This window comes from Nesoenas mayeri, assembly GCF_963082525.1.
Source record: "Nesoenas mayeri genome assembly, chromosome: 4".
Taxonomy (NCBI): domain Eukaryota; kingdom Metazoa; phylum Chordata; class Aves; order Columbiformes; family Columbidae; genus Nesoenas; species Nesoenas mayeri.
This window is the reverse complement of record NC_137540.1, coordinates 4,315,200-4,457,277: the sequence shown is the minus strand read 5'-3', so window position 1 is coordinate 4,457,277 and position 142,078 is coordinate 4,315,200. Positions and strand designations below refer to the sequence as shown.

The 142,078-nt window shown below is 44.8% G+C and overlaps 8 protein-coding genes across 12 annotated transcripts; 6 read left to right on the top strand and 2 right to left on the bottom strand.

The window, feature by feature from the left end:
• Window positions 1-19,969: 19,969 nt before the first annotated feature.
• On the top strand, window positions 19,970-24,524 carry LOC308040095 (uncharacterized protein C4orf54; the record flags this gene model as incomplete). The annotated part of the gene is made up of 1 exon (XM_080343924.1): window positions 19,970-24,524. The coding sequence occupies exon 1, from the start codon at window positions 20,109-20,111 to the stop codon at window positions 24,522-24,524; it is 4,416 nt and encodes a 1,471-aa protein (XP_080200050.1). The 5' UTR covers window positions 19,970-20,108.
• Window positions 24,525-37,437: 12,913 nt separating this feature from the next.
• MTTP (microsomal triglyceride transfer protein) lies at window positions 37,438-61,759 on the bottom strand (the record flags this gene model as incomplete). The annotated part of the gene is made up of 18 exons (XM_080343923.1): window positions 37,438-37,606; window positions 38,531-38,701; window positions 38,990-39,114; window positions 43,077-43,304; window positions 44,015-44,136; window positions 44,238-44,335; window positions 44,961-45,172; window positions 45,821-46,033; window positions 47,002-47,109; window positions 47,518-47,686; window positions 48,481-48,638; window positions 51,864-52,014; window positions 52,806-52,945; window positions 53,639-53,755; window positions 54,243-54,350; window positions 56,221-56,364; window positions 56,927-57,114; window positions 61,699-61,759. The coding sequence occupies 18 exons, from the start codon at window positions 61,757-61,759 to the stop codon at window positions 37,438-37,440; spliced, it is 2,682 nt and encodes an 893-aa protein (XP_080200049.1).
• A 4,796-nt stretch (window positions 61,760-66,555) lies between these two features.
• On the top strand, window positions 66,556-94,768 carry TRMT10A (tRNA methyltransferase 10A). 4 transcript variants are annotated; one of them, XR_013922129.1, is made up of 11 exons: window positions 66,556-66,624; window positions 68,247-68,548; window positions 69,543-69,705; window positions 70,970-71,041; window positions 71,520-71,594; window positions 72,524-72,673; window positions 73,865-73,970; window positions 77,650-77,980; window positions 91,465-91,597; window positions 93,912-94,017; window positions 94,757-94,768. XR_013922129.1 is itself a non-coding variant. In XM_080344473.1 (8 exons), exons 2-8 carry the CDS (start codon window positions 68,328-68,330, stop codon window positions 77,826-77,828), a joined length of 966 nt encoding a protein of 321 aa, XP_080200599.1. In that variant the 5' UTR covers window positions 66,556-66,624; window positions 68,247-68,327; the 3' UTR covers window positions 77,829-79,300. The 4 variants fall into 4 exon arrangements, 2 of the variants coding, with proteins under 2 accessions (XP_080200599.1, XP_080200600.1); XR_013922130.1 differs by lacking the exons at window positions 91,465-91,597; window positions 93,912-94,017; window positions 94,757-94,768 and adding an exon at window positions 76,546-76,650 and having other exon boundaries at window positions 77,650-77,716; XM_080344473.1 differs by lacking the exons at window positions 91,465-91,597; window positions 93,912-94,017; window positions 94,757-94,768 and having other exon boundaries at window positions 77,650-79,300.
• LOC308039726 (uncharacterized protein C4orf17 homolog) lies at window positions 81,869-89,280 on the bottom strand (the record flags this gene model as incomplete). The annotated part of the gene is made up of 5 exons (XM_080343329.1): window positions 81,869-81,881; window positions 83,939-84,095; window positions 84,452-84,533; window positions 87,487-87,656; window positions 89,181-89,280. 5 exons carry the CDS (start codon window positions 89,278-89,280, stop codon window positions 81,869-81,871), a joined length of 522 nt encoding a protein of 173 aa, XP_080199455.1.
• Window positions 93,892-103,779, top strand: LOC308040461 (alcohol dehydrogenase 1-like). 2 transcript variants are annotated; one of them, XM_080344470.1, is made up of 9 exons: window positions 93,892-94,017; window positions 96,981-97,082; window positions 98,079-98,217; window positions 99,745-99,832; window positions 99,941-100,160; window positions 100,860-101,120; window positions 101,596-101,731; window positions 102,828-102,966; window positions 103,534-103,779. In XM_080344470.1, the coding sequence occupies exons 1-9, from the start codon at window positions 93,937-93,939 to the stop codon at window positions 103,565-103,567; spliced, it is 1,200 nt and encodes a 399-aa protein (XP_080200596.1). In that variant the 5' UTR covers window positions 93,892-93,936; the 3' UTR covers window positions 103,568-103,779. The 2 variants fall into 2 exon arrangements, with proteins under 2 accessions (XP_080200596.1, XP_080200597.1); XM_080344471.1 differs by lacking the exon at window positions 93,892-94,017 and adding an exon at window positions 94,790-94,838.
• Window positions 103,780-105,737: 1,958 nt separating this feature from the next.
• Window positions 105,738-110,527, top strand: LOC308040462 (alcohol dehydrogenase 1; the record flags this gene model as incomplete). The annotated part of the gene is made up of 9 exons (XM_080344472.1): window positions 105,738-105,755; window positions 106,486-106,587; window positions 106,782-106,923; window positions 107,230-107,317; window positions 108,295-108,514; window positions 108,631-108,891; window positions 109,205-109,340; window positions 109,895-110,033; window positions 110,503-110,527. 9 exons carry the CDS (start codon window positions 105,738-105,740, stop codon window positions 110,525-110,527), a joined length of 1,131 nt encoding a protein of 376 aa, XP_080200598.1.
• An 8,004-nt stretch (window positions 110,528-118,531) lies between these two features.
• LOC308040378 (alcohol dehydrogenase 1-like) lies at window positions 118,532-123,521 on the top strand (the record flags this gene model as incomplete). The annotated part of the gene is made up of 9 exons (XM_080344350.1): window positions 118,532-118,549; window positions 119,282-119,383; window positions 119,583-119,724; window positions 120,031-120,118; window positions 120,234-120,453; window positions 120,570-120,830; window positions 121,130-121,265; window positions 122,896-123,034; window positions 123,497-123,521. The coding sequence occupies 9 exons, from the start codon at window positions 118,532-118,534 to the stop codon at window positions 123,519-123,521; spliced, it is 1,131 nt and encodes a 376-aa protein (XP_080200476.1).
• Window positions 123,522-131,525: 8,004 nt separating this feature from the next.
• LOC308040342 (alcohol dehydrogenase 1-like) lies at window positions 131,526-136,515 on the top strand (the record flags this gene model as incomplete). Its single annotated transcript, XM_080344304.1, has 9 exons — window positions 131,526-131,543; window positions 132,276-132,377; window positions 132,577-132,718; window positions 133,025-133,112; window positions 133,228-133,447; window positions 133,564-133,824; window positions 134,124-134,259; window positions 135,890-136,028; window positions 136,491-136,515. 9 exons carry the CDS (start codon window positions 131,526-131,528, stop codon window positions 136,513-136,515), a joined length of 1,131 nt encoding a protein of 376 aa, XP_080200430.1.
• Window positions 136,516-142,078: the final 5,563 nt, after the last annotated feature.

Sequence of the window (142,078 nt, the reverse complement as noted above, 5' to 3'; positions counted from 1 at the left end):
TGATGAAGAGGGAGTGATGGAAGAAACTAAAAACCTAGTGTGGAGAGGTGAGAGGCAGAGAGTGAAAACAAAAGTCCAGAGCCTAGTTGTAGTCCCAGTAAGTACTTTGTCCCAACTATATTTAAATAGCTTTGGGTATCTGTGGGTCATGGTATAAACATCTGCTCCTCCTCAAGGTTAATGTCATTGAGAGAAAAATAAAATGGGGAAATCTAGACACGTGTCAATCTGGGGTTTCCTAATGCAACCTATATCGTAAGAAAATCAGGTGGATTTGCTTCTGGTTTTGAGTAGGGATTAGTTAATACCATTTCCAGAATGGCGTTAGAGGTTGTATATTTTCATTAGATTGAGAATAAAAATCTTAATTTTAGGCTTAATTAAAATGATATAGCTCTTTAATCATAATGCTAAGCCTCTCTGGAGCAATATACAATCTGCAGTAGAGAAACTGGGCCTCCGCTGCAAGTTCGTAGCTGACAAAATGATGTTGGATAACAACAAGTCCCCATGTGGGTGTTTGTACTTGCATCCAAGAGGAGGAAAACACCAGCGGGCAGGGGCGGTGGGAAGCTGTTTGAGGTACCTACAGGCATATTGGGCTGGCTGCAAGGTGTTGTCTGGCTGCCGGGCAGGTAGCAAGCTGATGGGTATTTGGAACATGTTGATTTTAGAGTTTGTGTGTTCCAAATGGACTGTGCCTTGGAAACACAGGGACCACACAGAGGTTTATTGCTTGCACGGTTGGGAAGCATGACAAGGATGGCATTAGCTTAACACAACACAAAACCAGTGCCCATCTATTCTCTGTGTCACGCTGAATCCCAGAATGTCAGGGGTTGGAAGGGCCCTGGGAAGCTCATCCAGTGCAATCCCCCCATGGAGCAGGAACACCCAGATGAGGTTACACAGGAAGGTGTCCAGGCGGGTTGGAATGTCTGCACAGAAGGAGACTCCACAACCCCCCTGGGCAGCCTGGGCCAGGCTCTGCCACCCTCACTGAGAAGAAGTTTCTTCTCAAATTTAAGTGGAACTTCTTGTGTTCCAGTTTGAACCCATTACCCCTTGTCCTATCATTGGTTGTCATCGAGAAGAGCCTGGCTCCATCCTCCTGACACTCACCCTTTATATATCTGTAAACATTAATGAGGTCACCCCTCAGTTTCCTCTTCTCCAAGATCAAGAGCCCCAGCTCCCTCAGCCTTTCCTCACACAGGAGATGCTTCATCATCTTTGTTGCTCTTCACTGGACTCTCTCCAGCAGTTCCCTGTCCTGCTGGAACTGAGGGGCCACAACTGGACACAATATTCCAGGTGCTGCAGAAGGGCTGATCTTGGAGGAACAGCCACTTTTAGCAGACAGAAGTGACCTTCTTGTTTTTCTCATGAGCCGATGTGCAAATGGATTCTGTCTGTTGTTTTAAGGGCTGGAGCAAAAGGATGAAGGATTTCAGAAACGTGAAGGGGCCAGAGATGCTCAGGCTCTATCAGAAAGGTGGTGTGGAGGCCACTGATGGTGTAGGGGAGGCAAAGGGCGGACACAGGAGGTTACAATGGGAGGGAGCAAAGGAAGCTGGTCAGACCCTCCTCAGCACTCGGTACCCCGAGCATCCCCCCACGCTGGAGAATTCCACTGCGGGTGGGTGTGAGGATGCACAGCAGCACTGCCACAGAGATCCTTGCCCTGCAAGGAGAAAGTGAGGCTCGGTGTTTGGAGGAACCACCTCTCTCTGTGGGTCATTTCAACCCAACAGCTGCCCGGTCTGTGTGTGCATCCATCCTCCCAGATGCCTCTGAGGTCCCCAAGGATGGGGCTCGCGTGATATTTAGAGAGTGGCATATCGCCTTTCCTCAGAGCTCGGGCTGGCAAGGCGCAGGAGGTGATCTAGCAGAGGAATTTCAGCCTCCAAGGCCCGTCTGCCCCGTGGGGGTATTTCTGTTTGCACAAACTGCCATGCAGAAGGGTAATATTAAGTGCTGGCAGATAAATGTGTATGTTAAAACACCCTAAGAAAGCTGAAGTCCAAAGGGGTCCCTGGAGATCATCTACTCCAAACTTCATCTATAAGGCTGTTGCCAACCATCTGTGCAGCTATCAAGGGCTCTTGTATGAGTTTTTCAAAAGTTTTTGTCAGTGCAGTAATTGCATCGTAATTATCTCATTATGTAGGTATAAAAAGCAAGGGTGATGATAAAAATTGGGAGGAATGAGAAGACAAAATTATGTCAGAGCTCTAAACTCTTAAACCTCAGCAACACTTGAGTTAAACCATAGCTTGGAACGCTTAACGCCAGCCACTGATATGCGCAGGTTTACAACTAATCTTTTGATTAAGCATTAAAAATACATTATGTATACAAAACTAGTTATGTAGTCAGAAAGCGTATTGCCTTGATGAGTTAAATCACTCAGTCACACTGGATTTGCAGACCTTATTTTCCAAATAGTGAAGAGGATGTGGAAAAATGCTACTTCTGTGTGTGTGTGTGAGAATAGTGAAAGCACAACCTTGCACCATGAATAACATGATTATTTTAGGAAACAACTGAGGGTCAAACAGCCTTGTAAGACAGGAAATGTGAGACAATGGATAACCAGTACTGTGCATAGGACATGACACAAGAAGAAGGAGAAAACATTAAGGAAGTCTTGCAGAAACTTATTTCAGCATAACCCTTCTCTGTTTTTATACACATATATTCACACATCCTTTTCTAAGAATCCTGTGTTTGCTGAGTAGTACAAGCTTTGTTGCTGATATAGGAAAAGTTGGGGTTTTGTTAATGATCCAGGAGTGAAGAATGTCACAGGGTTGAATGCAGATGTTAGTGCAGTGACAAGCCAGAGCCCAGCAGCTGGAGCAGAAGGGGGCTCAGCACAGTGTGGTTCTGAGAGCAGATTGGGAAAAAAAAGCCTCAGAAAAAATAACCTGAGCCACAACCAGATGTAATTCGGACAACCCAGTGCAGACATTTGTGCCCTTCCAGTGGCTAATGCATTACAGAGGATAATGAGAGCTGCCTGCTGCACAACTACCCAGAATTGCCATGGCAGGATTGAGCATCCATCCACCTAAATCCCCAATACTCCCGAATCCCCCCCATTGCATTATGTGTTTTAATAGCCCTGAGGCCAGCACGTAGATCCCCTTCCCTTCTGCACAGCACTATTCACCCAACAGGAGAAATGTTAAACATTATTATTATTATTATTGTTGTTGTTGTTGTTGTTGTTGTTGTCATCGTTGTTATTGTTAATAATAATAATAATCATCATCATCATCACACTCTATCAGGGAGCACAAAGTACTCCTCAGGGAGCCGAAAGCTCAGCATGGAAAGGTGCTGAGGAGGAAAGGGTTGCACCCTCACTCTCCCATATTCTCTCTTCCCTGTCCAGTGAGCATTTTGCTCACTGAGAAAGCAGGTAGTTGGAAGTGTAAATTAAATTTTGGATACCTAATAGCACATCCTAGCTCACCGTGTGGCAAGGAAAAATATAGCCCCAGGTTCGGGTAGCTAGCCATTCAAAACAGCACTGTAGTGAGCTCTGCGATGGTACCAGCAGGTAGCTCTGATTTATGTGTGACATAACCAGTGTGGTTTCTTCCCAGAGGGATATCTGGATCTAAAATTAAACATGGCACAGTTTGTGTTTTCGGCAAGATGGCACAAATACTTTTCAAATTACTCTGTTCACTAGAAAACAATTGCGCTTCGTCCTCTGACGAGCGCCAGCACCTGCTGCCTTCTGAAGTTTATTTGCAGCGTGAATCATCAGCGAGGCCTTGAAGTGCCATCGGTCCATGTTAGGCTCTGGAGACCCAGGATGCACGAAGGGCTGGCCTTTTATGGACTCCACCTGGAAGCCCATCTTCTGCTGTAGCATCTGAATCTCTGTTTTGTTCCTTGTCCTGTGTCCCTCCCATGGGAAGGGAATAGAATCTGTATATCCAAACGATGGAGCACATGGTGCTGCCGTCGCAGTTTCTGTTCACTGAAGGGCAGTGGGAGCTTCATAGGGCTCTACCCGTCTGGGTGCTGAGGACACGGCTTTCCAGCTTGTCATCTCGCCAAGCACCAAGCAATCTTTGCCACCCTGTGGTCTGCAGAGAAAATGAATGAAACGTGATCACATCCATGCTCTAAAAGAGCAGTGAAAGGATATTTCTGTACAAAGACATGTAAGCTTTTCTTATTGAAAATGCGGCAAAGACTCTTCTGTCCCGCTACTTTCAGAGGACGCGTATGTGTTACGTTATTCCACAAACTGCCAGTGGCTTTACACCCATAATCTGGTCTTTATTTCTGCATGCATTTCACCATCTTCAAAAACTATTTACAACATAGAGCTGTAAGCATCATAAATGTCTCTAACTTGGAGCTACAGAAACTTAATACGCCTAAATGCCCTTTGATGTGAACAATGCTGCACAAGAGGCACTAAATGTTATTGTAGTAGCAGTTATTCAGCTAGGCTAGCCTGTTGAACGAGGGGCATGCTAAGAAATATATTGGCACTATGAGTTCCTTAGGAACGGGAGTGGAAGGCAAGTCATGATGTGGCACGTTTTCCAAGGCTGTGGGGAGAAAAGCTGCATAAATTCCACGTGCTTGCGTGCCTGTCTGTGGCTGTTTGCACTGGCATTAAATTCCAGGTTTCCTGTGAGTGAAGAGCACACGTGCAAGGGAGCAGGGTGTTGAGATACTAAAGTTAACACCAGATAAGCTAATTCTGGAGTCAGAAGCAATATAGCCACCACACCAAAGCCCTGTGCTGGAGGTGACTGCCTTGGCTGAGATGCAGGTGGTTACAGCCCAATACGGTCCTTGCTTCTGGGGTCTGTGCTGCTGTCCGTGTGCGAGGTGTAGATATCTGTAAGGATCAAGGGGTTGGTCTCATTCTGCCCTGCCTTGCACAGTGTGGGCACGTTCTGGTTGTCCTTGCATATGTCTCGTTACGCATGCTGTTCCTGTGTCCAAAGCTGGAGCTTCTCAAATAGCCCCTGAGAGCCGTGCACACACCTTGTGCTCCTGAACCGAGACAGACAGCTGCAACTCGTCTCTCTTCCCCTTTGCCACCTACGGCAGCGAGGCACGGCTGGCAAGGGTTTAGCTCTCCTTAAAATTCCCAAATGTCTTCTGCCTTGAATGAATGTGACCCATGTAGACCTTGATTAGACATCTGCCGCCCCCGATCCTCTCATGCGCGGCATTTCAATATGATTGACTTAAACCCTCAGGGCTTCGAACCTGCTCTTCCTGACATGGATTAGTGCTGCTAAAATATGGGCACAACAGATGTCTCTTCTATCCCATAGGTGCCAATCTGCCCCTTAGGTGCCTCTAAGTGCATCTCTATATGGCATCAAGGGACTCTGCAAGGTCCCTGCAAGACACTGGCCCTGTCTTAGAGAACTACTAAAACTACATAATTAAGCATTAGCTTGTTTAAAGTGTCATTGCACCATGTGGCATTGCAAGCACTTGCCTGTAAAAGGCAAACACCTAAACTGAACGTAAGCCGTAAGGTACATCTGGGAGACAAGAAGGTGTTGGAGAAATCTACAACAACCTGAATTTCTATGGGAGTTCCCCATGAGGGTGTCAGACCAGTTTGAAAAAGTTCAAATAAAGCACATTGCCGTCCTTACCCAGCAAAAGGAGCCTGGCTTTGCCAAAAGTAGCCACGCTTTTGGGCAGCGGTCATTTCTAATCCCTCAGTGGGATGCGGCACCTCAGTGGGATGTGGCACCTTCTGTCTCTTTGTACCGTATGGAAAGTTTTAATGTAATTGAGCAAAGGACTCCAATTTAGGGCCAGCACAGCAGAAGGGTTGCAACCGGCTGATGAAGGATGCTGAAGCCTCACTGGGACCTCCTAGATGGAGACATTTCATCTCCCTTCTTCTATGACCACACGAAGGACCTGAACGTGGCCACGTGGGAGAGCAAGACCAGCCGTGCTCACAGCCTTGAAATGCAAAACCAGGGATAATTACGCTGATCACCGGAACAGGTCCTGCTGCTGTTTACAGATGCAGATGGGTCTTTCTGGATGAAATGATGGAAATGTGCAGGAAGCTTCAGAATCTGAGAAAATCGTATTTTGCCTGAACACAACATACACTATTGCAGCCTGCTGCTCAAACCAGTAAAAAGCTTATCTTCTTCGAGTGGTTTAAACAAAACTGTGTTTCTTTTTTTTTCGTACAGGCTTAATTGAAAATGACAAAGGGAGGAACTGTGTCAGACATATTAAAGCCAAATTTAAAATAAAATGTCCTCAGAGCTGCCTGTTTGATGCCTGCAGTCCAGCAGGACATTTGCCGGGTTTACTCCGATCATTTTCTCTCCTCACCGCCTCCATCTCAGCCCTCAGAGCATTTTCTGGAGCTCTTCTGTGATGTTTGGACTCTGGTTTTACAGCATCTGGCCTGGCTGAGACCCTGTCCTGAACAGAGCCTCTGGCAAGGACCACACTATGGGCAAGGACCACACTATGGGCAAGGACAACTCGCAGCAGAGCACCCGTTCTGCTTGAAACAGCGAAGATGCTTCATTTCAGAGGTCTGCCAACTTGCCAGTTGCTCATCTAATGTGCACAGATGCTACATGAATTTGATATGCTGCCATTCAGGTTAATAACTTGTAACAAAAAGGAACAGAAAATCCTATACGGCGTTTTGCAAAACGCCAAGTCTGCGTTTTAGGCATCACAAAACTCAGAGCTATTTGGACCCTGTCTAATGACAGAATATTCTTCTTGGTGGTTATCTGTGCTGCTCGTCAGATGTAATGAGAGAGAAGTGAAAGCACAGGCTCTGTTCTGCTCCACGTGCTAAACTATGAGTGGTTAAGGTATTGTAGCAGATATTTCCTCCTATCTGGCAGCTGAGATCATGATTTCTATGGAGAGCTCCCTTTCCACATGGAAAGTTCACCTGAACTTCACACTTACTAGGTTGTATTAGCCAATTTTTGCCATCCTTCCTGATGGCTCTGCCGCATGGCTGGCTTGAATTCCTCATCCTTCATTAGCAGCGATAATTATGTTCACTTTCACTCTTTGCTCCCAGTTAATATGAAAAACCCTTGACCCTGTAGATGCCTGGTGGCTGCTCAGCCTGCACTACTTACACCTGCGTGCAAACACGGTGCATATGCTTATCCTGTGGATTAAAGCTCTCTGGAATAACTTACTGCTTAGACAGTTCACCCTGGAGATTAGGTGTCTGTAGCACCCATAAACAGGTCTGGGTAAAATAAATCCAACCTCAAAGATAAAACCAATAATCTCGCTTTTATACTGACTTTGAAACTTGCCTTTGGAGTATTTTGCAGTCAGATTCTCACTGGAATGTGCCTTATTTTCAAAGGGATACTTTGTATTTTGTACTCGGTGTGCATTTTAGCAAAACCCCACAGCTTCATTTTAACTTTGCGGTGAATCAGTGTTGTATTTCAGTTTATGGGTTATTTTTCAGTTTCAGCTTTTATTTAAAAAGTTACCTCTGATTTAATAGAATCTGAGAGTGACCACTGGAGGCTCCAAATCAGTACATCCATCTACACTGTTTCCAAAAATCTGATGACTTTTGAATTTTCAATGCTTGGGATTGGCAATATGATTGGTTTTTAATCTAGTGCCGCTAATTTAACATGTGCCGTGTCGTTATGAATTACTGACAGCTTTATGACCTTTGGCTGCCTTTACCACACTTTGATGTTTTAAATTGATACTGATCAAAGACAGACGCTGCCCACTGCATTTGGACTTAAACAGCAATTAGCCTTAAGATTGGTAGAAAACCTCAATAATTCAGGGCTTTTATTTTCAGTTTCTGCATTATAGTTTTTTCTAATGCTCCGACTCCTCTAGTGGGTTTTTTTGCAAGTAACCATTGAAGTACACAGCTGTTCTGAAAACATCTGTTGACCTTTATATCTCTTTATGCCTCTATAAATGGCCAGTGCAGCTATTGCATCCTCATCTTAATGCTTATGTCAGTATTAATATGACAAAAAATAGTGTCTGTGGACGATACCAGGTTCCTAAGGCAGAAAAATTCAGACGACTGACTTCACCTTCCAGATGAGACACATTTTAGTCCTGTCCAGTTGACAAGGGATGATGGGGATTATTGCTATGGTGCGCTGCATTAAAATTAGGATGAGGAAAGCTGTTAATATGTTTGATCAATACAAACCCAGTGTGGCATGTTGCCATGCTCTTTTGTTTAGAAGCTTGAAATCCTCTTCTGCTTTTGGGGGGAATGTCCATCTGGGAGGAAATCTCCATCTTGTGGCTGGTGAAGGTGCTGGAGCAGCACTGTAGGTTGTTCAGCAGGTAGAGCAAGCCTTTGATTCTGCTTTCATGCTGGTGTAAATCCGGAGATACGCTGTAAAGTCAACAGGCCAGCTGCTCCCCTGGCCAAAATGGGAGAAGGTTCACCTTGTACTGATGTGTCAGTGGCACCCAGTCAATGGGAAGTGACCAGATACGAGCTCAGGACCTGGGTTTATTTCTCTAGTTTCGCAAATAAAAAATTGGGCAAAGTTCTTGTCAAAAGGACGTTGCCTCCTCTCCGTGTGTTTTACTTCTAAATACTCAACTAATTGTGTGTTATTTTAAACATTAATTTTTATTAACAAGTCTGCTATTTAGTTCTGCCTCGCTGACCGGTGGCTACAGCCATAAAGTACTGACAACCGCTTTGTGTTAGAGAAGATCAGATAATCTGTATTCTGGTGGGTCAACTGATTGGTCAGGAAAGTACAGCCTTGTCCTCTCGGGTGTTATTGATATCAATATCCACATGAACAGCAGCAAGGTTATACAATTGCAGAAAAAATGGTAAAGCATTACCAGGAATATTAATAGCTCTGCCGACTTTCTTATTGCTAATGATGGGGAGTGTTCCCCCTTAAACAAAGCCACAGTATTCAACTTAAGTCATATCCAATATGATCTTACGAAGAGTTTGTTCACTGCTCCCACTAAAATTTATAAACGCGATGTCTGAAAATAAAACGTATGCAGAATGCAGTAGAGGACAAATATGTGTTCATCTCTTGCAGCAGGGTACTGTGACAGTATTGAATTTTCAGCTACCCAACCATTTCCTGAGTAACAAAGCTTGGGTACCAAATTAATTTGTTAAAAATGAGAATGTAATGGAGCTCCTCCACACTCATACTCAGAGACCCAGCTCTCTGCGAAAACCTGGTGTGACTTGTCTTCAGAGGACGTTGACACGTGTAGGGGCGAGAATGATTTTGTACGTGTATCTATGTCTTGTCTGCTTGGCTTTTGTGCCAACTTCAAAGCCATCTGCTCTGGGGTGGAAAAGCCTGCCTAACAGACGAAGGCAGCTGCCATGAAAGTTTTAGCGTGCTGATCTCTCAGCTACTTCTCCCGTAACCTTGGATGACCATCTTTTCTAGGTAAAGAGAGAGAACATGAACCTCTGGGTTGGGATCTGATGAATTGTGCCTTTCCCCTAAACATATGTGATTAGTTATATCACTCCTGGTAAGCAACAGACTAAATCATGTAACGTGAGAGCCTGGCCGCATACATTAGGGATTGGCATTAGTCTGCTCAGCTCGATCTATGGGCTATACTCTCTGCATCACCACACAGATCTTCTCGGGTTGCCACCATATCCCTGTAACTGTTTTTTGCTATATCTGACCACTAAAAACAACTGTGTAGCCCAAACAGGATATGTGTTAACTAGGGCTTTATTGTCAAGTGGTGCCTGACTTTAGCCCTGATTGCTTTAAGTGCCCACCCTCTTCAACATATTCCCAGCAGGAGTTATGGAGGTTTCAGCTGAGAGCAGTTATTTGTCCAAAAAGATCAGCATGTGCTTCCTTTTATTAGCCAGCAAAAGAAAATCATTGCTCTGTGTTCTCTGCCTGCTTTATGTTCACTCCATATGATTTACTGCATGGAAAATCGAGTGGCTTGGACTGCTGGTGTACCAAAATAAGACCTTCATGGACTCCTCTTTTTCCAGCACGGAGATGAACGTGCACTAGTTGAACACACTCGAACCAGGGCTCAGGAGTTCATTTAAGCTAAATATATCATTGCAGTGCTGTTCAAGGTGTCAGGCACTAAGCTTATATATAGATTATTTTTCCATACAAACTCACTTGAATGGTTCCCTACTCTTCACAAAGCCAGCCCAAAGCACAAACTGGTTTTCATTTGCTTTCCCTTTCACCAGATAGGCTCAGCAAGACCACTGATCCCAGTTCAGGTGGAACTACCCACCTCACAGATCTTTTTACTGAAACCCAGCAGTGGGTTTCTAGCACATCGCATACCTCTCCGAGTCCCTAAAAAAGACTTGGGGCAGCGGTCCCTCTGGAAACCCCACTTGCTTTTCCTCATAAATGGGAAGCAAGGCAGTTCTGTTATAGCCAGATGGGGAAGTTTGTGCTAAAATACAAGCCTTTATGAACCAAAGTGACTCGCCCGAAGTAAGAAGCTAATTAGTGTAGGCTGATGACAGAGTGACTGGGACTTTTGGTGGGTTGGATTCCCCTTTGCTGGCTCTACAAGGAGCCTGTGCTCCCAGTCTGAGCAGCCTGAGTTCCTGGTGTGAAGTGGGATGAATTACAGACCGGTGAACCTGAACCTTTGACCAGAGAAGCACTAAAGTGGAGGAGTCTCCTTGGGGTCTTTTCAGCCTTAAAAATTGAGCTCGGAGATTTCTTAGGACATGATACCTGTTTGTTTTTAAATCAGACGATTTTGGATTTAAGGGTTGGAGAAGTGGTTGTTGTTTTTGTCTTTGTTTCTGTTCTTCAGGTTTTGGGGAAGAGCCTTATGCTAGAAGCATTTTCTCCCATGAAAATACGCACAGTAATTGTAAAGGGATAAAACTCAGAAAAAGTTTTGGCTTTCCAGTCTTCTAAAACATAGAGCAGCAGGGGAGAAACAGGTGTTGTGAAAAAAGTCTAAGCACTTTTTTTCCCCCCCAGTCTTTTTCATATCACAAATGCTAAAACAAACAAATACAAGCACTCTGATAAGGAGGATGTTCTAGGGTTTGACCCTTGAGGACCTTCGCTGTTGCAGAATGTGGTAATGAGACAAAAAATCCCACAAAGGTACCTAAAGGTGAGATGTCCCAGCCCAACTTAACCTCTGTGCTTTTGCAGATGAATGAATGGCCAGTATCTCAGCTGGCTAATTTAAAGCTAGCTCAAGTATCTCTGTGCTACATGGTACCCTGCAGCTAATATAGTTGTTACTCATGTCACTGCTTAGCAATCTTGGGTGTCATCTAGGCTTGTACTAATAGTATAGGAAAGAAAACAATTCTACTAGAGTGTGGCCAAATGAAATTTCCAGCTGGTTGCTTGTTTACTGAAGGTTTCAGACCTATTTATTAATTTGGGTTAAATTCAGCAAACAGTTTAAGTTGGAAAATGAGGATGATAAAAAGTGGTTAGTGTTTAAATTTTCTGAAAGGGATGGTCTTCTGGATTTGTTTTCTCAGTCTCCATTCACAGTGAGGCTTGGAAACCATTCACAGACAGGAGGGGGAAGCCTTTCCTTCTGATTTCTCTCAACCTAGAGACTCACCCAAAGCAGAAGATGATCCGTGCTCATTTGTTTGATTCCTTGGACATGGTGTGCCGCTGTGGGCAGAGGGGTAGGAGGCTGGGGAGATGTGGTGAGTGTCCGCATGGCACAGGGATCTGAATCGCAGGGATTTCAGAGAGCAGGGATTTCAGAGAGCTGGGGATCTGAATCACAGGGATTTCAGAGAGCCGGGGATCTGAATCGCAGGGATTTCAGAGAGCAGGGATTTCAGAGAGCCAGGGATCTGAATCGCAGGGATTTCAGAGAGCTCATCGCTTCCCGGGAAGCGCTCAACACCTCGCAGGACCCGGACTGTGGGCTCGGTGCACAGAGCCCTCCTAAACCCAGCTGAAACACCACTCGTGCGTTCGACATACTGCGTCAAAGGGAAATAATAGACTGAGTCAGGGAACCTTGGGCTGCTTGGAGAAAAGAGAACAGACAGTTTTTACATTGAAAATATTCCTATTATTCCTAAATCACTGTCCATTAAAGGAACTGTAGGAAACATGGAACTGTATAAGCAAAACCCTAGCATAGCTATTGATAGATAGCTATAGATATATACTATGCTATAACGTATCTATAGCTCTGTAAAACACAGTTTCTGTATGTTTTGAAGCTGAAGCTTGGAGCTGCGGTTTAATGAAAATGGCATTATGCTTTGGCATGACAAGAACTGCCTGGCTGATGAAGGATGTGTGCAAGGGCTTCTTACAATCTCCTAGAGGCTGAGTTAACTCATTGCACAAAGATTAGGACACAGTCAAAAAGAACCCAAACTGGACATTGACGCTGCTTTTTGAAGAAACAGTATTAAGATGAGAAAGATTATTCCATTGCAAACGAAAAACTACTTTTGCTCTGGTTAGAAACACAAGTGTCTGTTCTTAGTGTGCTCAGCTAAAGTTGTGCAGGTTATGTTTGTATGCATCTCTGTTAAAAGGGTACATTTGGCTATAAACCCTTTTGGACAGGCTGTCCTCTCGTACTGCAACAGAGAAATGCTGTTTCTCTAAGTTAAAACTGAGTTAAAGTTTGTGTAACAACCCTTACTATTTCTGTTTCTGAGGCTATCTATTAAGAACTGATGATTCATTAATATTTTGCGAAGTATAGACACTGAAAAATTCATATAACCTTTCAATTATATATACTGCAGAAAAACACGTAAAACCTTTGGAAGATAAGATTACAGAATAATGCCTCACATAAATAACCTTTTCTTGCCTCAGTTGTTCAGCTGAATGTGGGAGGCTACTTACACAAGTAAGGATTTCTCATCTCAGCGAGATTTGGCAGGATCAAGGACAAAATTAAAATTAAAAAAAAAAAAAAAAGTCCAATTTAAATAAATCCCTTGCTCTAGTATTACTCGGCTGCAGCTGAGCTATCATCTTCCAGCCTCATAAAACTGTCATGTCATTAGCGTTTTGGGACGGTCTCCTTATAAACCTGACCTTTACAATGGATTTTACACCTGGTGTAAAAATCTCATTCTTACTCACCCCTGCAGTTGCCTCTTGTACGGACTAAAGGGTTTGTCAGACGGGGGCTGCTTGGATTTATAACTCATAACGTAGCCAGCTTCTCACCTGGAATTGTTTAATTTGTAAGCTAAGCGCGAAACATATACAAAAGCATGTATGTGACCTTAATTCTGGGCAGGCGTATCGCTTATGGTTCATAATGGTGTTTATTGAGCTCCCCTATATATAGAAACCCCAGGTCGAGAGAGGCTTCGCTCCGAGGGCTGCTTGATCCTCCTTTTCATCGCCATGCGGTGGGAGGCACTTTAGCTGCCTTTTACTGTAAGCCTGGGGAGAAATACCCACAAGACATCTGCCGCGGGAACTTCTGGGTGACCAAACATAGGCCCCACGGTGGGGGGATGCGCATAACCAGCGGGGATCGCTTTTCACGGGGCCCTCTCAGCGTTACTTATTGAACGCCGCGAGCAAATCAATCCCAATGCGGCGCTGGCTGCTCTCCAGAGCACGGCGACTTCACCCGACAGCCTTGCCAGACTGCATTTGCAATGTACTGCTTGGGCAGGTATTCATCTGTAAGAGAATTTCTACATCAAGAAATTGTTGCCAGAATCCAAAACCCCTCTACAAAGCAGGTGATTGCATAAAGAGATGGCATTATCCAATATAAAACCCAGCCTGGCTGTTTGTGTTTCTAATCCTAAAGTAAGTAAAAAAACAATGGTACCACTTTATGTTTTAATGTGGTGGCCCCCGGACAGTTAAAAATACATTATTTTTAAATAGATTAAAATAATAAAAATAATGTCATGAAATATTAATAAAAATAATACAGTGATAAAATCATAAACTATGAAAAATAATCAAAATTATTACATATAAATAATAAAATATATTTTAAAATATAATACAGAACATAATAAAAATACAACAAAATATAATCCAGTCATATTCACATTACTTCAAGAGAGACTTCATTTTTTTCTCATGTGCAAATACCCTGAACTATGAAGAAGACAGGTTTTGAGCCTGAACCTTTCAGCTCAAGTCTACCTCTATAAATAATCAGTTTCATGTAATTTTCATGAATGGTCATAAATCAGCTCTCTTGTCCCCCCACCAGCTTGGCTGATAACACCTCAAGGAAAGGTCATGGTTTCGGGTTTTGTGGCAATCATGTCCACAGTTCCAATAATCAGATACATCTGCAGTTCTCAGGTTACCTGATAATACTGTACAAAGAATGGGGTCACTGCAGAAAGTTCATTTCCAAAGGCAGGCCCGTCATGGGAGACTTGAGCAGACCCAGTGACCTGGGAGAAGGTGGTCCTGGGCAAGAGGGACCTTGAGAGACCCGGGGGAAGGAGCAGCAAAGTTGAGATCAGTTGGCATAACTTCAGTTCCTGGGGAAATACTGGCATAAACGTCCAATCTGTAGGCCCTCAAAAGATAATATATAAATAACCAGTAACGTGAGTTGGGTGATGTTTGTTCTTGATGAGTCCCTCTAACTTTCTTCTAAAAGAAGGCAACGGTATTTGTAGTGAATTCATGGCAGTCAACACTGTTGCTTTTGTTTGGTATTTTCTTTAAGAACTGGAGGATGAATGGAAGATGTGCTCACAGTAGGGCTGGAGCTGAAGGACATGGTCATGCCAACGACAGCAGATGGTACTCAGGGGTGTATGAGCAGGACACAGCCATCCCTCCCCTCTTCTCACCAGGGGTGAGGTTCCACCTTGTGTCTTGTGGTCACTTCTTTGTGCCACACACAGAGACTTGCCAAAGAAAGCCTGAAGAGCAGTGATGGAGGATGTAGCAGGTATGTCCCACAGGTAAAGTGAATTAGGGCTATAACACCTAATGAAAAGATGGAGAGTGAGGGAAAAACACTAGTCACCCTTAAATATGCAAAAACTTGCAGCATGGAGAGTGGGAATCATCTCTTCTTCCAACCTGTGGCAGAAATAATGGCTTTAGAGCAAGAAGGACTCAAAAAGACCTGAGAAAGGCTCTTCTAATGGTATATGGACAACTAGGTACCAGGGAGGTGGCCTGGGGAACCTGCGAAGTCTCTGCAAGCAGACATTTGTCAGGACAGGCTGGACAAGCACCTGCCAGGATGTTCATGAAGGCAATAAAGTGTTTATAAATAGTCTTATTCAACATGTTCCTGCAGTTTCCATGTGCTATTGCTGTCTACATGTAACAGCCACCAGAATATTCTCTTGTATCAGTGACACTGTAGACACTGTTTAACCTGACATATGCAAAATTCAGCAAGTATTTAATTTATTCGGTCTGAGTAGCAGACTCCCCATATAAATACACTAACTCATATTTAGACTGTATTTACAGCACGACTGAACAGTACCAAAGAAATCTAAGCTCGTTCTGGGATTACATTCACGCCTGTTTGTTTTGGCATGAAATTTTGGGGTCTGGAAGAGAAGGATGGGTAGCGAGGGGGAGGATCTGTTTTAAAAATATATGCATCTTCTGCAGACCTTGTAAGGCGTCCAGCGGGAGCTGCTTATAGCGGGGCCGGAGGGAGCTGTGGGGTTGGGGTTTTTCTTGTCATTTAACAAGCACTTGAGCCACCGATTCTCACAGGGGCTCAGTTACACAGGAGCTCACTGCAGAGCATAAGGCAATGGCCAGAACATGATCCCATCTCATCCTGGAAGGAAAAGTGGCCTCCCATTTGGAGCGCCGCGCCAAGGCCTTTGACTCCTGCAAGCTCAAACACGCGGGTTGAGGTCCCGAAATCCACCCAGCTCCAGAGTTTCTTTCCTTTGAAAGGTCTGACTTTCACCAAAACGGGTCTGCCAAGAAGGAGCCCACATATGGTTTACATTTGCAGGTTGAGGGTTTAGAAGAGCCCCTCAACCTCCCCAGCAGGCTCAGGGTGGAAAAGGAAAGATCCCCTGGGCTGGCGTAGTCTTCTCTGTGCAGGGAGGGATTGACCTCTCCAGGTGTTGGGTTTCACTTAGGACTTTGTCAGCCAGGCCCTTGCTAAATCCCAGAAGAGATACTGGGTTAGTGCAACCTCTGAAAACCTCATTTTGTTTCTACTTGGGCTCGTTAGAAAGTTTCCATACCATAGCGCATTCGTGGGTATTATATTTTCTTTCAGTATGTCTGGTAGCACTCGGAGATTTATAATGTGTGCTGGGCTTTGCTGTTTATTGCTAAACCATGAGTGCTATTCTCCTTTACCAAGGTGGCTTTTGCTCCCCTCTTCTCAAGCACTATTCCTGAGAGCAAATCAGGGTGCTGGTTATGATTTTCATTTCTCCTTAACACACACACATCTAAAGTCTTGCCAAGTTTTTATTTGCTTTGATTTCAAAGACAATGTCTACCACAAAGCTCACTTTGACAATGCGTATTATCAGAAAACTACTGACAGAGAAACTGAATCCAGCAGTATTCAAATATTATTCAAGGGAGACTAATTGGCCAAAATTAAAGCTTCTTCCTATGACTGCGTCAGTCTTCATCTCCCTCTGAACCTATAGCAAAATGAAGCCTTTTGCTGTGTGCACAGAATGCAGCAGAACCCTTCTGCTGTTTCCTTATTTTCTGCAAAAGTCATCATTTCTTTCCATGCAAAAAGCCTAACCTCTCCAGCAGCCCATTTTAGTTATTGGAACCATGTCTGTCTTCTCTCTGCAAATAATATTTCAGTTTTCTTTCTGTATTGGCCTGATTTTATTAACTTCTTTGTGATTTTGGTTTTTTTCCAACTTCAGGGTTTAAAAACTGTGACCCAGCACCGTAAGAACTGCAATGCGTATTGTGATGCTAATGTTTGTTAATGTTAATTAACAAATTAATAATTTCCCTTTCCCTAGTCAGAGAAAGCTCTACTAAATCCTCCCCCTCCTGGTTTTCCTCTACCAGTTATTCGCTTTTCTGTCCACGTCCTAGGTAAAGGAAAAAACTCTTATGCCTTCTTCTGCAGAGTTTCCTATGCGGACTATAGTTAGTCTCCTTAACCTCATCCTTAAGGTCTTCATTCTGCTTTTAAGTCTTTCTTCTCAAATCCCTTTTAAATCCCACTTCCCTGCTACTTCCTTTGAGTGATGTATTTTAAGGTGCACAGATAATGCAGTCTGTCTGAATTTTTCCCCATCACCTTTACATGTCTGATCTAACCTTATGTTAGCAAAAGGCAGAATGTGGTTAAATAGTGTGTTGTCATTTTTAATAGTAGGAGCTTGCAAGCAGAGTTCCTGTTATGTTATGTTATGGAAGGTATTCAACATACAGATTTTATACGGTTGTCAGGACAGCTTCAGTTACACTTTGTGACAGATTTGAATGCAGAAATCACAGACATCAGTGGCTTTAATGAGAGAGATTTAAAGGTGGAAAACACAAAAAAGTAACTGCTGTTAATGAATGCCTCAATGGAATATTACTAGGAGCATAAGGATGACATGCATTTGTTACCGATTTCCAACATTATTAAGTAAAATGATATTGATCTGATTATTAATCAGAGATGCTTTGCTGGAGTAGAGCAAGAAATGGCTATTTTCAAGAATGTGTGATGAAGCCACAGTTTTCCTGTGTACTTTTGGTTGGGAGCAAACAAGTCTGTCACCACTATTGTTTGCTGTAGGGTTTGTCTGGCAACAGCAATAGATGTAGAAAAAGAAGCATCCACACCTTTGCAAAGCTGTTGGAGAACTCTAATACATCACGGGCAGCTCAAGCTTTGAATACGATATATGGAGGTTATTAGGCACCTCTGAAACAGGCTCAACAAAAGCCGACACTAAGGTAGCTAAGAGGAAAGGCTGAGGAGAAGGAATTAAGGCTAAACCCCGGTGGAATTTTACACTTCGCTCGGGGCCAGACTCGCAGCAAAGCATCTCTGACGGGCTGGCACCACGTCAGGGCAGAAATTTCTGATTAAAAAAAGAGGAGGAAATCCGTCTCGGTTTTTTCCCCCTCCTCCAACACGCGTGCAGTGATTATTAGAGCACTTAAGCTGGATATTCCAGGTTCACTGTTTTCAATGGGCGTTAGGATTTGGGTGGCTCTGTGTACCGTGTTGACATCTCAGTGCCGTGGGAAATACGCTGATGTGACTGCCTAAGGCAGGCAAGGCCTCTGGGGCCAGCTGTAACTGAAGTGGAGAAGAGATGTGATTTTCTGTATGTATTATTCTCATCATAAACATAAATTCCCTGTGGTGAGGATATAGATGTGATATAAACATAAATTTATGAGTGCTTCCAAGGAAAAAACATCTCTGGAGTATAGCTGGAAACTAGATCGTGGAAATAAGTAAAGAGTTAAGTTTCAGTGCTCGTTTTGGTGGGGATCTTGTCTGGGGATCTTGGCAGGAATATGTGGACAACTGTTACAACTTTTTAAAAAAAGCACAACACTTAATTGTCGGGTTTCATGAGCAAAGATCTGATTTATTGTGTTATTAATGCAGGAAAACCACATGCTATAGAGGAGAGTATGTAATGAGAGACTTGACACCTGAGACCCTGGTTTGGTGGATCAGAGGGTGGGGGCAGTGAAAATGTGGGGTGGAGATCTTGTTTGGGAGGAGGCATCTGGTAGAAGAGAAGCAGTGCAGAAGGCAGGGATGCTCCTGCTGCTGGCGCTCACAAGATTATCCAAGTAAAATGAATGATCAGGGTTTAAAATCTAATATGTCTGCATCCCAAGCGTTTGGAAAGGACTGTATTTGAGGATCTAATCTTGTCCCATTGCCAATTAAAACCAAGATCTCTCTTTCATAAGACATTAAAAACATTGTCTTTTTCCAATAATGGCCTGTTTTTGTTATGGATGCTTGGGACAGAGGGGCAAGTCTAAAATGTGTGTGACACAAAACTTGGTGAAGTGTTTAGGGAATGCTGGTGCCATTTATCACAGCCCCAGGGAGGACTGCACAGTTGCTTCGTGTACAGGGAGAGTAGAAGCCACATTGAACTTGAGCTAAGGAATGATTAAAGCCAGGTAGGCCTAGTACTCCCGAGAGCTGGTACCTAGTTTCTCATTAAAAGCACGCTGGGTGTAGGACAGCCCCAGCAGCTGCAAATTTAGGCTGTTACCTGCATTGTATACCTGATTGCTGCTCCTCAACATTGGTTGCTTCTCTCTGTTTCTCCTCCTTGGTGCCTAACAGCTCAACTTTTCCTCCCGTGGCTCTGGGGCAGTGTTTGGTGTGTCATCTTGGAGATTGCTCAGTAAAGCCCTTGGCCACCAAAGGTCAGGTGTGCCAGAGAAATGCCTATTAATAGGTCTTAGGTGCTGGTTATGTTTAAAACGGTGTTTCGTGGAAAAAGGCAGCTTGGGTCTGCTGCATGGTGTTTTCTGGGCTGTAGCAAAGGCATGGGGTGCCCCCCCTGCACTGCACCTCTTGCGAGAGGGGACATGGGGCTGACGGGGGGTGGTTTAAGGAAGAAATAAGCTGCTTAGCCACTGCTGCGTGTAAGACAAGGGTGCATTTGGTGTAGGCAAGCCTGCATGTCAGCCTTGGGAGCTGCCTCTTTCAGACGGTGCCGCTGGCCGGCAGCGGCGTTTTTGCGGGCAGGGACGGCTCTCCCCTTCCCAGGGGCGGCCGGGCGCCTTTATTCCGGCAAACACAGACGTTTAAAATAGGATTTTGTTCAACCGGCCTAAGTGACGCCGTCTCTATGAATAGTTCGTGCCTGGGGCCGGCCAAGTGACGCCCTTCTCGGAAAAAGCCGGAGCGACCAGGGACCCTCTGCTGGGCGACTGGCCACCCCCCTCCTGGCGACCAAGCGGGCGGCCGCAGTCCCGGGGCCGGCTGCGGGGCGGGAGGAGCCGAGCCCAGCACGGCCCGACCCCTCCGCCCCCCGGCGGTGATGCCCGCCCGGGCCGGGCGGAGGAGGGGAGGGAAGGGGAGGGCAGGGGGTGGGCGGCCCGCTGCCCCCCCGTCCCCGCAGCGCTGCCCGGCCCGGCCGGCACGTGCCTGCCCGCCCCCTCGGGCCACTGCCGCGCCCCGACGGCTCCGGCATGGACGCGCCCGCTCAGCCGCCCGCCGGCCCCCGAACCGGCCCCGAGGGCGCGGCGGCGGAACGGGGCCCGAGCCCGGAGGCGGCCATCGAGGAGAAGAAAGCGGCGTACGTGGAGATCCGTGGCTCGCCGCAGGGGCCGGAGGAGAGCCGCCAGCCCTCCGAGCTGGCCCCGGCTAGCGGCGAGGAGCAAACGGCCAGTCCCGCACCGGAGAGCGGAGCCGGCGGGACCGGGGATGTTGGCGGCTCAGAGAGCGGCGGGCCGCCGGGCGGGACCGCGGGATCAGCATCCTCGGACGGCGGGCGGGATCACCCGCCCTCCCCGGGCGCGGCGGCGGGATGCGGCGCTGGCTCTGGCTCCCGGGGGGCAGCGGGGAGCGGCGAGCCGCCGGAGGCGGGGGGCTGCCCAGAGTCCTCCTCCTCCTCCTGCCCTTCGCCGGTGAGCAAGGCGGGCGCCTTTCCCGCAATGGGCGACCCGGTGTCGACAGAGGGCAAAACCTCCTCATCCTCCTTCGGCTACGAAAGCGAGGAGGACGAGGACGCGAGGCGCAAGGCGGCCCCCCCCGGTGTCCCCACGGGCATCCTCCCCGGCGGCGGCCGCGACGAGGCGCACTATATCAGCACGCAGGAGATCCAGCTGAGCGAGGTGGACCACGACATGGACTTTGACGCCGGGCTGGCCGCCCGCTGGGACTTCGAGGATAACAACGTGATCTATTCCTTCGTGGACTACGCCTCTTTCGGGAGCGACGAGACCCCGGGGGACACGCCGACGGAGGAGGAGGAGGAGAATAGCTGCTACCTCAGCACGACCACCAGCGACCCGAACAACCAGACGGACAGCATCGACAACACCAGCAGCACCGAGATCGTCAGCGTTACCTCCGAACACGACACCCCCGGTGGGGACAAGCGCGCCAGCTCGGGAGAAAGCCCGTCCAAGCAGCCCGGCCGCCCCGGCGGGAGCCCGGCCGCCCAGCTTCTCCTATCAATCAAAGCCTCTTCCCGGGCTATAAATGAGTCTAGCAACGTGCGCGGAAAGCAAAACACTATTTACCCTGCCAAGCATGAAAGCGACATGAGCCTCCGTGCACCCGCGGCTCCTGAACGCAATGAGAGTTTAAAACCGGACGCGGTCCGCGACCACGCGAAAAAATTCATCGCGGTCCCCGCGCGGCTGCAGACCCGGTGCGGGGCCGCCAGGGCGGGGGAGCACTCGAGCGGCGCCTCCAGCGCCGTCAGCGAGCTGGACGATGCCGACAAAGAAGTGCGAAACCTGACGGCCAGGGCTTTCCGCAGCCTGGCGTACCCCTATTTCGACACACTGCACCCCGGCTCCCGCGCCTCCTCCGCCTCCCTGCCCGACAATGCCCTGGGCATCAACCGCTGGTCCACCTACCTGGACCTTAAGTGCGGCAGCCTGGGGCCGAGAGCAGAGCCCAGCCTGCTGCGCTCCGGCCGGTCGCAGAGCAAAGCCCTCGAGTTCGTGGTCAGCAAGCTCGACGGGGAGATCGCCCACATCGAGGCGCCGCGGCGGCTGCGGGCAGGCTCCCGGGTGGTGACGCTGCTGGACCTCGGCGATGCCCCCGAGGCCGGGCAGCCCCCCGAGGCGGGCGGCAAGGAGCCGCCGGCGGCGGAAGGCGCTGGAGGGAGGTCCAGCAAGATGTCCAAGTTCGCCTCCAGCCTCCTCAAAAATGTCATCTCCAAGAAGATGCAGCTGGAGCACGAGTTCAAGATGGAGCGGGGCGAGATCACCGACACCACCTTCACGGGGCTGAGCACCGGCCGGGAGCCGGAGCCCGCCGCCGGTGGCGGCCGGGAGCGGCTGCGGGAGGGCGGCGGTGTGCAGCGGCAGAGCTCCCGGCACTCGGAAGGCGGCTCGGACAGCACCGCGGCCACGGCGGAGGAGGCGGGCGAGGGTGGCCGGTCGCCGGCCTCCAAGGCGTCGACGCCCCGCGAAGGGAGCCGCAGCCTGGACCAAGCGCTGTCGGAGGAGCTGTGCGAGGTGAAGCGCAGCGCCTCAGAGGCCATCAAGGCCACCTTCCTCCGCAGCCAGAACAGCGCCTTCAGGTCCTGGAAGGAGCGGGAGGCGGAGAGGAAGGAGGAGAGGGCGCCCATCGGCAAGCTGAAGCTCTCTCCCAGGCACGACTGGCGGGCCAACCTGGGCGAGATCTCTGCCGGCAAGTCCACCAAGATGTCCCGCCTGTTCGTCCCCGCTATCCAACACACTCCTCGGGAAAAGGAGCCGGGCAAGCAGGCGACGAAGTGCTCCGCCGCCGCCTCCTCGTCCTCGCCCCCCGCCGCCAAGCCCAAAGCCCCCGAGATCAAGATCAGCCTGGGCAGCCTGCACCAGCCCCGGGACGCCGCCTTCAGCATCGCCCAGCTGCTGACACCGCAGATCGCGGGCCGGCCGCCCGAGGAGAGCAGGGGCCAGCAACCCAAGCCGCTCAAAGCCGGCGACGGCCCCGACAAGGTGCCGCAGTTTCTGGTACGCGACGTGAGGGAGGGCAAGCACAGAGCCCAGGGGCCGCTCCACCAGGTGCGGGACGTGCGGAAGCTCATCAAAAGTTCCTACAGCTGCGACTCGGGAGACAACAGCAGCGACAAGGGCAGTGTCGCCTCCGACCAGGGCGGTCCCGAGCAGAAGCCCCGGCAGCAGCTCGTCATCGCCGGCGTTCCCAGGTCCCTCTCCCCCGTGGTCATCACCTGCCAGGCGGTCGGCCAAGCCAGCACCAAGCCCACCGAGGCGGGGGCCAAGGCGGCGGGCAAAGCACCGGCCTGCCCCCCGGAGGGCACCGTCCTGGTGCACCGCACCTCGGGCAGGCTGCCAGTGGCCACCATCGCCCCCAACAAGAGTGACCCGCGCCAGCCCGCCGTGCTGAAGATCGTCTCCAAATCCGCCGCGCCCTGGCGGCACCAGCCCCCGCCGCCGCCCGCCGAGAGGGGCCGGGGGCCCGAGGAGGACCCGCGGGAGGAGGGCAAGGCGGCGCCGGTGCAAAACGCGCTGGAGAAGCTGACGGCGGCGGTGCGGAGCATGGAGGAGCTGTACAGCTTCAACAAGCGCGAGTGGAAGCGCAAGAGCGACCCGCTGCCCATCACCGACAGCCACGTCCTCTCCCTCATCGCCAGCCAGGAGCGGGGCGTCGGGCCCCGGCCGACCCTGCCCGCCACCGCCGCCGCTCCACCCGCGCCGCCGCCTGCGGATAAGGCGGAGGAGCCGTCGGGCAAGGGGCCAAGCAACGAGAGGCTGCCCCGCCGCCCCTCGAACAACGCCGCCGATAAGGTCTCGGCCAAGGCGGCCGCCTTCGAGAGCCTAGCCCGGCAGCGGCAGCGCGGCCCGCCCCCCCGCACCGAGCCCGCCGCTGCCCCCCGCGCCCTCCTCACTCTCCGAGGAGCCGGAGGAGCCGGAGCTGGAGCCTCCGCGCCGGCCAAGGCCGCCTCCGAGGGCGGCCTGCGGGGCCAGGCGGCGCCGCGCTCCTCCCGGCTGCCTGCGGGTGGCAGCGATGCGGAGCGCGGCCCGGACTGCGGGAACTACCTGGCCCTGCCCCTGAAGGCGGCCGCCGAGCCCGGCTCTCCCCCCTCCCCGGTGCCGGTGCCGGTGCCGGTGTCGGGGGCGGCCGGCGGCGTCCGCCCCAGCCAGGTGTCGGCAGCAGCGGCGGCGGCGGCGCTGTGCAGCCTGCAGCCCTTCGGTACTTCCAAGCGTCCCGGCAGCCCCGCACCCCCGCCCGGACCCCAACCCGCCGAGGAGCCACCCGCCGCCGCCCCGCCGCCCACCGAGGGTCCGCCCGCCGCTCTGTACCGCCCGCCGCTGCCCTTCGCCGCCCTGCCCGGCACCGCGCCGCCGCTCTTCTGCTTCTCGCCCTCCGTGTCCGCCACGGCCACAGCAGCCGAGCCCTTCCCGCAGACGCAGCGCAAGGTGCTGCTGGACGTGAGCACCGGGCAGTACTACCTGGTGGACACGCCGGTGCAGCAGCCCCTTAAGCGGCGCCTCTTCGACCCTGAGACCGGACAGTACGTGGAGGTGCCGGTGCCCCAGCAGCAAGCCATCGCCTCCGTCCCGCTGCCTCTCTCGCCCCTGGCCCTCAACGCTGGAGCCTATGGCACCACGTACATGCTCTACCCCGGCCTCCTGCCCGCTGCTGCCATGCTGCCTGCCAGTGCCCTGCCACGGCCGCTGTCCCACCCAGGGAGCGATGCCAGTGCCCCAGCTGAGCCCAGCAGCCCCGCAGCAGCAGAGGCGGCCTTCACCGAGAGCCCCTACTATGTGGCCACCGGCAAGGGCGCACCGCCACCGGGACGTGGGGCAGCCGAGGCGAAGCCGGTCATCAGCATCACGGCGCCAGCCACCGGCCCACGGATCGTCGCGCCGCCCTCCTTCGATGGCACCACCATGCGCTTTGTGGTAGAGCACCGGTGAAGAGCGTGGGTGAGTGAGTGCGGGCTGTTAGGCGTGCCGGTCGCCGGTGACGGTTAAGGGCCAACCAGGTTACCTGCCAATTTAGAGCTATGCCACAGCTTCTCCTTGAGGGGGGTAAGTAATGGGCCTGGGGGCCACAGGTGGGCCCTCACTAGGACTTAAAATATAGGTGTAAGAAATGCAAACGTTACACAGACCCGTTGGTGCAGTTTGGTGTCCCGTGGAGCAGGTAAATAACCCATTTTTTTTACTAGGAGCTGGTTTCAGTAGAAGCACATCTCAGTTCCTTGTCATGCAGCCTGTATTTGCACAGCCCTGTCTCACAGAATCACAGAATGTCAGGGATTGGAAGCGGCCTCAAAAGCTCATCCAGTGCAATCCCTCCATGGAGCAGGAACACCCAGATGAGGTTACACAGGAAGGTGTCCAGGCGGGTTGGAATGTCTGCAGAGAAGGAGATTCCACAACCCCCTGGGCAGCCTGGGCCAGGCTCTGACACCCTCACCATGAAGAAGTTTCCTCTCATATTTAAGTGGAACCTCCTGTGCTCCAGTTTGTACCCATTACCCCTTGTCCTATCATTGGTTGTCACTGAGAAGAGCCTGGCTCCATCCTCCTGACACTCACCCTTTACGTATTAATGAGGTCACCCCTCTGTCTCCTGCAAGCTAAAGAGACCCAGCTCCCTCAGCCTTTTGAGTGCAGCCAGGAACCTCCTCTGGACGCACCTTGCAAGCCATGAGCCAGTTTCTCCACCTTGGCAGCACATCCCCTGTTCCTCACCTCTCATCTCTTCCCTGCAAGGGGAGGTAAGCACCCATCTTTTTGCTCTGAGCCCCTGTTTCTCCTCATCCTTGGGAAGAGCAGGAGAGGGGTCTGATGGAGGCAAACCCTTATTTTGGGTGCTTCTTTTTGGCGGGAGGAGGGAGCAGGTTGCCATCAGGTAGACCCCGGCGTGTTCCCCCGATGCCGTGGGGCTGTGAGCAGGGGCGCCCGCAGCTGCCTGCACCGCAGGAGGGTTCCAGTGCAGCCTGCGGGCACCGCTGCAAATCGCAATTTTGCACGGCTGCTCCGAGCTTGGCCCGCTGCAGTCTCGCCAGTGTCTGGTTACCCAGGGCTGGCCTCCAAATTTGGGGATGCGTGTGTGGGGGCATTGAGTGCTTGGTCTGGAGCAAGGAGGAGGGCATGGTGCAGGGTGCATGGCACGGATCAAAACCAGGGTGCAGAATGTCTTGCGAAAAGTAACCAAGGAACAATGATACTTCATTTAAAAATACCTGAAATTAAGAAAGCACCTTCAGGATCGGTGTTGCGGCTCTTTTTGCCTCTTGCATTAAAACACGTCTCCTCTTTATCAAGTGCAGTAATGCATAGAGCTACTAAGATCTTTCATGGCTTACCAAAGGCTCATGGAGTTTGTTCTTGGTGTGTATCAAGAGGTGAAGAGGAACAGCAGTGACAGTTGGAGGTCTGGGTTTGTCACCAATTTGCACTGAGTTTAGTTCCATTTTGTGCTTGAGGGTAAATATTTTCTTCCAGCGTTTGGGTTGTCTTCCTTTGCTTCTGCAGTTCTTCCAACTTGCATCATCTACGAGCCATAGTAGATTATTTATTCATTGAAACCTTACTGAAATGACTTATGCACTCACTTCTCTGTTTGTAAATATTTTCTCTTGAAAGTGCTATTCTTTTACCGCGGATATAAATGAAGTTGTTTTCATTGCCCCTTATGGGGTCACTCAGGACAGGCAAAGTACCAATTAAGTTGAGCTCTGCTATGCTACTCAAGTTGATTTTGTCAGTAAAGTCTTCAAAACAGAAGACTAAACTGAGCAGAATCTAGATAAAATGGCAAAAGCTGTTTGATTTCTCTGTTTGCTCTCAAGGCCAGATTCAGACTGCTAGTACAAGGAATCAGTCCTTTGTGAGATTCAGTTAGGCACTTACCCTTTTAAAAAAGGATATTTCTATCTTACAGCAACTATTTAAACAAAAAGACCTGGTTTCTCAATCTTATTGCACTCTTTAAAAGTGAAAACCATCCTATTTCCTGGTGTGATTTGCCCCTCGTTTCCCAGGGGTTCATCCTGCCGTGGCGCACACCCAGCTCTCCTGCGGTGCTGGTGTCGCTCTGGGGCTGGTGACGCTCTCGGCAAATCGCTCTTTCTTATCGGTGACATTAATAACTGCATTGATGCTCTGCTTCTTATGCATTATGTCAGAGCTCTACTGTTGCTCGCAGGTGCGAAAGCTGCCCCAAAATATCGGCGATGCAGAAAGTTTTATACTCGCTACAGAAGGTCATTCAGCAGTTTGAAGACTTTAATCTTTTACCATTCTTGATGCCAAGATGCACATTGTCTGATAGGGACGGGGTGCCCCCCCCCGCCGCCTCAGACCTGCTGCGGTGGGTCCTGCAGTATATGATGGATGCGGTGCAGGGTTTATTTCTCGAGCTGTTCTGAAAGTCAGTGAAATAAATCATTTTAACTGTGTGCTGCAGGATGCATTTAGCTTCTTATCGGGCTTGGGTTGTTTGTATAGTTCACAGTGCAAAATAAGGTGTATGCCAGAGGTGAATCACACCTGCAGCCTTCTTAGAGTCATAGTCACTTTGGTTGGAAGAGACCCTCAGGGTCATCGAGTCCAACCATAACCCAACTGAACTCCAGCACTAAACCATGTCCCTAAGAACCTCGTCTAAACGCCTTTTAAACCCCTCCAGAGATAGTGACTCCACCACTGCCCTGGGCAGCCTGTTCCAATGCCCAACAGCCCTTTCTGTGAAGACTTTTTCCCTAATATCCAATCTAAACCTCTGCTGGTGCAACTTGAGGCCATTTCCTCTTGTGCCATCACTTGTCACTTGGGAGCAGAGCCCAACCCCTCCATGCTCCAACCTCCTTTCAGGCAGTAGCAGACAGCGATCAGGTCTCCCCTCAGCTCCTGTTCTCAGGCTGAACAGCCCCAGCTCCCTCAGCCGCTCCCATCACACTTGTGCTCCAGCCCCTCACCAGCTCCGTTCCCTCCTCTGCACTCTCTCCAGCACCTCAGTGTCCTTCATGTCACGAGGGGCCCAAAACATCCTCTTATCCTGTTCTGTCTGTATACCTACTTAGCATTTTCATTCCTGTACATAACTTTCATGTCCCTGTGGATAATTTTTTCTCTTCTGTTATCTGCTTTTTTGGTGTGTTTTCTCTTCTTTTCCTGTATCTCTTATATCTTTCTTTTCCTAATTAAATGCATCTACTTGGTATAGCTTTTTATCCCCTAAGTAGGACTGGAATATAATTTCATACACATTGGAGGGTGAACTACTGGTCATTTTCCATTCCAATTGCTTTTAGATCAGGGTTTTTTTGTGATTGCAGCAATGCTATGCAGATCCTAAAATGGATTTTAAAATGGCAAGATTTCACCACATGAGCACGAGTTTTGAATAAAATACTGTCCTTTTCAGGTCCCATTTTCTCACTTGACAAAATAAACTGAGTGAATGCTCTTTCTTTCCACTCCTGTACTTCTTTACATACTGCGCATAGGCCCCCACTTCTCTCCCAGCACTTCTTCTTGTGGCTGGTGCTCTCTTCTGCATAATCAATGAGATAAAATGGATAAATGAGATAAAATGGACCGTATCAATTTGGGTTCTGGCAAAATCCAAGGTGTGATTTCTGAGCAATTCTTAAATTTTTGATACGCAGCAAATATTAGAGAATGAGAGATACCACGAGGTCGCTTTTCTCCCTCCTCTTCTTCACTCACAGTAGCTGGTGAGCTTTTAGCAACGCAGTTCTTGCCTGCTGCTCTTCTTCCTTCATATGGAAAGAAAAAATGATGCTAATTTTCATTTTTAGTAAACTTGCTAATCTGCCCGCATGCAAACTTGGGCAGTGCCAACCTGTAGTGAGTGGAATGATACTTTTGTATGTATTTCCACCTTATACTCTTGGGATACTGAGGGGTGACCTCATTCATGTTTACAGATATATAAAGAGTGAGTGTCAGGAGGATGGACCCAGGTTCTTCTCAGTGACAACCAATGGTAGGACAAGGGGTAATGAGTTCAAACTGGAACACAGGAGGTTCCACCTAATTTGAGAAGAAACCAGGCTGCCCAGGGAGGTTGTGGAGTCTCCTTCTGTGCAGACATTCCAACCCGCCTGGACACCTTCCTGTGTAACCTCATCTGGGTGTTCCTGCTCCATGGGGGGATTGCACTGGATGAGCTTTCCAGGGCCCTTCCAACCCCTGACATTCCGCGATTCTATGATTTCTGCCTTGTATTAGGTAAAGAAATTAAAAATAACATGTAGCAAAGTCGAAAGTAACCATAATACATTGCATTGCCAGTCCTAGAAGGGTATTTTTCCTTGCTCTGTTCAAATGTGTGCCTAAATGCCACCTTATAGCTACAGGAATATATGGACCATTTATTTTTGCGTAGGCTAATTCAAATATGAGCAATTCCATCACTAAAGTACGCAAAAATAGTGACTGGTTGTGTTTCTTCCTACCTGTTCAAATCCATAGCTACTTAGGAAACGTTTATAGTGCTTAACCTTATACCAGTGAAAGTTAAGTGTGAGCTTAATTACTCTTCTTGCTGAGGATGCTTTGCCGGGCCAGTGTTTAACCCCACAAATCTTGGAGCACGTGGTTGCGGGTTGTTTTCCTTACATATGCCTTGGTAAGTGAAGTGCTCAGGTCTTTCACTCCTGCATGGATCGCTTAAATCCCGGATGGATCGCTTAAATCCCAGATGGATCGCTTAAATCCCAGATGGATCGCTTTGCCCTCTTTCTACCTGTGTGCGTGGGGTTCCCCAGGACCAGTTTGGGGTTGTAAGGCACCGCACATTTCGCACCTTAAGCAGCAAGGATCGATTCTGTTCAAAACACAAGGCTGCCCAACCACTGACTTGGTTTTAAAAGTCCGGTGCTATTGTTTCATTCTTGGCAATAGCAAGAATAGTGTTATAATGAAGGAGAGATACTACACGTTTCCCTGGACTAATAAAGATTGCTCTCTAAGCATCTACTTTGTATTAATGATGCTTTTCTGTCTGTTTTCACAGGGCTACGGAAGAAGAATCGCACTCCTTTAATCTGAAATACACTCAGTAACTCTAAACATTCATCGTAAAAACTGCTTCTACAGCTTTTTTTCATTTCTTTTTACTTCATCCTACAAAACAAGTGTGTAAGTTTCTCGTTTTCTCCTGCACACCCCCAGTTTTGGAGCACGCACACACCTCACCATGCCAGCCGTGCCGAATCACTGCTCTATTATCTGCCAAGCTGCTTTTGTGTTGAAGCTTTGGGTGATGGTGGTCTGTAAAATCGCAGGAAAGGAGGGTCTTCCCCATTGTTTTCGGTGCCAATTTTGCGGTCAGATGTCTATTTGGTATGTGCCGGGGTTATCTTCGGTGTTTCATTCTTGGCGTGGTTCAAAACGGATCGTGTACATGTCGAGAAGCGCGTTCGATTGCTTTCGTTTTCCGTTTGCTTCTCTGTACTGTGTTAAACATCACAAGTTGCCTTAACTATGGCCGTGTTTAAATACCGAAAGGCCAGAAATTGAATGTAATTATTTAAGATCCTGGTTCTAAAGGAGAGGACAGCATTTATTTTTCTTTGAGATGGCAGGCTGTTCTTTCTTAAAGTGCAAACATTGCTCAAAACATACTCTTAGTGATTCCCATGTGAGAGGAGTTTTTCAATGTTACAGCCTCAATTATATAGTAATTTCTATAGTCTGTTGTCTGGCAGCTTTATCTGAGGGCAACATCTGTATTTTCTAAGAAAATATTTCTCTTTTGAACAAGAAAATAGAATATTATTCAAAATGCCGTGATATATACATCCAACTCTACTTAAACTGATTATTTTGTTGCCAGTAACCAGTTTGTCTCAGCAAAATAAAATTATCATCATAGTAAAACTAAACTACAATAGTGTATTCCCTGCCCAAAATTTCAGCTCAGTGCGACGCTTTGGGCAGCCAATAAATGTAAGATCAAGCCTAAATTATTTAGCATAAAACTTTAAATGCAAAACCCCAAAGTCTGTACTTAACCATTTGCTTGCAAGCAGGATTTTCCTCTCTCTGTTCTCAAGGTTTCCAGCTGCTAAGGAAGTTTCAGGGTTTTCCATTCATAAAGAAAGCCCCAGGTCTTCATTTCCATTAGTAACTCCCAAGATAAAGAAACCTCAGCCGCAACTGTCTTGAACCATACGTGTGAGACTGTATTTCAATGCAATTTATGTGTTTACAGGCACAAATTGACATTGTCCTCAGGAAAAACAATGGAAAAATACTATTCTAACCCTTTTAAAAGAGCTCGGCTCGCCCAGCTAGAGCGTATAACATGTAAAATTAATGCTCTTCGGTTGCACACTCTACACTTATAAGCTTTATGTTCTTACCAGGATTCAGGCTGAATGCCTCTTAAAGAAAACTAATGCTTCTTCACCATTTCCATGATTGATGAGTCTGTAGACATCACGACTAGAGTATCAGCATTAAATAAGATGCTATTTTGGACTGCAGGACAGTGCAGGTACCAGAGTAGCTCATCCCTGTGACATACGCATGTACGGTACATACAGTATAATATTAGCATCCACGTTTGACAGTGTTCCTGTCCTATCTTTTCCTATATCGGTGCTTGGGGCGCAGTTTCACGTTGCAGTTTACAAGATATAGGTTTGCACACACAAACTCAGGGTTTACAGTTTCACCCGCTGTACTTGAAAGGGAAAAAAAAACCATGTAGGAAACAAGTGCCCAATGTTTCAACATTTATTTGTTGGAGGAAAAAATTGCAGGGTTTTTATTTAAACTGCCTGTGAAGATGAAAGCAACGAAACGAGGCCATACCAACAGGGGAGATTTCTTCAGTGGAATGTGTCCCTTCTCATGTCAAACAGTGGTGGCTTCATTTTGTCTGTTACTAACAAGCCCCCGTGTTCGCATCAAGGGGTCAGTTTCAGAGCTTCACTTCACGGACCCAGCCCAGCAAAGCCCTTGTGTGCATCTCCAACTGCAAATACCGGAGGAGGTGCAGTTTCTTTGGGTTTCTTTGGGGTTTTTCTCTTTTTTTCTTTTTTCTCCTTTTTGTCTCTCCTTCCTTCCTTCCTGCCTTCCTTCTTGCCTTCCCATCTTCCTCCCTCCCTTCTTCCCTTCCTCCCTCCCTCCCTGCCTTCCTCCCTCCCTCCCTGCCTTCCTCCCTCCCTCCCTCCCTTCCTTCCTCCCTCCCTCCCTCCCTTCCTCCCTCCCTCCCTCCCTCCCTTCCTTCCTCCCTTCCTTCCTTCCTCCCTTCCATCCTCCTTTCCTTCCTCCCTTCCTTCCTCCCTTCCTCCCTCCCTTCCTCCCTCCCTTCCTTCCCTCCTTCCCTCCCTCCCTCCCTTCCCTCCCTCCCTTCCCTCCCACCCTCCCTCCCTTCCCCCTCTTCCTTCCTCTCCTTCCTTCCTTTCCTCCCTTCCTTTCCTCCTCCCTTCCCTCCCTTCCCTGTCTTCCCTCCCTCCCTTCCTTCCTTCCTTCCCTCCTTCCTTCCTTCCTTCCTTCCTTCCTTCCTTCCTTCCTTCCCTTTCATTTTTCATTTTATTTCTTTCTTCCTTCTTCCTTTTCTCTTTTTCTTTTTTCTTTTCTTCTTTTTTTTCCTTCTCTTCTTTCACCCCTCAACACAAGGTTTTGCTGAACTTGGCCCAGAGCGCTGCCTGCCTTGCAGACATGAGTCCTGAGTTCTTCACTTTATATATATATATATACATAACCCAGAGCTCAGGGCTCAAGCCTAGCCGGACCCAGCAGACAGCGCCACACAAGGTCTCCAGAAAAAAACCCCAGTTATATGGTGCTCCTCCATGCATACCCAGCGGTGAATTTCTCCAGCTGACGGGGTGATGTGTAACCACGTATCTTGGATCAGAGTCAAGCCCTCCGTGTCGGGGTGCACAAGCTGCTAGTATTATATGTTCCGCTATAGGGCACAAGCCTACGCAGCACTCGAGTTCCCTCCCAGCCCTGCCATCGGATTTTGGGGTCTGCAGCAGCCAGCCCGTGCATTTGAGGTCAGGATCCACTTAGAAGTGTGAGCGGGACTGGAGTGATGCACAAATGTCGTCCTGGGCTTTCGCAGCAGGGTCGGTTTCGCTTAGTTAAATTTAATCCTTGGTTGATTCACTTGATGAATGATTTAAAATGTATTTATGGGTTGTGTGGTGGTTTGTTGTTTCTTTTTTTTCTTGTCTGCATTCAGAGCTGCCTTTACTCTTTAGTGTTGATGGCCAAAGTGTCATTCCTTATGCTTATAAACTACAATTAACTTGTGGCTACCTGAACACATACACTACTTTGAAAAGGCTTGTGTTTTCTCCCCCTTTTTCTGGTTGTTTTTTTTCTCCTTTCTTTTTTCTCCCTTTTTTTAAAGGGACGGCTTATCAGTGTAAAGATATTTAAAACTGCAAATGTGAAGTAAGAATAATGATTGTTAAGAGGATGTGGGTGGTGTGTCTGATGAGAGAGCGGTGGGCTATGAGGCAAAAGGGAAAATGCCGTGAATGCATTGTGGCGATGACTGTGGGGGTGGGGGGAAAAAACCTAATTAAAAAGACATATAACTGGAGAAAAATGAACTCTTTGAGCTGCTCTCAATGTCGACGACGCTGTGGCAAGCGCGGAGCCGGGGCCCGAGGTGACCCCGCTGCGGGACGCGGGGACATGGAAGGGCAGCACTGGAATTGCACTAGCAGCGTGTTGCACGTCGGGAACGCTCCGGCGCGTCACGGCCACACAGGAACGGACTGTCCGACACCGCTGAGTACCAAAGTTCGTAGCTGAATAAGTTACCATTTGTATTACGTTGAGTTTTCTTCGTTTTGTTGGCCTTTTTTTTTTTGAATGTTATGATAAATAAAATATGTATTTTTCAGTAAAAGACACGCTGCAAGTTACGCCTGCAGTTCCCTGCTTGTCATGTGTTTGTTGTGCAGAACAAGTGGTGACGTTACTTGGTTCAATGTGTTAGATCAGATGGTTCTTGGTTCAATGAGATCAGATCCTTGCATTGTTGCTATTGAGAACAAGTAATCTGCTTGCCAAACCCAGCTGTTTTATTTTTGAGGTCCTTATCGTCTGGTTACCAAACCAGAACCCGATGCCTCAGAACGGTGCCAGCCCAGCTCTGCCACTGCCCCGCTTTCCATTGACCTCTGCTGGACGAGTCACACGGTTTGAGTTGAAAATGGGCCTAAAAACCTTGCTCAACCAGGGCTTCTGTTGATTTTGCTATTTTGAACAAATCCTCCTGTGTTCTAAGGTACAATTGCGGCGTGTGTTACATGGGCTCATGGCTCCCAAAATGTAGCCGCACTCAAGCACTGCAGTTCCTTCTGTGCTGTGTGGCCAGATATTCCCTCTCAGATACTCTCAATAAGTCAGAGTTGACTTTATAAGTGACTTTTTCACTGGAAATCTGGGCTAAGTATTTTACAAGTTGTTGCATGTGTGTCAACCCTAGAACGTTCCACCAAGTATCGGTTCATTTTATTAAAGGAATTACAATTATGATTTTTTTCCCACCAACAAAAGGAAGGGAGATGCTGTCAGCGTGGTATCAGGCTGTCGTGAGATCACGCTGATTCACACCCATGCAGCTCCAGTTTGTATCTGTTATTGGTAGGGCAGAATGCATTTACACTGATTAGTTATGCAGCAGTTATTTATGGTCAAGTGTTACAAAAATAATGATGTTTAGTCCCCTTATCTGCTAACCTGTACTGCATGCATGGCTTAATTCGTAACCTGATGAGAATCTCTGCCTTCCACACCATTGATCTTTATATTCCCCTGTGCTTTCTGCACCAGAATATGCTTAGGAGTGGGGTGAGAAAATGAGTCCTGTAATTTGAATATTTTTTGAAGAGTATATTAAAAATACTTTGTAAAATTAGCACGCCTTGAAAGTTTAAGGCAAAAGTTTCAAAATCTCTTTTGCAAGTGGGGTGCTTTTTGGACTCGACTGAATTATCATTGTACTGCTCTTTCTGTGGCTTCCAGTTAGAAATGACTGAGCATTTGTTTGCTCCTTTAAACTTCACGTATGAAATATTGTTTAATTGCTACCATTGCTGATTATTTAGAAGTCTGCATAATAGCCATTTTTAAAGATGTATGTTGCGTATTTCATAGATCATGGAATCACAGAATGGTTTGGGTTGGAGGGGACCTTAAAGACCATCTCATTCCAGCCCCTCTGATTGATCCGCACTGATTTGATAAACGCTCATAGTGTTTGCTTTGGTTGTAACCCCACGTGTGTTTTAATTTCAAACGCAGGCTTAAGTAATGTATTAATTTCACCTTATTTTTAGAAGATTGTTGGTCTTGTTGTTTCCGTAGCTATGGAGCCCACACAAGGAAGCCGTGGCCTTCCATTGCCCAGCTGTTGGACTTAACCCCTCCTGGAATCCCCATTATGTCCAGCTGTTGGGGACATATATCGCTTCTGAAGGAGCAACACAGGGGCTCTATTTGATTTAGTTTCCAGAGATGTTGTCAAAGCCCCAAAATTACCCTTACAGGCTGGTTGTCCCCGTCTGAAAGACCAGTTTTCAGTAGTGCAGATAGGTATGTGATTTTACTTAATGAGCTGTGCCAGGGCTTGACGAGTAAATAAAAAAGCAAATTACACAGAGCAGCATCTCTGCAAGACTTGATGTATTTATATTAAACAGACCTGTGCGCTTCATGTGAAAGAGAAGCACACCTGGTGTCATTGGCCAGATACTTGGCAATAGCCAGATTATCTTTCATAATCGGAAGATATTTTATGTTATACATTTTAAGAAGTGAGCACTGATGTTACGTTGGTTTTATGTACCAAAGGGCCCCGTTTTACAGGTGCACATCCTGCAGGTTTTTAGATTTGCTAAACCTGAGAAGGGTAACCCTGGCAGTGGCTCTGCTGGTATCAGACACAGATCATAAGGATACAAACTGCGTTGTCTAGAACCTTTTCATTCTGATTTTGGGTTGTGAAGTCGGAGCCTGGCACACTGTTGATGCTGTTAGGATGTGGAGTTGACGTCGTCACCTATTGATCTCTCCACCAACAGGTGAAACAGCGATAGCAGCTGTTTCTTTGTGCCACTCTTTGTCCACATTCTATCTCAAGAGTGTCAGATCACTACAAGAGGAGACTCCCTATTTCTAGGTGTGTGAATACTTTACTCTGACCTTATTTTTGTTATGTCTTGCAGACTAGAGGAGGAGCCCAGGCCAAGCGAGTGTCCAGTTCATGTTATTGGTTGCTACGTGTTGGTGAATTAAATGGTTCTTCTTGCCCCTATCAATACCATTCCTTCCCCAACAAGAGGTTTTCCCAACCCAGAAGGTAAAGGACAAAAACCAAGACCGAAAACAAACCAGTTTTTTCCCCACTGCATTTTCACCTGTTTATTTATGCTTTGACTAGAAGTGTGTCAGCATTTTCAGGTAAAACAAGAAGAGTGTTTCATCCCATTGATAGTTTGATTTTTGCAGATTTCTGCGCTCTTGTTTTTTAATAACACAAAACAATTTGGAATTAGTTTATTCTTGTAATACGTTTTTTTTTTCCTTGATAATCTATGAGGTTTTCCTGCCTGGTGTTTTTTAAAAACAAAACAAAAGAAAACCCCACCAATTATTCCTGGCTTTTTATTTTACTTGTTTGTGACCAGCACTCACCCACCTTGTCTTATAAAAATTAAATCAGATCATGTCAGAGATCAGCTGAGCCAGGATGAGGTATATTCTTTCTTAATCTGCAATGCTGTTGTAAATATAAAACGTATATTTTTCTTTACAGTTACTATGAAGATCCTGCTTGAACAAGCAGAAGGGTATAAGTCATTTTAATGGAGGACTTGTATGAGTAGTGATTACTTTTTTGCCTTGAAGTATGTGCCTAACTTACCTAAAGGAAAATGTTTGGGTTCTGCACAGGCTTTGCTAGGCTGTGCATTCAACGTGGGTTTATTTCAGGACCTTTTCCTTTATCGTGGTTCAGAATTGCCCTAGTGGGTGCTCATTTATAGAAATACACCTGCCTTGATGACACACAAGGACACAGATTTTCAGGAGGCAACGCTGAAGAGCAACCAGTGTTGGCTTAACACTACTCTTGGTGATAACTACAGAAATTATACCATTGATTTCAATGGGAACAGAATTAAGGCAACTGTAAGTACTTCTGGAAGTGTCACCCTGCGTTTTTAATGAATCATATTTAACTATAGCAGTTAATAAAAAACCCCAAAAGATAAATAATAAAAATAGTCACACTCTGGCTGCTTAAAAAAGGGGAAAATCCTTTAAAATCATGTAAAATAAAACCTGCTTTTTGTAAACAGGCAATACTGAGTAAGCAGGAATTCATGGTCCCGTTTAGATGTTAACTGTACTGGAATATTTGAATGAGGATTGATCATAGGCCTAAAATATGCAAATACTTCAAAACATATTCATAAATAATCATTCTTTATACATCATAATTGTTCTTACTGCATGTCAAAAACATGGACTTCTGTACTCCCCAAGAAAGAAAAACGAGGGATTATTTTTGCTTTTGGCACAAAAAAGCAAAAATAAAGAGCCGGCACCACCCTTAAGGGAGTGCGTGGAATCCTACCAAATTGGTCTTTATTTGCCTTAGCTTTATTTTTTTACAAAAGTCTTAAATATAGGTTAATATGTAAACACTGTGCACGCACTGAGAGTTTGATCCTGGCCTGTTGAAATCAATGGCAAATTTCCCATCAACCGCAGTAGTGCAAGATCAAGCTCCCCGTTAGGATGGTACGTACGAGCCTCGAGTCATTGAGGGAGCCTCAGATTCAGGAAAACGAAAGCTCAGGTGCTTCTTTTAAAACCAGTTGCTGGACGAATCAGACTTTGCGCCGAAAACCTTCCTGCACATGTCGGAGTTTTCTTGATGGAGAGGGTATTCGTTACCTGCCAACAGTTCTGCTTTGCCCCTCCGCGCGGTGTAACGTCTGCCGGACGGCAGGCTTTCGTACTTGGTCACGTAGTGCCTGTAACAACACGATGTGGGGGTCCAGCGTTAACAAATTTATACAAAATTTGTACCCTGTGCGTGGGACTAGAGAGAAACGCTTCACATACAGATGAGGTTACACTTCCACAATGTGTAGGTATAATCAGAAGGTGGTTTAGTATCTGCAGAATAACAGATGCTGTTTTCCTAGGATTTCCTGGAGATCCTGGAGCTCTTTAATTCCCCTCAGACTTTGCATCTTTTGGAGCAGAAAAGCCTGAACAGAAATCTGGCACAGGCTCTGCAAATGTTATCACCCTTAGGTCTTAACAAACAGGGATCAGAAGGGGCTAGTAAATCTGGCTTCTCACGTGGCAATGCAATTACTGCGCTTTGCCTACCAGAAAGCATCTTTTTAACCTTATTTGCACCTTGTTTAAACCTTGTTTAGCTTTCAGGAAAGTTGGTGCCTTAATAAAATATGATAGAACATGACGGTTGCAAGAACTTTACACACCAGGTACTTTTGTTGACACTAGTAAATAGCAGATGAAGAGAACTTTCAACTTCAGCTGGTTTATGTCTACAAACTTCCTCTCTCGAGAGGGTAAGAGAGAACTACAGCTGAACTACAGGTTCACGTCGCCGTCAGAACTGACCATACACAAGAGGACCGGTGTCTTGCCACTTCACTTAGTTTACTTGCAAAACCAAATTAGAAAATTGGACTAACGTGCACATTCGGAGCAAGTTGTGATCTTCAAAAAGCTTCTTTCTGACCCTCAGGGGTGAGGGACAGAGAAGAATGGGTTAGCAGAGAGTTTGGTGTGTGTAACAGCCTATGCTGCACCTGACAGTGTTTAATCTGTTGTTAATCTCTCATGGCTGTGAACATCACAAGTTCCAGATTCAGCAGCTGGCTGGAAGGACACATCATAAGTTGTATGTTCTTATATCTTACCTGAATGGAGACTCAGCTCTGTCCATCTGCATACAGACTAGAAATGGGTACTGTGAAAACTGCACCGTGGAGATGAAGTCTAATGTCGTTTCTACTTCCAAAGCGGTTTCCATACCAGTTTTCACAAAGAAGGAATCCACCTCAGTGTTGCCAACTGTAAACATAGCTATCCTGCAAATAAATGCAAGCATTACAATTAATTCAAAGCACATTAAGAGGAAAATAAATTACAGTCATACTATCCATATATAAAAGCTGCCCTATTCTTCAGGTAAATGTATATAAATTCAGATGAGATCAATGGGATCTGGTATTAGCCAGGTGGAAAGGAAAAGAGAAGTACAAATGTTCTCCAATGTACGTTAGCTGTTATTTGAGGTCTTTAATATTTAAATTCTTCTCACTGGGACTGCTGGGGCTCAGGAGCCTGAGCTATAGCACACGCTGGGAGTATCTCACCGGTTCTTGATGTTGGTTTTGGATTCCCTGTACCACAGGCTGAACTCCATCCCTCCCGCGATGTCGATGGCCAGGCTGCCCAGGAACTCCGTGCTGGCCCTCGGTCCAGACTGCAGCTGGATCTCCTGCAGCCATCAGAAAGCACAGGTAACCCCGTTACTGACCGCACACCTTGGGGGTTTCCTCACCCCCCCTTGCGCTGCCCTCATGCCACTTGTCATTTTGCAGAAACAAAAAGGAATAGGGGGCTTTTCTGAAAGTCAGATTGAACTCTTCACTGGAGCAATGTGGGCCAAACCCATAAGCTAATACACCTTAACTGCCGCTGTGAAGTTGCATTTAATGCATTTTATATCAACCATCAAGCGTGCTCGTAGTTTCTTGAAACCTTTGCGGCTGGACTGGAAACGCACCATGTGGAGTGTGTTTCGGAAGTGATAATGTAGCTCAGGGTCATGGCAGCTCATTGCTTTTGACACACAGCCAAGATTTTAAGGTTCACTCAGCTTGGCAATCTAACTCACTTTATATAGTTGTCCTGCTTCCCTAAGAACTAGCGGATTACTTCATTCTTTTAAAAGAACCATTAATTTGGGGAAAGTGTATTTTTATCATGTCCTTTGTGTACGGGATGCTCCCTCCTCTTTCTCAGGGGGTTTTCTCCCTCCTCCCGAGTTTCTGTGACTGTGGTATTCTCGGCACCTATAATGCTGCAGGCATTTGTGGGATACATGAACACCCAATTTCCTCCCCCTTTTTGGTGTCTAGGCACCTTAAAAGCACAGTGGTTCCAGCTAATGCTGTCCCAAGATTTAAGAAAGAAGTAAGCAGAGACAGTCTGGTTTCCTAATCCCTATGGCAAGGAGCAACACGTGGGGAGGTTTTTACTCAAAGCATTAAAGTTATCCTGCCGTAGTTGAAGACCTGGATAATTACGGTGGCTGTATATGATTACTTCATCTTTTAGGGTAGAGAAATGATCTGTGAAACAGTCTCTTTGGAAGAACCAACTTGGTAGTCAGTTGCTGCTGAAGAGGGCTTGAGATTTAATGTAAGAATGCAGTGGGCTGGCTGTGGCTTATAAACTCAGCACGCCTGCAGCAAATGGGGTTAAATTGTGCTCTGGTTTCTTATTTTCACTCAAGTAAATATCATGTGTTGGAATTGCGGTCTTTCTGAAATCAAAGGGAGTTTTTCTACTGACTGCAATGAGGCGAGGAATACTTTCCTTGTTGGCCTGTTTAGGTGTGGAGGTAAAGCTTGTTTTACTTTCTTTTACTTTGCTTTTAATTGGGACTGCCTTGGTGGGTAGCTGTTAACAAGCGAGAAGGTAACAGTATACGTTCTGGCAGAGACATGTACGTGCAACCAGAGGAGCAGATATTTTTAGATGCATTGTCAAATTGCACCTAATAATATTAGAGCAGGCTTGGTTTCCAATGGCTGCACAGCTCAAGGATTTAAAGGCTACCTAGAACTAAGGCAGGTTGGTCACATAAACCAGCAGAGAAGCTAAGGAGCACTTGTCTTGTGTTTTACTAGCTCATCTATTTCCTTATTTAGCGCTCAGTCCTGTCCTTGGCCTCATGTGCAAATCCAGTGCAGGCTGATGGGAGGTGTAAATCACAGCGACCCAGCCTCCTCAGGAGCAGTATTTTGCTTTCCCTTCCTATTTTAAGCTTTATGTGTCACCTGCGGTGGCAAATGTGATCTGAAAGTTCAGAATGGGTAGTTTTGTCACGGTTTAAAATGCTGAAACATGCTGTAAGTAAAAAAAGTGTCTTTATGTACTGCATTGACAGTACTACTGTAACGTAACACAGAGACAGCTGAACCAGGAACTTCTTTGGGAACTGGCCATCTTCCACTGGGCTCTGGCTTTCGAATGCTTTCTCTGAACTATTAATACAGTATTTGATTTCTCTGTGCTTCTGGCAGGTGTGTTGCCTAGGAGAAATATTAACACTGCTGAACTTTAATGCAGGTGATTTAGGAGTCTCCAAAACGGCTTCATAAGAGCTGTTTATTTTACAGAGGGAATTGTAACTTCTGGACAGTTATTCTTAGCCCTCAAACACCACTTTGAGAACTGGCAATGGCTGTAAAACACACTCTGATTTCAGTTTGTGGAGTTATGCAAGAGAATAGTTAGACGTGGTGGGCAGGAGTTTAAGCTTTGGAGGCAATATTATTAACTTGGAAATCACTTCTCAAAAATGTGGCTATTGTGATTACTGCAGTTGTTAATGAAAGGAAGCTATTTTCAAGGGGGGGTAGATTTGACAGCACTTTGAGTGTGACTCAGCTTTGATTTCTCTGTGCAAAATGATCCTTTCAAACAACAATAGGAGAGCGGAACTTTTCTAGTATTTAAGAATCACTTTTCTCAAAATTGGGCTGTGCCAATGCAAAAACTGCAACTCAAATATTTCATAAGCTCTTTGCTGACAATTCATTTGCCCCATTTTTAAGCTCCAGTCTTGGCTTCCAAGCCATCCTTTCGGTGTTGGATCTCAGCTGCGCTCTGTGTATCTCGTGTTTGGTTTTCACCTGGTATCACAGAATGGGCACTGTTTCCCATGCCTGCTTTTCTTCTTTGACAGAACATAAATCCACGTTTGGCTTGGTTGTCTACGCTATGAATTTGTAAAGGGGCTTATGTTCTGGGAAAGGCTGGTGCATGCTGGCCAGGGAAAGTGGAGGTAGCACTCAACTATTGAGAAGCTTGATTAATTATGGCTCTCTTGCACTGTTTTTGCTCAGTTCCAGTGTTATGCCATTCACACTTCCATTCTAACAGTTTTCTGCTAGAGTTTGAATCACAATTCAAGAACTTGACAAGTGAAAGCATTTCTAATGAAGCTTAACTGGGTTATGTGCAAGTGCCCAAACCGTGTTGATGTTGCTGTTGACCTGGAACGTAGCAGTAAAACCATTCTTAGAAAGATGTGATGTGTTTAAAAGGCAGCTCTGCCTGAAGCTGCGTTCAACAGCGCTTTAAACAATTTTTTGCCTTTCTGGGGTACAGAGGTAAGAACAAGTGCCTTTTTGGTTGTGAATAGACGCTTCTAGTCATGTCCACTGCTTGAGGCCCAAGGAGCTTCGCCAGTTTGTACACTACATGGGAAGCCCTCTAGGCTTATATACCATTATAAAGGGGCTGAGTTGGGTTCAGGATGGGGACAGCTGTCATGTGCAGGGAGTCTTTCTGTGTCATTTTGATCAGAGTGGATTTTCTCATCATCTGCTATTGGCATTTTCTTTCACCAAGAATTAAAAGGGAAAAGTAGAAAGTAAAGTTTGAGCCTGCAGATGTTTCATGACCTGACCGCTGCTGTTAAACCCACTATTTCTGAGGAGATCCCTGCTTGGGAAGAACAAAAATATCAAACCAAATGCTGGCCCTGCACTTTCAGAGAGACATGTAGATTTTTAGTCCTCCAATAATACATTATGTAGCTGTTTATATTTGTATATGAATCTATACTTAAGCATAAAATTAACAGGCCATTTGGGGTGACAGTTGCATATAAACTGCGTAATCCTCATTTTAATTCCTGGTTCTGCCTAGCAACAAACATTTGAAATTTGGAGCTCTTAGCATTGTTCCTTGAAGGTTCGTTATCTGGGAAAGCTTGAGTGCCCTGTGATTCATTCATTCACTACCTGACAGTTATTGCCTAATTGGATGTAAGGTCTCTGGACAACTTGTGGAGAAGAAAACTTAGGTGGTCGCATGGGACAATACTGCATTACAAGAAACTGTGGGAGGGGAGGCCATGGCTGACAGCAATATGAGTTTTCTGTAGGAAACTCAGTTGGATTTGCCTTTATTCAGTGTTACCTAGTTTTCTACAATAATATCTGTTCTCACCTTTGTTCTAGATTACTTTTCATGTAATTTCATTCTGTTGTTTGATACCTGTGACATTCTATTGCTCCCACAGTATGAGAAACCTGCGTAACATTGGTGAGGCTTATCAGTATTGAAAAGAAAGCAAATAAGATATCCTGCAACATTGGTGTGGGGGAGAGAGCACCTGTGGTTAAGAGACAGAAAAAGAAGCAAACAGTGTGCTATTAGTACCTGTGAGTAATCTGTCAGGAGGATAAGTCCTTTCACCACGCTAATGAGATCTCCAGTTGCTGAGAACATTTTAGACATTAAATCACCGTACCCTTCGAAAAATGTAACTGGCCTGAGCTGGACATCGAACAGAAGGGCTGACATGCCAGCAAAGGAGTCCAGGTTTTCCTCGCCTTCATCAGGAGTCGCAGCTATTATGGACTCTAGACCTTGAGCTTCAAGCACCACCTGAGAGGCAACAGTGATACAGAATCCATTAAAAAACTCTGCCTGATCCAGGCTGTTAACAACCCGACACATTTGCTTAATGTCTGAGAGTCTAATTTATTAAGTTGTAGATGAAAAACCATGAGGTTAAGACTTAAGGGAACTAGGTAGAGCAGCTAGAAAAATGGAAACTAAAATAATCTCACAACGTTTTTCTTCCTTTTAGATGCAGGCAGAATTTGCCCATACGCAGCTCACGATCCTGAGTCTACTTCAAACAAATTTTCCTTTATTCATATGACTATTTTCCTCAGACATTTGGGAAGAAAACCCAAAGATGTTCCACTGTGCAGTTTTTGTCCTGCAGAAACTTAGGAGGGTTATAATATTGAAGGTATCTGCGTACATTTGATCTACTCCTTTTATTTCCATGCTATGTTATACCTGAAACACAGGACTTTATTTTACAAACTCACATAGCTTTTACTGCTTACATCAGATAAACGGGATAGGCTTTGGCCAGAGACAGAACTTGATAGGTGATATGGAAATAAGCACCTGTGGTTTTGGTTAGGGCAAACATGAGCCTCATTGGCTGTTGTGGATTTCTTTTTCCCATTATTGGTTTGTTCTCTGCAAACCTTAGGGTCTTAAGCACTAGTTGAATTGATTTAGAAGCTGTAAGAAGAGGAGCACATACTGGCTTAATTTTTGTACCATGTGGCAGTTACCTGGATGGCATGAAGTTCAGAATTTCTATCAAAAATATGGATGTTCATGTTACTTCTTCTTAAAATGCCGGAACCTGAATAGAGGATGTCAAGGCCGTATGTGGATGATACATCAGGACCACCTTAATTAAGAAAGAAAGAAGGTACCTGTGACTAAACTAGTGGATGAATCAAATGTTTGGGAACACAAACAGGGTTAAAAGGCAGTTTCATGGTTACATACGTGTAATATAGCCAGAGTAGGCAGAGGAGGAGCCTGGCTTGGAGAAGCGTTCATAGTTATGAGCACGCATGTCCTTCAGAACTTGCCGAACTATTTTGCTGTGGTATTTCAAAACAAGCAAACAAATGAAAACACAGAGACACAAAAGCATTACAGTACTAAATGTATTACTGGTCTGTAGAACTGCTGAATTTGAAAGAGGGTGAATGTCCTAGTACAAAAGAAGGTCTTCAAAAACCCTCACATTTTCTCACTTAAAATCTACCCTAACCCAGAGTCTTTTTTCCAGTTTCAGCTACTGCCTGGAATCGTAGGTAGAAAGGCAAGCAAAGGTCTTGCTTGAAAATCAGTGGTGTTGAGAAGAGATATTTTCATTATTTTTATTCTAGTCCTGTGATGTTTAAAATTTTTCTGGTTCACTAGTTCTCAAAATATAAAAGCAAGGGCCCCACTGAGAGAATTAAAACCAACAGATGACATTTAGTGCAGTAATGCAAGTTAAATACCTAATTCTTATTTGTACCTCTGAAAATGTGACTAACTATTAAATGAATGCCATTGAAATGCAGAGGTTTATTCTCAAATACCAGCACTTAAAAGTCAGGCATCCTTTTATACCCTCCTTAAACTTTACAGTAGTATTTTATGAGAACCTGTGTATCCTTTGGGTTTCTGCAAAGGAGTAAGGATGAGCTGTATTTATTTATACTGAATTTAATGTACCTTGAAGGCATTTCGAACCGAAGTATATCTTGGATCATGGAGAGCATGTACTTGGTCATTTCCAGAGGCAGTTCACCTATGGAGAGCAGGATGTTTTTCACCTCCATGTGGGATGGGTTACTGTTTAGGATGACAGCAGCTGCAGCAGTTCGCACTGTCTTCTCATGGATTTTACGACTCTGGTGGTATATCCTGTTCATTGTTTCCTTCACCTGGTCAGGAAACAGACTATTCAGTCAGTGCTCACACAGATGACTGGGCAAAGTACAGATTGGAATCTTGTTTATAATATCAGCTTAAGCGAGCTCCATAGCTAAGGCTCATACATAAGGATATATTTTCAGCACCCTGTTTTTCATGGTCCTTTTGGAATGTACAAGACATGTATATCTCAGTGACCACATGAGCAAGTGGGGCATCTGTTATGTTCTCTCAGCCACAGTCCAAATACAGCCTTCCACACTGATTTTCACAGCGGGGCTGGAAATAAGTGGGAGTGCTATGATCAAAACACTGTGGCGGTGATAAGATCAAGAGTGAGATTTTCTTCACTGCTAAGGGAAGATATATATAAAAAACCCAATAAATCTTGCAATTTTCATTTTCTAGATAGTGCCTGTGGTGGCATCATGTCCCTGAGAAGGTTGTGACACATCTTTGTTACAGATAAGTCCATGGAGAGCGTGTGGCCCCAGTGACAGAACGGCCTCCAGCATGTTCATGGCAGGACCTCACGTTCCGCTGGTTTGTATGTGTGCTCTTACTCTTGGAGTAGCATCTTTAAAAAGATTGGGACTGACAAATCAACTCTGTGAATTTATACTTTATGTTTAATACAGTCCCTGCACTCATTTTCTTACCTCTTTGGTGAGAAAAGAAGGATCGTATCTTTGTAAGGCGGTGACAGCAGCAGTGCTGATGGGACCTTCTTCTGACTCCGCATACTTCAGAAGCACTGGAATTGCTTCGGGAAGGAGGGCGTTCTTCAGCGCCAGCAGGTACATCCTCACATTGTCATCTTTCTTTGCCTTCTCCAGTCTACTTAGAATCAGTCTTTTGGCTTCCGTAACAGCCTAAAGAAAATCAAGAGCATGTTTAACTGGTGATCATAAACCCACCTTTTGCCCTTGCGGAAGCAGGAGGGGCAGAGCTGCGTTGCAGCGTGGTTTTGTTTCAAAGAATCGTTGCACAGGGTTAGCAAAACCTGTCATTTGTAAACTGTATGTCACTGGCTTCCTTCAAGCATAACCAAAGTGGCTATAGGCACAGTAACACTTGGTCCATAGATGTATCATTTGATAACTCCTCCTGCCCTGATTCAAGGACTTCAGAGGTCTTAATTGTGGAGCCAACATGTCCCCACTAAAAATGACAAGCGAAGTATTCTTCAGTGCTTTATAACATAATGTTATGAATGTCTGGTAATTAACAAGGGAAGGAAAAAGGGATTCCTAAGGGCCCTGCAGGTGTTCTTTGTCTTTTCAGTAGTGTGCTGCAAGCCTGAACAGCACAGATCCAGCAAGCAGCAGTGCCTTGTCTGATCATTCTCATCCTCTGTCACCGGTCAGTCCATGATGAAGGTGATAGCCCTCCTCCTATCCACATCTGGGGCAGAATTGAGTACTTGGACCAATGAATTTTCTTCACAGAGCTGAAATAACCTAAGGTGATTGCAGATATTAAATAGATCCTGAGTCTTTCAGTGTTTCTCTGAGGACATGCAAAGCTTTTGGACAGGTGAGCACAAGTCCTGCCTCTGCTGACAGATCGGGCAGTGAGAAAAAGTTCCGTCAAACGAGGGAAAATTAGGAGAAATCCACAGATTAAAAGCCTAGATTAAAGCCTAAAGCTGCCAAAGTAGATGTCATTATTATTATTGAAGAAAAATCCTCTCCCTATCAAACGTAGGAGTTTATGGGCTTACTTTAAAAAGGGGGAATATGTTGCCCGTGTCTCTCTCACTCTCCCAGTAACACCAGCAGGGATCCCTCCCATGTGTTGTAGCCCAGAACTTGGCCAGCAGCGCACAGCAGATACTCACGGGAAGCTTGCAGCCTCCTTTGTCACACAGCTTTCTGATGAGCGCTCCCATGACAATGACAACAGTTTCTCTGATTTCTTCGTTTGCAATATCACCCTTGAACTTATCCTGTTATGCAAAAGCAACGCTGTTAGTCTCTCTGTCTAAATATGACGAGCCACAGTCTGTAAGAGGCTGAATACCCTCCCTCATTTGTTGTGACCATCGGTGCATCGCAAAGGCAGCGATGACCCCACTCAGGCTCAGCAGAGCACTGCTCTGTCATTAAATATCAAAACCAATCGCTGTTTTCCCCTTGAGTTACATTCGGCGTTTCAAACAGTAGATTCATTTTGAAGCTATATATATATTTTTTATGGTTACAGGACTTTGATAAGACTTTTCATCCTCAAATTGTTTTGCTAACGCTCAGAATGCTGTTTGTTTTCTCAGTAGTAGATTTCTTTCCTCCCTTGACAGGGATGATGAGGCTCAAGAGTATTAAGTCCATTGTATTTATCTTGTCCTTTGACTTACAGTTAAGGATTTCAGGAGCATTTCACTGGGGTGAGAAGCAAATCCACAGGCATAGAGGAATCGCTCCTGCAGGACAGAAGTGCTTGCATCCTTGAAGTCAAGAAAATCCAGTATGGCCTCAAGCGATGCTGGGGTCTGAGCGGAGGTTACAGCATCCACTATCTGCGGACTACAAAGAAGTGGAAATGAACATATCGTTGTAACGAGCTAGAAAATACTGGAAAGACTTTGCTGCATATAGAAAGAAAGTAGTTAATGTGCTGAAAGAGCTGTTCGTTGCAGGTAAGAGACGGAAATTATTGCTCTCGTTGGAAAAAACTGTGTGCCTGAATTCTTCTGCTTCAAAACGGTAGATGAACTGCAGAAATTAATCATATCCATGGATAGTAATATTCGAATTTATGTAAATATAGGACAAAAATGTATTAAAAAGCAGAACTAATCCAGAATGTCTTATAGTTCACAGGACAAGGTTGTAAATGGAAAGAAGTGTTTTATTTCTACATACACAATGGCAACTAGAGAACAGGCTCCTACACTACCTGAGTTACTCTCAGTTTTATCTCTATTGTTAACAACTGCTATAATTTATTTGAAAGGTCCTGATTCTGAAATGCTTTTCAAGCCTAGGTGTGCATGCTGTTCATATCCAAACTAAAGAGGGTTTCAAAACAAGCAACAGGGATGAGAACCTCTGGGTAAGCTACAAAGCATGTTTGCCTTGCATTGCAGATACAACCTTGGTGGCTGAACAATGTGCTGCAAATATATTACACTACAAAAAGAAACACAGCTTTACCAAAAGAAACAAGAAAGACAAGTCCTTTTCCTGTAGACAACACTGCATACTGGATTTGCATTGCTAGGACATCACCAGAAGAACTTAATCTGTTTCCATGCAATTTGCCCTTCTGCAGCTTTAAGTAACTTAAACCTTTTGAAAGCTTGTTCATGATGACTTACAGAAGTTCTTTATTTTCACTTCTAATAATCTGCAGTATCTCCTCTTTCGTAGCTTTTCTGATGCTCTGAATAAAGGACAAAAAGCTTCTTGCCGCTTCAGCTTTGGAAAGTTTTTCAGGGTTCATATGTTCTCTGATGCTCTTCCAGTGTTCAGAAAGCTGCAGAATAATGCACATTATGTCAAATCTCTCAGATTGTGGCTTCAGTTCTCAAAATCAGACTTAATAAATACAGGTATGTGGGGCAGCTATTGCTTAAATTAGCTGAAATCCAATAGATTGCTGATCCTTTAGCTAAGTATTATTTATGATATCCCAGCACAAATATCTTTGAAACTTTTCTATAGCTGTCTCTCTTCAAACACTTCAGTATTTTCCTATTAATGTACATTCTCTTAAATGCAAACTATTTTTTAACAAAACATGGTTATTTATACTGTAACTTGAATAAGGTGAATTCTCTTCTCTAGCAAATATATAGTGCTTTTCTGGTGAATATGGTGTTTGCCTTCTGTTCTGATTTTCTCCTAAGTCAGTTTTTTTAAAGTGGGAGATGCACAATCTCCAATTCACAGTTTCATCCTGTTTTCTTAAAAGATGGTAATTTTTAAGCAGTTAGTGTGGAACAGTCATAAGTGTCCGATAAGTAATTTCCATTTCTTATCCATAAACCTGCATAAGACGGGGAGGGATTTGCGATTACTGTACCAAATGACAGGTAAGATGGTATTAGAACAGGTGTCGGCTTCTTCCTATGTTGTTGCTGTATTTATTCAGCACATCACATTTTTGACCTGACTGAGCCAACATGGTACCAAAGCACATTTATCTGTCCTTCCAGCTACACTCTCATAAGAAACTGCTGCAGGTATTTTGACCTTTTGTCTCTCACTTGCCTTTGACTCTATTATCTCAAATTATCAAGAACATTCCTTGGTGAAAACTCAGCTGTTCTTTGCAGCAGTGTTTACTGCTGTTTTCCTGAGTGGGAAATAACACTAGCACCCATTTGACCTTTAGGAAAATACTTCCCCTCTTCATGGGTTTTGTATTAGGCAATCACACTTGAACCTGCTGGCAAATAGAAGTATCATTCAGCAGTACAGAGGGCAACTTCCATCAACTGTAACAAACAATAATTAGGCAACAATGATTGAGACATAGGATATTTCCTGAGGATTAATGACCAGCTGGGAGGAGCTGGTGTTCCGAGGCACAGATGGGTCTGTTAACCTCAACTGGTGATTAGCGCTTAGCACCAAGGTCAGCGTGGCTATTATAAGCTGAAATTGGATAAACATATGGGGCACTTTCTATTCCCCCTGTTGAAGTTGCGCCATAGCCTGGCTAAAATCTCTAACCTCATTAATCCTGTATTTTGCCCTGTGCAGAGCCCAGCTGTGTGGGCTTAGCTTAGAGATGAGCAAGGTGGGAGATATGAGCTGGAGCCACCTCAAGCAAAAGAGACCAAGTCTTCTTCTTCAGGGAGTGCTCCAGCCATTCCACTGCCACAAGGAGCAGCTGCCATCTCCTGCAGTGACCGTGACTTTGGATAACAGCATTCACAGCTGACTTTTGTGTGGGGCCTCGTTCTCCCGATGCGGATGTCAGGCAGTTTGGACTGAATACCCCAAGGATTCAGGCACAGACACATGCATGTCCACATGGCAACTCAGAAACAAATCTGTCTCTCTGACAGAGAGATCAGACCTGAGGTCTCGTGGGCACGCTGGGAAAATTCAAGCCAAATCAAGAGGTCCTAAACCAAGCAGGAGTTGGTTTTGAGTGTCAGTGCCTGACAGCTGCTCTACCAGCCTACAAAGGTTGGCTGCCCAAGGCAGAACAAACCCACCTCCATTTCAGAAGGGGCAAGAATCCATTCCTGTGGGAACCATGAGCATAACAAAATGTAAGAACCGTGAGCTCCTCCGAAAAGAGCATCCGTTATGGTATCTACACACAGAAATCTAGGTCTAAATGTAAGTGTAAATGTTGGCCATAACCTCACAGGAGCTGCCATCTGTGAGGTGGAGATAGTAATGGTTATTTTAGCAAATAGTAATGGTTATTTTAGCAAATTCATAAAGATAGAGGTAAGACCTGTTACGATTTTTAAAGGGTTTTGAAAATGTAAAACTGCAGGGTATACCATGTCAGCATGGCATTAATGTATACCATGATATATAGGCACCAAATGTTATGTTGCTGCTTTGGATACAGTGTTCTGTTTATAGACCCCATCTTTTCATAGCAGTTACTGTAAAATACAGTGAGAAAGCAGGACTTCATTCTCATCGTGCCATTAGGTTTATAATGACATAGCTCAGACCCCAGGCGGTGCTATGGAATCATACCCTATGTTTATTATCTTGGTCTGGAAATTATAACTATTAAGACTTTTTTTTCTCCTCTTCTCTGCAGCTCAATAAGCATTAGACAAGATAAGTTATTACAGTGCAATGCTACTTCCAAGTAATTAGCGCAAGTTCTAATATAGTAAGGTATTTCTGCTCATAAGAAGTATCTCTGGAGGATTAAAATCATGTGTGCTGAATAGAAGCCTATCTTGCTTATCAAAAACTGACACAGAATAATAATCTTTAAATTAATGTTCCCATTCTCTGCTAAATTCATTCCACAATGGTAATAGCATTAAAACTGTTTGCTAACAATCACTGTAGCAATTTATATTACATTATGATGAATAGTATCACTAAACCAAAAGATGGTGCATTTACAGTACCAAGCTCTTAGTAGTCTTTAGATGTCTTAAATATAGAAAACAAGGTTTTGTTGTTGGTTTTGGTTTTGTTTTTTTTCCAGGGTGAAAATGAGAACAGTAGTGGACTTGGCAAGAAGACTGCAGTCCCGTTTTATACTTATAAAATACCTATAAAGTATTTTAAATAAAATACTGCTTTCAGGCTCAGGCAGTAAGAAGAGGCTAGATATATTACTAACAAATGTTTAGCCTGCCTAAGGAATGGCTAACTACCTTTAATTTCTCCTCTATGACAGAATTGTTCATAAACACTGGCCAGACATCTTCAAGTCATTTCCCACTCCATCACCCAGAAGAAATAAGCTCCTGCCAACTCAAGGTTGGCAAAGATGAGATATAACAAAAGAGTCTTGTATTTTCTAGTGGCCTTGAGAAATACTGCACCGAAACTTTGAAAGGGAGCAAAAACGTTGGTACTTTCAGAGGTAGATTTTCAAACACCCCTGTGTGGTGGAGCACCTTTGCATCACTACCATGTTCCCCAGAGCATATTATATCACTATGTTAGACCTCTCCTAGTGGGCTACTTGGACAGAAACTTCTTCCACGCTTGTTCTGTTCAACTAACCGGCCCGAAGTCCAAGGAGCCCACGCTTACTTACCGAAGGACACTTCTTGCATTTGGATTCGACTGGCTCTGCTACCAGTGACATGGCAACGTAACTGGAGTCCAAGTTCTTCACAACATTGGCTGCTTGCTTCTCAGCGATCAGCCCTGGGCCAGCTTGTACTGACTTGAGTTCCAGTCTCTGCCTGTGTGACCATACAGGGAAGACGTGGTCAGCAAAACCAGAGAACACAGACTTATCGAAGTCTTACTTTAAAATGTTCAGAACATGGCAAGTCAATGTCTTTTTTAAAGTAACAGAAGTACCTAATACCAGCAGAATTGCTGCTAAGAGGTATGTGGTATAAAACACCTAAATAATAGACTTTAGAAAGTTTTATAGTACCTGTTAAACAGCCTTCAATAACCATATACATTCTGAAAGGTTTCATATATTTGTTCATAAGATCTGGAAAGTGAGATTTGAATGTATAGTTTTTAAATATCATAATACTAAGGAGGTGCCTGAATCACTTATCTTGTATGAGTATCTCCAGACTTTCAGTGTTTTAGAGTCTGGAGTCTAACGCAGATCTAGGTTTCATGGTTCTTTCCTTTCTGCGCAGCAGATTTTGTATTCTATACTTCTGAACTTTCATATACTAGAAATGGAGAGAAATGGAGATCCATTTGAAGTACTAAAAAGTGAAAAGACACAGAAATTGAACACCTGCAAAAGTAATGTGTTGCTTATAATATTTTGGCCAATTCCAGCTGTTTCTATTTAATTTCTTAAGAATGTCATTATTTATTATTCGCAGTATGGTAGAGACCTTAATCAAAATCGGACTAGGTACCATATGGATGCAAAAGACACCTAAATCCTTACCTGGAGAGTTTAGAGCCTTAGATCTTGATGATATAAGACGTATGTATTTGACCTGACTTGAACCACTAGTCCTGCTACTATCAATGACAGCCAAATTACCCAACTTACTTTGAAACTATTTTGGAACTTGTTTTTCGTCGGTAATTCAGAAGGAAAACAATATTTTCTTCTGCCTTAATGGATTTAATGAAACTGTCTTCCAGCACATAAATTGTGGCAGATGTGGCTTTTGTATTGACATCTAAAATCTGAAAATAATTTAAAAATAAAGCAGAAAAAGGACCGATCAATAACAACAGAATAGGAAAAGAGCTCACATTGGGGCAAAACTCATAGTGAAACAGAGCCAGATAAGCAAAGTGCATGTGGGTTGGCAACACCTCAAGCTAAGCCTACAAAGCACTTAGAAGAGCATTTAGTAGTAGTGATGGACCACAAAGGGCTTTGACCTTCCAGGCAAGCCTGACAGGGCTCCATTCAGGTATCAGCATCTCGCCCGGTGTTTATTGTGTACACTAAATGCTGTGACCTAGTTGCTGGGAAGGTGACAATTGTCACTATGACTGTGATTGTATATAGTGTTTTCCTCCAAAAAAATAAGCAGCCTTGCATTGATTAAAAATTCGGTACAGCCAGGATAAAAGTGATGTAAATCTGCATAGAAATTAAAATATGTTATGGATGAGACTCAAAAATTATGAGAATTGGTGTGCTGCACTTAATGTCAGCTGAGCCAAGTTGGTTTGCACAAGAGGAGAATCCATTCCATGTTCTGCGTATGGGTACTCCATATCAAATTTCTGCTAGTAATACCACAAAATGCACATGCAAAATTTGCTTTCTGTAATGCCAGAAAGGACTTTGGAGAAAATTAGTAATAGCTACTAAGGATATATTTTTAAATAGGCAGAACAGATTGTATTTTGTTACAGAAATCATACCTGGTTGTGGCTGGTAAATCCTTGTTTTTCTATTTCACAGGAGTCCAGGGCTTTTATTTTAGTCACTTGATCTTGCCGCACATGGTAAGTAGTATTGCATTTACCAGATATGTCCACCTTGGAAAAAAGGGTTAAATTAGGACAATTGCTTGAATTTATCTTTGGAACCCTGGAACACCTTCCAAAGATGAACCATTTTCCCCACTGTTGGAATCTTTTCCATGAGATGCTGCACTGTTTGGGCTTATTTACCAGTTTTGAAGTTATCGGTGTTTCTAACTACCTGCTTTGGATAGAGAGAGGTACTTTTCATTAGATAACTATAAAGGAAAGTAACAATGTTTGTTTAAACAAAAAAAGTCAGGAAACACATAGCACACATTAACATAGTTAAATTCCAGCTTTGCCTATGTGGACAGTTGCAAAAATTTAACAATATAACACAGTTTAAATGGATGTGGCTAAACCATTGCTAACTTTGTGTAGATACCGGGTTTGATTTTAAATGGTCTAATCCATTGAACTGAGTTTAGGAATCAACTGACTTTAAACATCAGTACAATCAGCCTGTTTCTCTGATGACGATGATCTTGCAGCACCGTACCTCTTGGGCAGCACCGGAGTGCAGCTGTAGCTGGAAAAGGCTGGCCAGCCCTCTCTTGATGTTCTGAGTAAAAACAGGTTCATTTTGATAGGAGTAGAAGTTTTTGACCTGTAGGAATGAAAGCCAACCATATAACAAATCTGGTTAAGTGATAAAGGAATCGTGAAGATACCCCATAGAAAAACTGCCTTTATTTTTTATTTGGGCCTATTTAAGCAAACTGCAGGGTTTGCAGGGCCTGCCAATAACACTGCAAACGTTTCAGGCTTTAGCTGTACCTAAATACGGTTTCAGCACAGTGAGCACCTTTAATTTGAAATGGGAAACTTTACATAAATTCACAAGGGACTAATTTTACTGCATAATCCTCAAATAATCCCTCCCCACACGCACGTAATATCTGTTGCCCTTTAATCACAGATTACAAAGACACAGAATGAATCATAGATAAATCGCAGTTAGAATGATTTAAATGACGTGTCAAACACATCACAACCTTTGCACAGGGTCAACTGTTTGTGCTTGAGCCTCTCCTCTGGTAACAAGACTTTGCACCTCCACTTTGCATTCGAAGTGCTTTAAAAGTGCACTTTTTTTCAGGAACTGTAAGTACAATCAGTGTGTTATCTTAGGGCAACCCTGAAAAGTTAAATCACTGTACCAGGGATGAAAGTATCACATCACAGAGAAATCAGGAATGGAGGGTGCAGACCCTATTACCTGAGAAGAAGCCCAAGTTTTTAGTACTACATCTCAGCGTGTGAACTGCTTAATGCAGCCGGAGCAGATGTATTTTGACCGTGTTCTTCTGATACCTCTGCCCTCAATAGGGATGTGTACAGTTGGGAGCCAGTGCTGTCCCGTTTCTTTTTATGTTGTGTAAAACTGATGACAAGGCTGAGTCTGAAAGCGACTGAGCCAGGCCTGGGAGCAGCTGCGGTTCAGCAGGCTGAGCTGGCGGCCAGGGTATGTGCTCAGTGCCTATTTACAGCCGGAGGGAAAGATCCTGCCGGGATAAAGTGTCACAGCCCTCACTCCGCTCCGCAGGAGAGAAAAGGGAGCGTGACCTTCAACCTTCCTCGCTGCGCATTGCTGGGGCTGGGGACCCCGTGCAACAAGCAACGAGAGGGTGAAGAAGCGTGGAGAAGGAGGCAGAAGCAAGCACGGCCCCAGCCTTGCTGCTCCCTGGCCAGGGCTGTAGGCTGAGCGCAAGGGGACGAGTGAGCGGCTCTGCAGGGAAAAAGAGGGGGAGATGGATTTACTTGAATCCCCTTTGAGCAAAACTGGGGCTCAGAGCTACAGTTGGGGCCCCTGCGGTGGGACTGTGCTTTGTTGGTCTCTCAGGGCAAGCTATAAAACCCAGGCACACACAGACACTCCTATTCACTGTCCCTTCTCTTCTGAGTTTTGGAGACAGTTCCCAGTAGGGCAACAATATGAAATGCTGTTTCAGCATTAAGCTCATTAACTTGGGAGCACTGAAACTGCAGGTGATACTGAAGTAAATAAGCACATCAGAGAGGTGGGAAAAGCAGTCATGCTAAAGTATTTGCTAAGGGTTTAAAGTGATTAACACTGTTCCTCACAGACTCAGTATAACCCCCCTCATGACAGGCTGTATCTCCTTTTCTGCTTTCAGACCTTGGATAAAATCCCAGCGTCACTGAAGTCAACAGCACAAATCTTACACAGCAATTATGTGCATATCTGCATCTGTACCCATATGTTTGTGGCCAATCTGCTGTTTACGTCGATCCTGGATGGTGTTCTCAACACACAAGAGTCTTGGGCTGGTAGGGCCCCTTGTACAGGTAAATTACAGTCTGCTCTAAACTATCTTATCTTGTATAGAAAGATAAGACATGATGGCATATCAAGAACACTGAGAGGATAGTGAGTTGGTAAATTCTCCAAGCCTGTAAGAAAAGATTTGTCTGAGGTTTCCTCAGAGACTGAATTTTGAAAGACGAGGTCTTACTTTTCCACGAACTAACTCAAGAACCATGGGTCTCTGTAGAGCGTCCAGATATTGTTTCCCGATTATCTTCTCTGTGCTTTTTCCTTTGAAGATGTTTTTATCAGCTGGACGTTCATTCACATTTTCAACTTGAACATCTCTTATCTAGCAAAGTAAAAACAAAGAAAATGCATGTAGAGAGCAGTCTAGCATGGGCCTGGATAGACTAAATCACCTAATATATCTTTTTTATTTCTTAATTTCTAGTTCTCATCATTAATATTCCACGATTACTATGTCTATGTTTTCAAAAGAAACCAGCACTCACTGCTAGCAAAATAAGTGGCAGAAAAACTCACCATAAAGCTAAATAGAAAATCTGCTTTGTATTTAAAAATTACATGATTTGCAGCTAGAACCAAGGACTTCAGACAACCTGATGTAGGTGCCTGCACACCAGTTGTTTAAAACTATAGAAGCTGTATGAAGCTACTTCAAAATATAGGAGATATTCTGAAGTTCTGGCTTATGATGTTAGATATATTCTTGTGAAGTCTTATTCCACAGGGATCAGCTTATCAAGGAAGCTGGTTTCAGTTGCTGAGACTAGAGAAGAATAAAAGATTTAGATCATCTTTTGAAAACAAGTCCATCAAGATTCTGTTAGCAGTTCGATAAATACAGAAAAGATTTGGCATGTTTAAAGTTATCGGATGGCATTAATTACCGTAACTTTGACCAACTGGTCACCATCGTTGTCAGGATTTCTCCATAAGAGGTTGACATCCACAGCAGAAGAAATCCGGTAGCCTGCACTTTTCTGTAGGGATGCTTTTGCCTGATCAACATACACTTCAGCTGAGTAGGCAAATTTATATAGCTTGTCATTATTTAAGCTGGGTCCAGTAGTGTGCCCTGTTTGGAAAGCAAAAAAACAGACTTAGTGGTTTAAAACTGGCTGATATATGTTGTTTTCTCTAAAAAACACCTTTAGAAAAATTAAAATTGCAATTGCCAACAAAAGATCTATAGGTCTGTTCCTGACACCCTTCATTATAGAGGCTGTCCCACTACATCAGCTGGGGTTCTTTTGTTTAAGTTGACACTAATCTCATATATTTACAATAAGAACAAAACATATATTTTTGTTATTATCTCATATATTTATCTCATATATTTATCTCTCATATTTATCTCATATATTATCTCATATATTTAAAATAAGAACAAAATCCTGTGTTCTATCTCTACGCTTAAATAAAGAGAGTCAAGTTCTTTACCTGGGTATGTTAGCATCAGAAATTAATCCAAAATTATTTGGAACTCAAACCACTGTAATTAATCATGCAGTTTTTGTGCTTAGCAATTTGGAATGCACTGCTGTAATATGTTGGAGGCAACAGAAATTGTCCTCTGCACCTCTTGCGTGTTTATTGGAAATCTTTCCATTGAGAGCCTTGGCCAGGGGTGACATGAACGTAATGAAGACATTGGGAAAATATTTTTTAGATTAAATAATTAAGTGCTTGTTCTTTAAATAATTGTCCCCAGGATCCTGGGGTCCTCTGCTGTTAACTGATGTATTTTAAGGGATGTAAAAAGCCAAATTCTAGCATAAATGCAACTTGCATAGTCCATTTAAGGTGCCATTTCTATCAGAACTAACAACAATTCAGAGAGACTGTTCCCTCCCTAGAGATTCAGTTGCACTCTTGTTAGTGTAAATGCAACCAGTAGTATAAAAACAGCTAAGGAAAATCAATTTATTCTTAAATACCCTTTAGATATTTTGTCATGAAGGGCACACATCCCTTTTCCCTGCTTTCAAGGGCTTCCCACCTCTGGTGTGAGTGGCTACAAAGGTCTCTTCCACACAAGAAAAGCTGATTAAGTTGGTTTGTAGAGGGAAGGGAAGGGAGGAGAAGCTGCCTGTACTCAAAGTGCTGTTACATCTGCAAAGTAAATACACACACAGTGACCTTAGGTGCTGTCTCTCACACCCCAATGCTGCACCGCTGAATCCAATGGGAATTTCTCCACGGAGTTCAGGGTGTGTAGAGCAGAGACAAAAACTTCACAGCAGAGTTAATCTAAGCAAAGCAAAGTTCTCTCCTGCGGGAGATGCATCTCAGTCTTATGACAAGTACAGGGGGGAAAAGAATAAGGAAAAAATCTATCGAAATATGTCAGGCGGGTTCTTAAGCTCACTGTAATGTAATCAGTGTGTCTAAAGTCCCTTGCAGAGAATCAACAGGCTATCTTGACTTATGTCACGTCCCTCAATGTTTTATTTGACTCTGCTAAATACATTTTAAATCACTGCGTCGGTAAAAAGGAAACCCAAAATCTTCTCTTGCTTCCCTTTCAGATTTTAAATCCCAGTTGGGTAGATGCACGGTGTAGTGTGAACACAGCTGAACAGGTATATTCTGCAGTGCTCCAAGAGTACCCAAGGCCCTTTTCTGGAGGTTTTGCTCGCTTCCTTCCCCCGGTCACTCGGATGTCATAGTGGTAGGTTAAGCTCAGTTTCAAAGAACCTTTCCCTGAGGAAAACAGTGACCACACCAAGTTTGGGCTGCAACTTGACTAAACTGGCAAAGCTGCCCAGAACTGAGCTGACTCACACTTTACAACAGCTTTACACCAGGTTTGGTAATCGCAGGGGAACGGCTTGTTTGCACGTGAGGGCTCAAATCTGCGACTATTGATTGCTTTGCAGAGAGGCTGAAGCATTAATGCTGGCACGGAGCTTTTCTGGTGTTGCATGTCTTGTGTGTCTGCTTCAAAAAATGTCACCAAGAGGAATACAACCCTTACTTTGCATTTACTGAGAATTTCCCAGCCATTCCCCCAATTCCCCTTACTCCTGTTGGCTTTAAAGCCTCTGGAGAGCAGAGGGTGCTCAGTGCCTGAGCCCTGCAGGGACACCCCAGTTCCTTGCAGCCTCGGAGCTGGTTGCTCCCTGGTTCCAAACGTCCTCCATTTGCAGCAGAAGCGTCAGTGCTCGTGATTTAGTATTGACTGAGATTTTACAAATGCTGCCCACTAGGTGCTTTCTAAACACAGAGGGTGACACAGTTCCATCTAAAGATAAAAGGTGGGGGGGAAAGCACGGCCAAGAAAAATGATACGGGTGCTGAGAGACGTGTCTAATTAGTTAAGGTGGATGTTTGTGGTTTTGTTCCCTCTCTCTTTTCATTCAAAAGCGCCTTTCACCTATGCTTTTCCACAGCTCAACACATAGACCTTTTTCTTCCTTTTACAAGAATTCCTTCCCTCTTGCTCCCTTTCAGCATTTGCTTGTCCCCACAAACAAAAGAGCTGTTCTCTCCTGAAAGAAACAGAGGAGCAAGTGACACAGCAGCTACTTGAAAGTGTCATGGGAGAGATTAATAATTGCAAAGCATTTCTGGGAGCTAGAAGAACTTTAGGTTCTGAAAGCTTTCACCGTTTCATACGTGGAAAATGGTGCAGGAGCCGGGGCAGAAGACGCTTTTACTTGCAAAACTGGTGTCAGTGGATCACAATGAGAAATAGCAGGATGAGGCCGTACTGAAGGCAATGGGGAAGCCAAGAGAGGCAACTGGAGAGTGTGCTCAGTTTGAGAGGCGAGTGGGATATTGGTGGCCAAGGGACACGGTGTCACTGCCCAGAACCGGTATTCAAAACAGCATAACTAAATTTTCTTGACACCTTCCATGAAGAAAACACCAGCACTATTTAAAAAGTATTATTCCTGCGGCTTTCTCGTATAAACTTTTCTTACAAAACAAAAGCAACAAGCCTGCCTTTAGAAGCTCCTTCCTTTTTATTCTGGGATCCTTGCTGCCCATTTAGCCATTGCCATTTCAGCTGGTGGCAAATGTCCCACTGACGGAGAAGGGAGGAAAGATGGACACAAAGTCTGCAACCGGCCTTGCTCTCTTGGGGTCAGAAGTGCCTGCTTTCAAGGTGGAGTGTATAGCACATAGTTTGACTAGTAATGTTAAGTGTCTGTCATTAAGGGTAGCATGCCAAGTCTATAATTAAATCATGATACTGTATAATACAGAAGGTTACACTGCATGAGTAGAGACAGCTGTCAAGTCCTGTGCCTTTTATTAATACATATGGCATGCACAGCATGTGCGTCTCTAACTACTTGCTGGCTCTACCTTCATAAATTATATTTGCCACTGTTTCTGATACCGGATAGCTTTAAAAACCAAAACCCATCCGCTTCTTTGAAAACATTTTTCAAGCGGAACTGCAGTAGGGAAGCTTCATGTGTGCTGATCTGGCTGACTTGAAAGAATATTCCTTCAATATTTCCCAAAGGCAGGATGGCCTGGTGGAAAGGGAAAACACACATCCCGATCCCAGCTCTGCCACTGAGGCACTAAGTGGCGTTTGGGCCAGTAATTTAGCTCTCAATCTCTCTGCACAAGGGCAGAGCTGAAGGGAGGACTAATTAATGAGAAAATGCTTGCTCAGTACCCTGGGGGTGTAAAGTGATAAGCAACTTCACATCAAGAAGGAGCTTTGCTTAATTGATATTAAGGAGACGCTGAGAAGGGCAGACACCAGAAATGTGGCACGTCGATATCTAGCTGTAAACATTACTTGGCAGTCTCGTGAAATGCACTCACGGGCAGAGGAACTGCCTGCAAACTTCTCTGCTTTGTAACTCCTGTCCTAAGAGGGTGTGGAGGCAGGGAGGAAAAGGTTCCTGCTCTCTGCTTACACAGATAGTGTCCTGGATCCCCTGCAGCGACCATGAGAGCACTTCTACAGCCTTTTTAAAGTTTCACTTAGGATGGTGTGCCCCGCCCCCGCCTTCATCATGATGAGGACATCCTCGTTCAACTAAAAACTGGGTGTATGCCCATGCTTTAAGGTTGCCGCTCCTCTAAATTTAATATCAGATTGTACATGAAGGGCGTCTACTGAAGACACCTTTCCTTGCTTCATACGCTGGCACCTCAGAAGTGGGCAGTCTCCAGATTTTATACCCTTGACCTTTGTCAGGACACCTGAGTAAAGCCCTGCTCCCAGGGCTTGTGCAGACATCCAGGTTTTCATGCCTTGCTGCAGAGTGAGCTCCCCATGAAATTAATGGGATGCTTGTTACTGACTCCGGTGGTAGCTGAGTCAACCGGAGAGCCCTGAGCGCTCTGGCTCTGCTCCACCAGAGCACTTTGGTGTGTTTAACTTCTGACCATGTGAACAGTCCCTTTCAAGTCGGTGCCCCCACAGCATGTCCTGACTAAGCAAGGTGAAGATCCCAGGTCTCCTGGCTCATACCACTCGCCCTGTACACCTGAAAACATTGTCTTCTCCATCCCCCTGCCGACACGAATGCTGCAAGCACTTAAATCATTGCAATTCCTAAATACATTTTGAATTACTCAAGGATGGACGAGTAAAGAGGTTAATTTTTAATGCAAAATAGATCTGCGTACACACGCTGGTTATGCTTTTGCTGAGCCAAAAGCTGAACCAAGCCCGGTACAGACCTACCTTTAACAGAGGCTGAGTAGGTGGAGATGATACAAAGGAATAGCACGGTAAGAAGGATCATGCTGGACTCCCCCGAGCTCCTGCCTGCAGCATGAAGTGTGAGGGGCGCCTGCAGAGAGAGCCGCCGCGCCGGCCACACTGTTTATCTAGATGTAGTAAAGGTCAGATTCCAAATTCCACACTCAGGTACTAAGTTCATCAAAGGACTTCCAGTTAATTATTAAGAACTAAGGTTACTGGTGGTTTCTACCCCATTTTATCGATCCCCTTGGCTTTCATTTTTGAATACGGAGCCCACACGGCCACGTTTCTGAGCGGGGGAGCCCACCTCCCGTCCTGCAGGATCAGGAGATCCTGCCACTCCTCCTCTGCCTCAATGAAAGAGCAATCGGGTCTGTTGCTGCCAGGGGCCAGATCCTGACCATTGTCTCCACTGTCTTGTTTCAACTCTGTGATCAACCCCAGAGGCAGATGCTTTTTAAGGATCTTCCTGGAAGCAGAAGTACATGGGATTTACCAGTGCCATCCCAAAAAGTGATGCTACTTTGTTACAGAGACTCACGTGCAATCAGTTCCTTCTATATTTTATCATACCAAATAAACTCTCTTGCTTCACCACCTCCTCTGAGAAGCCCATGGCCGACTAACCCAAGTTCTTCCCCATTTAACCCAAGAGTAAATCCCAGGCCGTCTTGCACTAAGCCTCATGGCCACAGGGCTCTGTAAAGGACGTCCTTGTCCCTCAGGTGACAGTGGGGCAGCAGGTCACGTCCCCCCATGCACATTCTTTGTCACAGCCTGCGAGTGGGCACCATCTCCCTTGGCATATGGAGCCTTCCTGGCTCTGCGAGGAGGGAGAACTTGGTCCTGCTTGTAGAGAAGCCTGTGAGCAATCACTGCTCTCCTTCACTCCCCTTCCAGAGGCTGCTTTAACAAGACTGTGAGCTGCAAACACCCCAACTGTTGGTCTGACATCTGGAGAAAAGCGATTGTCTTCTTCTTATACTCTTAGGACACAGGAAATTTATTTCTTCCTTGAAATAAAGGGTTTTTTTTAAAAGGACTCTCTTAGACACTAGACTATCAGAGCCCAGACTCCCTGTTAAGGTATATTAGTGTATCTCTTTGGACAGCACTGTAGTAGTGCCAATTAAAGAAGGAGGGACATAACCATTATGTAAAGATGTGCATACATTCCTATGTGTATATATGTATATACATACCCATAACAGATTCTTCAAATGTCTTAAAAATAGGAGGCCTGAGCCTCACCTCAATTATGGCTGGAGAAAATCAGCACTGACTTCCTTGAAGTCAAATTACACCAAAGAAAGAGATGTGCCCACCAAAGTCCATCACACGTAGAGGCTGCAGGATCAGCCCCTAACGTACACCTCACACCATGCTGGCGTTATGTACCGGGGTCAAAGTATTACTGTTGCTGCACATTCTCCAGAGTCCAAACTATAAGGCTCATATCTTTATATGACCTAATAAAACTAATGAGATTTCCTCACATTTTCTGAGGTCAATAAAGGTCTCAATTTTCAACTCAAACTTTCAGCTGTGTGCACCAAAGCACCCAAGTCCATTTTTGCCCTGCAGCTGGTGCCAGTGGGCCCCAGCTCCCACTGTTTGGGTGAATAAGACACCCCCATTTCTGCCACGGGGGATGGAGATGCCCAGCCAAGCTACTGCCTAAACGTGAGTTGTGCCTGTCACTCACCCACAGAAAGTGACGTCTGTGTCCACACCTGAGCTCCACGGAGTACCCTTTATCCGCTTTCCATACTCTGCCCCTTGACCTGCAGAGCTGCTTGTACAAAATGCTTTAATATACAGCTTTAAGCCATGGGGTGCCGAGTTTGTTCTGTTGCTGGGGGCGAACTCACCATTTGGAACGACCTATCAAAATAGTGAAATGCAGTTAGGTGGCTCTTTCTCAACATTTGCGACTCCTCAGGGCTCAGTTTTGCTTTGTCACCACTTGGTAGACTTCAGAAAACATTGCATTACCCTGTGTCGGTGTTTGAGGACAGCACTGAGCAACAGCGCTGCTTCGGAGAGTGCAGTATAAGGAAAACAGGTTTAAAAATCGAAATGCATAAGCAGTTTCTTCATTCTAAGAAAAAGCACATCTGAATATTATGTGAATTTGTCAGATGCCTTTTTACTTTTTAAAAAAAGCAAGCAAACGAAGGGGCTTCTATCAGTAACTGATCTGCAGTCTTTTAATGCCCAAAGGAAAATATTCTTCCTAGGGACAGTGGTACATTCAGACTTGTGTGATGCTGGCATGCAAGGCTAGATATTAATAGCAACGTGTGAGGTTTTAAATAGATGCTAGCAAAAGCAAATGCAAATCTAGCTATTTTAAAGGTAATGCAGGGCATAGGAACCACGAATGAAACAAAATATTACAGCAAATACTAAATACCAACAGCAGCTAAAGGTCAGCGTCTTACTATAGTGACACCACAGTTTTGTGACTTTAACATAGCCGTAGTAAACCTGAAACCAGCACTAAAACTGAAAGAGTGTGTATATCTGGAACTAATGAAACTTGAGATAAACATTGATGCAGATGAAAAGGGTATTATGGTAGCAAGCACTCGTATGTTTGCTAACTTTGTGTGCCTCATTAACCAGGGGCGAACAGATATCTACATATTTAGGCTGCCCAAAATATACTTCTCTCATATAATATAATCCCAGTCTCCAGAACTGACTCTTGTACCAGGGCAGCATTCTTCCATGAAGTCATCTGAAGGCAAAATAACGTCGCCCTTCGTTGAGTATTGACACTTGTGTTCAAAAAGCTAATTGGCGGTGGCCTTTAAAAAGATGAAGAGTGAAGGCGCGTACCCCTTTTTAGGGGGCAGAGGGAACACAGCATTGCTGGGGGGCCTTTGGAGCTAGAAATCTGCTCCGAGCAATGACACCACTTAAAAATACATTGCTGGCCCCTGTGTGAACTCAGTAGTGTCATCAAAACCTTCAGATAAAAATAAGATTTTCTTACTGTTTGCTCCTCACCCGCCCTGCCACCACCGTAGCGATGGCAGCAGCAGCCGCTTCTCCGCATTTGTTGTAATTAACGACGCACAAAGGAGAAACCCACCCAAACCATGACTGATCTTCAGTGTTCGTTTTTGGGCCCCTCATCACAAGAAGGACGTTGAGGTGCTGGAGAGAGTGCAGAGGAGGGAACGGAGCTGGTGAGGGGCTGGAGCACAAGTGTGATGAGGAGCGGCTGAGGGAGCTGGGGCTGTTCAGCCTGAGAACAGGAGCTGAGGGGAGACCTGATCGCTGTCTGCTACTGCCTGAAAGGAGGTTGGAGCATGGAGGGGTTGGGCTCTGCTCCCAAGTGACAAGTGATGGGACAAGAGGAAATGGCCTCAAGTTGCAGCAGCAGAGGTTTAGATTGGATATTAGGGAAAAATTCTTCACGGAAAGGGCTGTTGGGCATTGGAACAGGCTGCCCAGGGCAGTGGTGGAGTCACCGTCCCTGGAGGGGTTTGAAAGGTGTTTAGACGAGGTTCTTAGGGACACGGGTTAGTGCTGGAGTTCAGTTGGGTTATGGTTGGACTCAATGATCTTGAGGGTCTCTTCCAACCAAAGTGACTATGACTCTAAGAAGGCTGCAGATGTGATTCACCTCTGGCATACACCTTATTTTCCACTGCGAACTATACAAACAACCCAAGCCCGCTAAGAAGCTAAATGCATCCTGCAGCACACAGTTAAAATGATTTATTTCACTGACTTTCAGAACAGCTCGAGAAATAAACCCTGCACCGCATCCATCATATACTGCAGGACCCACCGCAGCAGGTCTGAGGCGGCAGGGAGGGGGCAACCCGTCCCTATCAGACAATGTGCGTCCTGGCATCAAGAATGGTAAAAGATTAAAGTCTTCAAACTGCTGAATGACCTTCTGTAGCGAGTATAAAACTTTCTGCATCGCCGATATTTTGGGGCAGCTTTCGCACCTGCGAGCAACAGTAGAGCTCTGACATAATGCATAAGAAGCAGAGCATCGATGCAGTTATTTATTAATGTCACCGATAAGAAAGAGCAATTTGCCGAGAGCGTCACCAGCCCCAGAGCGACACCAGCACCGCAGGAGAGCTGGGTGTGCACCATGGCAGGATGAACCCCTGGGAAACCAGGGGCAAATCACACCGGGAAATATCACAGAATCCCGGAATGTCAGGGGTTGAAGGGCCCTGGAAAGCTCATCCAGTGCAATCCCCCCATGGAGCAGGAACACCCAGATGAGGTTACACAGGAAGGTGTCCAGGCGGGTTGGAATGTCTGCGGAGAAGGAGACTCCACAACCCCCCTGGGCAGCCTGGGCCAGGCTCTGACACCCTCACTGAGAAGTTTCTTCTCATATTTAAGTGGAACCTCTTGTGTTCCAGTTTGAACCCATTACCCCTTGTCCTATCATTGGTTGTCACTGAGAAGAGCCTGGCTCCATCCTCCTGACACTCACCCTTTATATATTTAATAACCATGAATGCGGTCACCCCTCAGTGTCCTCTTGTCCAGCTCCAGAGCCCCAGCTCCCTCAGTCTTTCCTCACACGGGAGATGCTCCACTCCCTTCCTCACCTTTGCTGCCCCGCGCTGGACTCTCTCCAGCAGTTCCCTGTCCTGCTGGAACTCACGTGCCTTTGTTACTGTGGTACCTTTCCTGTGTCTCTGTGTCTCTGTGTTTGACCGGACGCGGTGCCGGCGGGCCCGGCCCGGCCCCGGGCGCACAGCGCGGCCGCCGCTCCCCGTCCCCGCCATTCGCGTCTCGGGGCGGCGCCCGTTGGCGCCACGTGACCGCCGCCCGTTGCTCGCCGGGATTTGAAGTCGCGGCGCCGCGCACGCGGCCTGCTGCTCCTCCCGCCCCTCCCGGCGCGCGGGGCGGCTCGCGGTACGTTACACCCGGGGCGGGACGGGACGGGACGGGACGGGACGGGACGGGACGGGGGGCGCTCGGGTTTCCTCACAGGGAGGGGCAATGGCCGCCTCCTCACAGCGCCGCTCGCCCCCGGCTGTCGGTGCCGCCTGCGCGGGGGTCACGGCCTTTCCCCCCTCCCCGCTCCCGTTGAGTTATGAGGTACTTCGGCGCGTGAGCAGAAATAACGCGTGTGTTTCTCTATATATAACGTGTGTATACATAGATACGCGTGTATATATAGCTGTGTGTGTGTGTATGGATACGTGTCTATATATACACGCACAGATGTACGTACCGTGGGGCCTGGGGCCGAGTCCCTGGGCCTTGTGTCCTGCTGCCCCCTCACAGCGAAACCAGATGCGTCAGCTAAAACGCGTCTATTTTATCCCTGTTATGATGTTTCCTGGCTCTTCTGTTACTGAAGAAGCCAGAGGATTGTTTTCTTCTGCATGTTGGCTCTGTGGATGCAGCGTCCAGAAGAGGTGGAGGGTTTGGAGGGTTGAGCGGCTGAAGCCACTGGGTTTGTTCAGCCTGGAGGACACTGAGGTGGCACCTCATGGTGGTTACAGCTTCATCACAAGGGGAGCAGGAGGGGCAGGTGTCGAACTCTTTTTAGTGACCAACGACAGCACCCAGGGAATGGCAGAAGATGTGCCAGAGAGGGTCAGTGGGACATGAGGAAAAGGTTCTTCACCCAGAGGTGCTGGACACTGAACGGCCCCAACCTGACAGTGTTCAAGAAGAGACTGGACAACGTCCTCAGACACCTGGTGTGACCTGTGGGGTTGTCCGTGCAGGGACAGGAGTTGGACTCGCTGATCCCTGTGGGTCCCTCCCAACTCGGGACATTCTGCGATTCTCCAGTGAAGCAGTTATCATTGGAAAACTGTGGCTGTTGAGCGCAGCAGCACTCACTGCTGCTGTGAAAAAATACTGCTTGTCATTGAAAAGGAAAGGGTATAATTGTAAGTGATGTGAGTGCAGAACGTTTTGCTGAGTAACAGTTTAGCCTATTCATCTCCTGACAGTGGGCAGTGTCAGTGTTTGGCCAGTGTCTTTGATTCTCAGAAATAAACACTGATTTGCAGGTGTACAGCTTACTCACACTTTATTTTTCCTTCTACGATGTCTTTAGTTTCTTTAAAATTATATTTCTCTACCATGCTGCCATAGCTATATTGCAAGATACCTTTTAATTTTTTTCTCTTTGTGTATTTGAGAATAGTTTGTGTACACGTAATAGTACTGCTAATGTTTTTTCTTTTATGTTTAATCCAGTATGATTAAACATAATCCAGTATCCAGTATGACTTCCTACTTTTGTGCAGTTGTATTTTCAACAAGTTTTGAATTGGAAACTGTTAAATAGCTGCAGGTGTAGCCAGCAGAGTTTTAGACATGATCCAAATACAGGTCCTAATCTTACTAGTATTTTATATATTACTGTTTGCAGAGGCACTTATCTAGCTTTAAACAAAAAACGGCCATCTCTTATTTATCATTTTTTCTTTATTCAGGTTTACGGTAGATGTAGAGTGATATTTGTTCTAATTGAACGTTTTGTTAATACACTTACGCTGTTCTGTTTCTTACAGAATTGGTGAGAGAAGAGCTTGCTTTTGAATGAATATTTATCGCGTGTTAAGAAACAAGTCAGTAAACCCAGCCCGAAGCTAATGTCGTCAGAAACGCCAACAGAAAGTCCAGAGGTATCAGCAGAAAATACCATGTCCCCCGAAATTCCTGATGTAGAAGAGAAGGTGAAGTCAAGTGACAACCCAGTAGAAGAACGGGAGGCCGGCTCAGACAAGAAAGAATGCCTGGAGCCCATGTCTAAGAGACAAAGGAAGAAGCTATTGAAACAGAAACAGTGGGAAGAACAGAAAGATCTACGCAGGTATGGTTTCCTAGGATCATGTGTAGTATTTAGTGCTAATGATAAAGATTTGTCGGCAGAATTGCACATAGGTTGCTTTAGCAAATAAAGGCAGTTGAACGAGTTTTTTTCCGTGCCAGGTTTAAAGCAGTAGTCACAGGCTACTCCATCTACCTATGAAGAAGCTATAAAGGTAAGCATCTTCTCTTCATACTAGAAATGTTCCTCAACTTGAAGAGGATATCAGGAGGGATTCATACTCATATGTCAGAAGAGACAAATGATGTGTGGCCTTGTTCCTTTCTGAGTGGGCTGCGCCCTCTTTCCCTGGTGCTGTCAAACTTGGTGAATCTTACAAAGGCAGTGAATAAGAAAAAAATACTTTGACACATTAAATGGTGTGCTATAAGTTATGGTGACTTATAATCTGTTAAAATAGTTTTGGAAGATGGTATCACTGTGTTGTTGAGAGAAAGCAGATCTGCAAATGGTCGTGGTTTATCCTAGTCCTGTTGAACGTGAAGTGTTCCTTCCAAGGCAGTGGCTGTTAAGGTGTCTGTCTCTGAAATTTGATCTCCCACTGCCCACTTCCATCAGGGGAACAGGGAGAAGAAACAATTGCTTTAAAAGCCTTTTGAAAAACTGCAGTGAAACAGGAGGTAAATTGCCTTTCACATTCTGACACTGCAACTTTGGCGATTGTTTTGATTGCTTCTGTTATGAGGCCTGACTGGGAGTGCCCTTAAATCCGTTAAATCCACTGTGACTCCCACTTCATTGAATTTGTGTCACATGTTTGTCTTTCATAGGTATATACAGAACTTCACAAAGACAGGGTCTGTGTTTCGTGCTGGGACGAGCCTAGCACAGATGCAAGCAATAGGATAAGTTTAAACTATCACAGTCATCAGACAGCCACCTTGATCATAGAAGCATGCATTTATGTGCCTAACATGTACCTCAGCAGATTGGGCAACGCTTTTTGAAGGTTTATTTGGTTTTTTTGTTTATTTAGGCAGAAACGGAAAGAAAAACGCCAGAAGAGAAAACTAGAACGTCAGTCAAAATTGGACTCCAGTAACGAAGGGAATGACAGAAAGCGTATGCGAAGGGAAGTTGTTCCTAGTACGCTTCGCCTCATCGTGGACTGCAGCTTTGATGACCTGATGGTGCTAAAGGTAAAAGAAACTTGCTCGTCACATACAAATGTCGAAGGGTTCTCCAGTGATGGTGTTGATGCAATGTCAGAGCACAAAAGACAGATAAACTTGTAGAGGACAATTAGTGTGTTTCAGACCGTGATGACTCCCAGACCTGCTTATGTCACTTGCTGAATTTTTTAGGATTTAGAATGTACCCTTATATAAGTTTGCCAAATATTTTGTTTGCCTTCATGGAGATGCTGCAAGTTGCTTGATTCCAAAACCAGGAATACAAAAAGTTTGTGCCATGCTTTCGCTGTGAAGTTAGATGCACTTCTGCCTCAGAACGCTTTTGCTAGAGGGGGCTGCGAATGCCACATCTAGGTGCTTTCTCTTTCGAAGTGGGTTTGAGGGTTTGAACTGCGTTAGTAAGTATCTGTGGAAGCCCTTGTTAGGCCTGATGTAAAATCTGGCACTTCTGGAGGTGTTTATGAAGAGTGAAGCGTTCTAAGTGAAGATGGTTGTGGCCTTTAGCGATGGGGTTTCTCTAGTGTCTGTAAAAGCTTGCATTGCAATATTGTAGTTATAAAGCCTAGTTTAGGTTCAATCCTTTGGAGATATCAAAACATTCTCAAAGCATTACATGATTCGGAGCAATATAATGATATTTCATCTTAAAATGGGAATCAGTTATATTTACAAAACACTGCATTTGGGTCACTGAGAATAAAGCTATGTAAATTACCTTATGAAAACCATAATTGGCTAAAAATTAAGTCTGCTGCATTTTAAATAGTACTAGTTCACTGTTGTCCGAATTATCAGGTCTAAATGCCAGAGCCACCCACTAAATTAGTTGCATTGTTCTGGGGGTCTTCAGGTTAATTATGCATCTTAATTTTTCTTAAATATATGTTGTATTTTCTTAGCATTTTCCCCGAGTATTGTCAAAGTGATAAATCTGCTTGATTTCTCAGATTAATTTTGAGCATGTTATTACGTATCATTAAATCCCAGTGATTTTTGTTTGATTGCTTGGTTTGTTTCCTGGAATGATGCAAATCAGCCACATGCATAGAGGTGTCTAAACACACTCTTGTGGAAGACGCGTGTGTTTCCTTGTCAGCATAACACCTTCAAAATGGCTGTTTTGAGGTCTGATGTCCACACTCTCTCAGCAGTCACTTTTGCCAGTTAAAAGCTTCCTTTTTCTCTCTTTAGCTTCTGACTGGCTCATGGTAAAGCATTTTGTGGTGGTCTGTCTGAAGGACTATGTAAAAACAAATTGTGTTGTATACAGGATGTTAAGAAGCTCCACAAGCAAATTCAGAGATGTTATGCAGAAAACCGCAAAGCATTTCATCCCGTGCAGGTACGTTTAAACAACCTGAGCACTGACTGTATTGCCATGTACAAAGCATGTGAGAAAGGCAGCTGCGACCCAAGTGGTCAGAACTGTAGTAGAAAAAAAATATATTGAAGCTGCCTCTTTTTAATGAGAAAATTACTTTTATTGTAATAGATTTATTTTTTCAACCCATGTTATAATAATCTCTATATTTATGAAAATGTATGTGCATGCAGATGAAGAATGCCAGATACTGGTGTGTCAGTAAAATGCTGTTGATACTCATTTTAATCTGTGACAGATTAAAAAAAAATTGCCTAAGTGTGTATTTGTCTTTTAAATTTATCACTAACTGTATAAATATGGTATTAGTACCATTTTCAAATAAAAATAATTAAGAGTTTGTTAGTAGTTAAGAGTAGAAAAAGTCTTCTACAGAGAAGAAACAGATTGACATATTAACATTTCAGTGTTTTGTACCTGTTGGTTGTTCTTTTTGAAGTTTTACTTGACCAGCCATGGAGGACAGTTGAAAAGAAACATGAATGAAAATGACAAAGGATGGGTGAACTGGAAGGTGAATAATTTACTATGTCTATAAAAAGAAAAAAGATATCATGTTAATAGTTGCCAACAAGGTCGTTAGCTGTGAAGGACCCGTGCTTTTTCCACATGGGTTTTCCTAAGACATCGGAACAATAGCATTTTAGTAATAGCTTGGCTCTTTGTGCTTTTAGTTAATTTAACTTAAATAAGCCAAACCAGCTTGTCTTGAATCTAGATTTGATTTTTTTGCTTGAAAAACCCCACACATGCCCATTTTCACCTGGTTTTATTGAATAGATTCCATTCTCTGATAGACTGAGCAAGACTACTTGATTTAGGCAGCTCTGGCAGTTCTCTGTCGTGACAAGTGCTCTTTCTTTTCTTGGGGAAGAGTAAGACTTTGAATTCATGAGGTGATTCTCTTGCATGCATCTTCATTTCCATTATGTTGCCTCTCAACACTGAAGTGTTCTTTAGAGAAGTAGCTTGTCTTATAGTCAAACTCATGTTGTTTTTCCTTGCTGTTAAACCAGTATTCCAACAGCTTCAAATGAAGAACACTTTGTGTGAATAAACTGTTCTACTTTCAGCATGTCTTGTGCAGGGCATAAACCTCTTGTATCAAGCAAGTTAATGTTGACTGTTTACTTCTGGTTTCACTTTTTATGGAAAGGTGGGTTTGAAAATTATGTGGACCCCTAGCAGAAATTGCATAAAATCACAAGATTTTTAAGGATTTGTAAAGTGATTTTGGGGTTTCAGAAAACTTCCTGATGTTTTTATGAGTGAGTGTTGTAGACACTGTGGATTAGTTATGCAGAGGTTGATCTGCAATATGCTTATGTACCTAAAAATGAAGGAGGGAGGGGGAATGACTGCATACTGTTGGATTTATGTTTGCTGTAAAGCTTGTCCAGGAATTCCTCAGTTGAATGTAACTTCTGTTGGCTACCTCTTGAGGATATCCAAATTAGAACAGAGCACTACAGTGAGCTAATAAAGAAAGAAGACCTGGTATATCTTACCTCAGATTCCCCGGACGTTCTCAGTGAGCTTGATGAGAAGAAAGCTTATGTGATTGGAGGGCTGGTGGATCACAATCACCACAAGGTAAACTTTGGATGTGTTTCTTTACAGATCTTTTTTGGCACCTTATTTGATATTAATGCTGTTCATGTGTAAACTGACAAAAATAAATAACAAGAAAACTTATGCAAAAAATACTTCAAAAAATTTTGAAGAAATGAGGAAAAAACCCAACTTGTGGTAGCAGTGGCTTGTGTTCCCCAGTGCAGACATGCTGAACTTTTTAGGATTTTATCTTTTGATTTTAAATATAGGAATGGAATTCATAACACTGCTCAGCTTACTGAGGGCTGTATTTGCAGACAGAGGGGTTTGGTTTCTGTTCATGCACTTGTGTGTGTGTGCGTGCACTTGTATGTGCACGTGCCCAAATATAGATAAAGAACAGCGCTTGAATCTTGGGTGTCCTTTTTTAATAAGTTTGCTTGGCAGGAGAACTTGGCTAAGTAACAAACATGCCTGGGGATCTGGTTCCATACCTGTACATGGGATCGTGCTGTGTGGACCTGGAATGTCATAGAGAATGCAGCTGGGAAATCAAAGCACTGTTACTGCTTTTCTTCAAAGGCCCTCCTGTGTAATTTCTGGTGACATTGAAATTTCAATGTGATGCTAAAAAAAGGGATGGATCCTAAGCCTTACCAAATGGTACTTCAATACTTAGTCCACAGTTAAAGGCTAGGAGGGAGTTAAAGCAGATCCTTTATGTAGTCATGGTATTAATTGTTTACACATTTTTAAAGGCGAGGGGTTTCATGTGGTTTTGTTTTGTTTTTTCCCATCGTGGGCACAGGACTTGCCAGGTTTTAAAAAACACAAGCTATTTTTTTTTATCCTTTTTTTAATCCTTTATTTCTCTCAAAAAAATACCCAGTTACTGCAATCTGAGTAACTTTGTCCTTAAGCATAAATACACCTTTTAAAACGGGCTCTGGCTGACACGTTCTAGAGCTGCAGCTGCACGAACAAGGTTTATTTACCATCTTTTTGACCATACATCACAGTCTGAGGTATATCCAAAGTAGTAATGTTTCCAAAGGTAGCCCTTGAAGCCCTTGTCCAACTGGGGTAAATTTCCTTTTGTAAATATCTTTGAAAGCAACATCATGGCAGCACTGCCAAGACTCTTGCCAGAAAATGATACTTGTAGTGATGTGTATGGGCTGATCTGAAATGGTCATTCTTAGTCCAGTTGTTTTGGTGTCTTTCCTACAGGGAATTACTTACAAAAAAGCTGTAGAGCAGGGAATTGGTCACGCACAGCTCCCGCTTGGAAACTTCGTCAAGATGAACAGTCGCAAAGTATTAGCTGTCAATCATGGTAAGTTTTAAGTCACACAATAATGATGTTATTATAGAATATACCTGTGATATTCAGAATCTGAACCCCTAAAATGTACACTATAGTGCAGATACCTAATTATTGTTTTATTATGTTACTATTTCTTGAATCTAGTTGCCTTTCGGATACAGTAATTGCTCTGACTTTTAAACATTTTAGATATGGTTGAAGGTAAAGGATGGTGTCCTAGCCACTGAGAATTGCACCTCCTATTCTGTTGGCTTGTCTCATGAGTATTTTTAGCATTCTTACCATCCTAGTCTTGTTTCCAGGCTTAATGTATAAGTGAGTAAAATGTTGGGAACTATCCCATGTATTGTATCCCAGGGGAGGATAAACATATGTGGACATTTTTGTTTAGCAGTAACTACTTAGGTAGCTGTAGACTCTCCTCATTTGGTATCGGCAGTACTCCATGTGTTGAGTTTTCATAACTGTATTTTTACCTGGTTTCCTGGTTCTGATTGAAGTACACAATTACTTAACCAAGGCTTGAATCCCACTCTTTTAAAACTTTTTGTTTTATTATTAGATTGTATTTTAGCATCGTTAAACAAAAATACTTGCAAAATGGAGCCTACTCAGACCTTTATGGAAATTTTTGACATGGTGTCCAAGTCTTTCTTTTGCTCCACTTGAGTTTCTTTTATTTGATCTTACCTTGCTTTATTTAAAATTTATTTTATTATGTAACTCATTGTTTGATGCTAACTTAATTTTTTTAAAATGTAATTAGTAGTAGTATTAAAACTTGTCAAAATCCATGTATATGTAAGATCGTACACATTTCTAAAACTTGATTTTTAAATGTTGCTTTATAAATGCAGGAATAGAACTTTGTGTTATTCATCACAAGTTATGATAGCTGTAGCTTTCTGCTGGATTTTTTCTGCAATAATCTTATACTGACCTCTAGTGTCAACATTTCTGCAGGCTGTCTTGTACATGTTTAAGCACTGGGTGTAAATAGGATCACATAGAGGCTTTCATTCATCTGCTTTAGGGTCTTGCATATATTTCTTCTGCCAGACTTTTATGTACCTGATTTCAATGCAGTTTGGCAAGATTTCATTTGGTGTGAGCTTGTCTTCCCTTGCCCTTCTAAAAGATTTTCAAATTGTGTTTGAAAGGCTCTCAATAGATAGACCCTATTTAAGGTAAAGATTATTGTAGAATAATAGAATAGTTTGTGTTGGAAGGGACCTTCAAAGCTCATCTAGTCCAGCCCCCTGCCATGAGCAGGGACATCTTCACCAGCTCAGGTTGCTCAGAGCCCCATCCAGCCTGGCCTGGGATGTCTCCAGGGATGGGGGATCCACCACCTCTCTGGCCAACCTGTTCCAGTGCTTTACCACCCTCAGTGTAAAATTGTACTATATCAGTATTTTGCTTAAGGTTTTGGGGCAGGAAAATAAAAACAGCTCCACCACCAAAAGCAGAGGTACATTTAATATTTGTAATTAAGTCTCTGGTGTGTATTGTAACCCTACTAGCTCACCACCTAAACCCAAAAAGACAGCTTTCATGAGAGGTGCTACTTGGCATGAGTAAGGTGGACAGAATCAAGATGCCTCTCAGATCTCATACTACACATTTTGTGTAGGTGAGAAGATGATTTGCACTGAGGTTTTTGTATATTGCTGTTAGTACATCCACCTCACTGCTCTGTGTAATTGCTCACCCTGTTTTGCTCTGGGTTCCCACCCTCAATGCAGCAGTTGAAGCTCGGAGAACACAGTACAGGCTCAACAAATGAGACTCTGGGACGTGCCTGGTCCCTGTGGAACTACTTTTGATAGGTGTGAATTTGCACAGTCCTGTAGAAGAAGAAACTATTTCTGAACTGCCTTGTCAGTCCTCGAAGCGCTTTAATTAAATGGGCCCTCTGGTGGTGGCAGATTGACTGCGTTTTTAACTGTGGAATTCACTTGTTTCTTTTTACCTAATAATTTATAATCTCTCTCTTGGGATTGAGTCTCTATATATTTCCACAGGTAGTTCAGTGGCTGCATTGCCATGTTAAAATGGCATGAGGAACACACATATGTGTGAAGTATTTGATGCTAGAAAACTGAAAAGCCATAAGGTGATGGGTTTTTTTAAATTCAATCTGGAATTTTAAAACTTGGAAGATTTGAGATCCATGTAAAACACTGTATGCAAAACACAATGGCAGTGGTAGCTGAGAGAGTTTGTTTCCTGCTGTTCAGGTTTGTATCCCACAGCTAATGCTTGTAGTGTATATCACAGGACCATATTGCTCCAGTCCAGTCTGCAATGATGTCTACCAAGTGTTCTCGCTGCCTTTTTCTGTCCTTGCCTAATATTTTTGTTGCTATTGCAGCCCATCATAGACACCTTTCTTCTCCTGTGGAAGCCACTCTCCATCAGTTCTGATTCTACTGTGCAGATAAAGGAAGGTCCAAAGCAAGGGAGAAGAAATGTGTTTCTTATACTCTTGTCGTCTCTTAAGCCAGCATTTTTGCTGCAGATGCTTTCTGCAGCAACGTAGAGTGCTATTAATATAGTCCTTTGAGAGCTCATACCTTCACAGTACATTTCAGGTGAATAACCTGCTTGGTGAAATGGGCAGCTCTTCAGCAGCAGTGTCACAGAGAGCAGCCGGCTGTTCAGTAAACCTGGATCCAGGAAGCCTCTAGTAAATGTGACACTTGTGTAACTTGACTCTGAGCTCTATGCTGCTTCTCCCTTTCTGAGCGCCTGCCTAACCCTGTGGGAGGTTGGGTTTTTTTTTCCCCTCCACAGCTCCTTTGATCCTTTCTCATATGCTGTCGCTTGGCATCAAGAACACATGTGCTGGGTGCATTCTTTGGTGCTGTTAGCACTATTCCTGTAGCCCCAAGCTTGAAAAGCCACCCTTCTGTCCTAGATTTGTCTTCCAAGTCTGGCTTACCAGTTGTAGGGTCCCCTCCTGCCTTCCCTGCTGCTGTTGAGCCACAGTCTGTGTTGAGAGATGTTTTGGATAGCCTGGGATTTTTCTAAATAAGAATTTGCCAATTCATTTTCTATGTAATGCAATTTGGAGCTATTGTCAATTAGGAAAGTTTTAGGAGCTGAAATAGGAGGAGTAGGAAGGTGACTGTATGGTTAGCATAATAGAAGAAGCAAGAGAGTGTCACAGAATTGGAGAATAATAAGGATTTTTACCATAATCTCAGATGGAAGTGAAAAATAAAGCTAATTATAATAGGTTTTAGGAAGACTTTGGGCTGACCGTATGTTAGGGAAGGCGATGAAGTCATTGTTGAAGTGCATCCACAGCAGTATTCCTGTCCAACATGGGAAAGCATTAGTGCCTCTTCAGAAGGCACTGGTGAGACCTGAAGTGCTGGGGGGACATTTCTCTCTGTCTCTGAAAGAAGTTGATTCAAACTGGCCACTGCAGAAAAGCACTGCTGCAGCAACTGAGAGAACAGAGGGTTTGCCTGACAACTGCACACTCAGTGCGCTTGGCTTTAAACCGCAGCAGTAGCAGAATTGCCTCGTCTGCTTCTGCCTGTACTTTATCAGCTTTACTCTGACAATGCCACAACTGAATGCATGTAAACCTCTGTAAAGATGGATTTGGGGGTGTGTTCCTATCAGCAGTTCACTTATCTCCCTGCAAGAGAGCTGATGGTCTTTCTTGATGTTGCAGTGTTTGAGATCATCCTTGCATACCTGGAGAAGAGAGACTGGAAGGAGGCCTTTTTCAGTGTCTTGCCACAGCGGAAAGGGGCTGTTCCTTTGGGAGAAGCCAATGACCCGTCCAAACATGCTCTGTCTGGAAAAGAAGATCAAGACAATGACTCGGACAGCAGCGAAGCTTCAGAATGAGAAGATGGGAAAGAAGAGACACACGGTTCATGGGATGAAACTGGGATGTGCAGTAATTACACTTCAAAGACCATCTGCTGCCCTTGTAATACTGAATTGTCTCAGTACTCACAGTTCTACAGTTGGCCCAGAGCTGTTTGTGGACACAAAGGGTAAAGATAAATGCAGGTTTTTACCCTGAAACTTCCATATTAATAGCTTTAAACAAACAAACAAAATTAATGGTAAATGCAGAATTTATGTTGTTTCCCAAGGAAGCTATTTTTTTTTTTTAATATATACCAAGTTGGGTGTATTACCCAAGAGCATTGGTAGTTACTATTTTAATGTATGCATTCTCCATTTCTGCTCTAAGGTTTCTTAAAAGCAGTTAATGACAAGTGTTCCTGTGACCTCAAAACCTGCTCCTGCTAGTGCCTGTTGCAAAGTGTCCATGACACTCAAAAAATAAAGAAAAAAAGAATCTGTTTTTTCTGAGCATTTCAGCAGACGGTCACAAGCAACTGAACGGCCTTTATCAGCTGAGCCACACTGATTTCTGTACCATGTTTAGTCAGCCGGGGTCAGTAGATGAAATACGACTGTGGAGTTAAGCCAGCGCTTACTTCGGCTTGAGTAGGATGGAAGTCTGCACAAGTGCCTTGGCTGGCACGTGGCGCACGTTAAGTTGAGGTGACACAATCCATTTTGATTACTCCTTGATCCTCTTAGCAAAATTTATCACACAACCTCAGAACAATACTGGGAGACAGGAACTCTTTCTGACAAGTCACTTGCTCAGTTTCTGTGTACCTATTTTATCATACGATCCTCCATGTATTGCCTGTCAAATATTTTTCCTTTTAAAAAAAAAAAAAGTCATAGTCTCCATCTTGGCTGGATATTCTGACTCAGTTTGTTTCTAACTGACTTAAGTGCTTTTTGCAAGCAGTTTTGGACCAAGTGCAGCTTTCACATAGGTTGGCTGAAGAGTGTAAGAACATGTCATCATAGCTGTTGATCTTTGCTGAACTGGAATCAGAGGGCTGATCCTGTATGATTTGGCTTGTATCCATTTTTATTCCTCCCTCTGTTGCGATTGCTTTCAAATGGAAACTAGAAGTGGGATCCCTGCAGGTCTCTAAGGTCTGTAAAGGGTTGGCAACCAACCGGTTTTGACTCTATGCACTCACTGCACTTCTCTCTATACTTTCCAAGTAACTGTAGAACGCTGCTTCTGGTACAAGTATGGATTGTGGTTTGATGCTCAAGTAATGTGGGTTATTTTTTATAAAAGTATTGCTGTTTTTATTTCTGTAACAAAAAGTGCAGCATAAGTATACCCACCATGTATTACACTCATTCTCGGCTATAAATGTTTAAAGCAGTGAAATTACAAGGAGTTACATCTTTACAGCTGAGGTTCTGCGTGTTAATGCACATAGCACCTATTAAACCTGAACTAAGACTCTTCAGTCTCTTTAAGACTATTTCATACATGTGCCTCATTTACTCAGGATTGAGAGTGCAAGAGCAGGTTGCACAGACAAACTGGGGACTTTGGAGATCTTCTGAAAGAAGCCAAAAGCATCTTATGGGATTGTTTTGTGCCTTAAAACACAGCCTGAGCCTGTCTTACATCTTTTCCAGTTAAATTAGATAAACACGCACCCCCATGTGTGTGCACTTGCTTTTTTTAAGTCAAACTGTTCAAATCTGAAGCTTACCTGTCTATGGAGAAATAGAATAAAAGGATGGTCTGGTTTGTTGCTCTTGGAAGGTCCTGGTGCTAACTCCACCAAGTCACAGCAGCTTGGTGAGTAGCTGTTTCCTGTTCATCTGTGTTGCTTCTCCAAATCAGCTGGTCTCAATCAGCTTGTCCTCACTGCTGCCTTAACCAGTAGTCGTCACTGCTGCTGTTTATCTTTTCTGCTAACCTGATGAGGTGATACGAGGCTGAAGCAAACCTGTTGCCACGACCTGTGTCCACAGGATGCTGTCCTCAGGATGTGGTAACTGGTGGGGTTTTGGTGGGCACAGCCCTCTGACTACTGCTGCAGTCCTTTCAGTATCCTACAGTTCTGCAGCCATCTAGAAAAGGCTCTTCTTGGCAGAAGTGAACTTGGACTGATGAGACTCCAAGCTCTTTTCTAAGAGCTTGAGATGCTTGGCTGTTCATTGGTGGAATTACCAGCACTAGACACAATCATACGAGAGTACAGTGGTGATTTGCTTTCAGGCACCTGTCTGGAAGTTGTCAGGGAGAAGTGATGGTGCGAGACACCCTGAAGGACCATTCTTGCAATGAGTTCAGTGTAAAGTTATTGATGAAAACAGTTGAATTGGTTGGAGAACATGAAAATCACTCCAGCATCAGATCAAGTGCGAGAAACTGAAACTCATTTGTGAGAGGCTGAGAGAGTAGCTTGTGAAGGCAAGAGGGCTCGTGCAATTTGTGACACCTCCAGTCCCTGCCAGGATGCCACAGCTCATGGCAGACCCAGAAGGCAGATCTCCTGTCTTTCCAGCATCTATTTGCAATGAGAAAACAGATTTCACCCCGATCCTGAAATACATACTCTGAATTTCACCTGCTGTGTCTTTTTTTTCCCTCCCCACCCCTGAATGTTCCTGGTTGTCCCTGTGAAGCAGGACATGGACTTCCCAAGTAGTACCTCCTACCTCTGCAGCAATGGACAGCTGTTTGAAAGCGGTCGAGTGACCAGGAATCTGTATCATGGCATTTGTGGGAAATTACAGGTGTGTGGCTTTCATGTTCATTTAATTGTAGTGAGGGACCCCTAGGCATCCTGCATCTGCCATTTGGTTTTCAGTATTTTTAATCTATCGTGGTGCAGGGAATATGTGTTAGATATTTTTCGCTGTTGTTTAATATAAAACTGGTGCACGGTGGGTTGGGGAAGACAGTTCAAACCTGATTAAATTGTTTAGTCCAGGTGTTTGATGTGATTTTTTTTCTCTCTGGAAGATGCTGTTAGTGTGTTTCTCCTACCTTCCTTCCATCATCAGATAGAAACAATGTGTTTCTTTACTCACCTACTGTGAATAAGTTATGCAGTAGAGTTGATAACACTCAATGTTATTCTAGTGCTTTTTATTCTTAACTGCTTGCTGAAATTGTTTTAAGTGCTGTACAGCTACCTGAGCTCAAGTCCAGGGTGTTTTTCTGAAAGCTCTGAAGACGTACTCATATTTAGTTAAAATGATAAAGCATATAACTCATACTTATTTGTGTGTTCATTGAACAGTGCAAAGACTTAACGTATTTATTAAGTGGGCCAGATCTGCAGTGACAGGGTAACCTCTCTGAAGAGCAGTAAGTAAATACTTGCAGACAAATATTGGTTTTCAACCTGGGCACTTCGCAAAGCATTTAGAAATACTTGACATGGCTGCGTGCCTGTTTAAATTGGTGTGCTATCCAAACCTTCTCAGTAACGGCAGACCGATCCTAAAGACTGCAGACTCCCAGCTGTTGGGGGTAGGGACAAGTGATAGTTCAGAGATGTGGCATCTAATTTCATTACAGGACATTACAAGCTGCCTCACCAGAGTAGTCTTAAGAGTTTTTCAGTCTCTGCTGCACCCTGACGTGGCTGTAAAATCTGCTTCAGCTCCTCCTGCTAGAGAATCCAGATCACAGATGAAACAGACAGGTAGGACAAAGTAAGGAGTCAGAGGACATGCACAACTTAAGTTTAGGATGAAAGCTGGGTCTTGGGATACTCCTCTTCTGCAGTGGGAAGTGGGAACGGAGCTGGTAGTTGTTATTGTAGGCATGATTTGAAGACAGGGCTTTTGGAAGGAGTACACTGAGCTCTGCCCTGAGCTAAACTCCCCTTAACACTGTGCTAACAGGATTTTTCTCCTTCCCCCTCAAACAGCCAGAAGTTTTGAATGAGCCTGTCTGCACTGAATAGTCTTGCTCTGGAAAACAAAAGGAAGTAGGGTCGGTTTATCACCTTCCTTTGGTTTTGTGAGAATAAATTGACAGAGGTATGTTTAAAACAGATAAACCCCAATTCTTCTACTTTCACGGTTCACTCATAAGGCCTGAAAAAGGGCCAGATGCGTCTCTGTCATTGTTGGCCTCTTTCAATGGCTTGCGGTTTGCATAGTGGTTTTAATGTTCGTTTGGTGGTGTGCTGTCCATGTCCTGTCTCCCCCCAGCATTGGATACTACAATTTGTGGTGCTTCTCTGCTAATAACGAGAGCTATGGAAGCAAATTGTAGCTTGCTGCAAGGCAGACATCTGCAGTCACTTTGCAAGCCAGATTTTGAAAATCCAAGGTCTTATTTTCTCCCAGGGCCTTGGGCTTGACGTGCATCTCTGCAGACTGCGTGTGTGTGTGGGCCCCTCTTTTTACCCCAGCATATCTGTGACCACACAGTCAAGTCTGTACACAGGAGTTCTTTGTGCAGGCCTGGCTGAGTCACACACAAAGATGAATCTGATGCCAAAAAGTGTTGCCTCAGTCCTCTTTTTTCATTTAGCTTACTTCTCGTGTACCTGCACAGCATGGTTTGGTTGAATCACTTGAGGACTAAATATAACAAGCATTAAATTATTTTAATGGAGAGTCTGAACAGATATCTTTATCTATATAAGTGCTAAGATTACATATTTCTCTATGTGAAGGGGACTGGGAGATGATTCAGTGGCTCTGAACAGGGGGCTCCAGTGAAGGGGGGTTTGTGTTGTCTGGGTGTGGCTGTGGCACAGGTGAGACTTAGGCAGACTGTGAAGCAGCACGGTCTCTTGTTTCCATATCGCTTTCTCAGTTGCAGTTCTTCCCTGGGAGCTGTGGGGCTGCTAGTGCTAGACCTCTGATTCTCAATGTTGAGAGCAAAAGACGCTGTTTCTCCTTTGCTGGAAAACATTTTGAAAAAGAAAGCTGTATATTATCAGGCTAGACTTAGCGTTATGTTAGACTGGTTTTGCAGCTGAGAGTATGGAAGCTCATTGACTCTAGCAAGGAAGCCTCCCTGGACACTGCTTTGAAAGCAGAGATTGGTGCTTTGGAGGCTGCTTCTTTTTCCTTCTTGTTCTTATGTAAGATTACTTTTCACCCACACCTCCTGTAGAGTTGTAAACAATAGTAAATGCTGGTAGCATTAGAGCTGGCATGACTGGCTTTGTTAAAATGATAAAGTACTCTGGGACTGGCTTTTGTTTCCTCTGTGTGCCTCAGAAGGGACACAAAGAGGTGACAGTGGTGTTTCTTGGGAGTACCAGTTGGTGTGTTGCCCTGACTGGGTAGAGGATGCAAAAGTGGTAGCTGAAAAAATCTGAGAAAGCCTGATTTAGCAGGCAAAGAGTGAGGGACATAGATTAGGTGAGAGAGCAGATGGAGTTCATTGGCAGATGGAGTTTCAGCTTGTGTATAACTTACAAGAGCTGATTTTCCTGAAGAGATGAAATCAGTACCTCTTGCTGCTATATATGTTCTTTCTAGCAAGAGGCAGATGGAGTTGTACACGTCCCTCACCTTGCTCTATTTCTGAGGAGAAGGTTTATATTAATGTCATACCAAGAGAAACCAATGGAGTGGCTGCAAGAATAGAGTGTCTTGGGTATCTAACTTTTAGACAACTTATTATAAATTCAGAGTTCAGATGTAGTTTGTCATATTGTCACTGAATTCTATGATTCTAATTTGGGTCCTGCTGCAAAGATAAAAGAGCTTCTGAATATTCACATTCCCTGTGCTGTTTGGTGACTGCCATGGTGTTTTAACATTTACAATGTCCGTTACTCACAGTTTTTGTGTTTTGACTTGCCACTGTTTCTCTCGACGAAGACCTGAGTGAAAAAGAAAGAATTTCTATCTGTACAACTAGTATAAACTGTGCGCTGCAATATACAGGACAGCACCCCCTTTTCTCAAAGAGGTTTCAAGTGCTCCTAAAACTTTGTGATGTTCCTATAATAACTACATTTGTATCAAAGAGTGTGAAGTTGTTTGTAGTGAGGAGCATTTTTTAATTAAGGCTGTACATGATCAACTTCAATTACGAAGTTGCATTTTTCACGGAAGGAGAAACCAGAACTTTGTGATTATGAGGTTTAGCTTATCCCTAATCCTAGCAACCTCACTGCAGATTTTACCTGGACTGACTCCTTATCCTTTCTGGACTTCTCTGAAGAGGAGATAAAGGCTTTTGCAGACTCGGGCTCCTCATGGTCTCTGCTGTACCTTCCTTAGAATTCAGCATGCCTTCGTCAGTTGGCTCTGAATAAATCAGCCTGAATATGTCATCTTTCTCTGAAATGTGAAGATAGCAGAAATTTGATTAAAGTTCCCACTTGCTGATCTGGATGTTTAGGGGTGAATTCGGGAGCTCCCTTATCTCAAAGGGCTTAAGGACATAAGAGAGACATGTTCCGTTGGCTTTCTGCCTTCCCCCAGCAGCCCAGAGCTCTAGTGCGCTGAGGTCTGAGTGACTGATTTCTGTGTGCTGTCACCTCAGGGATCAGCATGGCCACAGCTGGGCCAAGCACACTTCACTGCATCCTTTCACCTCAGCAACCCCACTCAGTTCAGGTCTATGAGAATTCCAGGGCTTTACACAAATGTACAAGAGTGTGTGCTTTTCAGAAACAGACGCAGATGTTTGTTACCTTTTTCACTTGCAGTTGCGAACCATTTTTGGATCTTGGTAAGCGAATCTGTCTGCAAAATTTTGCTGAGTTTTCCCAGCACCTGGAAGATGTATATGATAGTTACCATGAAGGAAGAGAAGCTGATTGGTGACAGTTTACACATTTGTTTTAGTTTAGCTCTGGCTGCACGAGTGCTCAGTTTTCCAGCTGTGCAAATTGCCCAGCCCAAGATGTCCCATCCGTTTTGCCGCAGTGTGAGCTAAGGATGCCAGTCTGCAAAAGGTGATGTTGAGTGGGTGCTGTGTACACGGCACTTGAGAGATGCAGGAAGGAAATCCTAAGCAGCGGTTACTGTACATAAAGCCCCTCATGTGTGACATATGATATTTACAGGCTGTTTTTTGGAGAACAAGTTCCAGCCTGTGTGCCAGCTGCATTGCTCCCCCAGTGACAGCCAATAGCAGCTCCCACTTAGATGGAAGGAACTCAAGAGGAAATGCTAAATTCAAAAGTCAGTAGACTCCAAACTGGGGCAGCAGTGGGAGGGAAATCTGACCACTAAAGTCTCACACCATCCTCAAGAGCAATAAAAAGGTGCAACATTGTAGGAAGCCATATACTGTAGCACTCATGTCTTACTTTTCTTTCCTGATCCAGGTAGCTCTGGTCAGAATTCACGTTCTGGATGTGAGGACTGTAATGCAGGTTGATGAATGGACACGAAGACTGGATGTGAAATGTGATGTGCATTCCCTGTCTTATTTGTGGGTTGTGCAGAGGCTTGGAATTGTTTTTTCAAAAGCTTTTGCAAAGTAGAAAACAATGTGTAAAGGAATGGCTGGACTCCATTCAAGCAGCAGTTAAACGTGGTGTAAAGTATATGACTGTCATTTCAGTGGCGCCCAATGACAGGATGAAGGGCAACAGGCATGGACTGAAGCACAGGAGGTTCTGTCTGAATATGAGGAGACACTTCTTTACTTTGAGGTGCCAGAGCCCTGGACCAGGCTGCCCAGAGAGGTGGTGGAGTCTCCTCTGGAGACATTCAAACCCACCTGGACACCTTCCTGTGTGACCTGCTCTGGTGACCCTGCTTTAGCAGGTGGGTTGGACTGGATGATCTTCCAAGCCCAACCATTCTATGATTTATTCTGTGCTTACTTTAGTCACCAGCGAGGTATGCAGCAGAAAACACATCTAAAACTTACTCTGTTGAAAATAACCACCTATAGGTTAATTTTTACAGCTATTAATATGCAGTCACTGATAATAACAGATATCCATGGCATAATATGTAACATTGAATGAAAGTGAAGCTAAGTAGCTACTAATGGAAATTAGATGAGGAAGGGATTAAATCTGGGCCTCTCTGGTCTGTTTGCTTTTCCATTATGGGTTTGTGGTGTGCTGCTGAGCCACAATGCTTCAGTTCTGTGTGCAGTCTATTAAAAGCCCACGAATCAAAATGTGATTGGCAGAAGGTTCTGTTTGTAAGTACAGAGAAAGCGCAGAAGGCAGCTAACAGCTCTTAAGAAACAGCAGTTTTGTGAGTATTATGGCAGTATCTGTCTGCTATGTAGTTATTTTGCAGCCAAACTACAGTAAATATAAAGAACTGTGTTCTGCGTGTATAAGGGAACAGTAAAAATAAAGCATGGTCTTTACTATACCCAGCTCAGGAACCAAAGAGCGACATTTAGACAGACCTCAGCTACCCAGTTGAAATAGAAAAGTTAGGACAGAGTCCTAATTTTTAGCATCTTTACTATAAAACTTCTTCATAGTGCCCTCTGCTGTCCAGTACCAGTGCAGCAATACTTGTGTTCCCTTTTTCTCAGGAGCGTGCAGTGCAGTGCTATTTTAGCCCTCAGGTCTTGTACGGTTGCAATAGGGAAGAGAAGTAGCTAGACAGCCTGCAGCTTGAGAGCTATTGCAGAAAGAATCCTCTGCTGGAATTCATGAACACAGCTGCAAAATTGGATCTAAACCCCAGTGTGCTGCTAGTACAAAAGAGTATCAGCAAAAGTAAAGCTGTTGGCAGTAACTAATCTAAAGAATCTTTGTGTTATGAGGCAGGAGACTTCTGTGCTTGTTTGTTGTATATTGTAAGATTTTTCCTGAGCAGTTTGAAACAAAGTGATTTTATTTTTCCTGTTTTCATTGGGTTGGACTGTTTTTCTTGCTAACGAATCACAATGACGTTACAGAGCTGCAAGTTACAGTTTAATTATCACCCTACTTGACACCATCTCCCTTCCAAGCTCTCCTGGCCTACACAGGGGATCCTCACGTTCCTCTTTTTGGTTCTGCGCTGTCCTTTGCAGCCTGAAACTGTCAATTCAGGTAAAGTGCGAGAGTGTCAAACTAAAGAGCTGTGCCTTTTTTTCCCCTTACCTTTTCAAATGAAGGGGTATTTTGAGTTATTTCAGAAACATGCGCACGTCCTTCTGGAAATCAAGAGGCAGAGTGTTTTCTCAAGTAGAAAAGAAAAGGCCATAAGATGTACCTTATGTTATATCAGGGTGGGGGGCATATTTAATTACAAAAATGCACAAGCTGTATTTTAGGTATCTCTAAGTGGGTTTATTTCTTTTGTTTGTTTGTTTTTACTACCTCACATAGTACAATAATTCAATTATTTGCCTAAGAAGTCTGAATAAAATACTAGAAAGAGTATATGATATATGCTTATAGTGCTGTGTAACCACTACTGAGGAATATTTTTTATGGATGTAATAATTGCTGATAATTGTGAAATTATTAGACGTCTAGTAAGGATATAATCTCTAAAATCTATAAAGATGCAAGGGTAATTAGTGAGGAGAAATCTTGTAAGATGTGGTGACTAACACATATAGAAGGGAATAAATACTTGCGCTTTAACTATATGTTCATTGCCCTGTGGTCCCTTTACCCGGGATGGCACAGTGCCCTGGCTGAGACCCAGCTGCGCCTTCAGCAGCTTGGGTTCCTCTTCTTCTGCTGTATCATAGGGCAGTTTGCAGCCTGTACTCACGCGTACGGGACTCTGGAGTGCGTAACTCCCTCCGCACAAAGCCCTCGAGCTTTGGGAGGCAGCGGTTGGCAGATGTGTTGCTTGTGGCGTTTCCAGTTAGCACACGTTCTTGATGAGCTTCTTGCTTGGGGACGCCTGTGTCACCAGCAGATGGGTCTGCTCTTGAAAAGCTGGTTCTTACGAAACAGATCAGAGCGTTGTTTATTCCTGTGCAAAAAACAAAGGATACACTCTTTACTGCGATAAACACATACAGTACATTTTGCAGGTCATAATACAGGGCTTACGGAATGGTGTGTAAATAGTGAATAAACTTGGCATACTTGAATGGATGGCAGAGGGCTGTGAGCAGTCTGTTACAGAGGATGATGTGATCAACCACAACCTGAACAGTGATGATATTCTGGATAAAATCTGAAGAGCCCCCAGGTAAAGTGAAGCACACTCATTTAGCAATGCCAGTCAGGAGATAAGTATCATTCTTCTGCCTCTCTTAAAAAACATGTGGTTTTCAATAAGAGTCACAGCATTCAATGAAAAATTAGAATCCTCCTTCCTTAGCCAGAGTAAAAGAAATTTTATAAACAACCACCCTTTTTTAATCATTAATGTAAGTCAGATTGGATCTAACATTATCAAGAGGCGGTGCTATTAAACAGCTGATGAGGTTTTTCAGAACCTTGATTCTTTTTAGTATCTGACATAAGAAAAATATTAAGCAGAAAGTAATTATAGCTAAACATTATGTTGCTGAGAGTTCAAAGATATCCACTAAATTAATCTGGCTAAGCCGTGTAAGACTTTGGTCTTTGCTGTTTGTGGTCAGCTTGTCTTTTTTACCAGGTTCTACATAAAGAGAAGGATACAAACACAAATACGTATTTTATTTTGTATGTGTTCTACATTTTTACTTGAGGGACATTATATATATATATATATGAACACATAGACACACAGAATTGTGTATGTTGTATGCTGGGTGGTCAGTCTAAAAGGAAGAGTCCTGCTTTGTTCCTTCAAAGGCATCCCTTCTGAGAGGCAAGCAATTCAGTTTTATTCAGAACTGATTTGGTCCTGGATCACCCTTCATCCCTTATGACAAAAGTTATATCACCAATTCATCAACTACCAATCCCAACCCTGATGCAATATCTACTTATTCTAACAGTTCCCAAAGAACTTGGTAGAGATATTTTTCCCTGCGTGACCCTTCTGTGCCTTGTGCAGTGTAAATCTGTCCGTGTCTCAACAGTTTTCTTTCAGCTGCTGCCAGAAAGATGTCTTTGTGCAAACATTCAGGGTCGGCTTCTGAAACAGAAGCCCATCCCTAGCAGTACTGTTCCTTCTGCTGATGCAGGTGGCACGCTGATTTTGGCTGTATTCCTTTCAGGGGTAGGCAGAGTAATCACAGCGAGATGTAGCACACAGCACGGTGGTTTTAAACCACCAGGTTACTCTTATTAAATGCTGCATTGTGTGATACGTTGCTTCTGGAAAGGTACAAGAGTTACTTTGCTGAGAGTGAAATAGAGAAAATCATAGTGACAACCTGTCTTCAGTGTTTACAGTACAGTTGTGAGCACAGAAGAGGAAGAAATTATTTTAGCTTGAAAGAAACTATTTTAGCTTAAAATAAATCCCAAACAGTTGTCTTGGTGAAACAGTTTCAGTTCACTGGCATTTCTCTTTGTGCTTGCCAGGGCAGTTGTCCAGCCCCTCAACAGTTCTCACCTCTGATGTGACGGACCATCTTAGGATGGGGGTTGTTCCTGGAGTCGTAGTACATTTCTGCCGAGCAGCCGGACTGAGAGTGCTGCTGGTCCTCCCACATGTTGTGCTTGAACTGAGGTTCATACACTGACTGGAAATGGGTATCTGTGTGTAACCTGTCTTACTCTCTTTCTGCAGAGCAGGTTGGCTCTTCTGCTGATTGCCCGAGGCCAAACGCTGGAGGTGAAGTAAAGAACACGAACTCACATAGAATGGAAGGTAGCAGAAACTTCCAGTTACTCTTTTTCCTGTTATTTTTATCTCTTCCACGTACAATTTGGAGAGGCTCTAAGCACAAGAGAGTGGAAGCAAGTTACCTGCTGCTCCATTCCTAAGTAGTTATCTTGGGCAACTAATGCTGCTCGTGGGCACTTCCCAGCTGTTTTTATTTCCTGTTCTGCTCTGGAGCTCAGCTGCTCATTGTGGTGCATATCTGAGACCTTTTAGTGGTAACAGAGTATATCAAAGCAGGGGGAGTGAATTGCTTTCTGACTTGTGACAAGAAGTGCAGGGACAAGTGACGATGGCAAAAGAGACATCCAGGCCTTTTTAATGTTTGTCTTTACTAAGGGCTGTGTATGCAGAGAGGCAGTCCCATGTCTCTTAATGTTTGGTATCTCTTATAGATTTTGGTTTAGATTGAATAATAAACTAGTAGCTAATATTACCATTAACTTAGTGGGTTTTTGTTGGCTTGGTTTGGTGGTTTTTTAATTTGTTTTGTTTGGTTGGTTTTGTTCCTCCTTTCTTACAGTAGCTGTCGCTAATGTTCACAGTGTTCTGTGCCCCTGGCACTTGCTTTGGATACTCAGTACCATAACGTCTAAGACTGGGAACAAACCTCCTAAGAATGGCGATTTATTGAAGGCACCTTGCGCATTTCACGCAGAGGATTTAGCTGATCTGTTTCTTGATTATCCAGAATTAAGTATATCAAACTAAGAAAATCACCTGTATGAGCTGCTGGCTGTAAGAGCCTGGATGGGCTGAGAATGGAATAAGCATTTGTAGCATATTATATAGCCTATGTGGGGAAAAGAGGGCTGGGGAAGGACAGGACATCTTTGGAAGCAACCTTTAATGTTCTGCGGGGTTATATTTTTATTTCATAACTATGCCTGACCAGGGGAAAAGCTCAAGTGAACTGACAGATTTCGCAATGTGCACAGAAAGTCAACAGACACGAGGAGGCTTGCCCATCTGAAAACAAAAAGTATAAATTCCAGAGTTGAAGGCCTTGTGTTAAGAACATCCTATGCCCTGGCAAACCAGCCAAGGCAAGGTCAGTGCATGTTGTCCATGGATTATCACATTTCAGTGCACGAGGAGGCAGAGTGGAAGCTACAGGTCACAGAAATGGTTTGTAGCTTATGGCAACCTCATCCTTTTTTTTTTTTTCCAGTTTAAAATACCTGTATCTCCTGATATCAGAAGTGAAAATACACGTCTTCTGATTTTGGTTGTAGTGGATTGATTGAATAATTGAAATCATGAAAATGGCTATTTTGTGTAACATCCTGGTTGCATTTGTGTTTCTCAGCCAACTTTTATAACTAGCTTTTCTAAAGCCCTGTGATTTTTTTAAGTGTATAGTACATACCATAAAATATTCTCTCCGTATGCTTAAGATTAAATGCATACTCAAAATAGTTTATACTTGTAGGAACTTGTAGGAACAGAATATACTTTATTGTTTTTCTGGGGCTTCTGATTTTCTACATAATCCTACTTATGTTTTTATGTTGCTTACCTATAAATGACTAACTATAACAGGTTTTTAACAATGACGTTCATGTGGGAGGGTGCTCTTCTATACTAAATTGTTTAGTGGATTTTCTTTGTTAATTTAAACTGCTTTATGAAATGTACTTATAGAATCTCACTAAGTTATTTAGCAACCTCAAAGAATTATATACAGTCATTGCTGGTACTCTATGTTTTGGGGATGTTAGGGGTGTTACTTTACCAAAATAGCAACTTTCACCATGGTTAATAGTTAAATCAGTAAAGTTAAATGCAGCGATACCACAAACAATTGGACATTTGGAAGGTATTACCAGCCAGCACTGTCATTTTTATATTGTAGAAAAAATCACACCAAAAATGTTGTTATTACAGTATGCAAAATACTTAAAGACTTACGAACAATGTGTACGGCAGTTATTTAGAATAGTCTTATATCTGACCGTGCTAACGGGCTCTCGAGAAAAAATGTAACTTGTGGTATTTCTTGTTTTTTCCCCAGTTCTCAGTCGGTACCCGCAGAGCGCTTAAGTGTTGGTGTGACGGACAGTGAGGTCTCGCTACCTGAAGAGCTGTAGGTGATCTCCTTCCGGGCAGGACGCCGGGTCGGCAGCACCTCTTTGCTGGTTGCACAGGTAACGCTCTCCCTGTTGTAGGCACCCACGTCTTTCTGGGGTTGGGGTCTGTAGCCAAGCGAGGGGTGGCTCAGCTGGTCTGCACTGGTGATGCAGGGAGGCTCTAGAACCGCTCCTGTTGATACGGCCGAGCTGCACATCGCCATGGCAGCCGCATCTTTCCCCTGTCGTTAGCTTGTGTGCCTCCAGTTCATCCTTTATGTTTTTCACACTCCTTTTAACGTGAAAAGAATACTCTGATTTCTGTAGAGAATTAATATTTGCATGTGGACACAGGAAAAAAAATAAAGGCTGTGCATAGGACTGTAAAATCACTTGACCTTGAGGTGTTGTGTTCAAGAAAATTCATACTTTTCGACAAGATTTTAGGGATGATTTTTTTCTAGACTACAAGTGCAACATAGTTTCAACAGCTAAAATTGTCAGCATCAAGTAGGGTTCATGGGGTTAAATGAGTAAGAGTCAAAATGCATTTTTGGGCAGGTACCAGTTAGGATCTTAAATGTAGCCACGCAATTGCTGTTTGAATTTAGTAACAGGCAGAAACTCTAGAAATCTACATTGTGATGTGGCCACTGGTTATTGCTAGAGATGGATCCAATGGTGCTTCACCCACAAAAGTAAGATTCCTGCTGTACTGAGGTTGCAACACTTTTCAGGTCTCCTTAGAAATCCTCCAAGCTTATAAGTGTTATTACATAGACTCAGTCACTAAATCAGAAGATATTTTGGGCATCTCAGTTTCACAAGCTCTTAGTTCCTTACCACTGCTCATAGTCCAGAAAGCCCAGCTATCAGCGATGACTTTTCTGTGAGGGGGCACCAGAATCAGTACTTTTGGTCCCACCATAACAGTTCCTTAGCTTGTGGTCTCCAGGCCAAACTATTTCAGGACATTGTACCTGCAAGTCACTGCTACTCATTTAATTTTGTGTTGGGTTTGTTGGGTTTGCAAGCCATCTTAGGAATAAAGAGGAGGATAAAAGCTTTGACTCTGAGGTCAATACATTAATTTTCTTGTCATGATTTGAAGGCCTTTTGCAGAAAAATGGGGCAGCCTCTCTTTTTGTACTCACTAGAAGTGGGAATATATGACATTGTCCAGACGAAGCTGGAGAAAAGCAAAAAGTAGAAGTGTGGGGAGGTTTTTTCATACATGGAGGGGAAAAAGAGAAGTGTTTTGATTCTTGAAGAAGTCAGGGGGGGATCAGCAGAACTGCTGCCTTGCATTTCTGGCGGGCAGACTTTGATCTGTTCAGGAGGCTGGTTGACAGAGGCAGCTCGGAAGGGTAAAGGAGCCCAGGAAGGCTGGTCGCTCTTCAAGAAGACGTAAAGGCTCAGGAGCAGGCTGGCCTTGGGTGAGGAAACATGAGCCAGTGTGCTTGTGTCACACCAACCCCCTGCAACGGAGCTGGTGAGGGGCTGGAGCACAAGTGTGATGAGGAGCGGCTGAGGGAGCTGGGGCTGTTCAGCCTGAGAACAGGAGCTAAGGGGAGACCTGATCGCTGTCTGCTACTGCCTGAAAGGAGGTTGGAGCATGGAGGGGGTTGGGCTCTGCTCCCAAGTAACAAGCGATGGGACAAGAGGAAATGCCCTCAAGTTGCGCCAGGGGAAGTTTCGATTGGATATTAGGAAAAAAATTCCTCATGGAAAGGGTTGTTGGGCATTGGAACAGGCTGCCCAGGGAAGGGGTTGAGTCACCATCCCTGGAGGTGGTTAAAAGGTATGTAGGCATGGCACTTAAGGACCTGGTTTAGTGGTAGACTTGGCAGTGTTAGGTTAACGGTTGGACTCGCTCTTAAACATCTTTTCCAACCTAAATTATTCTACGGAAGGTCTTGGGGGTGATGGGGAGAGGAGCTTAATTTCAAAAGAGCAGAGCAAACTGTATGGCTGAACAGCCTGAGGTCTCCCATTGCCCAGATGGGAGACAGGTCACCATCCGTGGGCTCTGTTTGCCTTTTTCCATAGGAAGCCTCAGGCCAGACTCTCCTTTTGCTCTGTGGGTCTTTGTTTAGTAGGGGCTCTTGACCTCTGTTTTTCTAGCCCTGGCCAAACACAGCTCCCATCCTTGGTAGGCTGGAGTTGTGTCTCTGAGGCCACTAGAATGCCCCATTGTCCCTGAAGTACCTGCCTGAGGTTACATTCATCTACCGCGTTTCTCCCTGCTTCCTCGTCCTGCACCCCTTCTTAAATTAGTTACAGTTGTACAGGTGACACTGAGAGAATGCTATACGTAGTAATTACTAGTCAGGTTATATGCAGTATTTTCTCTCTTTTTTGCTTGTTTCTGAAGGAAAAATCTTAATTTCAGAATGCTGGGCATAACTTGAAAATAGATGAGGCTTGAAATCCACAGCAAAGCCATACAGTGGCTCCTCCACCCAAGCCCTCACTCCAGGACATGGTGCCAGGAGAGGGTAAGTATGTGGGCGCGTGAGCAGTGAAGGGGTTGATGGAACCAGTGGGTCAGGCAATCAATCACTTGCAAATGGAGCAGGATGTTACACATGGTAAGAAACATGCATCCTCATGCAGCCCTTCTTGCTGACGTACTGATTTTTGTTTTCCCATCAGCACGTTGTCCTTAGTCACTGTTCACTGAAAGCCATTCCAACAGATCACTGAGTAGCCAGACTGTAAAACTAAGGATTGAGGAGTAGGTACAGCTGCAGCTGGCGTAGGTTTCTTAAGCAGCTTGCACAATAGCATGCTTTAATAGATCAGCTGAGCTCTCATCAGCGTCACCAAAGTAGTTCAGCAAAGCCTTCATGTTCTCACTGTGTCCCTGCCCCTGTGAATTGAGGAGCCACTCTCCCCTTTTCTTGCTCCTGCAGGGCCAGTGGGTTTGGAGGGCAGCCTCCCGGGCCGCTGGAAAGAGAGAACAGCACTTATGCATTCTTCCCGTGATGCTGAGGGCAACCACTGGGGAGATGCAAAAAGAGTGGCAAAGGGCATGTCAAAGGAGTCAAGAAGACAGAAGTTCTGTAAAGAGGGAGGTTCAGCAGATGGGTCACTTATCTCAATTCTAGTGCTTTGGCTGACTAAGGGGTGGGACTTTGAGCTGGGAGCCCTGGTCAAAAGGTCAGAGCAATGCACTTGAAGGAGCACTTCACAAGACCAGCTTCCAGTGTATTGGACAGGACTTGTGCTTTGCAGCTGACTGAACTCTTAGTGCAAGAGACCAGTGTTGGCAAGATTTGAAACTGACACACCAGTCAACATGAGCACAGCAGGCAAAGTAAGTAAAAGTTTCTATTTAAAGAGTTTATTTGTTGTAGCTGAGTAATGCGTTTTTAAATGCAGTTTCTTTGCAGGGACCCCATAAGTCCTGGTGGTGCAGCCCAGATGAGAGTTTAGGAGGAAGCTGGTACAGAATAGCTGCCTTTACTTGCAGGCCACTGTAATCTCCTAGGAAATAGTTGTTACACTCTTCAAGGCAATAATTTATTTATTCTTTTAAACACAGAGGCAGCATAAGGTAATAGCACCAGAATAAGAATAAGCTTCCCTCAGGGTAAGCAAACTAGTTTTAATCTCTGACTGGAGAGTTTAAAATATGATTCAATGCAGTAAGTGTTCAGCTCAATGTATTTATCAGCTCTATCAGATTCCATTCTGAGATCCCACAATGTTTTAAACTATTTTTAGCTTCTTTATAATTCATATCTTTTAGAAAAAAAAAACCCCAAAAATACATAGTGTTAATACTGTATTAAATTTCAGGGTGTAATTGCACTGATGTTAGGATAGTCATTAAATTTTAATATGCCTATAACAAGTCTGGAGCTTAAGTTAATGAAGACCAAAAGTCAGTATACATGCAATGCAGTACTGCGCTGGGACTGAAATGAGTATTCACATCGTTGCTAGACAGTAAGTGACGAGAAATGTAGATTAGTTCCACTGTTGCTTCTTGCACGACCTGAGAGATGCTGACATACACCCAGGGACATGCAAGGAGGTGGATGGACAGGAACCCAGAGATGGGCTGCAGGCCTTGCTGGAATGTGCCTTATGAAAGTACTGGGGTCATTTGCCGTTACTGCCAGCTGTCTGTGCTATTCTAAAACCAACCAAAACGAGGGGAAAAAAATAGTGCTTTAACTCCGAGACAAGTGCAAAATGAATCGTAGGTTAATTTGCAAAGTTCAGTCCTCCAGCCAGCCTAGAACTGAGCATGGTCAATGAAGGGTTACGATGGAACTCAACTGCCTTGTTTTCACTGTGTTTATCTTGGCGTAATAACGTGAGCTGCCAAGCAGTTTATATGCGACCAAGCAGCATAAGCTGTATGCTCTGTACAAGGGTGTTTCTGCACTTACTCTCCCTCTGCTGCAGTAACTTGTAAGGCTGATACAACACACGAGCAGAAGAAATGCTGTGACTTCAGTTAGTGCTCAGCTGAATGGATAAACTGGGTGATAGTGTGCTGGTGGTGCGTCTGTGAGACCCTGGTATTGGTAAAAGTTCACAGGCACTCAGCCATCAGAATAATAGAGTTAACCAGTGCCTAGTTGGAGGAGAGATTTATTTGTTCTTAGCCATCCACAGTTCTAGCTACCTTTGCTCTTACAAACACTGTGTGTGCTTTGCATGTACAAGTTGTGAAATCACTGTTATGCTATGTGGAATACAGTAGAAATACATAAGCCTTTTTTTTTAAGTTTCCTTGAAATTATGGCCCTTCTTAATGAGATCCTTGGCCTCAGTTTTGAATTTTTTGCTAATCACGCTTGCATTTGACACAAGAAATGTTAAATTTAGTGCAAACCTCTCTTGAGTCTTGTCTTTTTCAAAGTGTTGTGTTCATTCCTACTTTAGGTCTGGCTGCTGAAACTGCACTATCTCATTTCACATGTTTAGTATTTCCTGATAATTCTTTTCTTTGTTACCAGTTGATGGTTTGTTGATAATTAGATGTTATTATTTCTACTTCTGCTTCAAAAGCTTTGATACTAAGAAGTTGCTATATTTTGGAAAATTCTATTCCTGCATTAGGCTCTGAATTCTGTTTGTAGCGATCCTGTCAGTTCCTGACACAGGCAGTTCCAGGCAATGCAGACTTGGTCACAACCTGATACATGGCATTGTTCAGTGGGCCATCTCCAAGAAGACACAAATACACACCAGTAACCCCACAAATGATCTTCCAAAGAAGTTAGAAACAGAGAAGGGGCAATGAGGATTATCATGAACAAAGTCAGACGTGAGCTCGGTGGTGGAAAAAATGGGCTTACACTGTGCTTGCTTTTGTTTGTTTGTTTTCCCTGTAATTTTCTGTCTCTCCCAGATAGGAGGAAGAGTTCCACATCCACAAGTGTAAGAATGTCTGTGTGGTGCTTTGCAAATGCCATTCCCTTTCCCTTTGCTCTTCTTGCAGGTTATTAAATGCAAAGCAGCAGTACTGTGGGAAGCCCATACACCATTTTCTATTGAAGAAGTGGAAGTTGCCCCACCGAAAGCACATGAAGTTCGGATAAAGGTAGTAAAAACTATTATGACTTGCATTCTATTTTGCAGTTTACCATAATTATTTCTGTTGATTTTTAAGATCCAGCTATTAAATATTCAATAGGTGAGTAGTTACTATTCAGTGAGCTCCTACAGAACAGGCTTCAAGTCCTAAATTTGATCATGAGGTTCTTTATTTAAAAAAAATATTAAAAATTCGGAGTTGGGTTTTCCTATAAGGCAAAAATCCAGATCTCTTATAGCATGGAGCAAGAACTTCTCTTTTAATTTCTGTGAACATGTGCTAGGAAATAGCTCACTGGAGCTCAGAGGTTCCTTTTTTAAGTGATCATTGAGCAACAATTCTGTTTCAGGAACTTTCTCAGTGGAATTTAGCAGCTGTTTTCATGTTAGATCAGATTCAAGTTGCATAAGTGAGGAGAAACCACTTATGGGATTGATAACTCCATTTGTCAAGACATGCCTGAATGTTTCAAAAGAAATAGGCAAAATGTGATGTGAAATACTATGTGTAGCCTAAATTCTAGTATATGTAACATATACTTCAATATATAAATAATATGTAATAATTATAATGTACTTATATATAATAATATATCATTGTATAATGCATATTTTATATAACACTTCTTATAGGATATATTGCAATAGAATCTAAATATAAGTAATATAAAATATATAAAATATTTCTACGTTTACAAATATGTGATCGTTAAATCATATTTATATAATTTTGTAATATTTCTGAACTACCACCTTTTTCTATTACGTATTTATATATAGATACTAGGAATAATTTATTCTGTTCTTCATATATATTTGTATTGCGAGAACACTGGTTCTACCAGATAATCAGTAAGACTCCCTATAGAGCTCAGTAGATTTATTGTGTCCGTATATGATTTTGGAGGGAAGCAAGTGACTTCTCCAAAGAGCTGATACCATTTCTTTCACATATGATGTGACGCGGTTAAAGGCTGACGTTCTTGTCTTTCCTGTAAATTAGATCGTGGCCACAGGGATCTGTCGCTCTGATGACCACGTGGCAACTGGGGGACTGGTCTGGCCCTTTCCAATAATTCTTGGGCATGAAGCAGCTGGTGTTGTGGAGAGTGTTGGGGAGGGAGTGACTTCGATCAAACCAGGTATAGAATGGCACTGAACACAAACCTTGAGCTGAGTTTCCAGACTCCCGTTTATGTCAAAGATGATGGCACGCGTGAGTACTTGTATTGCAGAGGAAAATGTTCCCACTTTGAGTTTTTTCAAGGATACTTTAAAGCACACTGCATGCGGTTTACACCTTTCTGTGTTACCAAACTTGATCTATTGTCAGATTTTCTGTTCAATTTCTTTTGGTTTTGGCGAAAACATCTGTAGCTTGCTTTCCAGTGCTTTTCCTGCCATGGGATTAAGAACATATTTTCTTTGGTGATAGTCATAGAAAACCAGGTATTAGCTACACATTCTTTAAGCACAGTTTACACAGCTGATCTCTCTCAAGAATAAGGCAGAGCAAAGCATGGTCTGTGTGTTCAGTTAGTTCACTTTAAAAGTGAGTGAAAGATTCTGATTTTCCTCCAACTGCTGCAAGATGAGACAGGATTTCTATACGCTTTGATGGGACCGAAAAAGTTCTAAGAGCTGTTATTAAGACAAAATATGCAGTGCACAGAATCTGCATAGAAATACTCGATTTTATGCAGGCTGTTACAAAACCTAAGTAGTTCACTTTTAACACCTCCATACTTCCAAGAGTCTTTCTACTAGCAAGAACTATGAAGTCTGTCCAAAGCAGGTTGTTATGTATGATACGAAAAGATTTTATTAAAGATTTTTGCTTTAACTGTGGAATATATATATAATATATAGCACATTTCAGTGATAGCTCTAACTGCTTTTTCTCATATGTCCTGGTTCATAAATCACTCTGTTGTTTAATCCTAGCTGCCACATGTTTCCTGGTGACTCACACACACATGCACGTACACATAGACACACAAAATCATATTTCTCAGATGTTGCTTAATTTACACCTTCAAGTTCTAAAAAATGCTCTAAGAAATGCAAAGTTTCTTTAGCAGAGTGATTACTAAACCCATGTCAAAGTTGTAAGTTAACAGAGGGTGGGGGTGATGGGGTCATTTCATGTCCTGTAGACATTTTTCAGTTTTTAGTGGAAATCAAAGATTTCTTTTGGCTTTCAACATGTCAGGGATTAGCCACATTTTAGAGCTGCCAAATCACAAATCGATCTGTATTAGGGATTACCTGTTTGGAGATTATTAGGGATTCACCAGTCAGTTTTTATCCCAGTTTCTTTACCTGTGTATTATTATTTTCCTCTTAGGTAGAAGATGCAATAAACTGCTGATCGAGTACTTTGGGAACGTCAATAGCTACCATGGTTTTATGACATAGCTCAGACTCAGTTCTATGAAAGACACCTGAAATTTTCTGTATGGAAATTATTTGTAATAATTTTGCCCTCCTGATGTCCTTTATAACAGAGAGAGGTGGTTTCTCTTCCAAGAGCGGCAGAAGGAGATAAAACCAGCACTGCACTACTAGTGCGTGTTTGCCTAGGGATTAAAAACACTTGCTTCATGTTTTTACCTGCATGCTTCTTGCTTACCTCGTTTCATCCTCTGTCATTACTGTTTTCTTTCTAGGAGAAAAGGTTATTCCATTATTTGCTCCACAGTGTGGGAAGTGCAGCTGTTGCTTAAGCACCAAGGGTAATCTGTGCATTAACAATGAGTGAGTTTTCCTGGGTTACCTACAACCCTTATTTGATTTTTATGCGTACAAAACTGATCACATTCAACAAACCTCACTTGACATTATTTCTGGTTGTCTTTCAAACAGAATTGGCTCAGGTCATGGATTAATGCCTGATGGCACCACTAGATTTACCTGTAAAGGAAAAGCAGTCCATCATTTTTTTGGTACAAGTACCTTCAGTGAATACACAGTAGTGCATGAATCTGCTGTCGCCAAAATCGATTCTGCCGCTCCTCTGGAAAAAGTTTGTCTACTTAGCTGTGGATTTTCAACTGGTTACGGGGCTGTTGTGCAGACTGCCAAGGTGAGTATTGCGGCGGGTGATTCTGGTGTCTCATGGGGTCTGTTCAGGATTGCGTGGCCTGGGAGCAGGTGGTCAGCACAGCAGCCAGGAGATATGAACTGTTGAGTTCAGGGTGGAAAGAAGCTAGATACTAGTTCTTTGCCTACTTCAGTTTCTCTAAGATACTTAGAAGTCTTCAATTCAAAATTCACTAAAAATACTTATTACCATCTAGTAAGTTTTCTCTCATAGCCTTATCACCCCAAGAAAATAAATGTTACAACAGAGCTGATTTGTTTTATTGTAACTTAAGGCTAGGAATACATGGAAACCTATAAATGGAACACTCATCATTTGTAGCAATACATGAATGTGGCTTTTACATCTGGCACTGTCTCCACTGGGATGACAGTATGGATCTTAACACCACTGGAATAGAAAGCATCATAAAAAAAATGTGTCTCTAAACCTGAAGCTGAGACGTGTAATGAAAACCTGGTCTCACAAATGTATTTTAGGGACCATTTACCTTAGTCACATGTAGGATTGTAACAGTATGGCTGGCTACTACACTAGTACAGTGTGCATAAGCAAATTCCTTCTCAGCAGGTAATCTCTCAATTACACAAAGTGGCTTAAGTGAAAACATGTTGATAATAATAAACTGCATTGTACTTTCCCTAGACTAACAGTATGCCATGTTTCTATGGTTTATTATAGGTAGAACCAGGCTCCACCTGTGCTGTTTTTGGTGTTGGAGGAGTTGGCCTCCCTGTTGTCATGGGCTGCAAGGCGGCTGGAGCTTCCCGCATCATTGCCGTTGATATCAACAACGAGAAGCTGGCCAAGGCCAAGGAGCTGGGAGCCACCGACTGCATCAATCCTCAGGACTTCAACAAGCCTGTTCACGAAGTGTTAATTGAAATGACCGGCCATGGTGTGGACTACTCATTTGAGGTCGTCGGCCTTATCGAAACCATGGTATGCAACCAAAAGATGTGGCCAAATGAGGGGTGAGCTTGTTAGTTCTGTCTTTGCTGACCCACTGAGCACCAAGGGTGAACAGCTGAGAACTTGGCAAAAGGTCAAGCTAACTTCAAACCAGCTATCTGCCACTGAGATGCAGTGATAGGAGCATGCTCAACAATTTAGGAAAGGCAGTGTACTCCCCTGGCCTAACCAGGGTGGCTAAATTTCACATAGCCCACTATGTCCTTTCTAACAGTGGCTTATCTTTAATGACTAAGACAAAACGGGGCAGCGGAACAAAGCTAGGACGTTGCTAACCCGGGACAGCAGAGACAGCGTGAATGGATACAATGGAAATTGTTTGAAGGGGTTTCAGTTACAAAAAATGAATTACAAGCTGAGCCCTGAGAGGAGAAGAAATTCAAACTTTGGTACCCCAGGGACAAATGTTGCATGACTCTGGGGTATCCCTGTGTTTCCAACGCAGAATGCAGCCCTGGCCTCTTGCCAAAACAACTACGGAGTCAGTGTGATGGTGGGAGTGCCCCCCGCGGGACAAATGATCACTTTGGACCCCTGGCTCATCTTCATGGGCCGCACCTGGACAGGGTCCATCTTTGGAGGTAAGGACTTGGAAAGATGTGATTTAACTGGTTTGGGAAACCTGTAAATCATCTTGAATGAAATGGGATATATCTAAATTCATTGCTTAGCTTGTCCTATTGCAAGTAATATTAATAGCACAAGGGGAAATTAATTGTGAGAATTGTTAGTTAATGGCAAGAAAAGGAGAAAGAAAGAAAGAGAGGAAGGGGGGCAAAGAAGGAGGAGAGAAGAAGAGCAGAGAAAGGAAGAGATAAAAAGAGAAAAAAATAGAGAAAAAGAAGTGGGGGAAGGGGGAGAAAGAAAATAAGAGGGGAAAATGAGAAAAAAAGGGAGTGAGAAAGAGAAAAAGGTAAAAGAGAGAAGGGAAGGGGGGAGAAGAAGAGATAAAAATAGAGAAGAGAAAAAGCAAAGGAGAAAGATAAAAGGACAAAGGGAGAAAAAGATAAAACGAGAAAAAGATTAGAAGGATGAGGGGACAGGAGAGAGGAAGGGAGAGAAAGAGACCAAGAGCAAAAAGGAGATTGAGAGGGATAGAAATAAAGAGGGGAAGAAAAAGAGAGAGCAGTAGAGGTGGAGAGTCAGGACCCTAAAGGACACCAGGGGTCAGACCCACTGGATTTCCACAGAGGTCAGAGCCCAGCTCAGCCCCTTGCCAGCTGCCATCCGCGCCAGTTCTGTCTCTTTTCTGAGCTCTCCCAGGCAGGTGCCACGCTCAGCAAGCCCGGGCTTGCTCAAAACAGAGCTCAAGGCCACAGAATACTGACATCCTACAACAGGTTTTTTCCACTCACAACCAGTCCCTCTAATGTATTCAATAGATACCTGAATGAAACAGCAGAAACAAATCAGGTTTGTGGAGCGGCTTCCTGCTATTTGAGGCAGCTTTATCTAGTACCATTTGTAAGAAAAAAAACATTTACTGTGTTTGCCCAGTGTAAAATAGCTGCTCTTTGTCCCTTGTTTCCTGCGGGCATTCTGTGTTATAAAGGTAAACACAATTCATTGTGGTATACCGGTGTACAAAGTTTATTTAAAAATTTAAGCTGCCATGAGTTTTATCTATTTTCACAAGCATTTAATGTTTCATCATCCATTGTCTGTGGGTCTTTTTAGGCTGGAAGAGTAAAGATGCAGTCCCCAAACTGGTTGCTGACTACATGAAGAAAAAGTTTGTTCTGGATCCATTAATAACCCACAAGCTTCCTTTCAATAAAATCAACGAAGCATTTGATCTGCTAAGGACAGGGAAGAGGTAAACATTGTTTAATTGTAAAGGTTCTATTTAAATAACCTAAAAGAGCTGTTCGGTAACATGGAGTAAGTCCCTGCCCAGCAGCCACTGGAAAAGAGCACACAGCCAAGGGAGCCTGGCAATGCTAAGCTGTAGAGTGCCAGGCATCAGCTACATCGCATTCCAACAACCACTTTAAGAGGAGCAGCAGGAACACAGAAATAGCCTCTGTTTACTGGAAGGGCGGCTCACCATTCCTCTCCTGACTTAAAGAACAGAGGCAGAGTGCAATTAGGCCTCAAGACACTGGGCAGTTTACCTTGAACTTCAGAGCTTTTCAAAAATTAAAGCACTTGGTGTATATATACAGCTAGTATTTGCAGACTCGGAATTTAGCTCTCATGCATGCCTCAAACTGTTTTCATAGGGTGCTGAAATCAGAAATACTGTTTGCCAGAGACATTTGACAAGATTAACGATGTGAATAATTGAAAATTCACATTGGCAGAAGTGGGAAAGAGATTTGTATTTGCTGATGTTAGCATAGGGGCTTTTTTACACTCACTAACTTGTCATTTTATATTGCAGTATTCGCAGTGTCCTGGTGTTATCGGATTCCTAATTGTTAAGCAGCAGATGGCTTAGCAGCAGTTCAAACTTAATTATCCTCCAATACAACTGATATGAAATACAAACCAAGACATTTTCAAAAGGTCTGTCACCACCACCACCCTTGAATAAAAGGATCAGACTTCAAGCACAGTGTTTATAAATTAAATAATCTTTTCCCTCTTACTTCTTTCTCCTGATTCTTGCTTTAAATCCTCTGTATTACACTGCAATTTTCTTTTAGTAGCCAGTTATGAATTACAAGACTTGCTGCTATCACAAGTGTTATGAAAGGTTTGGATTGTTTTTGAATGGCTTTTAATATGCAATCTTTTAATAAAATGAAAACAAAGGAAACTGTTTCTTTGAGCCTTCATTACAATGACAGCTCAACAGATTAGTGCATGCAGCTCAGCACAGAAAACCTCTAGGTCAGACCTATGCATCCATCCTGAATGATCTGAGCATTCCATTACCTGATAGACAAGGAAATTACTGGAGAGATTAAAATTTAAGGTCACCATGTATCTGAATTTGAAGTAAATGACATTGAAGTAAATAACAGACTTCGGTACTGGAGAATGTCTCACCACTTAATATCTTACCAAATTAACACTTCCAAGCATTTTATAGAAAACTGATGTGTTGTGATTTGTTTTTTCTTTCACTTTGTATCTCTCTCTTGGGGATGTTTTAGTCATTTGTCAGTATGGGTTTAGATCTTTTGCCAGTTTACACAAGGCCATCTGATGCTTGGGAAACAACAAGAAGAAATATGAACGAGCACTAAGAAGGGTTATTTGTTCCCATTAAAGAAAGGGAAGGTTTGGTAACCTTTAAGTGTGAATACAGAGTAAATGGGAAGAAACAGGCAACTGGTAACAGTTTGCACAAAGTCAAACATAAAGCATCTTACTGCTTTCTGCACTGGTAACGTGGAAACAGGAGCAGAGGCTCTTTCTATCTCAGCAAACAAGGGCAACATTGACTTATCTTTTGCAAGTACTAAACAGAGCTGTCAGGCTCTCACGTGCGTGGGAACTGGGTAGAAGAGGCTGGGAAATAAGGGGACCGTGTGCCACTGAAGACTTGTTTGTGTCAACAGGAAGAGACATTGAGCAGCCCAGCTATGTTAATGATTTAAGGATACGTTTACCAAGAGATTGGACTTTAACATAAAACATCCTTAAACACGTGTGTGTATAACCAAATCAGTTTGCAAAGCAATTAAGCCCCAAACTTCACTCATTTGCCTTTGGGGGGGGGGGTTACCTTTGCAGACACATCTGAAGATTTCTCCTGGACCATAAAATAATTCAAGTGCAGCCTGTTTGAAGACTTCTGATCTCTTTCAAGGCAGGTTGTGTGTGAACTGGATGACTACTCAAAACTGAGGGGATTTGATTCCACTTTATTGATCTCACCCGTACTAGCATGGATTCAGCAGAAACAAGAACATAATAATTTTTACATTCTCAGAGTATTCTAACCAAATGTTTTTGGTGCAGACCAACCTAGTTTACTGTAGCTGCTAAGGTACATTTATCGCCTGACATAAACAGAAGCCAAAGAAGACCTGTTTAAAACACACTTTTGAAGACAGAAAGGAGTACAGAACAGTAGAGTATCCTTCATATATCGGATACATTTTTTTGCCAAGGCATTCACTGTTATCTGAAGGGTGGAGAATTTAACAACAGTCTTCAGACTTTCACTCCTTTCGCAATTACTTGGGTTGAATCACTGCCGGGTGAAACAAGGACACGTCAGCAGTGCCCTGAACCTCCTCCCTCCACATTCCCTCAGCCAGATTTCCCTTCTCTATTTTGCTGCCTGTCAGGCAGGGAGGGCAGGGCAGGGCATGAGCCACCAATAAAAGCCTCCCTGGAGGCATTCTGCCCGCTCCAGTGCAGAGCGGCTGCCACCCATTGCCATCTCCCTGCTGCCACCAGATCCTGCGCTCAACACTCTCTGTGCTCCCCTACGTCCTGCATCAGACACGGATTAACCACAGCCCTCTGGCGACTGTCCCACATCAGGACTCCCAACGCTCCCTGCGGCTGCCCAGGAAGGCTCCTGTTTCACAGCCAGGACATTTCACATAACGGGGCGTTGACCAGACAGACGGCAGCTTCCCTCCAGCCTGCTGCACAAACAGCAACAGCTCTGCTAACAGAGACCTCATGGCCACTTCGGGAAAAGTAAGGACAACTCATCTCCCTTCTTCTTTCCTCAGGGGGCCTGTTCTTGGGGAAATACTCTGCAAATGGCTCAGCCTGTGCACCTCTACTGCACACCCTCTTTCCTCTATCATTACTCCACTAATGCCTCCAAACTCCTCCAGTCACACAGCCTTCTGCTTTCATACAACTGCACATGTCGGTACCTGCCTTAGGCAATGCCTTCCTCTCCTGTTCTGCCCAGCAGCTCAGGAGTGGAAACACTGAATTGTTCTGTCCTGAAAAACACCCTCCTGCTCAGCCCTGCTGTGTGTTCCCGCACTGGCAGGAAATGCAGCTCTTCAGAGGCGCAGTCTTGCAGCCACTCCACTCCTGCATTCAACTGTTTCCTTGCCAAAACTACTTTCTAGCTGAAAGCTGAATTTTCTGCTATCGAACCAGCTCTGGGCTTTGGGACATGCCATACACAAATCACCCCTTTGGCAAGGGAAAGAATGATCCAGCTTCCTGACAGACAGGGACCATTCCATAACCTGTCTTAGAGACCTTCAGTCCTCTCTCTTACCAGACCAACAGGAAAGCTCCTAACAGGCATTTCCCTGGTACTAAAAGTACTGCCCCTCTGGCCAGAAGATCCAGCAGCACATGCATTGCTGTCAAATCTATGCAGTATAGTTGAGTCTCTTCCCTTCAGGGATAATCTCCATGTCACCTACAAAGTCAGCAGCATAACCCTCTCTGTTGCTTGCAGGTCATCAGATGCAGAGCTGCTGTTGCCTGGGCTGTGGGCAAACCCCTCTCTGTTGAGGAGGTGGAGGTTGCACCTCCAAAGGCAGGTGAAGTTCGTATCAAGGTAAAAATGCATTCCATTTTTCTTTTTTCTATCTTGTCAGAATTGTTCTCTTGTGGGTTATACCTGTCAGGGATCTGTCCCCACTCGTAAGCCATAATAGTCCAGAGCAGCACTGTGAAAAATCCTTCCACAAATTGGATTAAACAGATGCCAGAGAGTTTCTAGAGCTCAACTGCTCTTTCTTCTCCAAACAGATTGTAGCCACTGGCATCTGTCGCACAGATGACCACGTTGTCAAAGGTTGCATTGCTAATGTGGAATTTCCAGTCATCCCAGGCCACGAAGCAGCTGGGATTGTGGAAAGCATTGGAGAAGGAGTGACCTCTGTGAAACCAGGTAAAACACACACACACACACCCAGGAGTCAGCTCTTAAAGCGGATGATGTTGCCCCGAGTTCAGACATTCAACCACCTTGCTCCTGCATCAGTGGCTCAAAACCTGAGTGCACACTGGTTGCACTGGGCTGTCTCATGCACATTCCGGCTCTATTCCCCATGCACGCAAGCGCGTCCACAGGACAGAGGGAGCAGAGGGTTCCTGGTAGGATGCTGCCATGGGAAAGCTCCGCAAAGGCTCCAACAGGCAGCACTCCAGAACCTGCTGAGCAAGCAGCACCTAACGGGGATCTGCTTTGTTGCAGGAGACAAAGTCATCCCCCTCTGTATTCCTAATTGTGGGGAATGCACCTTCTGCCTGAACCCTGAAGCCAACTACTGCGTGAAGTCCCAGTGAGTCTGCTTCTCCCTCCCCTCTACTCAAATGGGGTCAGCTGTCTCTCAACCAGTCTGACATCTCCACGCGTGCTTTACTTGAGAAAAACAAATAATGACACAAAACTGGTAGGAGTGGCTGACACGCCAGAAGGCTGTGCTGCCATCCAGCACATCCTGGAGACTTGGGTGGGGAAAGATTTAATGAAATATAACAAGGGCAAGTGTCACGTCTTGCATCTGGGCAGTAAAAACCCCAGGTTCCAGTATAAGTTGAGGAATGACCTGTCAGAGAGTAGTGTAGAGGAAAGGGACCTGGGGGTCCTGGTGGACAGCAGGATGACCATGAGCCAGCACTGGGCCCTTGTGTCCAGGAAGGCCAGTGGTACCTGGGGTGTATTAGAAGGGGCGTGGTCAGTAGGTCAGAGAGGTTCTCCTGCCCCTCTGCTCTGCCCTGGGGAGACCACACCTGGAATATTGTGTCCAGTTCTGGGCCCCTGAGTTCCAGCAGGACAGGGAACTGCTGGAGAGAGTCCAGCGAAGAGCAACAAAGACAATGAAGGGAGTGGAGCAATCTCCCATGTGAGGAAAGGCTGAGGGAGCCTGAGCTTGGAGAAGAAGAGACTGAGGGGCGACCTCATAAATGGTTATAAATATGCAAAGTGTGACTGTCAGGAGGATGGAACCAGACTCTTCTCAGTGACAACCAATGGTAAGACAAGGGCTAATGGATACCAACCGGAACACAGGAGGTTCCACTTAAATATGAGAAGAAACTACTCCTCAGTGAGGGTGATATACTACTGGAACAGGCTGCCCAGGGGGTTGTGGAGTCTCCTTCTCTGGAGATATTCAAAACTCACCTGGACACCTTCATGTGTAACCTCATCTGGCTGTCCCTGCTCCAGCAGGGGGATTGAACTACATCATATTTTGAGGTCCCTTCCAATCCCTGACATTCTTTGATGCTGTGAAATCCATGTGCCTCCCAACAGCTTCACAGAACCACAGAACCTGATGCCTGACAAGACCAGCCGGTTCACTTGCAAAGGGAAACAGATCCATCACTTCATGTGGATCAGCACGTTTGTAGAATACACCGTGGCACCTGAGTACGCCGTTGCCAAGATAGATTCTGCTGCACCCCTGGACAAGGTCTGCTTGCTTGGCTGTGGGTTTTCCACCGGCTACGGGGCTGCCATCAACACTGCCAAGGTTGGTATTCAGGCATGTCGAGCATCAGCCCCATGGCTGCCCTCGCACCCTCCCCAGCCCTGTGTGGCAGACACCTCCTGTTCACGCTGGAGACTCACAGGGCCCCTGTTGTGCAGGTAAAACCAGGCTCCACCTGCGCTGTCTTTGGCCTCGGAGGAGTTGGCCTCTCTGTTGTCATGGGCTGCAAGGTGGCTGGAGCTTCCCGCATCATTGCCATTGATATCAACAAGGACAAGTTTGCCAAGGCCAAGGAGCTGGGAGCCACTGACTGCATCAATCCTCAGGACTTCAACAAGCCCATCCAGGAGGTGGTCACTGAGATGACCGGCTACGGTGTGGACTACTCCTTTGAGGTCATTGGGCATGTGGATACCATGGTAGGTGGCATTTCAGCACGTGTCCTCTCTCCCATGTGATTCACAGGCTCCCGCCAGGGCAAAGTTCAGCCCTCCAGGCAGTTCCCTGCCCGCTGCCTGCACTACGGGACACCCCTTTGCTCAGAAAGGCCGCCTGTGGGCTTTGGGAGAAAATGATGTACGAGTCCTAAAACAGGCACTGAGCTCTGCATGTCTGCTGTGCCAGGGAGTCAGTGTGTTCAGATTACAAGGAGGGGCAGACAGTTGCACAGAAAGAACGCTTTTCTGACAAACTCATCAGCGCGTTCTCTGATTAATTTGCCTGTCCCATTAGATTGCAGCCCTGGCCTCCTGCAATATGAACACCGGTGTCTTCGTGATGGTTGGGGTAGCGCCTTCTGATGCAGTGGTTCCTGTTGATCCTCTGCTTCTGCTGACGGGGCGTACATGGAAGGGGAGTTTACTCGGAGGTAGGAAATGCAAGACAACAATTTAGATATTTCAGTCTTTTCCCTTCACGGTAATTTCCAATTCACAGTATCACTGTATGGTTTGGTTTGGTTTGGAAGGGACCTTTGAAGGTCATCTTGTCAAGCCTTTCTGCTGTGCACAGGGACATCTTTCACTAGAGCACATTACTCAAAGCCTTGTCCAACCTGACCTTGAACACTTCCAATGATGGTGCATCCACAACTTCTCTGGGCAACCTGCTCCAGTGTCTCACCACCTTTGTTGTTAAAAACTCTTTTATCCACCAGTATCATCTAGTCTTTCATAGTTTAACCCCATCCTCTTAAATTTGATGCATTACAAGAAATAGGTACCATACATCACAAGGGTGCAGCCTCAGGTATATTTTACAGGTAGGCACAGCCTGGCAGATGGGACAAGCTCATGGTCAGCTCTAATATTCTGCTCAGAGGAGAGCTGCTACACTGTTGGCACCAGAAAACTCTACGAACATTACATTATCAAAACAGCATTTCTCTGATTATTCACAGAGAGTGATTTCTCCTGTTTCTAGGTTCGAAGGCAAGAAATTTTATCCCCAAATTAGTTTCCAGCTATCTGGAGAAGAAATTCAACTCAGACTTGCTGATCACACACACGCTGCCATTTGCTAAAGTGAACGAGGGATTTGAGCTGTTACGTGCAGGAAAAAGGTGAGATCCTGACCAGCACAAGTGAGGTACAGCACACACCACCTCCACCCAAAATTCAAACTGCCCAACCCCTCTGGCAGGCAGAGCACACAATGCTCCCTTCTCAGAAAGCATCCGAGACTGTTGAGTAACAGGGCCGACTGTTTGTAAGCACAGGACAGGCAAAGGAGAGCGAGGAGTAAGGGGCATCCTTGGCAACAACAGCATGAAAGCCAAAGGAAGGAGGAATGTATCTGACAGTGGCAGCACAGGACTTTGGGGAGGGACAAGGTGCCTTAGCTCCCGAGGGGTTCCATTCAGCAGGTTTGGAAGGCTGCCCTGTTGCTGCACATCACATGCAGCAGAGTTAGGACGACGCTGCATGAGAAAGACGCAGCCGGTCCTCAGGCACACCTGCCTGCCCCGCTGCCTGCTCCTGAACACTCCCAGACACAGCCCTTGTAACTCCCCCCTTCTTTTCCGTTTTCAGTATTCGCACTGTCCTGCTCTTTTGAAGGACGCAACTGTGGGAGGCTGAGCAGAGCGACCAGCACAGCAGACCACCTCCCTCCTCACCCAGCACCTCACTTCGTGAATGCAAACCAAGAACTGGCCAACACTGGTGCCACTGCCAGCTCTCCCTTGCCCAGACAAGACCCAGGAGGACGCCCCCCCGAGAGAATGCTTTTAGCAATAAAGGCCTTCAGTCAAACTTGTCCCATGCAGTGCACTCCATCAACAGAGTCCCACGGGGCAGGAGGAGCTCTTCCTCATACCACAGGCCCTTCCATCACACCCCTGGTCCAGCAGCGAACAACTGCCTTTGCACCCTCCACTACTGCTGCTTCCCACCTTTACCCACCTTACACACTTATGCCCACACGTCTCAGTCCTCATCTCAGCTGGGTGAATGCTGCAACCTCAACCAGCTAAAAGCTGACACTCCAGCCCTTTTCATATAAACATGAGGTTTTCTTATCAAATTACTTTGCCCTATTGTCTCCCAATTTTCACTTCTTGAATTCATGTTGGTTGTAATTCTAGATCTTCTTGCCTCCTCACCTCTCTGGTGGCTTTTCTCCTAATCTAGCTTTATTCTTGATAACAACATCAAAAAAATTTACAAACTAGAATCAGGAAGAGAAATTTCAAGTGCATTTATGTCCCACGATACGTAAATATAGGTGCCAGAGGTCCTATACATAGACTTGCAGGCAGTAAAAAGCAAAACCCCTCCTCACATGGCAGGAGTGCAATTCTATAGGAGCTCCCAGGATCACAACCAGGCTGGCAACTCAATTTATTCCATGCACAAAAGGAATGCAAGTATATGATCCTTACAGGTCTCTTCCAGCTTGAGATATTCTAGGATTCTATGACAGCATGGATTCAAAATTAGGAAGTGCTGTAAAATTCCTATTCTCTATTTTATCACTTTTTTTTTCCTTCAGCCATCCTCCTTCACTAGGGTAAATTATCAGTCTTGCTAACAAATGCAAAGCCATAGCTGCTAGAATATAAACTAGTTTGTTCTTCATAGTAGAAATGCAAAGATTGTCTCTGAAACCCGTGCCCAGTTACACTGAAGACAAAAGTTATAACGCTGAGGCATTAAGAAGGCATGAATATCTGCCTTTGTCTTTTAACTACAAATTATTGAAGGGTTTCAAGTACTCAAGGCAGGAGATGAGATAAGATTTGTACTTAGTCCTCATACATGTATTTCAGAGTCTATTCCACAAAGGGATTCCTGACAGGAATGCGGACACCAAGGGGCCACAGCACTGACTATGGAGACAAAGACCAAGACCTTGAGGCCTGTGTCCATCTGTCATTAAAAAGCTACTCATTAAATCCATGCCTGCTGACATACAAGTTGGATTTTATTTTCCCTCTATTAATCGGATAAGAAAAGAAGTCCTTTCCTAAGGTGCACACAAAGCCGCACAGCAACAGGATCTCAGGATCAACTCCCCCCGACATCCACATCCATTCCAAATGTTTGGCAGAGATGCCAGCTCCCCATAGCGCTTCACAACTGCGAGCAGGGAGTCAGCAGTTCCGAAATCTGTGTTGTCTTCACGTCAGTGTTGGGTTTGGGACTTTGACGGAGGAGGGCAACACATGGATGTTTAAGGAAAAAGAATATGACACATTTGAGGGACCTTTTCACAACCATTTTGTAGACTATAAGCTCAACAGCAGAGACTGGACATGTCCTAAGAGGCAGGGAATACTAGTACACGTAGCACTGTTCACGTTTATGTGCTTACGTGTGAGACGAAAACATAAGCCATATGTATTAATGTTATCTAGGAAGCAACTGAATGATTACATTATCCGTCACAGTATTTGTAAAACAGGTTGTTGTAAACTTCAAACACTAGCAATCATATGGGAAATCAGCCATACAGCATTTGTCCTCTGGAATTGCTCTCCAACTCTTGCACCATGCAGAAAACTGAATAGTGACCAAAACCAAATAAATAAGGCTCAAAAGCCGTGTAAAGTGGGTCTGTCTGAACAGACGAAAGAATATTTTTGTTTTCAGCTAAGCACTTAAACATCAGTCCACTTTCAAAGTGCAGTGAAGGTTGCAAAGCACATGAAAGCAACTAATCCTGGAGAAGAACCACATCTTTGCTCCACCAAATCCGGGGAGAGAACTGACAGGATAAGAGGCATGAAGGACATGTGAATCACCTGTAGAGATGGGTGGCCTAAGCAGGAGTCTGCAGAGCGATGCCTTCCTGATTCATGAATGCTGCATTTCTTTTCTGATCAGGACTATGGGGTTTTTTTGCATCTTAATAGATGCTCATAGTTGAGTGTATGATAAATCTGGTGATTCTAGCTGGTTGCCAAATTACACACGACTACATGCATCCAATATTTTAACGTGTGGTATTTCTTTCCAGGGTAGAAAGGGTGCTTTTCTTCTGTTCAGCAGGTATCCCTCCAAACCAGTGGATTGTTGGGGCACATTTTATACAGTATTCAGAGTATCCAGGTTATTCATACTACTGTATCAGTATATTAGTGCTCAGTGCGTGGCTCTATTTAACTTGGACAGGTACAGAATACTCAGCAACAATTAAGCATTTGAGAGCATCTTTCCAGGGTAGCAAGGGAAAGGACGCATTGCTCTTTGCGGTAGTTTCCATTATTTAGTTTATCTGTTTCAGCCACAATTCTATTTTAATAAATTCTACTGCTCAGTTTCCAAAAATAAATTAAGGGTATATACACTAAACAAGGGAAAAACTTTTTGCTGTAACTGGCTTTGTTTGCACAGGAACAAATGGGGTAAAGTAGCCTAGAAATCAAAAGAAGACTAATCAGATCAAACTATCATAAATAATCTTAATGGCAGTAAACCCCTCCTAATTTTACTGCAGAACATGACAGGTTTATTCTAGGTCTACGTGATAGTTCCTACAGCAGCAAAGGAAGAGACTCAGATGTATTGCAATTGCATCCTGTATTCAAACAGAGCATTTCACAGAAGAAATCTGTGCAGTCCCTCAGGGACATCATTTGGTGCACAACATTCATCTAGGGATGTGCTGCTGTTCCAGGCACTGCTCCATTGATCCTGTCCTGCCCAAACCGCTGTGCAGGATCACACTACTCTGGGCTGCGTGTTGCAGGGAAGGCCTTTGCTGACTCCTTTGAGTTCAGAATGGAAATATACTAAACACATACTCATTTCTCCTAATTTCCGTTCCTTCCTTCTGTATTTGCTGTGTGATCCAAGTTTTACAAAGCCTGGAGTACAGAGAAGCCTAGCAACCACCTTGAGAATCAGCAGAAGCAGAAATAACTCCTCTGCTAACAACTACTTAAGTTTTACACCTGTGAATGAGCCCTTTGCATGGACACTTGTAATACAAACAGCTTTTCCCAGAGATGGCAGTTGCTCTGAGAAAAAAAATACCACCAGCACAGACCTGCTATTTAACTGGTAACAGGTCCGGTGCTTTTCTTCTGTTCAGCAGGTATCTCTCCAAACCAGTAGATTGTTGGGTCACATTTTATACCGTATTCAGAGTATCCAGGTTATTCATACTACTGTATCAGTATATTAGTCCTCAGTGCGGTGGCTCTATTTAACTTGGACAGGTACAGAGTACTCAGCAACAATTAAGCATTTGAGAGATGTTCTATATTCAGTTAATTCCCTGTACTTTCCACTTCCCTGGGCAGCCTGCTCCAATGCCTGACAACGGTTTTGGTGAAGACGTTTTCCCTAATGTCCAATCTAAACCTCCCTTGGCGCAAATTGTGGCCATTTTCTCTTGTCCTTTTGCTTGTCCCTTGGGAGAAGAGACCAACTCCCCCCTCGCCATGTTCCGGCCCTGGGAACACCACGTAAGACTGGCCACATGTGCATTTAAGAAAGTGCAGCTCACACAAAATGGAATGGTTTGCATCGAAAGGCAATAAGGGACAGTAGCTAGCGCTATATTATTTGAAGCATATACAGAGCAGTAGATAACTTATCATGTAACATTTATACACATTCCACGGATGTGCTCTCCTTCTTGTAAATGCTGTTGTACTTTTTATAGATTTCCAGCACCACGTCCCACATAATATTACCATACAACTGTGCAAAAACTTCCCCAGAGAACGCAATTGCCACTGTGAGCAGGCCATTCCGCTAAACAGACCCTTCTTTTGCTGCTGAATATTGGACCCATAACACTATAATGCCTTTTGGCCTCTTTTGAGCAAGTCTTATCCCCATCTGTAGCCCTTTGAACTTCTGAAAAGCCGTCAGCACAAACAGCAATTACACAGCACATCATGAACACACAAAAAAGTTATCAAGTATTAACAAATTCCATATTGTCTGCCAAATTACAGTAACTTTTGCACATGGACCTCACTTTACCCCGCTATAAAAGTTACCCATAATTCTCTTAACTACTTTTAAAGGATAAAACGATAAGGTCAGAGGTAATGAGATAACACCAAAATGACTCGTTAAAAGTTTTGAGTTTTAGCACTTGCCTACCAAGAAAACACTAGAATAAAGTTCTTCTCAGTAAACAATATGTTTCCCTAATACTGCATGTGCATCTGCACAGCCTTCATTTGATTCCAGTGACAAGTCTCTAAGAAAGTAATGAATGAGCCCTGCAGCTCTGTAGTAAATATAAACACATACTAGGTTTGTTCAGGGTTGGGAAAAAAATCCCACCACACTGATGTATTAGAAGCAAACCACCTCCTCCGTCTGTACCATCATGCAATACTTCTAAGTTTTGCTAACTTCTCAGAAACATTCATTTTTCATTTTTGAAAAAATCTAAACCTAGATGAAACAAAATTTGACTGCTATAAAATAAGTCTGCCTGAAGTCAAGTGCCCTAAGCAGGAGTCTGCAGAGCGATGCCTTCCTGATTCATGAACGCTGCATTTGTTTTCTGATCAGGGCTATGGGGTTTTTTTGCATCTTAACACATTTTTTTAAAATAATACTATTCATATTAGTAAATCTATCATTTTGTTCAACAGCTAAAGAGTTGAGCTTTTCTCGCTATAGCATTCTAAATGGTTCCTGGTCTAAGACTAGAGCTGGTTGGATCATGAAGGTCCTCAAGGCTAAATTAGGCATGTGGAAACTTTTTTCATTACAGACACCATGAAATCTTGCACAGCAGGCCCAGGAGTGGGATGGGCAGAAGGATGAACTGGCTTTCTGGCATTTCTGACATGCTGGAGTCAAGTTCACATGTGTGACCAGGAAAACTGATTCTCTTTACTGGCATTTAACCATATAATATCATTTAGTAACCTCTTTGTCCATCACCTTTCTTTTCCTTTTATAGGCACTCCTTGGCAGCAGCTCACAGTTGAGTATATGATAAATCTGGTGATTCTAGCTGGTTGCCAAATTACACATGACTACATGCATCCAACATTTTAACGTGTGGTATTTCTTTCCAGGGTAGCAAAGGAAAGGACGCATTGCTCTTTGCAGTAGTTTCCGTTATTTAGTTTATCCGTTTCAGCTACAATTCTATTTTAATAAATTCTACTGCTCAGTTTCCAAAAATAAATTAAGGGTACAAACACTAAACAAGGGAAAACCTTTTTGCTGTAACTGGCTGTGTTTGCACAGGAACAAACGGGGTAAAGTAGCCTAGAAATCAAAAGAAGACTAATCAGATCAAACGGATCAACAGAGTCCCACGGGGCAGGAGGAGCTCTTCCTCATGCCATGGGCGGCTCTGTCACACTGCTTGTTTCAGCAGAGAACTGCCCTTGCCTCCCTGGCGAACAGGCTGCCCAGCAGCACTTCCATGCAGCTGGAGCCACTGTCACACCACAGGGCCACCACTGCCCAAGCAAGAGCTCAGCCACCTGCTGGGGCATTGTACAGTTGCTGGTCTGCATTGGTGAAGCCAGAGATGGGCCCAGGAGATTCGGGAGCTGGGGGTCCAGCCCCACAACAGCAAGTGCTGCTGCTGCCGCCCTTCCTCTTGCCCCGTGAACCGGGGCTGAGACACGCAGTAGCCAATACCAACACAAACTTCTCCAGGCAGCTCCCTGTACACATAACCATGGGTGATACGTCACATGCGGGGTGCTCATCTTAGCCTGGTCCTCCAACAAGGTCCCTTTCATCAAGTTTCCTATAAATTACCTTATCTAATTCCTCAATACAAAACAGCGCTGTGAGAACTAGGAGAGCCCAGGGCCCCCACCCTTGCAAAACTGGTTACACACGAGGCAAACGGCCACATCCTTAGAAACCTCCCCGATTCCTGACAAATTCTTCACTTACTACCCAATCGAAACTCAGCATGGGAAACCTCTAGGTCGGAACTATGCATCCATCCTGACTGATCTGAGCATTCCATTACCTGATAGACAAGGAAATTACTGCAGAGATTAAAATTTAAGGTCACCATGTGTCTGAATTTGAAGTAAATCATATTTCTCCCTGCAGATCCCCATCCACACTGAGCTGAAGATTTATTTGGGTGTGTGGTTGTGCAGCTCTGGATAGAATGTTTCTGACAGATCTCCGAAATGCCTCTGACCCCGAGGTTCTCCAAGTGGGTTCAGGGCCACATGCAGCAGCTCTGCCTAACCCTTCCTTTAGGAGCTTTCCTGTGAACAAGCAGGGTCTGTGCTCCCATCAGAGCACAATCTGGCATTTAGCACACGACAACACTATGAAAAATCCACAAAGTCCATGAAATACCCAATAATCTCCCAAGAGACAAACTCTATACCTGACAAAGTACAAATACTGCTTCCCCAGACTTTACACTATGTCAGTGTCTATTGACCCTCACGTTGTATACAGCTGAGTGCTCCCACGTTCCTGCACATGGCCATCACCACACAGAGCCTGGGCTTGAGCAGCAGGGCTGGGGAACAGGCTGCCCAGCAGCACTTTCACACAGCTGGAGCCACTGCCACACCACAGGGCCACCATTGCCCAGGCAAGAACCCAGCCAGCTGCTGGGGAACAGTAGCATTGCAGGTCTCCATCGGTGAAGCCAGAGATGGGTTCAGGGGCTTTGGGCACTAGGGGTTCACACTTGCAAGAGCAAGTGCTGCTGCTGCTGCTGCTGCTGCCAACACAAACTTCTTCAAACAGCCCCCTGAAAAATGTAAACCTGGGGCTGACATAGTTCTAAGTGAAGAAGCAGTTCCCAAACCTGATGGCCATGCACGGGGGGCTCATCTTAGCCTGGTCCTCCAACAGTGTCTCACTCATCCAGCCTCCTGCATATCACCTTGCTTGATGCCTCAGCAGAAACAGCTCTGTGAGAACCAGAAGAGCGAGTCCCCTTGCAGAAATGGCTACGCAAGTGTGAAACGAATGTGTCCTTGGAAACGCAACACCCTTCCTGACACATTCTCCCTTAAATACCCAGGTGAAAACAGCTGCAATACCACAAACAGTTAATCTTCACTCCAAAATGGCATGAGGGCTTGTCCACCATAACATGACTTCACTGTGTGTTTTCTTGCCTTAATCTTCTGTCCTTTTGAAATTCCTTGGGTTGAACCACTGCCAGGTGAAATGCTACCTCTTGATAACAAGACAACCCAAGGGAGGCGGTGCTGCAAATATCCTTCCTCCACATCCACCCGCAGTGACCAAAGGATAGAAATCTGGCTGAGCTCTCTGTGCCTGTCAGGCAGAGAGGGCAGGGCAGGGCACGGCCCGAGGGCAGAGCCACCAATAAAAGCCTCCCTGGAGGACTTCTGCCCGCTCCAGTGCAGAGCGGCTGCCACCCATTGCCATCTCCCTGCTGCCACCAGATCCTGCGCTCAACACTCCCTGTGCTCCCCTGCGTCCTGCATCAGACACAGATTAACCACAGCCCTCTGGCGACTGTCCCACATCAGGACTCCCCACGCTCCCTGCGGCTGCCCAGGAAGGCTCCTGTTCCACAGCCAGGACATTTCGCATAACGGGGCTTTGGCCAGACGGCAGCTTCCCTCCAGCCTGCTGCACAAACAGCAACAGCTCTGCTAACAGAGACCTCATGGCCACTTCGGGAAAAGTAAGGACAACTCATCTCCCTTCTTCTTTCCTCAGGGGGCCTGTTCTTGGGGAAATACTCTGCAAATGGCTCAGCCTGTGCACCTCTACTGCACACCCTCTTTCCTCTATCATTACTCCACTAATGCCTCCAAACTCCTCCAGTCACACAGCCTTCTGCTTTCATACAACTGCACATGTCGGTACCTGCCTTAGGCAATGCCTTCCTCTCCTGTTCTGCCCAGCAGCTCAGGAGTGGAAACGCTGGATCGTTCCATCCTGAAAAACACCCTCCTGCTCAGCCCCACTGTGTGTTCCCGCACTGGCAGGGAAACGTAGCTCTTCAGAGGCGCAGTCTTGCAGCCACTCCACTCCTGCATTCAACTGTTTCCTTGCCAAAACTACTTTCTAGCTGAAAGCTGAATTTTCTGCTATCGAACCAGCTCTGGGCTTTGGGACATGCCATACACAAATCACCCCTTTGGCAAGGGAAAGAATGATCCAGCTTCCTGACAGACAGGGACCATTCCATAACCTGTCTTAGAGACCTTCAGTCCTCTCTCTTACCAGACCAACAGGAAAGCTCCTAACAGGCATTTCCCTGGTACTAAAAGTGCTGCTCCCCTGGCCGGAAGATCCAGCAGCACATGCATTGCTGTCAAATCTATGCAGTATAGTTGAGTCTCTTCCCTTCAGGGATAATCTCCATGTCACCTATCAAAGTCAGCAGCATAACCCTCTCTGTTGCTTCCAGGTCATCAGATGCAGAGCTGCTGTTGCCTGGGCTGCGGGCAAACCCCTCTCTGTTGAGGAGGTGGAGGTTGCACCTCCAAAGGCAGGTGAAGTTCGTATCAAGGTAAAAATGCATTCAATTTTTCTTTTTTTTTCCTATCTTGTCAGAATTGCTCTTCTTGTGGGTTGTACCTGTCAGGGATCTGTCCCCACCCATAAGCCATAATAGTCCGGAGCAGCACTGTGAAAAATCCTTCCACAAATTGGGTTAAACAGATGCCAGAGCGTTTCTAGAGCTCAACTGCTCTTTCTTCTCCAAACAGATTGTGGCCGCTAGCATCTGTCGCACAGATGACCACGTTGTGCATGGTGGCTTTCCTAACATGGATTTCCCTATTATCCCAGGCCACGAAGGAGCTGGGATTGTGGAAAGCATTGGAGAAGGAGTGACCTCTGTGAAACCAGGTAAAACACACACACACACACCCAGGAGTCAGCTCTTAAAGCGGATGATGTTGCCCCGAGTTCAGACATTCAACCACCCTGCTCCTGCATCAGTGGCTCAAAACCTGAGTGCACACTGGTTGCACTGGGCTGTCTCATGCACATTCCAGCTCTATTCCCCATGCACACAAGTGCGTCCTCAGGACAGAGGGAGCAGAGGGTTCCTGGTAGGATGCTGCCATGGGAAAGCTCCACAGAGGCTCCAACAGGCAGCACCCCAGAGCCTGCTGAGCAAGCAGCACCTAACGGGGATCTGCTTTGTTGCAGGAGACAAAGTCATCCCCCTCTGTATTCCTAATTGTGGGGAATGCACCTTCTGCCTGAACCCTGAAGCCAACTACTGCGTGAAGTCCCAGTGAGTCTGCTTCTCCCTCCCCTCTACTCAAATGGGGTCAGCTGTCTCTCAACCAGTCTGACACCTCCACATGTGCTTTACTTGATGACAAACAAATGCATGTGCCTCCCAACAGCTGCATAGAACCACAGAACCTGATGGCTGACAAGACCAGCCGGTTCACTTGCAAAGGGAAACAGATCCACCATTTCCTGTGGGTCAGCAGTTTTGCAGAATACATCGTGACTCCTGAGTGTGCTGTTGCCAAGATAGATTCTGCTGCACCCCTGGACAAGGTCTGCTTGCTCGGCTGTGGGTTTTCCACTGGCTACGGGGCTGCCATCAACACTGCCAAGGTTGGTATTCAGGCGTGTCGAGCATCAGCCCCATGGCTGCCCTCGCACCCTCCCCAGCCCTGTGTGGCAGACACCTCCTGTTCACGCTGGAGACTCACAGGGCCCCTGTTGTGCAGGTAAAACCGGGCTCCACCTGCGCCGTCTTTGGCCTCGGAGGAGTTGGCCTCTCTGTTGTCGTGGGCTGCAAGGTGGCTGGAGCTTCCCGCATCATTGCCATTGATATCAACAAGGACAAGTTTGCCAAGGCCAAGGAGCTGGGAGCCACTGACTGCATCAATCCTCAGGACTTCAACAAGCCCATCCAGGAGGTGGTCACTGAGATGACCGGCTACGGTGTGGACTACTCCTTTGAGGCCTTTGGGAGTGCGGATACCATGGTAGTTGACATTTCAGAACGTGTCCTCTCTCCCACGTGATTCACGGGCTTCCGCCAGGGCAAAGTTCAGCCCTCCAGGCAGTTCCCTGCCTGCTGCCTGCACTATGGGACACCCCTTTGCTCAGAAAGGCCGCCTGTGGGCTTTGGGACAAAATGATGTGCGAGTCTTAAAAAAGGGAATGAGCTCTGCATGTCTGCTGTGATTTCAGATTACCATGAGGGGCAGATGGCAGCACAGAAAGAACGCTCTTCTGACAAACTCATCAGCGTGTTCTCTAATTAATTTGCCTGTCCCATTAGATTGCAGCCCTGGCCTCCTGCAATATGAACACCGGTGTCTTCGTGATGGTTGGGGAACTGCCTTCTGGTGGCGTGGTTCCTGTTGATCCTCTGCTTCTGCTGACAGGGCGTACATGGAAGGGGAGTGTACTCGGAGGTAGGAAACGCAAGACAACAATTTAGATATTTCAGTCTTTTCCCTTCACGGTAATTTCCAATTCACAGTATCACTGAATGGTTTGGTTTGGTTTGGAAGGGACCTTTGAAGGTCATCTTGTCAAACCTTTCTGCTGTGCACAGGGACATCTTTCACTAGAGCACATTACTCAAAGCCTTGTCCAACCTGACCTTGAACACTTCCAATGATGGCGCATCCATAACTTCTCTGGGCAACCTGCTCCAGTGTCTCACCACCTTTGTTGTTAAAAACTCTTTTATCCACCAGTATCTTCTAGTCTTTCTCTGCAGGGCTGTTCTCAATCAATTCTTTCTCCACTCTATACTGATACTGGGCATTGCCCCAACCCTGGTGCAGGACCTTGCACTTGGCCTCAATGAACTTCATGAGGTTCCCATGGTCCCACTCCGCAAGCCCGCCAAAGTGCCTGCAGATGGCATCCCTTCCCTCAGCTGCACCACTCAGCTTGGTGTCATCTGCAAGCATGCTGAGGGTGCACTCAATGCCTTTGTCTATGTCATTGATGAAGATATTAAATAGTACAGGCCCCATGCTGAGGCACGCTGTTCATTACTGGTGTCTACTTGGACTCTGAGCAATTGGCTATAACTCTTTGCATGTGGCCATCCAGCCAACTCCTTCCCGATCTAAGAGTTCACCTGTCAAACCCATATCTCTCCAAATTAGTGGCAATAATGTTGTGGAGGACTGTATTAAAGGCCTTACAGAAGTCCAGGTGGATGACATCTAGCTTTTCGATTGTCCACTGATGCAATCGCTCCATTGTAGAAAGCCGCTAGGGCAGTTAGGCATGATTTGCCCTTGGTGAGGCATGTCACCTCCCTGTCTTCTATATGTTTCAACATATCTTCCAGGAGGATCTGTTCCATGTTCCTACTAGGTATGGAGGTGAGGCCGACTGGTCAGTAGTTGCCAGGTTCCTTCTTTCACCCTTTTTAAAAATGGGTGTGATGCTTCCCTTTCTCCAGTCACTGGGGGTTCAGTCCTGAACCTACACTATGTGCAGGAAGATCATAAATGTCCCATGAAAGCCATTCATTGTTGCCCGACTTACACCTTCCTATGGCATCTTGCTCTCTCCTACAAGAGGCTCTACAAGACTCTTCTGCACTCTTTTGATTGCTCTCATCCTCAACCCTCTGTTGCACACATACCTGCTACTTGGCCTTTCAGGAGTGTCCACTCTAATACACACTCACCTTTAGCCCCAGCAATAGATCTTGGTTTGCATTTTACTGCAATTTAAGTGCTTGTGTTTTATGCCAGAGGAGTGGTTAATGCACCTCCAGGATCTTCTTGCTCCATCTAGCTATACTCTCAGCTCAAAGGAGGGACCCCCTGCATTTTTAGCCGCATCCTCTTAAATTTGATGCATTACAAGAAATAGGTACCATACATCACAAGGGTGCAGCCTCAGGTATATTTTACAGGTAGGCACAGCCTGGCAGATGGGACAAGCTCGTGGTCAGCTCTAATATTCTGCTCAGAGGAGAGCTGCTACACTGGCACCAGAAAACTCTACGAACATTACATTATCAAAACAGCATTTCTCTGATTATTCACAGAGAGTGATTTCTCCTGTTTCTAGGTTCGAAGGCAAGAAGTTTCATCCCCAAATTAGTTTCCAGCTATCTGGAGAAGAAATTCAACTCAGACTTGCTGATCACGCACACGCTGCCATTTGCTAAAGTGAACGAGGGATTTGAGCTGTTACGTGCAGGAAAAAGGTGAGATCCTGACCAGCACAAGTGAGGTACAGCACACACCACCTCCACCCAAAATTCAAACTGCCCAACCCCTCTGGCAGGCAGAGCACGCAATGCTCCCTTCTCAGAAAGCATCCGAGACTGTTGAGTAACAGGGCCGACTGTTTGTAAGCACAGGACAGGCAAAGGAGAGCGAGGAGTAAGGGGCATCCTTGGCAAAAACAGCATAAAAGCCAAAGGAAGGAGGAATGTTTCTGACAGTGGCAGCACAAGACTTTAGGGAGGGACAAGGTCTCCCGAGGGGTTCCATTCAGCAGGTTTGGAAGGCTGCCCTGTTGCTGCACGTCACATGCAGCAGAGTTAGGACGACGCTGCACGAGAAAGACGCAGCCGGTCCTCAGGCACACCTGCCTGCCCCGCTGCCTGCTCCTGAACACTCCCAGACACAGCCCTTGTAACTCCCCCCTTCTTTTCCGTTTTCAGTATTCGCACTGTCCTGCTCTTTTGAAGGACACAACTGTGGGAGGCTGAGCAGAGCGACCAGCACAGCAGACCACCTCCCTCCTCACCCAGCACCTCACTTCGTGAATGCAAACCAAGAACTGGCCAACACTGGTGCCACTGCCAGCTCTCCCTTGCCCAGACAAGACCCAGGAGGACGCCCCCCCGAGAGAATGCTTTTAGCAATAAAGGCCTTCAGTCAAACTTGTCCCATGCAGTGCACTCCATCAACAGAGTCCCACGGGGCAGGAGGAGCTCTTCCTCATACCACAGGCCCTTCCATCACACCCCTGGTCCAGCAGCGAACAACTGCCTTTGCACCCTCCACTACTGCTGCTTCCCACCTTTACCCACCTTACACACTTATGCCCACACGTCTCAGTCCCCATCTCAGCTGGGTGAATGCTGCAACCTCAACCAGCTAAAAGCTGACACTCCAGCCCTTTTCATATAAACATGAGGTTTTCTTATCAAATTACTTTGCCCTATTGTCTCCCAATTTTCACTTCTTGAATTCATGTTGGTTGTAATTCTAGATCTTCTTGCCTCCTCACCTCTCTGGTGGCTTTTCTCCTAATCTAGCTTTATTCTTGATAACAACATCAAAAAAATTTACAAACTAGAATCAGGAAGAGAAATTTCAAGTGCATTTATGTCCCACGATACGTAAATATAGGTGCCAGAGGTACTATACATAGGCTTGCAGGCAGTAAAAAGCAAAACCCCTCCTCACATGGCAGGAGTGCAATTCTATAGGAGCTCTCAGGATCACAACCAGTCTGGCAACTCAATTTATTCCATGCACAAAAGGAATGCAAGTATATGATCCTTACAGGTCTCTTCCAGCTTGAGATATTCTAGGATTCTATGACAGCATGGATTCAAAATTAGGAAGTGCTGTAAAATTCCTATTCTCTATTTTATCACTTTTTTTTTCCTTCAGCCATTCTCCTTCACTAGGGTAAATTATCAGTCTTGCTAACAAATGCAAAGCCATAGCTGCTAGAATATAAACTAGTTTGTTCTTCATAGTAGAAATGCAAAGATTGTCTCTGAAACCCGTGCCCAGTTACACTGAAGACAAAAGTTATAACGCTGAGGCATTAATAGGGCATGAATATCTGCCTTTGTCTTTTAACTACAAATTATTGAAGGGTTTCAAGTACTCAAGGCAGGGGATGAGATAAGATTTGTACTTAGTCCTCATACGTGTATTTTAGAGTCTATTCCACAAAGCGATTTCTGACAGGAATGCGGACACCAAGGGGCCACAGCACTGACTATGGAGACAAACACCAAGACCTTGAGGCCTGTGTCCATCTGTCATTAAAAAGCTACTCATTAAATCCATGCCTGCTGACACACAAGTTGGATTTTATTTTCCCTCTATTAATCGGATAAGAAAAGAAGTCCTTTCCTAAGGTGCACACAAAGCCGCACAGCAACAGGATCTCAGGATCAACTCCCCCCGACATCCACATCCATTCCAAATGTCTGGCAGAGATGCCAGCTCCCCATAGCGCTTCACAACTGCGAGCAGGGAGTCAGCAGTTCCGAAATCTGTGTTGTCTTCACGTCAGTGTTGGGTTTGGGACTTTGACGGAGGAGAGCAACACATGGATGTTTAAGGAAAAAGAATATGACACATTTGAGGGACCTTTTCACAACCATTTTGTAGACTATAAGCTCAACAGCAGAGACTGGACATGTCCTAAGAGGCAGGGAATACTAGTACACGTAGCACTGTTCACGTTTATGTGCTTACGTGTGAGACGAAAACATAAGCCATATGTATTAATGTTATCTAGGAAGCAACTGAATGATTACATTATCCATCACAGTATTTGTAAAACAGGTTGTTGTAAACTTCAAACACTAGCAATCATATGGGAAATCAGCCATACAGCATTTGTCCTCTGGAATTGCTCTCCAACTCTTGCACCATGCAGAAAACTGAATAGTGACCAAAATCAAATAAATAAGGCTCAAAAGCCGTGTAAAGTGGGTCTGTCTGAACAGACGAAAGAATATTTTTGTTTTCAGCTAAGCACTTAAACATCAGTCCACTTTCAAAGTGCAGTGAAGGTTGCAAAGCACATGAAAGCAACTAATCCTGGAGAAGAACCACATCTTTGCTCCACCAAATCCGGGGAGAGAACTGACAGGATAAGAGGCATGAAGGACATGTGAATCACCTGTAGAGATGGGTGGCCTAAGCAGGAGTCTGCAGAGCGATGCCTTCCTGATTCATGAATGCTGCATTTCTTTTCTGATCAGGACTATGGGGTTTTTTTGCATCTTAATAGATGCTCATAGTTGAGTGTATGATAAATCTGGTGATTCTAGCTGGTTGCCAAATTACACACGACTACATGCATCCAATATTTTAACGTGTGGTATTTCTTTCCAGGGTAGAAAGGGTGCTTTTCTTCTGTTCAGCAGGTATCCCTCCAAACCAGTGGATTGTTGGGGCACATTTTATACAGTATTCAGAGTATCCAGGTTATTCATACTACTGTATCAGTATATTAGTGCTCAGTGCGTGGCTCTATTTAACTTGGACAGGTACAGAATACTCAGCAACAATTAAGCATTTGAGAGCATCTTTCCAGGGTAGCAAGGGAAAGGACGCATTGCTCTTTGCGGTAGTTTCCATTATTTAGTTTATCTGTTTCAGCCACAATTCTATTTTAATAAATTCTACTGCTCAGTTTCCAAAAATAAATTAAGGGTATATACACTAAACAAGGGAAAAACTTTTTGCTGTAACTGGCTTTGTTTGCACAGGAACAAATGGGGTAAAGTAGCCTAGAAATCAAAAGAAGACTAATCAGATCAAACTATCATAAATAATCTTAATGGCAGTAAACCCCTCCTAATTTTACTGCAGAACATGACAGGTTTATTCTAGGTCTACGTGATAGTTCCTACAGCAGCAAAGGAAGAGACTCAGATGTATTGCAATTGCATCCTGTATTCAAACAGAGCATTTCACAGAAGAAATCTGTGTGGTCCCTCAGGGACATCATTTGGTGCACAACATTCATCTAGGGATGTGCTGCTGTTCCAGGCACTGCTCCATTGATCCTGTCCTGCCCAAACCACTGTGCAGGATCACACTACTCTGGGCTGCGTGTTGCAGGGAAGGCCTTTGCTGACTCCTTTGAGTTCAGAATGGAAATATACTAAACACATACTCATTTCTCCTAATTTCCGTTCCTTCCTTCTGTATTTGCTGTGTGATCCAAGTTTTACAAAGCCTGGAGTACAGAGAAGCCTAGCAACCACCTTGAGAATCAGCAGAAGCAGAAATAACTCCTCTGCTAACAACTACTTAAGTTTTACACCTGTGAATGAGCCCTTTGCATGGACACTTGTAATACAAACAGCTTTTCCCAGAGATGGCAGTTGCTCTGAGAAAAAAAATACCACCAGCACAGACCTGCTATTTAACTGGTAACAGGTCCGGTGCTTTTCTTCTGTTCAGCAGGTATCTCTCCAAACCAGTAGACTGTTGGGTCACATTTTATACCGTATTCAGAGTATCCAGGTTATTCATACTACTGTATCAGTATATTAGTGCTCAGTGCGGTGGCTCTATTTAACTTGGACAGGTACAGAGTACTCAGCAACAATTAAGCATTTGAGAGATGTTCTATATTCAGTTAATTCCCTGTACTTTCCACTTCCCTGGGCAGCCTGCTCCAATGCCTGACAACGGTTTTGGTGAAGACGTTTTCCCTAATGTCCAATCTAAACCTCCCTTGGCGCAAATTGTGGCCATTTTCTCTTGTCCTTTTGCTTGTCCCTTGGGAGAAGAGACCAACTCCCCCCTCGCCATGTTCCGGCCCTGGGAACACCACGTAAGACTGGCCACATGTGCATTTAAGAAAGTGCAGCTCACACAAAATGGAATGGTTTGCATCGAAAGGCAATAAGGGACAGTAGCTAGCGCTATATTATTTGAAGCATATACAGAGCAGTAGATAACTTATCATGTAACATTTATACACATTCCACGGATGTGCTCTCCTTCTTGTAAATGCTGTTGTACTTTTTATAGATTTCCAGCACCACGTCCCACATAATATTACCATACAACTGTGCAAAAACTTCCCCAGAGAACGCAATTGCCACTGTGAGCAGGCCATTCCGCTAAACAGACCCTTCTTTTGCTGCTGAACATTGGAACCATAACACTATAATGCCTTTTGGCCTCTTTTGAGCAAGTCTTATCCCCATCTGTAGCCCTTTGAACTTCTGAAAAGCCGTCAGCACAAACAGCAATTACACAGCACATCATGAACACACAAAAAAGTTATCAAGTATTAACAAATTCCATATTGTCTGCCAAATTACAGTAACTTTTGCACATGGACCTCACTTTACCCCGCTATAAAAGTTACCCATAATTCTCTTAACTACTTTTAAAGGATAAAACGATAAGGTCAGAGGTAATGAGATAACACCAAAATGACTCGTTAAAAGTTTTGAGTTTTAGCACTTGCCTACCAAGAAAACACTAGAATAAAGTTCTTCTCAGTAAACAATATGTTTCCCTAATACTGCATGTGCATCTGCACAGCCTTCATTTGATTCCAGTGACAAGTCTCTAAGAAAGTAATGAATGAGCCCTGCAGCTCTGTAGTAAATATAAACACATACTAGGTTTGTTCAGGGTTGGGAAAAAAATCCCACCACACTGATGTATTAGAAGCAAACCACCTCCTCCGTCTGTACCATCATGCAATACTTCTAAGTTTTGCTAACTTCTCAGAAACATTCATTTTTCATTTTTGAAAAAATCTAAACCTAGATGAAACAAAATTTGACTGCTATAAAATAAGTCTGCCTGAAGTCAAGTGCCCTAAGCAGGAGTCTGCAGAGCGATGCCTTCCTGATTCATGAACGCTGCATTTGTTTTCTGATCAGGGCTATGGGGTTTTTTTGCATCTTAACACATTTTTTTAAAATAATACTATTCATATTAGTAAATCTATCATTTTGTTCAACAGCTAAAGAGTTGAGCTTTTCTCGCTATAGCATTCTAAATGGTTCCTGGTCTAAGACTAGAGCTGGTTGGATCATGAAGGTCCTCAAGGCTAAATTAGGCATGTGGAAACTTTTTTCATTACAGACACCATGAAATCTTGCACAGCAGGCCCAGGAGTGGGATGGGCAGAAGGATGAACTGGCTTTCTGGCATTTCTGACATGCTGGAGTCAAGTTCACATGTGTGACCAGGAAAACTGATTCTCTTTACTGGCATTTAACCATATAATATCATTTAGTAACCTCTTTGTCCATCACCTTTCTTTTCCTTTTATAGGCACTCCTTGGCAGCAGCTCACAGTTGAGTATATGATAAATCTGGTGATTCTAGCTGGTTGCCAAATTACACATGACTACATGCATCCAACATTTTAACGTGTGGTATTTCTTTCCAGGGTAGCAAAGGAAAGGACGCATTGCTCTTTGCAGTAGTTTCCGTTATTTAGTTTATCCGTTTCAGCTACAATTCTATTTTAATAAATTCTACTGCTCAGTTTCCAAAAATAAATTAAGGGTACAAACACTAAACAAGGGAAAACCTTTTTGCTGTAACTGGCTGTGTTTGCACAGGAACAAACGGGGTAAAGTAGCCTAGAAATCAAAAGAAGACTAATCAGATCAAACGGATCAACAGAGTCCCACGGGGCAGGAGGAGCTCTTCCTCATGCCATGGGCGGCTCTGTCACACTGCTTGTTTCAGCAGAGAACTGCCTTTGCCTCCCTGGCGAACAGGCTGCCCAGCAGCACTTCCATGCAGCTGGAGCCACTGTCACACCACAGGGCCACCACTGCCCAAGCAAGAGCTCAGCCACCTGCTGGGGCATTGTACAGTTGCTGGTCTGCATTGGTGAAGCCAGAGATGGGCCCAGGAGATTCGGGAGCTGGGGGTCCAGCCCCACAACAGCAAGTGCTGCTGCTGCCGCCCTTCCTCTTGCCCCGTGAACCGGGGCTGAGACACGCAGTAGCCAATACCAACACAAACTTCTCCAGGCAGCTCCCTGTACACATAACCATGGGTGATACGTCACATGCGGGGTGCTCATCTTAGCCTGGTCCTCCAACAAGGTCCCTTTCATCAAGTTTCCTATAAATTACCTTATCTAATTCCTCAATACAAAACAGCGCTGTGAGAACTAGGAGAGCCCAGGGCCCCCACCCTTGCAAAACTGGTTACACACGAGGCAAACGGCCACATCCTTAGAAACCTCCCCGATTCCTGACAAATTCTTCACTTACTACCCAATCGAAACTCAGCATGGGAAACCTCTAGGTCGGAACTATGCATCCATCCTGACTGATCTGAGCATTCCATTACCTGATAGACAAGGAAATTACTGCAGAGATTAAAATTTAAGGTCACCATGTGTCTGAATTTGAAGTAAATCATATTTCTCCCTGCAGATCCCCATCCACACTGAGCTGAAGATTTATTTGGGTGTGTGGTTGTGCAGCTCTGGATAGAATGTTTCTGACAGATCTCCGAAATGCCTCTGACCCCGAGGTTCTCCAAGTGGGTTCAGGGCCACATGCAGCAGCTCTGCCTAACCCTTCCTTTAGGAGCTTTCCTGTGAACAAGCAGGGTCTGTGCTCCCATCAGAGCACAATCTGGCATTTAGCACACGACAACACTATGAAAAATCCACAAAGTCCATGAAATACCCAATAATCTCCCAAGAGACAAACTCTATACCTGACAAAGTACAAATACTGCTTCCCCAGACTTTACACTATGTCAGTGTCTATTGACCCTCACGTTGTATACAGCTGAGTGCTCCCACGTTCCTGCACATGGCCATCACCACACAGAGCCTGGGCTTGAGCAGCAGGGCTGGGGAACAGGCTGCCCAGCAGCACTTTCACACAGCTGGAGCCACTGCCACACCACAGGGCCACCATTGCCCAGGCAAGAACCCAGCCAGCTGCTGGGGAACAGTAGCATTGCAGGTCTCCATCGGTGAAGCCAGAGATGGGTTCAGGGGCTTTGGGCACTAGGGGTTCACACTTGCAAGAGCAAGTGCTGCTGCTGCTGCTGCTGCTGCCAACACAAACTTCTTCAAACAGCCCCCTGAAAAATGTAAACCTGGGGCTGACATAGTTCTAAGTGAAGAAGCAGTTCCCAAACCTGACGGCCATGCACGGGGGGCTCATCTTAGCCTGGTCCTCCAACAGTGTCTCACTCATCCAGCCTCCTGCATATCACCTTGCTTGATGCCTCAGCAGAAACAGCTCTGTGAGAACCAGAAGAGCGAGTCCCCTTGCAGAAATGGCTACGCAAGTGTGAAACGAATGTGTCCTTGGAAACGCAACACCCTTCCTGACACATTCTCCCTTAAATACCCAGGTGAAAACAGCTGCAATACCACAAACAGTTAATCTTCACTCCAAAATGGCATGAGGGCTTGTCCACCATAACATGACTTCACTGTGTGTTTTCTTGCCTTAATCTTCTGTCCTTTTGAAATTCCTTGGGTTGAACCACTGCCAGGTGAAATGCTACCTCTTGATAACAAGACAACCCAAGGGAGGCGGTGCTGCAAATATCCTTCCTCCACATCCACCCGCAGTGACCAAAGGATAGAAATCTGGCTGAGCTCTCTGTGCCTGTCAGGCAGAGAGGGCAGGGCAGGGCACGGCCCGAGGGCAGAGCCACCAATAAAAGCCTCCCTGGAGGACTTCTGCCCGCTCCAGTGCAGAGCGGCTGCCACCCATTGCCATCTCCCTGCTGCCACCAGATCCTGCGCTCAACACTCCCTGTGCTCCCCTGCGTCCTGCATCAGACACAGATTAACCACAGCCCTCTGGCGACTGTCCCACATCAGGACTCCCCACGCTCCCTGCGGCTGCCCAGGAAGGCTCCTGTTCCACAGCCAGGACATTTCGCATAACGGGGCTTTGGCCAGACGGCAGCTTCCCTCCAGCCTGCTGCACAAACAGCAACAGCTCTGCTAACAGAGACCTCATGGCCACTTCGGGAAAAGTAAGGACAACTCATCTCCCTTCTTCTTTCCTCAGGGGGCCTGTTCTTGGGGAAATACTCTGCAAATGGCTCAGCCTGTGCACCTCTACTGCACACCCTCTTTCCTCTATCATTACTCCACTAATGCCTCCAAACTCCTCCAGTCACACAGCCTTCTGCTTTCATACAACTGCACATGTCGGTACCTGCCTTAGGCAATGCCTTCCTCTCCTGTTCTGCCCAGCAGCTCAGGAGTGGAAACGCTGGATCGTTCCATCCTGAAAAACACCCTCCTGCTCAGCCCCACTGTGTGTTCCCGCACTGGCAGGGAAACGTAGCTCTTCAGAGGCGCAGTCTTGCAGCCACTCCACTCCTGCATTCAACTGTTTCCTTGCCAAAACTACTTTCTAGCTGAAAGCTGAATTTTCTGCTATCGAACCAGCTCTGGGCTTTGGGACATGCCATACACAAATCACCCCTTTGGCAAGGGAAAGAATGATCCAGCTTCCTGACAGACAGGGACCATTCCATAACCTGTCTTAGAGACCTTCAGTCCTCTCTCTTACCAGACCAACAGGAAAGCTCCTAACAGGCATTTCCCTGGTACTAAAAGTGCTGCTCCCCTGGCCGGAAGATCCAGCAGCACATGCATTGCTGTCAAATCTATGCAGTATAGTTGAGTCTCTTCCCTTCAGGGATAATCTCCATGTCACCTATCAAAGTCAGCAGCATAACCCTCTCTGTTGCTTCCAGGTCATCAGATGCAGAGCTGCTGTTGCCTGGGCTGCGGGCAAACCCCTCTCTGTTGAGGAGGTGGAGGTTGCACCTCCAAAGGCAGGTGAAGTTCGTATCAAGGTAAAAATGCATTCAATTTTTCTTTTTTTTTCCTATCTTGTCAGAATTGCTCTTCTTGTGGGTTGTACCTGTCAGGGATCTGTCCCCACCCATAAGCCATAATAGTCCGGAGCAGCACTGTGAAAAATCCTTCCACAAATTGGGTTAAACAGATGCCAGAGCGTTTCTAGAGCTCAACTGCTCTTTCTTCTCCAAACAGATTGTGGCCGCTAGCATCTGTCGCACAGATGACCACGTTGTGCATGGTGGCTTTCCTAACATGGATTTCCCTATTATCCCAGGCCACGAAGGAGCTGGGATTGTGGAAAGCATTGGAGAAGGAGTGACCTCTGTGAAACCAGGTAAAACACACACACACACACCCAGGAGTCAGCTCTTAAAGCGGATGATGTTGCCCCGAGTTCAGACATTCAACCACCCTGCTCCTGCATCAGTGGCTCAAAACCTGAGTGCACACTGGTTGCACTGGGCTGTCTCATGCACATTCCAGCTCTATTCCCCATGCACACAAGTGCGTCCTCAGGACAGAGGGAGCAGAGGGTTCCTGGTAGGATGCTGCCATGGGAAAGCTCCACAGAGGCTCCAACAGGCAGCACCCCAGAGCCTGCTGAGCAAGCAGCACCTAACGGGGATCTGCTTTGTTGCAGGAGACAAAGTCATCCCCCTCTGTATTCCTAATTGTGGGGAATGCACCTTCTGCCTGAACCCTGAAGCCAACTACTGCGTGAAGTCCCAGTGAGTCTGCTTCTCCCTCCCCTCTACTCAAATGGGGTCAGCTGTCTCTCAACCAGTCTGACACCTCCACATGTGCTTTACTTGATGACAAACAAATGCATGTGCCTCCCAACAGCTGCATAGAACCACAGAACCTGATGGCTGACAAGACCAGCCGGTTCACTTGCAAAGGGAAACAGATCCACCATTTCCTGTGGGTCAGCAGTTTTGCAGAATACATCGTGACTCCTGAGTGTGCTGTTGCCAAGATAGATTCTGCTGCACCCCTGGACAAGGTCTGCTTGCTCGGCTGTGGGTTTTCCACTGGCTACGGGGCTGCCATCAACACTGCCAAGGTTGGTATTCAGGCGTGTCGAGCATCAGCCCCATGGCTGCCCTCGCACCCTCCCCAGCCCTGTGTGGCAGACACCTCCTGTTCACGCTGGAGACTCACAGGGCCCCTGTTGTGCAGGTAAAACCGGGCTCCACCTGCGCCGTCTTTGGCCTCGGAGGAGTTGGCCTCTCTGTTGTCGTGGGCTGCAAGGTGGCTGGAGCTTCCCGCATCATTGCCATTGATATCAACAAGGACAAGTTTGCCAAGGCCAAGGAGCTGGGAGCCACTGACTGCATCAATCCTCAGGACTTCAACAAGCCCATCCAGGAGGTGGTCACTGAGATGACCGGCTACGGTGTGGACTACTCCTTTGAGGCCTTTGGGAGTGCGGATACCATGGTAGTTGACATTTCAGAACGTGTCCTCTCTCCCACGTGATTCACGGGCTTCCGCCAGGGCAAAGTTCAGCCCTCCAGGCAGTTCCCTGCCTGCTGCCTGCACTATGGGACACCCCTTTGCTCAGAAAGGCCGCCTGTGGGCTTTGGGACAAAATGATGTGCGAGTCTTAAAAAAGGGAATGAGCTCTGCATGTCTGCTGTGATTTCAGATTACCATGAGGGGCAGATGGCAGCACAGAAAGAACGCTCTTCTGACAAACTCATCAGCGTGTTCTCTAATTAATTTGCCTGTCCCATTAGATTGCAGCCCTGGCCTCCTGCAATATGAACACCGGTGTCTTCGTGATGGTTGGGGAACTGCCTTCTGGTGGCGTGGTTCCTGTTGATCCTCTGCTTCTGCTGACAGGGCGTACATGGAAGGGGAGTGTACTCGGAGGTAGGAAACGCAAGACAACAATTTAGATATTTCAGTCTTTTCCCTTCACGGTAATTTCCAATTCACAGTATCACTGAATGGTTTGGTTTGGTTTGGAAGGGACCTTTGAAGGTCATCTTGTCAAACCTTTCTGCTGTGCACAGGGACATCTTTCACTAGAGCACATTACTCAAAGCCTTGTCCAACCTGACCTTGAACACTTCCAATGATGGCGCATCCATAACTTCTCTGGGCAACCTGCTCCAGTGTCTCACCACCTTTGTTGTTAAAAACTCTTTTATCCACCAGTATCTTCTAGTCTTTCTCTGCAGGGCTGTTCTCAATCAATTCTTTCTCCACTCTATACTGATACTGGGCATTGCCCCAACCCTGGTGCAGGACCTTGCACTTGGCCTCAATGAACTTCATGAGGTTCCCATGGTCCCACTCCGCAAGCCCACCAAAGTGCCTGCAGATGGCATCCCTTCCCTCAGCTGCACCACTCAGCTTGGTGTCATCTGCAAGCATGCTGAGGGTGCACTCAATGCCTTTGTCTATGTCATTGATGAAGATATTAAATAGTACAGGCCCCATGCTGAGGCACGCTGTTCATTACTGGTGTCTACTTGGACTCTGAGCAATTGGCTATAACTCTTTGCATGTGGCCATCCAGCCAACTCCTTCCCGATCTAAGAGTTCACCTGTCAAACCCATATCTCTCCAAATTAGTGGCAATAATGTTGTGGAGGACTGTATTAAAGGCCTTACAGAAGTCCAGGTGGATGACATCTAGCTTTTCGATTGTCCACTGATGCAATCGCTCCATTGTAGAAAGCCGCTAGGGCAGTTAGGCATGATTTGCCCTTGGTGAGGCATGTCACCTCCCTGTCTTCTATATGTTTCAACATATCTTCCAGGAGGATCTGTTCCATGTTCCTACTAGGTATGGAGGTGAGGCCGACTGGTCAGTAGTTGCCAGGTTCCTTCTTTCACCCTTTTTAAAAATGGGTGTGATGCTTCCCTTTCTCCAGTCACTGGGGGTTCAGTCCTGAACCTACACTATGTGCAGGAAGATCATAAATGTCCCATGAAAGCCATTCATTGTTGCCCGACTTACACCTTCCTATGGCATCTTGCTCTCTCCTACAAGAGGCTCTACAAGACTCTTCTGCACTCTTTTGATTGCTCTCATCCTCAACCCTCTGTTGCACACATACCTGCTACTTGGCCTTTCAGGAGTGTCCACTCTAATACACACTCACCTTTAGCCCCAGCAATAGATCTTGGTTTGCATTTTACTGCAATTTAAGTGCTTGTGTTTTATGCCAGAGGAGTGGTTAATGCACCTCCAGGATCTTCTTGCTCCATCTAGCTATACTCTCAGCTCAAAGGAGGGACCCCCTGCATTTTTAGCCGCATCCTCTTAAATTTGATGCATTACAAGAAATAGGTACCATACATCACAAGGGTGCAGCCTCAGGTATATTTTACAGGTAGGCACAGCCTGGCAGATGGGACAAGCTCGTGGTCAGCTCTAATACTCTGCTCAGAGGAGAGCTGCTACACTGGCACCAGAAAACTCTACGAACATTACATTATCAAAACAGCATTTCTCTGATTATTCACAGAGAGTGATTTCTCCTGTTTCTAGGTTCGAAGGCAAGAAGTTTCATCCCCAAATTAGTTTCCAGCTATCTGGAGAAGAAATTCAACTCAGACTTGCTGATCACGCACACGCTGCCATTTGCTAAAGTGAACGAGGGATTTGAGCTGTTACGTGCAGGAAAAAGGTGAGATCCTGACCAGCACAAGTGAGGTACAGCACACACCACCTCCACCCAAAATTCAAACTGCCCAACCACTCTGGCAGGCAGAGCACGCAATGCTCCCTTCTCAGAAAGCATCCGAGACTGTTGAGTAACAGGGCCAACCGCTTGTAAGCACAGGACAGGCAAAGGAGAGCGAGGAGTAAGGGGCATCCTTGGCAACAACAGCATAAAAGCCAAAGGAAGGAGGAATGTTTCTGACAGTGGCAGCACAAGACTTTAGGGAGGGACAAGGTCTCCCGAGGGGTTCCATTCAGCAGGTTTGGAAGGCTGCCCTGTTGCTGCACGTCACATGCAGCAGAGTTAGGACGACGTTGCACGAGAAAGACGCAGCCGGTCCTCAGGCACACCTGCCTGCCCCGCTGCCTGCTCCTGAACACTCCCAGACACAGCCCTTGTAACTCCCCCCTTCTTTTCCGTTTTCAGTATTCGCACTGTCCTGCTCTTTTGAAGGACACAACTGTGGGAGGCTGAGCAGAGCGACCAGCACAGCAGACCACCTCCCTCCTCACCCAGCACCTCACTTCGTGAATGCAAACCAAGAACTGGCCAACACTGGTGCCACTGCCAGCTCTCCCTTGCCCAGACAAGACCCAGGAGGACGCCCCCCCGAGAGAATGCTTTTAGCAATAAAGGCCTTCAGTCAAACTTGTCCCATGCAGTGCACTCCATCAACAGAGTCCCACGGGGCAGGAGGAGCTCTTCCTCATACCACAGGCCCTTCCATCACACCCCTGGTCCAGCAGCGAACAACTGCCTTTGCACCCTCCACTACTGCTGCTTCCCACCTTTACCCACCTTACACACTTATGCCCACACGTCTCAGTCCCCATCTCAGCTGGGTGAATGCTGCAACCTCAACCAGCTAAAAGCTGACACTCCAGCCCTTTTCATATAAACATGAGGTTTTCTTATCAAATTACTTTGCCCTATTGTCTCCCAATTTTCACTTCTTGAATTCATGTTGGTTGTAATTCTAGATCTTCTTGCCTCCTCACCTCTCTGGTGGCTTTTCTCCTAATCTAGCTTTATTCTTGATAACAACATCAAAGAAATTTACAAACTAGAATCAGGAAGAGAAATTTCAAGTGCATTTATGTCCCACGATACGTAAATATAGGTGCCAGAGGTCCTATACATAGACTTGCAGGCAGTAAAAAGCAAAACCCCTCCTCACATGGCAGGAGTGCAATTCTATAGGAGCTCCCAGGATCACAACCAGTCTGGCAACTCAATTTATTCCATGCACAAAAGGAATGCAAGTATATGATCCTTACAGGTCTCTTCCAGCTTGAGATATTCTAGGATTCTATGACAGCATGGATTCAAAATTAGGAAGTGCTGTAAAATTCCTATTCTCTATTTTATCACTTTTTTTTTCCTTCAGCCATCCTCCTTCACTAGGGTAAATTATCAGTCTTGCTAACAAATGCAAAGCCATAGCTGCTAGGATATAAACTAGTTTGTTCTTCATAGTAGAAATGCAAAGATTGTCTCTGAAACCCGTGCCCAGTTACACTGAAGACAAAAGTTATAACGCTGAGGCATTAAGAAGGCATGAATATCTGCCTTTGTCTTTTAACTACAAATTATTGAAGGGTTTCAAGTACTCAAGGCAGGGGATGAGATAAGATTTGTACTTAGTCCTCATACGTGTATTTCAGAGTCTATTCCACAAAGGGATTCCTGACAGGAATGCGGACACCAAGGGGCCACAGCACTGACTATGGAGACAAAGACCAAGACCTTGAGGCCTGTGTCCATCTGTCATTAAAAAGCTACTCATTAAATCCATGCCTGCTGACATACAAGTTGGATTTTATTTTCCCTCTATTAATCGGATAAGAAAAGAAGTCCTTTCCTAAGGTGCACACAAAGCCGCACAGCAACAGGATCTCAGGATCAACTCCCCCCGACATCCACATCCATTCCAAATGTCTGGCAGAGATGCCAGCTCCCCATAGCGCTTCACAACTGCGAGCAGGGAGTCAGCAGTTCCGAAATCTGTGTTGTCTTCACGTCAGTGTTGGGTTTGGGACTTTGACGGAGGAGAGCAACACATGGATGTTTAAGGAAAAAGAATATGACACATTTGAGGGACCTTTTCACAACCATTTTGTAGACTATAAGCTCAACAGCAGAGACTGGACATGTCCTAAGAGGCAGGGAATACTAGTACACGTAGCACTGTTCACGTTTATGTGCTTACGTGTGAGACGAAAACATAAGCCATATGTATTAATGTTATCTAGGAAGCAACTGAATGATTACATTATCCATCACAGTATTTGCAAAACTGGTTTTTGTAAACTTCAAACACTAGCAATCATATGGGAAATCAGCCATACAGCATTTGTCCCCTGGAATTGCTCTCCAACTCTTGCACCATGCAGAAAACCGAATAGTGACCAAAACCAAATAAATAAGGCTCAAAAGCCGTGTAAAGTGGGTCTGTCTGAACAGACGAAAGAATATTTTTGTTTTCAGCTAAGCACTTAAACATCAGTCCACTTTCAAAGTGCAGTGAAGGTTGCAAAGCACATGAAAGCAACTAATCCTGGAGAAGAACCACATCTTTGCTCCACCAAATCCGGGGAGAGAACTGACAGGATAAGAGGCATGAAGGACATGTGAACCACCTGTAGAGATGGGTGGCCTAAGCAGGAGTCTGCAGAGCGATGCCTTCCTGATTCATGAACGCTGCGTTTCTTTTCTGATCAGGACTATGGGGTTTTTTTGCATCTTAATAGATGCTCATAGTTGAGTGTATGATAAATCTGGTGATTCTAGCTGGTTGCCTAATTACACATGACTACGTGCATCCAATATTTTACTGTGTGGTATTTCTTTCCAGGGTAGCAAGGGAAAGGACGCATTGCTCTTTGCGGTAGTTTCCATTATTTAGTTTATCTGTTTCAGCCACAATTCTATTTTAATAAATTCTACTGCTCAGTTTCCAAAAATAAATTAAGGGTATATACACTAAACAAGGGAAAAACTTTTTGCTGTAACTGGCTTTGTTTGCACAGGAACAAATGGGGTAAAGTAGCCTAGAAATCAAAAGAAGACTAATCAGATCAAACTATCATAAATAATCTTAATGGCAGTAAACCCCTCCTAATTTTACTGCAGAACATGACAGGTTTATTCTAGGTCTACGTGATAGTTCCTACAGCAGCAAAGGAAGAGACTCAGATGTATTGCAATTGCATCCTGTATTCAAACAGAGCATTTCACAGAAGAAATCTGTGTGGTCCCTCAGGGACATCATTTGGTGCACAACATTCATCTAGGGATGTGCTGCTGTTCCAGGCACTGCTCCATTGATCCTGTCCTGCCCAAACCACTGTGCAGGATCACACTACTCTGGGCTGCGTGTTGCAGGGAAGGCCTTTGCTGACTCCTTTGAGTTCAGAATGGAAATATACTAAACACATACTCATTTCTCCTAATTTCCGTTCCTTCCTTCTGTATTTGCTGTGTGATCCAAGTTTTACAAAGCCTGGAGTACAGAGAAGCCTAGCAACCACCTTGAGAATCAGCAGAAGCAGAAATAACTCCTCTGCTAACAACTACTTAAGTTTTACACCTGTGAATGAGCCCTTTGCATGGACACTTGTAATACAAACAGCTTTTCCCAGAGATGGCAGTTGCTCTTAGAAAAAAAATACCACCAGCACAGACCTGCTATTTAACTGGTAACAGGTCCGGTGCTTTTCTTCTGTTCAGCAGGTATCTCTCCAAACCAGTAGATTGTTGGGTCACATTTTATACCGTATTCAGAGTATCCAGGTTATTCATACTACTGTATCAGTATATTAGTGCTCAGTGCGGTGGCTCTATTTAACTTGGACAGGTACAGAGTACTCAGCAACAATTAAGCATTTGAGAGATGTTCTATATTCAGTTAATTCCCTGTACTTTCCACTTCCCTGGGCAGCCTGCTCCAATGCCTGACAACGGTTTTGGTGAAGACGTTTTCCCTAATGTCCAATCTAAACCTCCCTTGGCGCAAATTGTGGCCATTTTCTCTTGTCCTTTTGCTTGTCCCTTGGGAGAAGAGACCAACTCCCCCCTCGCCATGTTCCGGCCCTGGGAACACCACGTAAGACTGGCCACATGTGCATTTAAGAAAGTGCAGCTCACACAAAATGGAATGGTTTGCATCGAAAGGCAATAAGGGACAGTAGCTAGCGCTATATTATTTGAAGCATATACAGAGCAGTAGATAACTTATCATGTAACATTTATACACATTCCACGGATGTGCTCTCCTTCTTGTAAATGCTGTTGTACTTTTTATAGATTTCCAGCACCACGTCCCACATAATATTACCATACAACTGTGCAAAAACTTCCCCAGAGAACGCAATTGCCACTGTGAGCAGGCCATTCCGCTAAACAGACCCTTCTTTTGCTGCTGAATATTGGACCCATAACACTATAATGCCTTTTGGCCTCTTTTGAGCAAGTCTTATCCCCATCTGTAGCCCTTTGAACTTCTGAAAAGCCGTCAGCACAAACAGCAATTACACAGCACATCATGAACACACAAAAAAGTTATCAAGTATTAACAAATTCCATATTGTCTGCCAAATTACAGTAACTTTTGCACATGGACCTCACTTTACCCCGCTATAAAAGTTACCCATAATTCTCTTAACTACTTTTAAAGGATAAAACGATAAGGTCAGAGGTAATGAGATAACACCAAAATGACTCGTTAAAAGTTTTGAGTTTTAGCACTTGCCTACCAAGAAAACACTAGAATAAAGTTCTTCTCAGTAAACAATATGTTTCCCTAATACTGCATGTGCATCTGCACAGCCTTCATTTGATTCCAGTGACAAGTCTCTAAGAAAGTAATGAATGAGCCCTGCAGCTCTGTAGTAAATATAAACACATACTAGGTTTGTTCAGGGTTGGGAAAAAAATCCCACCACACTGATGTATTAGAAGCAAACCACCTCCTCCGTCTGTACCATCATGCAATACTTCTAAGTTTTGCTAACTTCTCAGAAACATTCATTTTTCATTTTTGAAAAAATCTAAACCTAGATGAAACAAAATTTGACTGCTATAAAATAAGTCTGCCTGAAGTCAAGTGCCCTAAGCAGGAGTCTGCAGAGCGATGCCTTCCTGATTCATGAACGCTGCATTTGTTTTCTGATCAGGGCTATGGGGTTTTTTTGCATCTTAACACATTTTTTTAAAATAATACTATTCATATTAGTAAATCTATCATTTTGTTCAACAGCTAAAGAGTTGAGCTTTTCTCGCTATAGCATTCTAAATGGTTCCTGGTCTAAGACTAGAGCTGGTTGGATCATGAAGGTCCTCAAGGCTAAATTAGGCATGTGGAAACTTTTTTCATTACAGACACCATGAAATCTTGCACAGCAGGCCCAGGAGTGGGATGGGCAGAAGGATGAACTGGCTTTCTGGCATTTCTGACATGCTGGAGTCAAGTTCACATGTGTGACCAGGAAAACTGATTCTCTTTACTGGCATTTAACCATATAATATCATTTAGTAACCTCTTTGTCCATCACCTTTCTTTTCCTTTTATAGGCACTCCTTGGCAGCAGCTCACAGTTGAGTATATGATAAATCTGGTGATTCTAGCTGGTTGCCAAATTACACATGACTACATGCATCCAACATTTTAACGTGTGGTATTTCTTTCCAGGGTAGCAAAGGAAAGGACGCATTGCTCTTTGCAGTAGTTTCCGTTATTTAGTTTATCCGTTTCAGCTACAATTCTATTTTAATAAATTCTACTGCTCAGTTTCCAAAAATAAATTAAGGGTACAAACACTAAACAAGGGAAAACCTTTTTGCTGTAACTGGCTGTGTTTGCACAGGAACAAACGGGGTAAAGTAGCCTAGAAATCAAAAGAAGACTAATCAGATCAAACGGATCAACAGAGTCCCACGGGGCAGGAGGAGCTCTTCCTCATGCCATGGGCGGCTCTGTCACACTGCTTGTTTCAGCAGAGAACTGCCTTTGCCTC

Bases quoted from the DNA above. Each gene is read 5' to 3' on its own strand.
- LOC308040461 (XM_080344470.1), top strand. From the start codon at position 93,937: ATGAGGCTTGAAATCCACAGCAAAGCCATACAGTGGCTCCTCCACCCA. The intron at 94,018-96,980 runs GTAAGTATGTGG...CTCTTCTTGCAG, and splicing joins GGACATGGTGCCAGGAGAGG to GTTATTAAATGCAAAGCAGC. The intron at 101,121-101,595 runs GTATGCAACCAA...TTTCCAACGCAG, and splicing joins TCGGCCTTATCGAAACCATG to AATGCAGCCCTGGCCTCTTG.
- TRMT10A (XM_080344473.1), top strand. From the start codon at position 68,328: ATGTCGTCAGAAACGCCAACAGAAAGTCCAGAGGTATCAGCAGAAAAT. The intron at 68,549-69,542 runs GTATGGTTTCCT...TTGTTTATTTAG, and splicing joins GAACAGAAAGATCTACGCAG to GCAGAAACGGAAAGAAAAAC. The intron at 73,971-77,649 runs GTAAGTTTTAAG...TTGATGTTGCAG, and splicing joins AGTATTAGCTGTCAATCATG to TGTTTGAGATCATCCTTGCA.